Consider the following 144179-nt stretch of genomic DNA (forward strand, 5'->3'; position numbering starts at 1 on the left):
GTTTCTCACCTTCTGACCTCCTCCTCCAGCTCAGGGTTATTGCCAGTGGACAGACTGGTGGGCTGGGCCCACTCTTCAGCTGCCTATCTATCTTTTCTGGGGGTGGGAGCATAGTAGCTGCAGGGGAAGAAACACAGGGTTGCTGAGCCCAACATGGGTGTTGGTTCAAGGGGGAGGGATTGAGCAAGTGTAAGCCTGGTGGGGACCGGTGTGAAGCAGCCATCCTGGAGTCCAGGTGAGGGTAAGGTGAAGGCTTACCAGGAAGAGTAGCCGCAGAGCTGTGTGATACCCACAAAGCCCCCGCTGGAAGAAGCCGGCATTGGGACAATGGGAAGGTTGTGGTGGGACCTCGCAGGGTCCTCCCCCAGACTGGCCGGGCCGAGGTCCACCTCACCCACTGGGACCGGGAATAGGGAGGGCTCCACGTCTAGCCAACAAGCCTGCCCAAACCCCGGCATTCCCACCCACCGTGGAAGGCTGGATACGCACCAGGGAAGAAGGAATATGGAAGACGTTCGAGACACGTTGGATCTACAGAAAAGCGCAGTTTGGTTTAACTGTTTACAGAGGACACGTATATTGATTGTTCCAGGGCTCAGGCTTCTCACCTCTAAAGATTTTGCTTTCTCTATTTATTATTTTTCTAGATCTGGCCAGTGGCTCTGACACCAGACGCCACTGTAGCCAGATCGCCAACAGTGCCTTGGACCACAGACCATCACGGCTGACTCAGCAAGAAGTGCTGGTGCCTTGGAGACAGCTGAGTTGGTCCTTGATGTGCTAAACGTTGACGCCTGTTGTATTTGTTCCTTGGTCGTTCCCAGGTGCCCTTCCTGCCACCTTTGGGTTCATTTCTCCAGCTAATTTTGTGTACAATGTAAAATTCAGTTAATCTGACGCAACCTGTCCCCTTCTCAGCAGCAACATCTGCTCCCCCTCCCCTGTGAGGCGTGTTTAGGGCGGCGGGAGGAGAAAATTCTCCGGGTAGATGGGGAAGGGTCTGGTCCAGGCTCTTCCCCAACCCTATTCCCTTTCCACGCTCTGGGGGAGCCGTGACCATCCCCGCCCCCCACCTCTACCACCTCCACGCCAAGGCTGTTCTCACCAGCTGTTTCAGATGACAAATGAGGCTAATGTACAAAATCTGCAGCGTCATTTTCGCCTGCACCTTTTTTATAAGAATATATTGTAATACTAAAAAATATTAAATCCGTGCCACCCCGACCTAACCTGCCTTGAAATCTTGTGCCTTCTTCCCACGCTGGGACGTGAGGCGCGCTGGGGAGCGGCACAGCCCATGGCGTGTTGGAAGCAGACCCTACCCGCTCGGCGAGCCCCGACTGTGACATCCTCAGGAATTCCGCAGGCCAGTTCATGTCGTACGGTGGCTTGAAATCGGCCAAGGTGGGAGGACTTAGACCATGGAAATTGGCGTTTCTTTCTTTTCCAAGAGCTAGTTGTTAGGCATTTGCCAGCACACCTGGGTGCAGGGCCAGAGGAAAGGCAGGTGGGGGGCCGGGGGAGCGGGCACCTACCCACACCGAGAGAACCCAGCAAGCGCGTCCAGCGTTTGGGGATGTGAAAACCGGGAGCCTCTAATTGCACCCTGTGACCTCTACCCGCTGGCGACGGGATGGGCTTCGGACACCCCTACCTGACAGTGCTACTGGAGATGCTGCATCTCTGGAGCATCTCTCCCCCAGGGAAGGCGGGGTGCACGGAGAACATGCCCCTTTGCTTTGCCAGCGTCTCTCCTGCTCCTCTTTCCCCAGGAGGCGTTGGGTTGAGGGATGGGCCTGCCATCACGGCGGCTCGGTGCCCTCGGCACAGACACAGTCCTCATTCTTGCATCCCCAAAATGGGCATCGTGGCTTTATTTGGTGCACCGTGTGGGTGAAGGCAAGCTCCATCGCTCCTCCTCCCCTGGTGTGTCCCAGGGACGAAGGGGTGCAGGTGGAAAGGCCGTGCACGGGGCAGGTGTGGGAGGTGTGCTTGGCCAGGAGGCCTCAGGGCTGTGGCCCACGAGGCCCCCGCTTGGGAGCCCCTGGTTCCCTCCCGGGGAAGGAAGCAGAAGAGAAAACCCAAGAGAGAAGGGGAGGTTATGGGCTCAACCGTCGGAGAGAGTCCACAAGTCACTCAGTGTGATTTGGGGGTTATCTAGCCTTGCTTGCTGTGGCAAGCCCCCTCCCACGACCTTAGTTAGGGTCCAGGAAGGCTGACGGGCCTGCTGGTTTCCTCTCGGAAGAAAGGAAACCTCGCAGGTCAGTGTAGGTCATCGAGCAGTAGAGGGGTGGGCTGACCTGGGGTTCCTACCGGTTGAAGGTAACTGGTGGCAGGGTGAAAGGAACTTGACATCTTTCCCTTGGCTGAAATCGCATCCCATCTCTTGACCTCGCTGGGCCAGGGGTGAGAGGGGGCGGGAGCTCTACGTCCGATGGAAGTCCCCCCGCTGACCCCCGGTCTTGCTGACAAGCTTGATCTCCACCAACACGATGTCCCTGCTGACAGCCTTGCACATGTCATACAGGGCGAGGGCGGCCACGGCAGCGGAGGTCAGGGCCTCCATCTCCACCCCAGTGGGGCCCCGAGCCCGGCAAGACGCCTGGACCACCACGGCGTGGCGCGTGCTGTCCAGCTCCAGCTGCACCTGGATGTGGCTCAGGGCCACGTGGTGGCACAGGGGGATCAGCTGGCTGGTCAGCTTGGCCGCCTGGACGCCTGCCAGCTGGGCCACCACCAGGGCGTCTCCCTTCTTTAGCTGGTTCTCCTGGACGAGCTTGTAGGCCACAGGCCCCAGAAGGACCACGGCTGAGGCCACGGCCACCCGCTCTGTGTCTGGCTTCCCACCCACGTCTACCATAGCCGCCTGTCCTTCCCTGTCCACGTGGGTCAGTTGGTCTGAGGTGGGCAGAGGTCCTGACGGGGTGGCAGGAGCCCGAGGCTCTGGGCTAAGGCACTTTGGGTTGGCATCTGAGTCGAGGTGGGAACCGTAATGTCTCTGAGGGACACCAGATGCCAGCCACCGCTGGGCGAGGAGAGGGATCTGGGGGAGCCAGCCCCCTTTCCACAAAGTCACCATCTGGCTGGAGAAACTCACTCTGTGTCTCAGACCCTGAACATGGAGGGAGTCCCTGAAGGAGATGCTTGGAATGGCTGGTGGGGAATCTTGGCACATCAAAAGTAACTCTGGAAGGAAAAGGAAAGAGAAGAAAGGCTCAGTCCAAAAGGTAGGTCTTTGGCCACCTCCCTCCCCAAGCCTCTCCCCACCAAACCCCGAGTTCTCCCGTTCACACTGGGGAAAGGGGAATGAGGGGCAAAGAGCACAGCGAGGAGAGAGAGAAAAGCGATGAAACACAGAGAGGGGCCCCCGGAATAAACACGTGCAGCCCTCCTCTCCAGGAGGTACGCAGGGCCAGGGTCCCGCACGCAGGCTCTGCCTGCCCTGCAGTGGGGTCTGTGGGTGCCCCCACCTGGGCTCCCCTCCTCACAACTTTCCTTTTGCCTGAGTTCTCTTAAGAAACACCTAAGGTCTGAAGACTGAAGCCTCGATCAGAAGACTGCTCTGTCCCTTCATTTTCTTAAAACGATAGCGAGGCCTCAGCCTGAATTACCAATTAGTTATCTCATCTTCACATTCTCCGGGAAGGGCTAACAGAAATCATATAGTTTATAGACAACATACTAAGGTTAAATATTTAATCTATTTAAACAACATCTCAAGCAGATCAGAAGCATACACAAAGCAACAGGATGATTTGAATGGTCCCAGGGGCCTCGGGGACCTTGTAGGCTCTTGTTACTCAAAGGGTGGTCCAGGGACTGCCAGCGCCAGCACCATGTGAGGACTGTTAAGAGAGATGCAGCCCGGGCCTCCCGAATCCGAAATAACAAGATCCCTAAGGGATTCACAGGTACGTGAAAGTCTAAGAGGCCCTGTTCTAGGCAACTCTTGGTTTTATAGAGATCAGACCACTTTAGTTACTCTATATCCTTGAGAGTATTATTATTCCTTCTAAAGCAATTAGGCCTCCCAACCTCTAGCTTTCCATCATGCTCTGGCCCCCCTACCTCGTCAGTGTCAGAGGTGCAACTATCAAGGCATCCCCCACTCCTTGCCATCAAGGCGTGTCAGCATGGGTCAAGGCCCAACACAAGAGGATGAGGATGGTGGAGGTGACAGCAGAAGAGAGGTGATACAGTTTTCTTTCCGATGGCATGCTGTGGTGAGCCGCCCTTCCTTCTCTGGGTGGCTGGTGTGGTCCGTGGGCTGTCTCTGGCCCATTCCAGCCCACATGCCTCAGGGCTCACTCTGCTCCAAATGTTGAAGGAAAAGAATCCCTTCCCCTGGTCGTTCTCACTGCTTTCTCTTGCTTAGGGCACAATTCAGGGGCCCAGATCTGGCTGTGGCCAAGGGGGCGAGGCCTCCCCTGCTCGAGCCTGGGCATGCACCAGAGAGATAACAGCATCCCCAAAGCTCCGCATGGACCAGCTAGTTCCCCAGGGTTAGAGACCACATGAGGCTCAATAAGAAGGTGTTTCTGTTTGAAGCCTCCTATGCACATAAGAGGCGCTCTGGGCACGTACGTTCCCGGGAGTTAAGGAATTAGGCAGTTGAGATCCTGGCTGTGTCCTCCCTAGGAAGCTGAGTAGCACCCTTAGCTTGCTGCCTAAGCGCTGCCCACACAGAAGCGTGACGACACGAGGACCAAGGGCCACTAATGGTCCGGACAGGCACATGAATTGACCCACAGGACAGCAGGGAAGGGACGCCTGTGACTGTATCCAAGCTGGGAGATTCTAAAGCCGAGGACAAGATCTCTGTCTTACCCAGAAGCTCCATTTTCAGGGGACAGCTAACATAGCGATCATAAACCTGGAGGACCCCCCCGACCCGACTTCTGGTGAGACAGAACGATGATTTCTGTGGCCTGTACAGTAAGAGGGAGTCAGGGAAGGGAAGAAAAGCCACAGTAAAGGCTTGGAGGGGTAGGAAAAGGTGAAGGATGAGAAACTCAGGATGAAGTGCAGGATCAGGGTGGGGGGCGCCTACGGCAGGGGCCCCACCCCACGGGATCCCCCCCTGACAAGGGTGAGTGGTTACGTACTGATGGGTCACCCACCGATGAGGATCATGGGCCGGTTCTTCATCTGGGAAATACTGAACATGCCTGGGGCGAGGGAAGGATGGGTGGGGGAGAGGAGAGCAGGGAAGCGGGGAGAGAAAGAGGGCGGGGAAAAGAGTTCACTGAAACGAACGATGGACACAGAGGTATGACAGCCCCGTGGACTCGCACTCACCTACCGCAGCCCGACAAAAAACCCCCGCCGTACACTGCAAGGTCGCCCATGATGGAGCCCATGACAGTTTTTGGATGCCAGGACCCTGCCCTCCCTGTCAGGGATGAGAGAGGGGCAATGACACCCCTCTTTCTCCACCACCCAATGAAACAGCCCGAGAGAATGTGGGCCCCCCCCGTCCTGTGCAGGCTCTGCTCTTCCCCTGGGAAGGAGAAGCATCACCGCACCCCAAGTCTAGAGGTCCAGCAGAAGTGACGGAGAGCACGGACCACACTGAGTGCCACTGGCTCACTACAGACCTCCCTCCTGCTGACAATGGCCCACTCACCACGCAGCCTGGCCTCCCCGCCCCCTTACCTGCATGCTGCCGCTTCTTCCTGCCCACGGCAGCCCCAATGATGCACAGCAGCTCCTCCTCAGAGGCCCCCGCCCGCAGGTGATCCCGTAGAGATACCTCTGAGTTTCCAAAGAGGCAGACCTGGAGAGATCACATTGCGGGTGAGGCCAACATGCCCCCCTCATCCTGAGCCTTGGCCCCCATCCTTGGAGCCCCCCTGGGCTGGGCACGAGGGCCTCCCATGGCTGGTCATACTCAAAGCAGGTCTTTCTGCAATGAGGGGCTGAAAGTGCTAGATGGAGGAGTCGGAGGGGCTGGAAGGGCAGGAGGCAAAAGCAGACACCCCAAGGCCTGCATCATCTGACTTCTGGTTACGTTTCCTTCAGCGCGTGGTGCGTACTTGAAAAATACCAAATAACTGCCGAAAGATACAGCACATCAAAATCTAGATCCACACCTTCTCCTGAGACATTCCATGCAAAGGCCTCTTCATTGCATGGGAACGGACCCCAGTCAGTGGGAGCTGAGCCCTGGCAGTCCCCTCCAGACCCAGCATGTACAACCATTTCCCCTCCATCCTCTTCCAGTCCCTTTGCTCCCGGACCCTGCCCGCCTGGCCCTGCTCTGGTTTGTGGTCCCTGACATAGGGCTGATGGCAGCCTGAGGTCATTCAAACTTGACTCAATGCTCCCCTGATTCTGGGAGAGGCTGGGAGCTCTGGGGGGCTCGGGGTGGATGGGGCAGTCCCAGAAGGTGGGACACCTACTTCCTCCCATGAAGCCCCACAAAGCACCTACCAAGTGTCAGCCCTGTGCAGGGAGCTGTGGGCACAGAAGCACGTGTGACAAGCAGACACCATCAGAGAAGATATGAACGAGATCTAAGCGGAAGATACACCCACTTCCCCGTGCTGGTCAGTCCCCCTTCCTCGCTCCCCACCAGCCCCCACTCTCTGCCCTCTTCTGCAACCAGAGCCCCCCTCCTGCTGGCTTCCACCTGGGTTTGGCTGATGGGAGGTCAGAGGGTGAGAGCAGAGAAAGGCCGGGCACTTCTCGGCAGTGGTGCTTCCGTCCACAACCACAGCCCGAGCCAGGCGGCCGCTCCAGCTCTCCTGGGAGCCCAGTGACGCCAACTCCTCCCCTGCCCCTTCCTCCCAGGGGTGGGACAGCAGTTTGCTGCTGCTCATCCAGTGCCCTTACAGGCCCCCTTAACCCTGCGCTATAAACAGCCTCTTCCTCACATTCTCCTTAGAATCCTCCCTCCACTTCCCGCAGCAGGGTGGAGGGGACTGACTGACACAGTTACCACCGACTGTCCACTCAGTCCTGTGCCTCCAGCCCAGAAGACCCCCTCGCTTTATAACAACCTGCCGCACAGTTCCTATCGGGTGTCCAGCCTGACGGTCCAAACCCACCCACCAGCACCCTCGCCCCCGATCCCAAGCAAGTCCCAGAGCTGACCAGACAGCCCGGAGCCTCTCTCTCCACCCACACCTGCAGCTCCAAGTTCTTTCACTCTTCCATCCCACCTTCACCTTAACTCTTACATATCTGGAACATCACAAAGTGGCCATTTAACTGTCTTTCTATTTCCAAATTCAACCTGGGAGTTATTCTTCCTAAAACATGAATCGGGGATCCTGCCTCCCCACCTTGTATAAAAACTCTGCCCAGAGTCCTCCTGTCAACAGGACACACTCTGCACCTTGCATGGGGTCACTCAAGCCCTCCACGAGGTGGCCTCCCCATAGCTGACTTTAATCTGCCCTGGCCAAATCAGGATGAACGCATCCATCCTCCCCCCACCACTACCTCCCCCCCACACCACGCCCAGTCTCCATGGCTCACTGAGGTCCCTGTGCGCTCCCTCCAGGTTCACCACCAGAGGCCTGTCCGGCCCCTCATTTGATGAAGAATCCCGTACTGCCACCCATGAGCTCTTTGTTTGGTCTCACGGGGAGTCTCTGTGGCCTCACAGAAGATGGGCATGTCCGCGCCTCCCTTCCACCCACCGTCCCCGGGCCTGAACGCACAGCATGTGCTGACGAGATATCAGATATGAGTAACCGATGCTGGTTTCAGGAATGAACCCCTGGCCTGGTGGGAGGGGCCAACCAGGGTGGGGGCTGGGGGCAAAGGGCACATCGGTCCCCGCTCAGCCCTCCCACAGCACTGAGTCCTGGAGAGTGGCTCCTGATCAACCAGGGACCCAAGGAAGAAAGGAACCAGGGTGACGGTTCCATGGAAGCCACGAGTTCACCTTGATCTGCCGCTCCCACGATCCTCCCATATCTGACACTATCTCACCATCACCCCGTGTACCCTGCTAGCCTCACCTCCAATCAGGGGGCACGGGTAGGAAGACATACACAGAGCACAGAGGGGACAGGGGTGCCCATGGGGAAGGGGACGCTCACCTTGAGGTTCCCGTCAGCTGTGATTCGTAAGCGGCTGCATGTCCCACAGAAATGCTCAGACATGGACGTGATGAAGCTGACTCGGCCTCGGAAGCCAGGGATTTTAAAGGCCTGTGGGTGAGCAGTGGAGGGGAGGGGATAGGCAGCTGAGTGCCAGCTCTCTCCCCGACATCAGAGCCCTTGCCTCTTGGCCCTCTCCCCAGGAGCCCTGCAGAAAGCAGCCCCCAAGGCCCTCGGACAACAGAAGACTCCAGTATGAAGCCCATGAGCTCTCCACCTGCACCTGGCCTGCCCCAAACAAAGGCTACTAAAGATGCAGGAACCTGAGGGCAGCACAGCCAGGGACAGCCACGTGGAAGAGCCAGACAAGCACCCGCTCCACCACTCAGTCCAGTGCATCCTACAACAAGTTCCTTAACCTCTGCCCCACGTCGGGCCTGCTTCTGCGTCAGTGGAGCAGGGAGGCTGCTATGATGGCCCTGGAACACTTCCTGCTTAAAAGGAACTGTCCTGCACCACTGACTCCACCCCCAAAGCAGCCCCTGCCAGCTCTCCCGTCCTAGGGTGGAAGCACCACCTTTCTCCTGGCCCCATCCCTGACCTCCCGCCAACCTTGGCTGTGCTGGATTCCTCCTCCGGCAGCTTCTCCAGCTCCGGCCACTGCTGCCTGAGGGTGTCCAGCATCTCCTTGTAGCTGACCATCTTCTTGAAGTTCCACTTGTTGCCTGTATTGGGGGTGGGAGCTACTCAGTCACATGATGCGGGGACCCGGGGGCTTCAAGTTCACCCTCCCACAGCCCAGGAACCAGTTCTCCGCCGCCAGGCCAGGAGGGCACAAGGTGCCTGAAATGGGTGGATGGAATCACAGCCACGCCCACTCTGAGAAGCCTCCGACCCCCATCGCAGCCCCGGTGCCTGCCCAGGCCCCTCCCCACCATCCCTGGAGAAATTCCTACACACACAGTGGTATCGGGGCCAGCAGCACCCACAGGGGCAGCCAGACCTTGTCCGCCCTCCTCAGCCTTTCCCAGGGTTCTCGACAGCCCCCCGTCGTGTTCTCAGCAGGGCTCTGGTCCAGCTCTGCCGACAGGCCCGGCCTCCTCTTCCCCCACCCACCCTGCCCTGCGGCACTGACCATCGAAGGGCATGTACTCTATGAAGCGCACGTCCAGGGGAAGGCCCTCGGTCAAGGCCACGAAGTCCAGGAGTTCGTCCTCATTCAGGCCTCGCATCACCACACAGTTCACCTGGTCCAGGGATAAGGGGACCACAAGGGCTATCCCCACTGCGTTCTTTTCCAGGGATGACCCTTGTCGGGGATCTGACACCTGCCTAGGCTCTCCACCCAGGGTCCCGTTCCTTGTGTCCATCCCCCAGTTCTCCATGGGTTGGAAGATTCCATGGGTCGGAAGATTCCATGGGTCAGTGGTTTTCTCCCCTCCCTTGTGGGGAGTGGGGGGCAGGGCTGGATGGAGCGGGCCAGGAAGTGGTGAAGGGTACACCGCAGGTGCACTGGCCAGGGCCGGGGCCTGTCTTGGGGCCAGGAAGTCCTCACCTTCACAGGACTGTAGCCCAGCTCAATGGCCTTGTGGATGCCCTCCATGACCTTGCGGAAGCCTGTGGGGAGGGAGAGGAACAGGGTCCAGGCACTGCCTTCCTCTCCCCCACATCCTCACACCCATAGAAAGCACCAGAGCCACAAGGAACCTCAGAGACCGCCGAGTCTGGGGACCAGAAAGTAAATATTTCAGGCTCTGGAGGCCAAGAGGCAAAATTGAGGATAGTATGTAGATATACATCATAAAGATTTTATTGACTAAATTCAGAATATGGTAATAATTGAGTATAATATTTGTAACACCACTCTGGAATAGAATGAAAGAGTGGAATTCTTTTTGCAGGGATAATACGTTGCTTAATTGGTATTCATGGTTAATGTTCCCTATCATTAAATTCATTGCAAATGTTATCTGCAAAATCCATTCTTGGCTCGAAGGTTGTAAGAAAAACAAACCAGGCAGGGTGCTGGAGTTGGCTGGTGGGCTGTAGTGTGTGGACCCTGATCTAGGTGAACCCCCTCATAGCCCAGATGAGGAAACCGAGGTCCAGAGACAGGCAGGGCTCAGCTGGGGGTCTCGTACAGAAGGCAGGACCCCCAACTCCCTCCCAATGCCTGCTCTTCACCAGTCCGACCGTTCACCCACTCTTCATATTCTCACCGAGCACCTACCAAGCGTAGGTGCTGGGCCAGGGCTGGTGAGCGATTCCCGTGCACGTGGCTCTCTCCTATCTCTGTGGTTAGTGCAGTAAATGTGATCCCAGGCTGGCTTCTCCTCCCCACCGCAGCTCAGTCATGTATCCAAACATGTGAGCGCCTCCGGCATACCGGCCCCTCCCCCACCCCCAGCCAGCCTCCACGGTTTCCTTGCAGCATTTTCAGAGTAAGACGGCAGGAAGAGACAGCAAAGGAAAGACTGTACAGCTTTTATACAAAATGCCGTTAGGATAATCTATAAGTTCTCTCTTCCGTCAAGCCCTCTCCCTCCAAAAGGAGGCAGGGGACACAGGGATATGAATGGGAAGCAGATCTGGCATCAGGATCTACTGTCTCCGATCCTCATTCCAGGAAGGAGTCAAGGAGGCAGGGGGCATGGGGAAGTGGGGCTGGGGGTTCTCTGGGTAAAGCTCACAGTTATACCTTCCACTTTCCCACCTCAGAGCCCCTGCGGTTCTCGACTGACATTCCTCCTAAGAGTAAGCTCCCTTGATCTGACCACCCAGCTCCTGAAGGGCCAGCATGAATGCCTCCTCCTTGAAGCCCTCCCAGTCTCCCCCTGCTGGAGGAGAGAGCCCTAGAGAGAAAGAGTTCTCTCTTCCGCTCTGCAATGCTTGAACTGACAGCACAGGACAAGCAAAGGTGGTTCCGTGGCATCACACCTTTCGGCCCTTCGTAGCCTGTAAGGCAGGACAGTGTCCTGTGCGTCTGTCCCCTCCACAGCACCTGGAGCAGCCTTTAGAGGGCAAAGACACTCCCCCCGCCAGCACTTCCTCAGCACACTGCCAAATATAAACAGGAAGTCACACGCTGGGGGAGGGTGGAAAGAGGAGTGGGGCTGAGAGCTGGAGGCTGTTTCCAGAGAAGCAGAGGGAAAGCTGGGTCTCCCCGGCATCTCTCTGATCCTCCAGAGAGGTCTCAGTAGTGCACCACCCTCCCCAAATCAAAGGGCATCTGAGCCTGTGCAGAACCTGCCATCCCAACCTGGGGCCCACGGATGGTGGGCGCTGGCCTAGTGAGACCCGGGGCTCAGGCCCCTCCGCTCTCCACTGCCACCCTCTCTGATGAAGCCTGGCAGGAGGAGGCTGTGGGTGTGCTTGCTGTAGGGGGTGAAGGAAGAGGCTTACAACAGGATGGGCTCAGGGAGCATCCTTAGGTGCTGGGGGACCCTCAGCTGGCAGGGCTGGCCCTGTCCCTGGAACCCCAGGGCAGCTAGCTGCTTTCACCCCAGGCTGCCCCACATTTCCTCAGAGCTCACTATAGGGTAACCAACTTGTCTCAGTTTGTCAGGGACTGTCTTGGTTTTAAAACGGAATGTCCCGTGTTGTTGAAACCCTCTCAGTCCTGGGCAAACTGGGGACAGGGTAGGGGGAGGCTGGTCACCACAGCTCATTAGCATCCGATCCCAAAATGTCCCCAAGAGTGTGGCTACAGAGACAAGGGACCTTTAGCAAGACTGAGGGATGAGGTGTAAATGCCTAGGCTTAGCTATAGCCCAGACACCAAGAGGGAGACCAGGCCCCCTGCACCGGCCACAGCTCCCCAGCTACGAGGGCCTGGGAGGGTCACCGTCCACCGTGAACCCCATGTGATCACCTTTCCTGCGGACGATGAACTCAAACTTGGCTGGTACCAGCGTGTCCAGGCTGATGTTGATGGTACCGAGGCCAGCTTCCTGAAGCTGCGGCAGCAGCCGGGCTAGGTTGATGCCGTTGGTGGTGATGCCAATGGTCCTCAGCCCTTCCAGCTGGTGGAGCTGTGCTGGAGAGAGAACAGCAAGGGGTATTAGCCTTCTTGCTCTTGGTGAGGCCAGGAGAAGGGCTGGAAGGGGAAACTCTGAGCCAGATAAGATGGATGGAAGAGGGGCTCTCTGTGGACCTCTATTAACCAGGCTTAGCTGAACAAGAAATATAAGAAAAGAAACAACCAAAAGATTAAACACCGAGCGCTCACCTTGCTAGAGTGCAGACGGGATCTGATGGATCAAGGAGACCGGAGCCCAAAGTGCACACTGGAGACGGTTCTATACAAAGTGTGAGGGTAACTAGCTGCACCCAGCTTAGCAGTCACCTAGGCAAGAAGCAGGAGGGGCCCTGGGCCTGTCAAGGAGGTTGCCTGTCTGGGGAGCTATATATGGATGAGTTGGGTACGTTGGTCTCCCTCCCATGCCTGTGAGTAGGAGGAAGGCAGCAGCTTTTACCCCAAGGCTACAGTACTTAAGCGAGCTGAAGCGGGTGGGGGCAGCCCTGAGTAGCTGCAGATACTCAGGAGACGGGATCCCTGGAGTCCAGAAGAACTTCACTTCCCTTCTCCACAAACTCAGGGGCAACCAGCATAAACAGATATAGCACTGACAGCCAGGCCAACAGAAGCCTTGGACACTGAAATGAGTACACAGCTAAGAAGCAGTAAATATGGGCTTCCCTGGTGGTGCAGTGGTTAAGAATCTGCCTGCCAATGCAGGGGACACGGGTTTGAGCCCTGGTCCAGGAAGATCCCACATACTGCGGAGCCACTAAGCCCGTGCGCCACAACTACTGAGCCTGCGCTCCAGAGCCCGTGAGCCACAACTACTGGGCCCTCACGCCACAACTACTGAAGCCCACGCGCCCTAGAGCCTGTGCTCCACAACAACAGAAGCCACTGCAATAGGAAGCCCACGTACCACAACTGGAGAAAGCCCACGTGCAGCAACAAAGACCCAATGCAGCCAAAAATAAAAATATACATTAAAAAAAAGAATCAGCAAACATTTTAAAAGAATGCTGTGATATGGGGAGGGGGAAGGGTAAGCTGGGATGAAGTGAGAGAGTGGCATGGACTTATATATACTACCAACTGTAAAACAGATAGCTAGTGGGAAGCAGCTGCATAGCACAGGGAGATCAGCTCAGTGCTTTGTGACCACCTAGAGGGGTGGGATAGGGAGGGTGGGAGGGAGATGCAAGAGGGAGGAGATTCAGGTTTTTGTGAGATGTTACAGAAAAATCCAAATGAACTTTTTGGCCAACTCAACAGAAGAGTGAAAGAGGAAGAAGAAAGGACAGAGATAACAGAAGATGACTCTTTCAAAAATCAGAGTTAGATAAACATAGATGCAAAAATCCTCAACAAAATACTATTAGGAAATGAAATTCAACAACACATTAAAAGGATCATACACCATGATCAAATGGGATCTATTCCAGGGATGCAAGGATGGCTCAACATCCACAAATCAATCAATGTAATACACCACATTAACAAATTGAAGAATAAAAATCATATGATCATCTCAATAGATCCAGAGAAAGCATTTTATAAAGTTCAACGTCAGTTCATGATTAAAAACTCTCAACAAAGTGGGTATAGAAGGAATGATCCTCAGCATAATAGAGGCCATATATGACAAGCCCACAGCTAACATCTTACACAACAGTGAAAAGCTACATGCTTTTCCTCTAAGATCAGGAACAAGAGAAGGATGGTCACTTGTGTCACTTTTATTCAACATAGTATTGGAAGTCCAAGCCACAGCAAATGGAAAAGAAAAATAAAAGGCATCCAAATCAGAAAGGAGGAGGTAAAACTGTCACTATTTGCAGATGATATTATACACAGAAAACTCCAAAGACTCCACCAAAAAACCATTAGAACTAATCAACAAATTCAGTACAGTTGCAGGATACAAAATTAATATGCAAAAATTCATTGCATTTTCATACACTAATAACAAATTATCAGAAACAGAAATTAAGAAAACTTACAATTGCATCAAAAAGAATAAAATACCTAGCAATCAATTTAACCAAGGAGGTGAAAGACTTGTATACTGAAAACCGTAACACGCTGATGAAAGAAATTGAAGACAACACAAATATTGATAAATGGAAAGATATTCTCTGCTCATGGATTAGAAGAATTGATATTGTTAAAATGTCCCATACTACCCAAAGCAATCTCCAGATTCAATGCAATCCCTATCAAAATTCCAATGGCATTTTTCACAGATATAGAACAAACAATCTTAAAATATGCATGGAACCATAGAAGACTCTCAATAGTCAAAGCAATCTTGAGAAAGGAGAACAAAGCTGGAAGCATCATGCTCGCTGATTTCAAACCATATTACAAAGCTATAGCAATCAAAACAGTATGGTATTAAAAAAAAAAAAAAAAACAACAGTATGGTATTGGCATTAAAAAAAACACATGGATCAATGGAACAGAATAGAGCCCAGAAATAAAGCCATGCACATAGAGTCAATTAATTTACAACAAAGGAGACAAGAATGGAAAGGACAGTCTCTTCACTAAATGGTGCCAGGAAAACTGCATAGCCAAGTACAAATGAATGAAACTGGACCACTATATTATACCATACACAAAAATTAACTCAAAATGGATTAAATATTGATCTGAAACCATAAAACTCCTAAGAGGAAACATGCAGTAAGCCCCTTTGACATTGGTCTTGGTGATGTTTCGGATTGGACACCAAAAGCAAAGGCAACAAAAGCAAAAATAAGTGGGGCTACATCAAACGAAAACGGTCCCACACAGCAAACGAAATGGAAAGTCCACCTACTGAATGGCAGAAGATATTTGCAAATGATACGTCTGATAAAGGGTTGATATCCAAAATATATGAAGAACTCATATAACACTAAAAAAAAAACCTATTAAAAAATGGGCAGAGGATCTGAATAGACATTTTTCCAAAGAAGATACACGGATGGCCAATAGGTATATGAAAAGGTGCTCAACATTACTAATCATCAGGGAAATGCAGATCAAAATCACAATGAGATATCACTTCACATTTGTTAGAATGGCTATGATCAAAAAGACAGGAAAAACCAAGTGCTGGAAAGAATGTGGAGAAAAGGGAACCCCTGTGCACTGCTGGTGGGAATGTAAATTGCTGCAGCCACTATAGAAAAGAGCACAGAAATTCCTTAAAAAATTAAAAACAGAACCATATGATCAGCAATTCCACTTCTGGGTATTTATCCAAAGAGAGTGAAAACATTAACTCAAAAAGATATATGCATCCCTATGTTCACTGTAGCATTATTTATAATAACCAAGATTTGTCCATCAGTGGATGAATGGATAAGGAAAACGTGGTGTGTGTGTGTGTGTGTGTGTGTGTGTGTGTGTGTGTGTGTGTGTGTAATGGAATATCATTCAGTCATAAAAAAGAAGGAAATCTTGCCATTTGTGACAACATGGATAGCCCTTGAGGGCATTATGCTAAATGAAATAAGTCAGACAGAGAAGACAAATACCATATAATCTCACTTATATGTGGAATCTAAATAAAACCAAAAAGAAAAAAAAAACCACACCAAAAAACCAAACCAAACAATAATCATGGATGTGAACAATACTTATGTACAAGGATGTTAATCGGTGAGCAATACATAACAAAGGGATGTAGGAAAACATCCAGATGGCCAGCAACAGAAAACTGGCTAAATCATGCTTTGTCTAAATGATGATGGAGTATTATGCAACTAAAAATGACTCTGTAAAAGAATAAGTTAGGATGTTGGGAAATACACATGTCACATTAAATCCAGAGGGCAGGTTAAAAACACTAGTTGAAAACTAGGTGCAAAGAAAAAAGACAGGAAGGTCGCCAAACCAAAATGTTGACAGTGGTTACAGTTGGGCAGTAGTGATACTATTTTTGCTTATCTGAAATAAACATGTATTACTTTTGTAGTAAGAAAATGAAAGTTTAAAAATAAAAGTTGTTTTAAAAACAAAGAAAAGAACTTTCCTCTGGGACTCTGACAATATGGAAAATTAGTAGTAGTTTTTGGCTCCCTCCACCAAATCAACCCTGAAGAAACACAGAATCCAGGAACTTAAAAAAAAAAAAGACAATCTCGAGAAACTCACAGGAAGATGGACAGTCCTTTTGAGCTGGTATGGGGGAGGGGGTGTGTAGCCTGGGGTTGAAGTAGACTGGCAGAGAATGGAAGCAGTTAAAGGAAAGCAAGGCAGTTCAAGCTCTCTCCTTACCCTCATCCACTGATGCCTCAGAACAATCAATGCTGTCCGCTTCCTGAAGAATTTGGTGGTAAGAGCTCCAGAGAACTAGCTTAGGAGGTCAGCTCAGGGAAGCTGCCAAAGCCCTGCTGGGATTCATCCCTCCACCCTCCCACTCCAAAGCCCCAGGACTGGTGGATTAAAATGGAGAGTAACTGCCTCCTTCCAAATCTGCTTCTCTCCGCGGGTTTGAAGGTGAAGGTCTGTCATATTACATCACTCCAGGAGGTGCCATTCTCATCACATTCTAAGTCAACAGCATCTCCCAGAGTTATGCAAGTACACAACCTGCGCTGTCCTACGTGGCCAGGCTGGTCACTGGTGGGGAGATTACAAACACGAGTGAATAACTGTGATTTTCTGGGATCTTGAGCTCACCGGGTCTATTGAAGACTAAGATCTGGCCTTAAACCTTTTCCCATTAAGCAGTGCCATACAGAATAGCTAATATCCTCAGGGGAACAAACTTACTGCCTAAACTAAGGAGACCCTTGAGAAGTACAACCAGTGCTTCCCCCACCAAAAACAAAACAAAACAAAAAAACCCGAACACCCCCAACCCTCTATATATATCAATAGAAAAGAAATGATCAAACAGACCAAGAATGTAAGATAAACATAAATACAATAAAAGAAATAACAGAAGATATTAACAATATGAAACAAAATCTTTCATTATAAAAGGGAACAAGGGAAAGTAGTAGTTAAAAACAGTATTGTGAAATAAAGAACACAAGAAATAAGTTAAATGGTAATATCAACATAGGAGAAATTGATGAGTTGGGAGGTAAGATTAAAGGGCTCTCCCAGGAAAAAAGAGGACGAGAATAAGATACCAAAATATATTTTAAGAACTGTGGAGGCCCTAAGTAGAAGAAGCAACATCCAGATAATAGAAGTCCCAGAAAAAAATTAAACTGGAGAGAAGGAAGGAATATCTGAAAACATAACAGAGTAATGAAGAAAAGTTTCCCCAAATGTAACGCAAACGTAATAGAATGAAAGGACGATGTCACTGAATGCCAACAGGACAGATGAGGAAAAGCCTATCCTAGACACATTACAGTAAAATTTAAGAAAATCAAATAACAAAGGCAACACTCTAATAACTTCCAGAGAAGAAGTGTGTATTACCAAGAGCAAAACCCAGACTGACATCAGACTTTTCGCAACAGCCAGACTGACTGTAAGGAGACAATGCAGTGACATTCTTAACATAATGAAGGAATGAACCTTGGACATAAGATTTTAAAAGCATTCAAAATATTATAAAACTACTACTTTAAAACATTTTAAAAAACTACCTGGTATGTCAGATTTAATTAGATTCACCATCAAAATGAGAGTCACCATTAGACTCACATCAAAAAACTTTTAGAGGGGGCTTCCCTGGTGGCACAGGGGTTGAGAGTCCGTCTGCCAATGCAGGGGATACGGGTTCGTGCCCCGGTCCGGGAGGATCCCACATGCCGCGGAGCGGCTGGGCCCGTGAGCCATAGACGCTGAGCCTGTGCGTCCGGAGCCTGTTGCTCCGCAACGGGAGAGGCCACAACAGTGAGAGGCCCGTGTACCGCAAAAAAAAAAAAACTTTTAGAGGAAATATTCAAATAAGAAGAGAAACAAATTCAGGAGATGCTGTAAGAATTATGGAAATTATGATCAAATACCTTGGTAAAGTTTGTTGTTATCTTAAAAGGCAGAGCGTGTGCTTACAAGAGATACAGAGGGGCAGACTATTTGTAATGACTTGAAAGAAAAATTATAGAAAATATCAACAATACAGGTGGGGGAGGGTTGAAAAAAATCAAGGGCCTAAGAGTGTGCTAAACTTTTTGCCTTGTGAGGAAGAAAAAAGGGGGAGGATCATTTATTTAAAAGTCAAAAGGAGGAAAAGGAAGCACAAAAAAAAGCATGACAGAAAAAAAGTGTAGAAATGAGTCCGTTTCAACAATTACAACAAAGGCAACTAGAATAAACTTGCCAGTTAAAAGTCAAAGATTGTCAAATTCGATCAAAGTAACAGCTATGTGCTATTATAAGAGACATATCTAAAGTATAAGAATATAGAAAGGTTTAAAATGAATAGATGAAAACATAAAACAGCACACTAAAGCTAAAAGCAAGCTGATATAGCTTTAGTAAAATAAAATACATAGACCTTAAGACTAAAAGTATCATCATGGAGAGAGACCTACTACACAGTGATAAAAAATCCAATTTATAAGATATAACAATTCTAACCACATATGAACCTAATAAAATCACCTCAACTATAGATAAAATAAAAGCAACAGGACCTCTGGGAGAAACTAACAAAACCACCTACTTATTTATTATTGGCAGGCCAAGCAGATAAAAAGCCAGCCAAGATTGACATAACCAAAGGTTTGGGAAATAAAATTAACCAGCTGGATCCAATGAACAAATATAGACTTCTTCATGTAATAATTAAAGGACAAGCTCCTCAAGTATATAAAAAACATTTATAAAAACTGCCAATATACTACGTCATAAAGCAATCCTCAATAAATTTAAAAGGATAAGTTTCATAGAGATAAGATTCTCTGACCACAATATAATTATACTTTAATAAAAATATGAATTAAAATCCTCATATTTTGAAATTAAAAACACTCCTAAATATCTCATAGATCAAAGAAAAAATCAGAATAAAAATTAAGAAATACTTAGAACTACATGTTATGAAAACAATAGGCTACATTAGGACAGAAACAGACATAATGAAATAGAATATGAATACACAATAAGAGGTTCAACAAGTTCAAAAGTTGGTTTGTTTAAGAATAGCACAATGGACAAACCTCTTGCAAGACTTAACAACAAAAAGAGATAAAGACACAAATAAACCACATTAAGAATAAAAAAGACAAAACTGCAAGTAAAACTAAGATAAAAAGATAATAAGAAAATATTACCAACAATTTCATACAACTGACATAATGACAAATTAAAAAGAAAAAAACTATCAAAACTGACTCCAAAAGTAGAGAACTTGAATAATACAGTAACTATTAAAGAAATTGAAGATGCAATTAAAAATCTCCCTACAAGGGCTTCCCTGGTGGCGCAGTGGTTGGGAGTCCGCCTGCCGATGCAGGGGACACGGGTTCGTGCCCCGGTCCGGGAGGATCCCACGTGCCGCGGAGCTGCTGGGCCTGTGAGCCATGGCCGCTGGGCCTGCGCGTCCGGAGTCTGTGCTCCGCATCAGGAGAAGCCACAACAGTGAGAGGCCCATGTACCGCAAAAAAAAAAAAAAAAAAAATCTCCCTACAAATAAAATACCAGGCACAGACAATTTACACGTGAGCTCTACCAAACTTTTAAAGACGTGATTACCACCAATGTGATGGTGTTAGAAGGTGGAGCTTTTAGGAGGTGATTAGATCATAAGGATGGAAGGATTAGTGCTCTTATAAAAAAGATCCTACAGATCTCCCCAGCATCTTCTGCCTTATGAAGATAGAATACAATGAAAAGTCTGTGACCCAGAAGAGAGCCCACACCTGACCATGTTGGCACCCTTATCTTGAATTCCAGCCTCCAGAACTGTGAGAAATCATTTGCTGTTCATAAGCTACCCAATTTGTGGTATTCTGTTTTAGCAGCCTGATACACTACCTAACTCATTCTTTGAAATTTAATACCACAAATCAGTTAAGGCAGGCATGAAAAAGAAAAATCATACACCCAATTCACTCACGGATATAAATGCAAAAACTTACACAAAATATTAACAAACTGAACCTAACAGTAGACAAAAGCATAGCAGACCATGCCTAGGTTGAGCATATTCCAGGTACAATATCAGAAAAGCTATCAATGTCATTCAGAGTAACAGAGTAAAAATGAAAAATCATAGATCATCCTAACACACATTAAGAAAGTGTATAATTAGGGCTTCCCCTGGTGGCGCAGTGGTTGAGAGTTCACCTGCCGATGCAGGGGACACGGGTTCGTGCCCCAGTCTGGGAAGATCCCACATGCCGTGGAGCGGCTGGGCCCGTGAGCCATGGCCGCTGAGCCTGAGTGTCCGGAGCCTGTGCTCCGCAACAGGAGAGGCCACAACAGTGAGAGGCCCGCGTACCGCAAAAAAAAAAAAAAAGAATGTCAACCACGACAATAATAGAAAATATAATTTTAAACATGACACTGTAACTCTCAGGATCCTAGCATAAAGCAGAATTCATCCCAGATGTTTAAAATAAAGAATTTAATGAAAGGACTACTCACAAAGGTGTGGGCAGACTTAATGGTCTCAACAATGAATAGTACAGCACTCAGACTAGAAACACTAGGGATCCATAACCATGCCTAGGGCCAAAAGGACCTGGGGAGGAAATTCAGTTAGGAGTCCAGTTAAGTCACCATGGAAGACTGGCTGCCCTGTAGGAGTTTTAGCTCTGAAGGGAACTTAGCTACAGTCAAAAACCCAGCATAGAAATAGAGCAGGGAGCAGAAAAAAAAAAAAAAAAACAAAACCTAATCTCATTGGCCAAACCCATCAGGAACCCAACAGGCAAGGGACCCTGGGTGATGTAGTCCCTAGGGGCCAACTACCTAGAGCAAAGAACGGGGCAAAGGAGGGAAATGGCTGTGGGAAGGTGAAGATGTGAACAAAAAAGATGTCAATTCCCCCAACTTGATACAATGCAATAAAATCCCAACAGATACACAAACAATGAACAAAGGAAATTACAGAAACTATTCCATTTACAATAGCAACAGAAAGAATAAAATACTTAGGATTTAACTTAACCAAAGAGGTGAAAGCCTTGTACAATGAAAACTACAAAACACTGCTGAAATAAATTTAAAAAGACATAAATAAATGGGAACACATCCCATGTTCATGAATTAAAAGACTTAATATTGTTAAAATATCAATACTACCCAATCTACAGATTCAATGCAGTCCTTAACAAAATCCCAATGATATCTTTTGTATAAATAGAAAAACCCATCCTAAAATTCATATGGAATCTCAAGGGACGCCAAATCATCTTGAAAAAGAACAAAAAACTGGAGGTCTCACATTTCAATTTCAAACCTTCCTACAAAGCTACAGTAATCAGATGTGTGGGATTGGCATAAAGACAGACGTAAAGACCAATGGAATAAAACAGAGCCCAGAAGTAAATCCTCACATATATGGTCAAACGATTTTTGACAAGGGTGCCAAGACCATTCAATGGGGACAGGACATTTCAACAAATGGTGTTGGGAAAACTGGATATTCGCATGCAAAAGAATGCAGTTGGACCTAAATGTAAAACAATAAAACTCTGAGGAGAAATCATAGGAATAAAGCTTCATAACATATCCAAGAAATCACTGCCAAATCCAATGACCCAAAGGCACTGGCAACAAAAGAAAAAACAAACTGGACTTCATGAAAATTTTTTAAAATTGTACATAAAAGACACTATCCACAGAGCAAAAAGGCAACCTACAGAATGGGGGAGATAACTGAAAATCATATACCTGTTAAGGGATTAATATCTAGAATAACAGAGAACTAAAATTCAACAACAGAAACAACCCAATTCAAAAATGGGCAAAGGACTCAAAGAGACATTTTTCCAAAGAAGATATATTAATGGCCAATAAACACATGGCAAGATGCTCAACATCACTAACCACTATGGAAATACAAATCAAAACAATGCAATACTACCTCACACTTACTAGGATGGCTACGATAAAAAAAACAAACCAGAAAACAACAAGTGTTGGTGAGGATGTGGAGAAACTGGAACCCTTCTGCACTGTTGATAAGGATGCAAAATGGTATAGCCACTGTGGAAAACATTATTGAAGTTCCTCAGAAAACCCAGAATTACCACATGATCCAGCAATTCCGTTTCTGCGTATAAACCCAAAAGAATTGAAAGCAGGGTCTCAAAGAAATATCTGTACATCCATGATCATAGCAGCATTATTCACAATAGCTAAAACATGGAAGCAACCCAAGGTGAACAATGAATGAATTACCAAAATGTAGTGTATTCATACAGTGGAATATGATTCAGCCTTTAAAAGAAATTCCTCAATATGCCACAGCATGAATGAACCTCGAGGACATTATGCTAAGTGAAATAAGCCAATCACAAAAAGACAAATACTGCGTGATTCCACTTATACGAGGTTCTTACAGTAGCCAAAATCATAAAGCTAGAAAGTATAATGGTGGTTGCCAGGGGCTGGGGAAGAGGAGAATGGGAGTCATTATTTGACAGAAACAGATTTTCAGATTTACAGGAGACTGGAAATAGATGGCGGTGATGGCTGCATAAATGTGAATGTGAATACTTAATACCAATGAGCTGTACATTTAAATAAGTTGGTAAATTTTATGTTATGTGTATTTTAACACAATAAAAAAAGGAAAAAACATCCCAACAGAATTTTCCAGGGAACTTGGTAGGCAGATTCTAAAATTTCCATGGATGGACAAAGCTTAGAAGAGCTAAAGCACTGCTGAAGAATAAAAAGGACTTGCCTTATCAGATAATGGACTTATTATGAAGCTACGGAGATTAAGACTGTATGATATTGACACAGAGACAGACAAACTGAATAGAACAGAACCCAAAACAGACCAATGCACACATGGTAGATTTATGGAGGAAGTGGGAACTATTTAGTAAAAGGAACTAGAAAAAATGACCATTCACGTGGAAAAAAATGAAACTGGAGTCCCTGAAATTATCCACAGATTAAAGACTTAAAAGCAAAAAGCAAAACTTTAAATATTCTAGTAGAAACATAGGTAGTTGTTCTGACCTTGGGTGAGGTGTTTCATTAATAAGTACAAAAAGCACTAACCATAAAAGACAGAACTGACCAATTCAAGAACTACTATTGTCAAAAGAATTGTTACACAAAGCATGGCTTGCTTTTCAAATTGGAAGAAGACATTTGCAACATACATCAAGAACTTGGAACAAACCAATATGAAAGGATAAATAACCAAATAGAAAACTAGGCACATGATACGATTTGGTATTAAAGAGAAAAATAAATATACATGGCTAATAGGTGACAAGATGACTGACCTCATTCTAAACAAAGAAGCACAAATCAGGACCACAATAAAATAGCATTCTATACCCAGTCCACTGGCAAAAGTCCAGAATGATAATACTGAATGTTGGGGAGGATCCAGGGGATCCTTATGTACTGCTGGGGAGAGTGTAAAGTGGCGCAACCACTGTAAGACAATGCCAAATTGTTTGCCAAGATTAAACATTCACATATTCAGTAACCCAGCGAATTCCACTCTTAGAGAAATTGTATACCAAGACACATGAATGAGAATACAAGTATTTAAAGCAGCACTGTTTATGATATCAATAAACTGGAAACAACCCAAATGTTCACTAACAGGAAGTGTGGTATATTCATTTAATGGAACAGGAGATCGCAGAGAAAATGAACTGCAGCTCTGGATGACGTATGTTAATTTCAGTTGCGTCAAAAGAGTAATTCCTGAAAGACTGCACACAGCACGATTCTTTTAAAGTTCAAAAACACCATCTCAGTTTTAAAAAGCAAGGGAATGATAAACACCACGTTTAGGAGTGTTTCCTTGGGAGGGAGGAAGTACAGGGTAGGAAAGTCCACAGAGGTGGTTAAAGATTCTTGCCAGGGTTCTGATTCTTCCAAAAAAATTGATGAGGTAGTGCGTTTCCTTAGGAATTCATAACATTATTAAAACATGTAAATAAATTTGTATGAATAAAGTAAAAAAGGCCATGCACGGATCAATAATGAGATTATGTCACAAACCCAGGATTATGATTTAATCTAATTCTAGGTAACTAGAGTCCATCAAAAATAAAATGAAACAAAAAACTTCACGCCATTCCAAAAACCTTTAATGGCTGCTCTCCATTGCATTAGGCCTCTTATGGGCTCTAAGCTGTGAGAACTGGATGCTCCATAATTCATTTCTTCAACATAACGGAAGAAAGGAAGGGAGGAAGGAAGGACAAAACAGGGAAAGCCTGCAGGACTGAGTGATTCTCCAACTAAGCTGTCATCTGACAGCGGAAGTCAGCCTTGAAATTAGAATCCAAAATCCTTCCTCTGCAAACACTGCCAACACTATCACAGTATTGATACTTGTATGTTTACAGGCATACCTTGGGGATATTGTGGGTTTGGTTCCAGACCACCGCAATAAAGCACGTATCACAATAAAGCAACTCACATGGATTTTCCTGGTTTCCCAGTGCATGTAAGAGTTATGTCTACACTATCCTTTAGTCTATTAAGTATGCAATAGCAGTAGTCTAAAAAAATGTACATACTTTTATTAAAAAATACTTTATTGCTAAAAATTACTACTATTAAGCCTTCAAGGAGTTGCAGTAGTAACAAAGATAACTGATCACAGATCACCATAACAAAACTAATGAAAGTGTTGGAAATATTGTGAGAATTACCAAACTGTGACACAGAGATACAAAGTGAGCAAATGCTGTTGGAAAAACGCCACCGATAGACTTGCTCGATGCAGGGTTGCCACAAACCTTCAATTTGTAAAAAAAAAAAACACAGTATCTGTGAAGGGCAGTAAAGCAAAGCACCATAAAGTAAGGCGTGCCTATAGTTCCCCTCTTTTAATTTCTTTTGGAAAATCTCAAACCTTCACCATCCAACGTGGCAGCCGCTAACTACACGCGGGCATTTACATCAATGAAAATAAAGTTCCAAATTCAGTTCCTCAGTCACAACGGCCGCTTGTGAAGCCCAAGGCTGGCTACCTTATCAGACAGCACAGATAGAGAACATTTCCATCACCCCAGAAAGTTGTATTGGACGGCACTGCCTTACACCCAAGAAAAGGAGGGAGGAGAGGAACTTGTTCATACACAAGCCGGGATGGAGGAGTGCCGGAGCGTCTTGGGGTTGGTGGAGGGGATCACAGACGGCTGACGGAGAGCTGAGCTGTCTTCTCAGGTGGAGATCGACAACACCAGTCCCGGGGCTGACAGCCTCAGGCAGGGACCCCGAGTGACCAGGACAGCCTGCTGGGTGAAACCGGCAGCCCCTTCACTCTGCACCCCCCGGGGTGGGGTCCCTCGAAACTCTCAGCTGGGAGGGCGGGACAAGCGCTTATGAACATGCCCCTCCGCTTACCCCAGCCCTTTTTCCCTAATAGCCCCACCTGCCCTGCCCTTCGGGGTGATTTTGCTCTGAAGAAGTACCCCTGGGGAGGATCAAAGGAGCTAGGCTAGGAGATGTCAAAGTGTTAGCAAACACAGCAACTGCCATTTGTCTTGGAGCACTGGGGGAGGGCTTGGGGAGGGGTAGAGTTCCCCCCACCCCACCCCTGCCGCATCAGCGCACACCCTTAAAGCAAGAGATAAATCCTCCAAAGTCAGTCACTGCAGCTGGTCCCTGTCCTAACCAGCGTCTATGTGGTGATAAACCCTTGCCAGCCTCACGCTATCAGCCAGGACCAACAACCCAGGGCCATCAGAGCAGGAAAGGCTGGGAGGTGACCAGCGCATAGATTAGGACACTGAGGCCCAGGGTGGGGCAGGAACCTGCACAAGTTCACACGGCCAGGGGGTGGAAGAGCCCAGAGCGGGAACAGGGCTGCCGCCTCTCCTGGCTCCCTGGCCTCCTACTAAGCAAGGTGGTGGCTTCCGTGGAGACTCTGCATCCTCCCATCTGCGCGCAGTCACCCCTCTCTGACCAGCAGTGATCACAGGCTCGCCCACAGGCCCTGGACAGTGGGCAGATGAAGTGCCCTGACCGAGGGGGCTGGGGCCTGGCAGCCAGCCAGGTTTGGCCCTTTCCTGGAACCCAGGCTGCTTTTCAGGCTCTGAGGAGCTGCCTGAACAGGGGGTCAGGCCAACTCCCCTGGGCCAGCACGTGTAGTCTAGGAATGATGGCAGGATTCCAGGTCAAGTGATCGGTGGGGGTGGGAGGGAGCTGGCCACAGGGAAAGAGGGAGGAAAGAGCTTGCAGGGGTCCCTGGGTCCCTCCTCGGGGCTCCCACAGCACCTGGGCTCCTCACCAGATGGCGGCAGGTTCCAGGGGTTGCTTCCGCCAATGGGCTGGGGGTCCCTGAAGGCTGGGCCTGCAGCTCACTCCCCTCTGACGCCAGCACAGTGCCGGGCACGTAAGAAGGCGTTCCAGAGAACGTTTACTGAACCAGCAAGTGAGGCAGAGAGCTGGGGGCTGGGGGATCCCACCCCGAGCAGCTGGAGCCGGGGCCTCAGCAGTCAAGAACATGGAAACTTATTTTCCTCGGATTCCATCTTTTACAATTAAATGCTCATGGTCTCTGCCTGACCTCGGGGCTTAGAACCAGCCTATGGCAAGAGGCTCTGCTGGGCCATACACAGCACTCGCCACTAGCTGGGCATTTCCTTCTCATTTCCTCCCAAGGTCCACCCTATAAGGTAGGTTACCCTGTCTGAAGGCTTAGGACGGACTTTAAAAGTTGCTCAGGGTATACTACTAGGGCTTCCCTGGTGGCGCAGTGGTTGAGAGTCCGCCTGCCGATGCAGGGGACACAGGTTCGTGCCCCGGTCCGGGAAGACCCCACATGCCGCAGAGCGGCTGGGCCCGTGAGCCATGGCCGCTGAACCTGCGCGTCCGGAGCCTGTGCTCCGCAACGGGAGAGGCCACAACAGTGAGAGGCCCGCGTACCGCAAAAAAAAAAAAAGATATACTACCAGTATGAGGCGCAGCTAAGATTCACACGTGGACACGTCATCCTTCAGAGATCGTATTCTGAACCACCTTCACTCATCCAGCAAACACCAGTGAGCCCCAACTGTGTGTAGGTGCTTCCCTAGGTGCTTGAAACACAGCTGTGAACAGAACCTGCCCAGCTCCACGAGAGCTTTCATGCTAGTACATGAGGAGACAGACAAAAACCAACCAAATAACACCACGTGGTAGAGTAGGATCGCCACACTTTTTCTGTTAAAAGGCCGGACAATAAACACTTTTGGCTTTGCTGGCCATATGGTCTTTGTGGCAACTTAGCTCTGCAACAGGGGAGATATGTAAATGAGTGGGTGTGGCTATGTGCCAATAAAACTTTATTAATGGACAGTGAATTTTAAATTTCATACAATTTTCAAGTGCCACAAATGCTATTCTTTTGATTTTCTTTTTCAAGTGCCACAAATGCTATTCTTTTGATTTTCTTTTTCAATCATTTAGAAATATAGAAACTATTCTTAGCTTGCAGGCCGCACACACACAGGTGGTGGCCCGGTTTTGGTCCATGGTCTGTACCCTGCCAACTCCTGGGAGACAGAGCAGCTGGGGTATGTGAGGGGGAATTTAGACAGAGCAGCCAAGGAGGTCTCCCCAAGGAGATGACACGGGAGCAGACCCCTGAATGAGGCAGGCAGGGAGCCCTGTGCTCCTGGCAAAGGGAACAGCATGTGCAAAGGCCCGGCAGCATGAATGCAGGGGAGGATGGAGGCCAAGCGGCAGGAGAGAGGTCTCTGCGGTTGACGGGAACCAGATCACGCGGGCCTCCAAGCCCTGGTGAGGACTTTAGTCTAAATTTGACATCAAACCACTGGGCTCTGGCACTTACCAGCTTTGTGGCCTTGGCCAAGTTACTGAACTTCTTTGTGCCTCAATTCTTTACAAAATGGGAATAGGAATGGTACCTGTCTCAGAAGGTGTAGGACTCTGTGAGCATAATGCCCGAAAGGAGTGTTAGCTTCTGATATTAATACTGGAGCCCAGCTGGAGGAGGCACAAGCTGGGAGAGGTGGTGACGACTTTTGTCAACTCACCCACGATGTCCACCACGTCCGGCCGAATGAGCGGCTCCCCGCCCGTGAGTCGGATCTTGTCTACACCTTCTTTCACAAAGAGGCGGGCCAGGGTTAGGATCTCCTCTGTGGTCAGCAGGTCTGCCTTGGGGGTCAGAGGGACACCCTCCTCGGGCATGCAGTATTGACCTGAGGGGAGGGAGGGGACGTGGAGGAAGGAAGTGACTGCAGCGGTCAGGCTGCGATGTCACCAGTCCCCAACTCCCCCACCAGGCCACAAGTGTCTCCTGAACCCCACCCCAGCCATGAGGAAAGACCCGGCCAAGTGTGAGGTGGCACAAACCCTAGGCCAGATTCTCTTTGGGGCTCACCACTCTCACCTACAAAATTTAACACCCCTTCCCCCACTGGCCTTGCTGTCCCTCAGGGCTTAAAGATGATAAATGAGGCTGACAGCTCAGCCTGGCTGGAGGTAGGGCAGGCCGAGACATGAAAGGCCAGGGCCCTGGGCCCATTCCTTCTGCCATCGTTCATCTCCTTCATTTCATCTGGTTTTGACAAACAGGGACCCTGCTCTATGTGTCCTAAGGTGAAGGAGGCTGGGAGGTGCTCCCTGGCCTGGGCAAAGCTGCTCTCCTCTGTGGCTACACATGTTCTCACACCCAGTTTGGCTCCTACAGGCGATCATCAGTCCCATTGCACAGGTTGGAAAACTGAGGTACCACCTGTTCAGGGCGAGGTAGCAGAAGGGGATAAATGAGGCGAGCCCTGGCCAGTGAGGGGGGCACCACCTCCTACCATCAGTTCCCATGGTACGGGTTTAATCAGTACCAGTGGTCAGGATCCGCTAGGGGGTCATTCAGTCAAATCAGTGAAAGGTCCAGAATTGGTCTTTTAAGATGGAACAGATTAGGTAACAACATCAGAACATCAGTACTGCACGCAATGGGTATTGTTTGGTTAAACATTTACTACACATTTACTGGGCCATGAAGTAAATGTATTTCTTATTGTGAGCTACAGTGAGAGAAAGGAAGGAAGAAGAGAAGGAGGGAGGGAAGGAAGGCAGGACAGATGGACTAACACACTTCGGAAGCCCCTCCAGCGGTGGATCTGGCCCAGAGCACTCCACGTGGGGTTATGAAACAAGGACTCTGTGTACTAGCCTGGCCCCAGACAACTCGTCTCATGGGACTGGGGTTGGGGTGTCTTTATAGCTGGCACTGCTGCCTATCTCACTTGTTTACACCGTCCAGCAGTCCCCATGCCACGTCCTGAACCGTGGGGACCGCAAGGAAACAGCAGGGAGGGGAAAGAGCCCCGAAGAGTGGGAGATCCCAGGCCAACCTCAATCCTAAACCCAACAGCAATTCTGTTCTCCAACCTAATCCCAAGTAGAACCCAGCTTCCAGGATCATAAAACTCACCCTTGACCCCTACCTTGCCCATGAACCCCACCTGGCAAGCAAGGAAGAAGGGCAGGTGGAGTTTTCTAGAAAGAGGAATGGGGAGGATTGAGAAGGATTCCCAGACACGGGGTGATTTAGGGGCTATTGCAGCAGAGGGACAGGAGCCCAGGAGGGCGACTCACATCTGAGGTTGCACTTCTCAGTGAGGGAGACCCGCAGGTAGCTGTGGCGCCGGCCGAAGCTGTCGGTGAGGAAGGCAGAGAAGGGGGCCGCGTGCTCCCTCAGGAACCGCCTCCGTCCGGACGGCACCTGCGACAACAGGGGCTGGGGGAGAGGTGTGAGGAGCGCCCACCTGGGGAGAGCAAGCCCTCTCCCCTCGACCATCCCCTCCCTCCTCTCTGACACCCACGCACACTGCTAGCCTTTCCATCCACATGGGCTCCACAGTCCTGGGGGTCTGGTATTCTCCTCTTATTCACAGGTTGGGAAACAGGCCTGGAGGGAAGGACGTGCCCCTCCAAGGTCCCACACTCAGCCCCAGGGTGGAGGACCCCTGCAGGGGTGCAGCTGCCTACCGGCTGGGCAGCAAGGCACAGGGAAGGGCACTAAGCCCCAGCCGGGCCCCACCTCCTCCCTGCTACCCCTCCCTCAAAGGAAGCCTATCCGAGAACAGCCATCTCTAGCATCTCTTGGATGGGTCACTGGGAAGGCATGTGCCATTTGGCACCTGGCAACCACGCCACCAGACAAGCACGTCCAGAAAGGAGGAGGGAGACAGCAGGTAGCTGAGAGGGAAGGTGGCCTGGGACACGGAAGCCACTTGTCCAACCCAGGCCTCCCATTCCTTACCTTGAGCTTGAAACAAAGTCACTCACTGTGAGGGAAGGGGTGTCACACAAGCTGCCTCCCCCTTGCGGACGGGGGGCTCTCTGGGGCCTCCTCAACACCCAGGAGGACCCAACAGGCCACACCCCCAGGAGCAGCCGGGGGCCACGCCCAGCTGCGGAGGGTAAACCCATGGGGAAGGCTCCCCTCCCACAGAAGGCCTTGGGGGGAAGACAGCACACTAGGGGGACCCACAGAGGGAATGAGGCCACCAGCCTCCAGGAAGGGAGAATGGAGGTGCCAGGATGGCCACCACACTAACCCCGTGCCCAGATTGCTTTAGTCCTTATCCTTCACCCACCCGTGGCCAGAAGAAAGGATTAAGGACCCACTGTTTGGGGTGTAAGGGGAGGGGATGGCCCGAGGCTCCCCGCAAGGCCCAAACTCATCCTGGGGAGAGAAGGGAGGCAGCCAACCTCACCCTTTCCTAAATCTGAACTAGTTTGTTCTCTCTCCCCTCCCCCATCCCCCCATTTAGAACACAGCCCTGGGTCATGACATGCTGATGAGATAACTGCTCCACAGAGGTTAACAGTTTGCAAGGCATCTTAAGGTTTCCAAAGAATGTTCTCTGTTCCATCCCCACACCTAAAGGGATTATTATAACCAACTCTTGAATGGGGTCCAAGAACACCCCTGGCAGACCCAGGATTCAAATCCAGGTCTTCTGATTCCAAGTTCTAGATTCCTTCCCCTAGTTGCATAGGGTGTGTCCAAGAAGGTACACGGGATGGTACATAGGGCGGGCAGAAGTCATTTCTCTAGAATCTTTAGAACAGAGAAATCATGACTGTGGTGGTCATCTGTGAGGTCTATGGGTAAGGCTCTGGACTGGGGACACACTGGGAAAGTTCTCTAACTCCTCCAGGCCTGCTCTCCCAGCTGTTAAATAACACAGTTGTGGGCTAAGGTTGTCTTGCTGTAAAGGAGGGGGCTAGTCAGGACACTGGTAGGGAAACACCCAGGATTCTCATGATCTTGTAACCTAAGAAAGCAGGCCTCCAGCCCGCCTGAGGTCCAGGAAGAAGAAACATTTACTTCAGAGACCTCCTCAGCCCTGGCTACATGTTAGAACCATCTGGGGAGTTGAAGAAAAAAGTTCTACTGGAGACCAGCTGAATTCAATCTCCAGATGCTGTGTTTTTTCACCTCTCCAGGTGATTCTAATGTATAGTCAAGGGCCGCTGACTGACTCAGGAGGTAGAAGGGATACGAGAGGTAGAAGGGGGTGCTTCATGATTTCCCTGGGTCCATAAAACCGACCTCCCTCTGCCCACCCCAAGACCAGTTTCCCACATCCTCTAAGAAACCCTGCTCACAGCCCCGTGACGAGAAAGTAGCCATCATTTCTCTGAACTGCAGTCTGAAATAATAACAGTGTTCCTCCTTCCCTACTCACCCCACTGCCTTTCCACCAGTACCCTTGGGGGTGGGGCAGGGACACTTCAGAATCACGTGTCCCATCCCGGGACTTCCCTGGTGGCGCAGTGGTTAAGAATCACCTGCCAATGCAGGGGTCACGGGTTCGAGCCCTGGTCTGCGAAGATCCCACATGCCGCGGAGCACCTAAGCCCGTGTGCCACAACTACTGAGCCTGCGGTCTAGAGCCGGCAAGCCAAAACTACTGAGCCCACACGCCACAACTACTGAAGCCCATGCGCCTAGAGCCCGTGCTCTGCAACAAGAGAAGCCACGGCAATGAGAAGCCCACGCACTGCAATGAAGAGTAGCCCCAGCTCGCCGCAACTTGAGAAAGCCCACGCACAGCAACGAAGACCCAACGCAGCCAAAAAAATAAATAAATATTTTTTTTTAAAAAAAAGAGGGTTTCCCTGGTGGCACAGTGGTTGAGAGTCCACCTGCTGATGCAGGGGACACGGGTTCGTGCCCCGGTCCGGGAAGATCCCACATGCCGCGGAGCGGCTGGGCCCGTGAGCCGTGGCCGCTGAGCCTGCGCGTCTGGAGCCTGTGCTCCGCAACGGGAGAGGCCACAACAGTGAGAGGCCCACGTACCGCAAAAAAAAAAAAAAAAAAAAAAAGAGTCCCATCCCCATTGGCCACCACAGTCCAGGAGTTCAGACACCTGGGAATCAGCAGCTATTCACAATTCAGTGATCTGTTAGTCCCCCCAGACCTCACCTCCTCACTTGCCAAGATGCCCTCCTCACCCTAATCTTCACATCCTGGGAGAGGTGGCTGGGTGAGGGAGGAGCGAAAATAAAGCCGAGAATAGGGAGCAAGTGAGAGGACCCAGGAGCATGACTCAGCAGAAAGCGGAGAGGGAGCCGAGGAATGGGGCAACCCAGAATGGAATTAGGCCCCCACGGGAGGGGAGGCCAGATTTCACTTTTGAGACCTGGAGTGACCTTATCTAGATTCGTTCAGACTCTGTACAGCCAGTAGCTGACGCAGCCTCCTAAACACACACACCAACACCTGACGCAGCCTCCTAAACACTTCCTCCCCTCCCCCTCCCCCTCGCAAACTCCTCAGTTGGGTATTAACACACCTCATCCCTGCCTCCTCCTCCAACACTGCATGCCCTACTTTCCTTCTTCCATTTTTTTTCTTCCCTTTAAACTCCCTGGAGGAAAAAATATCAGCACCAGTCAAAGGAGCCCAGAATCCTGGGAGAATTACTGGGCAGATGAGACGGCAATGCCTCTCGCCCAGGCGGGGCTAGGACATGTCAGAAGTACATGTCAGAAGTAGAACACCCTTAGGTGCTCGTATTCTCCGGCCCCGGCCTGGACCAGGCTGTTTCCCCTGGGTGGGAAGCCTTCCTGCCTGACTCTGTTTCCCGGTGTCATAGCAGGTGTCGAACCGCTGTGTCAATGAACAGACGGGCAGGTCCCTAACCCAGAGGGAAAGGTGGTGCGTGGAAAACCCAGTTGCAATGGGGTTGCCATGCATTTCTAGGCTGGTCTCTACTGTCAAAATGGTTTAGCCTCCTACAGTGGTTCTCAGCTTTTGTTACTCATTAAAATCACCTGAAGACCTTCTAAGACGTGCTGATGCCAAGGCCCCAGCCCAAAGATTCGGACTCAGCTGCTCTCTGGGATGGGGCCCTAGTGGTTTATCTGAAACATCCCTGTTCAGCTCTGTAGCCCAGGCTGAGAACCACGGGCCCTGCTACACCAGGACCCAGTGCCATTTTAATCCGGGGTGATTGCGGTTCTGAGCATAGGCTTTGGGAGCAGGTAAACTTGAATTAGAAGCCTGGCTCTGTTACCAACTAGCTGTAGAGCTAGTTGCTTACCATTCTCTAAGCCTTAGCTTCCTCATCCATAAACTGTGGAAAATGATCCTACCTACCTCAACCGGAGGAGTTCCTGCCACACGGTAGGTGTTCAGGAAGTGACTGCTCCCATTCTCTTAATCTAACTCCTACTTACAAATAACCGTTCATCATGTATCCATGGAGGGGCACTGTGTGTGTGTGCTGTGACTAGTTTTCCCACTCTTGTCAGCTTCCCTCGTCTTGCAAAGCCCTACTTAATGGCAGAGGGCCCAAGGCTGGGGTTTCAGACCTGCTGTCAGAGCAGGACACGTGGGGTCTGAGCTTCCCGAGAACCACAGATACTAGTGCCACAACCAGGAACTAGGCAGCCTACCACATGCTACTGGTTATATCTTGTCTACCAACCCAGTGCAGACTGGGATGAAGTGGTGGGGAAGAGTGGTAGGAAGGAGTTAGTTAAGGGAGGGACCCTGCCCTCAAAGTGCCTCCTCTAATATTCACTAACCTTGGGCCTTTGATCTGAATGATAAAGGCCGACCCCCAAACAGCTCTGGAGCTTAGACACTAGAAGAGCAGGAGAAAAAGAGCACAGGCCAAACCCAAGTATCACTGGCCCTGATTTACCTGCTCTTTGGAGGATGTATACCCAGCGTGGCTCAAAATTAATCTCTATTGAATGAGGGGACCTGGCAAAGTGCCCAGCCCCAGGCTTTGACCTCCGCTCCCCCTCCAGCCCCACCCTAAGTGTGAGGTCTTCACACCTGTGGCTCCCAGCAAGGATAAGTCACACTTCATTGAAACAAAGCAGGGCAGGTTGGAAGTCCAGGCAGCCCCCTGAAAGGTCTCCTTTCCTTCCACGTGTGACTGCCCCGCCCCGGCCCTCCTCATGTACCAGTCCCTTCCTGCACAGCCCTCTCCCACGTTGTGTTCTCTCCAGCCCCCTGAACAGCTGCGTGCCTTTGCCTGGCACAGAGTCATCCTTTCCCCTGCCCCTGCCCCAAGGAAGCAGGCCCAGGACCTGAGGCCAGCCCCTTGTCGTCCCAACAAAGCCTGCACGGAGCCTGAGAGGGAGAAAGAAGGGCGTAGTGCTTGCAACTGGGGAAAGCCCTCTGTCTTGCTGCCCCAAACAGGCCGGAGGGAGCTGTCTCCCCTACCCGCCTCCCCTTTCCACCTGCAGAAGCTCCTCGATCTGCCCCGGGACCAAGCCCAATGCCCCCATCCACTGTCCTCACAGCCAGCTCCCTCCCCTCACTGCACAACTCTCCCACACCTACACCCCGACACACAGACAACAGCCAGGGGATTTCCCTGTCTCTCCAAGCACTTGCCATCTCAAACCAGACCTCAGGGCCCCGCGTAGGGTACGGGGGAAGGGAGGACAAGGCTTCCAGATGCCCCCACCCCTGCTCCTGCCAACTGGCAAGCTCGGTGGATTGGTTGAACATACCTCTGAGATTCTCCTAAGGACATTCTGTGCCCTCCCCCACTGCGTACAGATGGGCTAGTCCATCCCACTGGTTTTAAAGACAGGAAGAGAGGGGAAGAGACAGGCCCAGGAGCCAGGTCAAACTGGGGGCAAAGCGAGCATGAAAGCTTGGGGCTCCCTGTCCAGTGCTCTGTCACGTGCACCCTCACCAGATCTGTTTCAAACAGGCAAAAAATACCTGCTAACTCTACCGCCTGCAGAGCACCGGCCAAGCACTGTACCGAGAAAGGCAGGGGAGCACCCAGCACCCAAGGAGCAACCTGAGGATAACCCTGGTGGGGCACGTCCAGGGTGGGAGGTCTGTGATCAGATAGTTGACAGAATGACTATCCTGAGTGTCCAGGTGGGAGGGGACTTAGGGGACACAGTATGTGGCAAGGGCGGCAAGCATAATTACAACAAACATGTGCAATCCACGTGCACAGCACGTACATGTGCCAGGTTTTGTAGACACTGTTATTCCCATTTTACAGAGGAGAACACTGAGGCACTGAGAAGACTTGCTCAAGTTCACACACCTAATAAGTGGTAGGGCTGGGATTCAAACCGAGGCATTCTGAGTCCACCTTCTTACCTGCTAACGCTACCTGCCCTCGTGGTGTAAAGGTAAGGGTAAGAGCAGCCTCTCTTCTACTCTCCCCACAGAAAAGAAGCAGGAGCACAAGTGCTAGAGTTTGAGCTCCTTACTTTACAGCTCAGGGACTACAGGGAAGTTAACTTCCATGAGCACCCTCACCTGAAAATACAAACTCTACTCACTTCACATGGTTTATTGTGAGGACTGAAAGAGAGCACGAATGAAGCCACTTAGCACAGGATGAAAGGTACAAAGTAAATGAGGGGCAAGGGGGAGAAGAAACTTCTCTTTTCCTGAATTCTTTAAAGATCTCTCATCTTTGCTTTCCAATTTTTCCCTCCACTAAGTTCAGAGTTCAAGGATACTGACAAACTTCTCCACCTCCCAGAAATGGGATCTGCTTATCTGAGGATCCCGCGGGTGGGGGGGAAGGGGGATCAGATCTGGGGAAAGCAGGTCAGGCTGAGGCCCTCCCCTTGATTGAGCAACAGCAGGTGCATGATCTGATGAATCCCAGAACTTGAAGCCCTGAGCCAGGAGGTGGGAAAAGACTGACCAGATCAGCCTAGAGAAGGCGTCACCAAAAAAGAGATGCTTCTCCCCAAATGATTCCCTGACAACATGGACAAAACAAATTTAAAACTTCTTATGCTGGAAACCCCTCTGAGATGCTGTTAAGGACTGAGGGGGGCTATCCCAACCCTAAAGAGATAGCGGAGTCCCTAACCTGCAAGACCCCTGGTCCTGACTCCATTCTGCTCTAGAAAGAGACTGAACCCTCCTAAGGGAAATGAAGATGAAACAAAAAAAGTCAGTGAAGGACGGGTCACACAACCCTGTGACTACAAAGTGACAATTGACTACTGGCAGCACCAAGGTGACATTTTTAGTCAGTGCCACACTATGAAGTGGGGTGTCACAAAAACACCTTATCACACACAACCTCCACTGGGGGGCAGGGAGGAAAATGTTTAAAGAGGCTGGGTGTGAGGCAGGGCTGAAAGGGGTACTAATAATATCTCATTGGTCCCAGAGTCCTGCCGCCTGCTCCCCCATCTCTAGGAGTCACTCAGACCTGGAAGTGGGTTGCACGGATGGGTGGGCAGGGAGGTTTTTAAGCCAGACCCCAAGGAGCGCCCCACCACGCCACCCCTCGTTGGGATACCGGGTGAGACTGGGCAGTCTATCTAGAAAACATCATTCCACTCTTCTCCCCACACCTAAATAAGCGCTGAGGAGTTCCTCGCAGAGGCAGACACCCCTCCCAGAAGCAGCTACCGCGGACGGGCCGGGGTGCTTCTGGGCATAAGGTGCAGCTGCCAGGCCACCCCCTCCCCAAGAAAGTGTGGATGCGGGAGGCTCACCTCCACGGCAGGTTGGGAGGGCTCCCCGGGGTGTGGCTGCGTCACCAGAGCGCCCGAGCTGCAGCTCCGGACGCTGGACCTCAGGACCCGCCGCAGCATCCGGGACACCGGTGGGGCCGCCATGAAGCCTGTCCGGCAAGGCGAGACTACACTGGGTAGCCGGCTTTGAGAGCACGCTAGCCCGGGACTCGCTGCCCCGGGTCCTCCCGGCAGGGGCGTGGTGGGGGCGGGGCCATACCAGCCAATCGGTGAGGGCACCGTGCCGCGCGGCCTTCTGGGAGTTGTAGTCCACACCCTCTGCTCCTATCCCAGGAGGCTAAGTGTTCTAGGCCTCGCAAAGCACAAGTTCAAACTCACCCAAAGATCTTCAGTCTTTTCCTACAGGCAGCTCTGGACTTTGTGCCAGTCACACCATGACCTAAGTGCTTTAGGGTCAGGTGAATGAACTTTAAGGAGGTACCAAAAAAGTGGGTTATCAAGATAGATTTTTTTTTTTTTTTTTGGTACGCGGGACTCTCACTGTTGTGGCCTCTTCCGCTGCGGAGCACAGGCTCCGGACGCGCAGGCTCAGCGGCCATGGCTCACGGGCCCAGCTGCTCCGCGGCATGTGGGATCTTCCCGGACCGGGGCACGAACCTGTGTCCCCTGCATTGGCAGGCGGACTCTCAACCACTGCGCCACCAGGGAAGCCCAAGATAATATTTTAATGCAATATTTTAAAAAGTCAGGGACTTCCCTGGTGGCGCAGTGGTTACGAATCTGCCCGCCAATGCAGGGCATACGGTTCGAGCCCTGGTCTGGGAAGGTGCCACATGCCGCAGAGCAGCAAAACTACTGAGCCTGCGCTCTAGAGCCCAACTCCTGAGCCACAACTGCTGAGCCCCCATGCCACCGCTACTGAAGCCCGGGCACCTAGAGCCTGTGCTCTGCAGCAAGAGAAGCCACTGCAATGAGAAGCCCGCACACTGCAACGAAGAGCAGGCCCGGCTCACCGCAACTAGAGAAAGCCCCTGTGCAGCAAGGAAGATGCCACACAGCCAAAAAGTAAATAAATAAAAAATTTAACAATTAAGTCAGGATCAATGCAAAACAAACAATCCATAATAAACAAAATATCAATATTTTATATAAAAACAATAACTGATCCTGCATGTTTATGACTTAACGACTTACCTAACTCCTTTCACTGTTGTCTAGGCCCTGATTGTAGGATGGTCAGCTCCCTCCTTCAAGATACACTTCTCCAGGGACTTCCTTGGCAGTCCAGGGGTTAACACTCTGCACTTCCACCGCAGGGGCTGTGGGTTCCATTTCTGGTAGGGGAATGGTTTTTTTTTTTAACCAGAAAAAAAACATGCTTTCTTTTTAACCAAAAAAGTTAAAAAAAAAAAAAAAAGATGCACTTCTCCAACTGTGCCTCTAAAGGAAACTAACAATCTTGGCCTCTCTGTTTAAAAAAGTATGTAGCAAGAAGTCATAAAATGAGTAGATATCATCTTTGGAATGCTTCCTACACACCAAACACCATGCTAATGACATGGAGGAACCTTAAATGTATATCACTTAATACTTATAATAATCCTACAGTTACTAGGATGTCAATTTCGCAACTTAGGAAACAGAAGCTTAGAGAGGTTGGGTAATTTTCCCAAAGTCACCTGGCTGATAGGTGGCAAAACTGGGGTTTAAACCCAGGACAATATGATTCCTAAAGTCAAGATTCAGTATGTATCAGGAAGTGGGAGGGGTGGGGGGTCTCCCTTTTTCTCTCTCGAAAACAAAGAGCTATAGTCTTTAAGGTTTCTCATGGAATGCACACTCAGTAATGAGTCTACGTACTAAGAATCTTATGCTCAAATAGGCCTATCTGTTGTATCCAAAACTATCAAGAACCAAACGCTGAATAGCATCATGGGAAACTCACCTTTAGTCTGATGCTAAAATCCTAGCTTTTCTGAAAGTCTCATTGCATTTGTACAAGTCAGTTGTAGTCAGTTATCTTTTCCTTTCCACTAGTCTATCAGTTCTTCAAGACCAGGATCTACATCCTTATTTCCTAATATACACTTGGCAGTTAGTATCTTTCAGTCAAAGTTCAGACAATACATGCAGGGGGTGAGAGTGTGTCTGAGTACATTTGAGACACTAGGACAGGCCTCACAGAAGTCTATTTGCAAAGGGCCCGAGGACCATGGAGGACTGTTCAAGCTCTGTCCGTGGCTAAGCTGGATGCCTGTCTTCCCTCCCCCACCCCCCATCCAAAAGGATCCAGGACAAAACTTGGAAACAACCAAGATGTCCTTCAGTAGGTAAATGGGTTAATAAACTGTGGTACATCTAGACGATGCAATATTATTTCAGTGCTAAAAAGAAATGAGACATCAAGCCATGAAGAGACATGGGGGAACCTTAAATGCATATCACTAAGTGAAAGACGCCAATCTGAAAAGGCTCCCTACCGTATGATTCCAATTACATGACATTCTGGAAAAGGCAACACCATGGAGACAGGAAAAAAATCAGTGGTTGCCAGGGCTTAGTGGGAAGGGATGAATAGGTGGAGCACAGAGGACTTTTAGGACAGTGACGCTACTCTTTGTAATATCACAGTGATTGTACAGATCATTATTCATTTGTCCAAACACACAGAAGGTACAACACCAAGAATGGACCCAATTGTAAACTATGAACTTTGGGTAGTTGTGTTGTGTCAATGTAGGTTCATCAGTTGTAACAAATGTACCACCCTGGTGCGGGATGTTGATAGCCAAGAAGGCTGTACGTGTGTGGAGGCAGGGAGTATGTGGGGAATCTCTGTAGCTTTTTCTTAATTTTTCTGGAACCTAGAACTTCTTATAAAGCCTTTATTTAGAACAGTCCAGGATTGGTTTTCTGGGCATACGCCCGTCACTGCCTCTCTCTCATAATAGAAGCCTCAAGTATCCAGCCCTCTGTACTCATTCAGACCCCTTCTCATTCCATCGGTAGCTGTGGACTCTCCTTGCAAGTTTAGGCATTTTAATTAAGTAATGAAATTTTTAAAAGTTTTAGAAAATATTGTTTCAACAATTCCTATAATTTCTCCTCTTTTGGACCTTGTTCACGATGTTCTCCATTTGCCTCTCCAGACCCACTCCCTGACCCTCCCCACCCTCCTCTGGGGACTAGGACATTGACGTCTACCAACTGCCTGGATGGCATCATCCAGGCACCCTTGTCTCTGGTTTCCAGATGGATCTGGCTAGTAGGAGGCACAGGCAGGAGATTAGGGAGCAGAAAGAGAAGTCAGAGTATTTATTTCTCCTGCCTGATTTGCTGTTGTTTGGCACTGACTATGCCTTTCTACAACTATACCTGGCATTGCATGGCCCTTCTACCATGAGTCCAGCTCTCATCAGGTCCAACAACACCATTTCTAGCCATTACCCTTCAGGCTGGGTGGGGTTGGCTTTCCTCTGTTGATGGTCACAGATGCCTCAACATCGGTGCGCACTCTTTTAACTCTGCCCACACCTCAAAAAATGGTCCTTTCAAAAACCCCACCTAAGTGTGCTGTTTCTTGCTGGTTCCATGACTGACAAAGGATTCAAGGACTTCTCCCTCCCGTAGTACCCTAGATTCACCCTTGTGGACAGTGGTAATTACAACAGAGTAACGCCACTGCGCCACCAGGGAAGTCCCTGTGCCTCACCTTATATTTAATAATCCAGCAAAATCCTATTTAATTGGCTTTTCACAGCCACCATCCTGTGCAGTAGATAAGACAGGCCCGTTTACTTGTGAAAACCCAAGAAGTTATTTGCCCAAGGTTAGGCAGTGATCTTGCCAGTGAGGATAGGGAGCCAGACCTTCCTGCTCCAAGTCAGGCCTCTTCCCAGTCTAGCACGTGTCTTACTCACAGACGCTTGCCCCTCCTTGACTGCTCTAGCAAGGCAACGTGTCACATGCAGTGTTCTCAGCCCAGCCAATTTTGGCTGTGTCCCAAACGAGCAGGAAACAGCTTCTGAGGTGTTTCTAGAAATATCAGCCTTTGATACTCTCTGTGTCATTTCTCCACCCCGGTAATTACCCCAACTTAATTTAATAAGCAGCAATCATATAATCCAGACGGTGGGACTTGATTTTGCTTGCAGAAGAAGCAGGTTTGAGTAAGTGGATCTGATTATCTTCGGGGAATTAGAGGCTGTTTTCTAATTCAGAGGAGGAACAAAGAGGGAGTTGCTTTCTTTTAAATACATGGACCTTAACATAGTGAACTCCAACTCTGCAGATGTGCATAGAATAAAGTCACGTGTAATATCATCCCTTGCCTCCTAGGCTGGTGGGAGGGAAATCAGTCAGAGGGGTAGATGTCCAGACCTCTCTTTCATCCTGCCCTCTCCTCCCCTGCCAGTGTTTTCCATGGATAGAAACCAAAGAGAAGCCCGAGGGCAAGGGAGTCCATGGAATCAACCACTTACAGCAGAGAACAGGGCAAAAAGAGGTGGAAAATGATCCCAGGTAAGGGTGGAGCAAATGGAGAACAAACAACCCAGAATTCTACTAATACAGATATCAAAGGGCATTCCTTTCCTGTAATGGGGCCAGGCAATATCTTTAAAGAAATAGTAACTCACAGGAGGAATTCATACTTATTAATTATCCATTGCTGTGTAACAAGCTACCCTAAGTGGACTGGCTTGAAACAAACATTTTCTCACACAGTTTCTGAGGCTCAGGACTCCGGTAGTGGCCAGCAGTGTGGTTCTGGCTTCGGTATCCCATGAGATTGCAGCCAAGATACCCACAAGAGCTGCAGTCAAGCTTCAACTGGGGGTGGAGGGTCCGAGTCCAAGACGGCTCACTCACGTGGCTGTTGGCTGGAGGCCTCAGTTCCTCACTGGCTGTTAGCAGGAGGTTTCTGTTCCTGGTCTTGTGGGCCTCTTCAAAGAGCTACTCACAACATGGTAGCTGGATTCTCCCAGAGTGAGAGATTCAAGAGAGAACAAGGGGGAAGCCACTTGCCTTTCACAAACTGCCCCCAAAAGCCTATTACCATCACACTTGCCACATTCCATTTGCTAGTGTTCCTAAATTCGGCCCACGTTGAAGGGGAGGGGAACTAGGTTCCACCTTTTGAAGTGAGGAATATTCAAGAATTTATGGACTGCTTTTGAACCACCATACACTCAGAAGGAGATTCGGAGGAGAAAGAGTTCAGAGTGATCTCAAGTAGTGATGAAGAGCCATATTTACCTATATGCCTTCTGCAATATAAGCCCTCTGAGGGTTGGTGCCAAATCTAAGTCATCTGTAATCACAGCACCTAGCACAGTGTGTAATGTACAATAACCTCCCAATAAATGTGCATTAAATAATACACTCTATATCTTTGACTTGCCTTTCCAGCACGGTGTCTATGTCAGTCAGATTGGGCTAGATCGTGCTGTTGTCACAAACAACGCCAACATTACAATGGCTGAAAACCACAAATGTTTCTCATGTGTGTTACATGTCCAGCAAGGGTTAGCTTGGAATTGTTTCCCATCAGTGTTGTCCTCACTCTGAGTCCCAAGGTAATGGGGCAGCTAATATCCACAGAGAACGTTAGCTCATTGCAGCTCTATTTACAATAGCCAGGACATGGAAGCAACCTAAGTGTCCGTCAGCAGATGAATGGATAAAGAATATTACTCAGCCATAAAAAAGAAATGAAACTGAATTATTTGTAGTGAGGTGGATGGACCTAGAGACTGTCATACAGAGTGAAGTAAGTCAGAAAGAGAGAAACAAATACCGTATGCTGACACATATATATGGAATCCAAAAAAAAAAAAAGGTTCTGAAGAACGTAGGGGCAGGACAGGAATAAAGACGCAGACGTAGAGAATGGATTTGAGGACATGGCGAGGGGGAAGGGTAAGCTGGGACGAAGTGAGAGAGTGGCATGGACTTATATACACTACCAAACGTAAAATAGCTAGCTAGTGGGAAGCAACCTCATAACACAGGGAGATCAGCTCGGTGCTTTGTGTCCATCTAGAGGGGTGGGATAGGGAGGGTGGGAGGCAGATGCAAGAGGGAGGAGATATGGGGATATATGTATACGTATACCTGATTCACTGTGTCATACAGCAGAGACTAACACACCATTGTAAAGCAATTATACTCCAATAAAGACGTTACAAATAAATAAATAAACAAATAAATAATAAAGAGGGAAGGAGTGTGCAAAAGAGCAAACCGGTGCTTAGAGCTTCTTCCTGAAACGCCACACATCACTCTGCTCAAGCAAGTCACGTGGCCACATTTAATTTCAAAGGGAAGAGAAGCTTAGCCCTCTGGCGGAGGGGGGAAGCAGATATTGGTGAACAATAAAAATCTTACCAAAGGAACAAACTTCTCCTTGTGCTTTAATGTGTCATGCAGGCTCTTCTAGTCCCCTGGACAACCCTCCCCTCTATTCATCCCTGTGGGTTGCACTGCATACTGAAACCAGCCACGGCGGTTTTGCGTCCACACATGTCCCCATAGTCCCAGTGCCATGAAGTGCTGACTCCAGCATTCAGTCATCTGTCATTAGCAAAATTAGGAGGAAGAGAGTTTGTAATAAGTCTTTAATTCAGCGGTTCTCAAAGTGTGGGTTTCCGAGGTCAACTGTTTTCTTACTAATACTAAGATATATAATACTTAGATACTCCCTGCCTGTTCTACTCTCATGCTCCTATAACTGTACAGAGGAATTTTACACAGGCTAGCCAATTGTGATTTCAAAACGGATTGAATGCAAAAGCAGGTATGAGAATCCAGCTGCCTTCTGTGAAGCTTGACATCAAAGATATTTGCAAAAATACAACACAATGCCACCTTTCTCCCTAATTTTTGGAAAATATAATTTTTTTATTTAAAGTATTTATAATAGGTATTGACTTTGTTAAATTTTTTTGGCGGTACACGGGCCTCTCACCGTTGTGGCCTCTCCCATTGCAGAGCACAGGCTCCGGATGCACGGGCTCAGCGGCCATGGCTCACGGGCCCAGCCGCTCCGCGGCATGTAGGATCCTCCCGGACCGGGGCACGAACCCGTGTCTCCTGCATCGGCAGGCGGACTCCCATCCACTGCGCCACCAGGGAAGCCCGACTTTGTTAATTTTAAATCAGTTAAATATTTTTAAATTTCTCAGTCTTTATTTCTAATATGATAAATATAAATTTAAAAAATTGACATAGTAAATATATATTAAATAGACATAACACACATAAGCAAAAATTCTATGGGGTCTTTGGTACTTTTAAAGAGTAGAAAGGGTTCTTGAAAAAAAGTTTGGGAACCGCTGCCTTAACATAGACCCCCCTCATCTTTTACAGACACAGAGCCATCCTAGTAGTGCTTTATAATTGCTCTCTGATCACATTATCTTCCCTAAACCATAAAAAACAAACAGAAAACATAATCTCATGCCAATTCCCTTATTTCCCCGGGCTCCTGGTGGGCTACCTGTTTTGCGAAGGGGTTGGTGGAGGGATGATCGTTTCAGGGGGTTCCTCCCTAGCAGACCAAGTTCAATGCAGGAGCCCCACACTGGGAACCAAACCCACACTTCAGGTGTAACCTCTGCGATTCAGTCATTTTCTATTCGTTTGGTTCAGGTTCCTCATCAGTTAGAAATCATAAACAGGTCTTCAGTTTTATTGGGATTGAATCTTATAATGCATAAGCAAGTGTTCTATTGTTTTTATGATATTGTTTGGGAGCAAGGAGTGCCTTACTAGGTCACCAAACCCATCCTTGCCCCACATGAAAGAGTTTAGAGAGATAGATTGCATTGGGTTCATTAAGCCTCCAGGGGAGTTTTTTATTAGAATTAGGTAACCCCCATGAGGAATCTGTGGGTCCATTATAAACCATGAATACCTCAAAGCAAATTAGCTTAGCTGCTTTCCAAGAATAGGTCTCTGAGAGCAATAATGGGAAATGAGGTAGGTACAATAATGAGTTGGGAAGATTGAGAAGGGATTGCCAAAAAGGAAGGGTCCCAACAGCACCCCGACTACCAGGGAGCCCTGGGACCTTCGGCATGTGGGAGAAGAGGAGGGCATGGGAGGGCATCGAGAACCACCTTCTGAGACCTTCCCAGACCTTTTGTAGACTGGCTCTTCATCACTACTTGAGATCACTCTGAACTCTTTCTCCTCCGAATCTCCTTCTGAGTGTATGGTGGTTCAAAAGCAGTCCATAAATTCTTGAATATTCCTCACTTCAAAAGGTGGAACCTAGTTCCCCTCCCCTTCAACGTGGGCCGAATTTAGGAACACTAGCAAATGGAATGTGGCAAGTGTGATGGTAATAGGCTTTTGGGGGCAGTTTGTGAAAGGCAAGTGGCTTCCCCCTTGTTCTCTCTTGAATCTCTCACTCTGGGAGAATCCAGCTACCATGTTGTGAGTAGCTCTTTGAAGAGGCCCACAAGACCAGGAACAGAAACCTCCTGCTAACAGCCAGTGAGGAACTGAGGCCTCCAGCCAACAGCCACGTGAGTGAGCCGTCTTGGACTCGGACCCTCCACCCCCAGTTGAAGCTTGACTGCAGCTCTTGTGGGTATCTTGGCTGCAATCTCATGGGATACTGAAGCCAGAACCACACTGCTGGCCACTACCGGAGTCCTGAGCCTCAGAAACTGTGTGAGAAAATGTTTGTTTCAAGCCAGTCCACTTAGGGTAGCTTGTTACACAGCAATGGATAATTAATAAGTATGAATTCCTCCTGTGAGTTACTATTTCTTTAAAGATATTGCCTGGCCCCATTATAGGAAAGGAATGCCCTTTGATATCTGTATTAGTAGAATTCTGGGTTGTTTGTTCTCCATTTGCTCCACCCTTACCTGGGATCATTTTGCACCTCTTTTTGCCCTGTTCTCTGCTGTAAGTGGTTGATTCCATGGACTCCCTTGCCCTCGGGCTTCTCTTTGGTTTCTATCCATGGAAAACACTGGCAGGGGAGGAGAGGGCAGGATGAAAGAGAGGTCTGGACATCTACCCCTCTGACTGATTTCCCTCCCACCAGCCTAGGAGGCAAGGGATGATATTACACGTGACTTTATTCTATGCACATCTGCAGAGTTGGAGTTCACTATGTTAAGGTCCATGTATTTAAAAGAAAGCAACTCCCTCTTTGTTCCTCCTTTGAATTAGAAAACAGCCTCTAATTCCCCGAAGATAATCAGATCCACTTACTCAAACCTGCTTCTTCTGCAAGCAAAATCAAGTCCCACCATCTGGATTATATGATTGCTGCTTATTAAATTAAGCTGGGGTAATTACCGGGGTGGAGAAATGACACAAAGAGTATCAAAGGCTGATATTTCTAGAAACACCTCAGAAGCTGTTTCCTGCTCATACAGCCAAAATTGGCTGGGCTGAGAACACTGCATGTGACATGTTACCTTGCTAGAGCAGTCAAGGAGGGGCAAGCGTCTGTGAGTAAGACACGTGCTAGACTGGGAAGAGGCCTGGCTTGGAGCAGGAAGGTCTGGCTCCCTATCCTCACTGGCAAGTTCACTGCCTAACCTTGGGCAAATAACTTCTTGGGTTTTCACAAGTAAACGGGCCTGTCTTATCTACTGCACAGGATGGTGGCTGTGAAAAGCCAATTAAATAGGATTTTGCTGGATTATTAAATATAAGGTGAGGCACAGGGACTTCCCTGGAGGTTAAGAATCCACCTGCCAATGCAGGGGACACAGGTTCGAGCCCTGGTCCGGGAGATCCCACATGCCACAGAGCAATTATGCCCCTGCACCACAACTATTGAGACTGCACTCTAGAGACCAAGAGCCGCAACTACTGAAGCCCGTGCTCCGTAGAACCCGTTCTCTGCAACAAGAGAAGCCACCACAGTTCGAAGCCCACACATGGCAATGAAGAGCAGCCCCTGCTCGCCACATCTAGAGAAAGCCCACGCACAGCAACAAAGACCCAACGCAGCCATAAACAAACAAACAAATAAATATATTTTTAAAAACTGTTAGAAAAAAAAGATGAGGCACAAAAAGGTTAAGCAACTAGTCCAAGAACACATGGACAGTAAGTGGTAAAGCTGGGATTTGAACCCAGAAGTCTGGCTCTAGAATCTGTGCTCTCAAGCACTATGCCCTGTTGGTGGCCTTGACCCTGACCACACCCCTCAGATAGTCCCTTCAGTTAATTCCCTGAGTAACTCTTTAGAGCTCTCACCTCTTTCCTGCTGCAATTCTGTACTATAGTCTATTGTCTTTCACAGTCTTACAAAAGACTCAGAAGGGACTGGGACATACTTAAAAAACTAATTTTGAGTTAAAAGAACTTTATATTTTATATCAAAACCAGATTCTAGGTAAAGAAAGTCTGTTAATTATAAACGAAAAAAAATTCCATTCCCTAGCTCTTTTCTAAAGAATGTTATGAAGCTAACATGAATAACACAAGTCCAAAATCTCTTATCTGAAGGCCTTGGGGCCAGATAGATTTTGGAATTTAAAATGTTTTGGAGTTTTGAAAAGTCTTATTTAATATATTATACACACTGTATGTGTATGCAAAAGTGTTTGAATTACATAACACAGGGTTTAGGAAAGCTTTCAGGAATCAAACAAATTTTCTACAAGAAAACAGACATTCTCACTAAGCGGGATAGATAATGGTTATAAGTAGTTCATGTCAGTAGGTCACATTTTGTTGACAAATGAAGGATGGAAAAACTTTATTTTTCAGAAGTAGTTTGGTTTTTGGAATTAGAGATAAAGGCTTGCGTACATGAGGTAATACAGAATCGGGCCAAGGGTAGTAAACCTAATAAACTGTCATCAGAGAGAGGAGTACACACTTTCCCCTTCTAGTTCTAGTTACTGCCTCAGGGAGGAGGATGGAGATTCCAGCTCTGTTGCCTCCCCAGGTCAAGATGAAAGAGATTTTTTTTTTCCCCTGGAGATTTGGTGCACTGGGGCTGTTCTTATGCTAGGAAACACTGACCCTAAGAAAGAAATCAGAGTTTTTGCTTTTGGGGGTGGGGATAGCTTCTGTTTGCACCTCCAGACCCCCTTCTCCATCTTTTCCACCTTGCTCCGGGCCTCAGAAGGCTGACCTGTAGAGGTGACCTGTGCCCTCTGGTTTCTGACTGGGTTTGTCCAGCGGGGAGTCCTGGAAGGAGATCAGAGCAAGGGAAGGACAGTGGCCGGGCGCTAGTCCCTCAGCTCCTGAGTGACTGCCCTGGGATGGCCGTGTCCTTCAATTGCAGTCACAGCCTCTGTCAAGGTGTCCTCCCCATGTGGCTCTCTCCTTCCTGGGGTCGGTTATCCGTTCCCCTCTCCTTGTTCCTTCAGGCCTAGGAGTGGTTACCACTCTTCAAACACACACACACACACACACACACACACACACACACACACACACACACACACAGAGTCACCAGTTCCAGGATACTGCACTTTCCCTTGGGGCTTCCCTACACCTTTATGTTTATGATTTCCCTTTACCATTTCTCAGCATTCGAAACTCCATGAATATGCATGCTTCTTCCCTGTGTGCTGTTACCCATGGGTCCATTTATTGAGACACAAGAAAGGCCCCCAGAAATGTGTGAGAGGCCGGGTGATCAGGCAAAGATATCAAGGGCGTGGTCATCCAGAGCAGACCCAAGATGGCAGGCATCCCATCAGTCAGTTCACTCCCTATGGCCTCTGCAAGAATCATTTTTCCTAAGAGATGACTCCTTGGTCATCTGGCTTTTCGTTCTTTGGCTGTCTTTCCCTCCCCCAGAGTGACTATATTCAGAAGGCATGGATGTGCCCTCAGAGCTCTGCCTCTACAGTACACTAGAAGGGAGACCTAACTCTGGGCAACTGGAGACTGTTCACGGGACTCACACCTCTACCAGCTTCCGGCACTGCCAGCCTCTTCCAGCCCTCCCTGTTCTACTCTCTCCCCAATCACACCTTGCTTTTCGTCTACCCTTGACCTTTGGGGAAAGGGATAAGCATAGAGAGAGAAAGAGGAGTAGCTGACACCTGCTGGTTCATCTGACTTCCATGCTTGCTTCAAGGCTGCACTGCCACAGTCCCGCAACCAGCCATTTCTTGGTTCATTGCTCAACTTTAGGACAAATTTTTTCCCAGCTCCGAGCACATGGTGCAATGCAGGCAACAAAAGAAAGGTCAAGTCACCGGGTTCTCTATTTTAACACAGAGTAGATAGAACTCAGTCATAGGGAGGAAAAATGCAGGAAGATGTCCTAACAAGCATGGAGGTGACCGTGTCCCTCCTTGTGCTTCTGCAGCAGAGGGTCAAAGGGCAAAGCGTTGCCATAGCATCTGTACCTCTCCCTCATCCTGCCCCCATTCAAAGAAGAGGACGTGAGGCTGAGAAAAGCTTTTATCTGTCAATACATCCCAGACCAGACATCTCCCACCTCTGCAAGGACTAATCTCCTGCTGGCACACTGCATTTCTCCTCTTCTTGATTATGCTAAAATCTCCATCTCATGCCTGCCTTTAATTATACTTCGAAAGGCCCACTTCTGTTGACTTAGCCATATGACTTGGTGAAGCGGTCATGGGTGGGTTGGTGTGGCAGACACCAGGCTGGTACCCTAGCCCGCGCTCCCTGGGCCCTCCAGTGTACACAGTAGCTGTGGTTTTCATCTGCAGCATGGCAGTTCTTCCCACCTGGAGCCTGAGGGTTTTCTCAGATGCCAGAAGAGCTTATTGGCAAGGGTGAGGGGGTGAGCGTTGGTGAGGGGATGCCTCGGAGGTACCCCTCACCCTAGCGGGGCATGGGAGGCAGTAGATCCATGACCAGGGGAACCATCCTGAGGCCTGGTTCACACAGGTCCCCAGGGGGCCCCAGAAGGCCTGCACCCTGGCTGTGCATGGCTGTGTTGCCCACTAGTGCCCCCTGTCCTGTCTTTTCTCCCATCCCTGCCTCCCTTACCTAACTACTTCGCTGTGCTTCCTGGGTTCACCTCCCAAACAGACTACCTGTACCCAAGTACCTGTCCAGAGTCTGTTTTCAGCGAAATCTAAACTAAGACAGTTGGAAAGGAAAAAAAAAAAAACAAAACAAGTCATTTACAGTTGCTCTCTGCTCCTCTCACTTCTCGTTCACTCCTCCACCCCACGGAGGGCTGGCTCTGTCCCTGACACTTTGAAACTCCAGATCTTGCCAAATCCAGTGGTTCTGTACTATCACACTGGACCTCTTGGTAGCAGTTAACTGACCATTTCCTCCTTGCAGAATGCTCCTCTCCCGGTTTCTGGGACAGCATTCTCTCTTACTTTCCTCTTACCACTGAGCTTTCTGTCACGGTCTCAGAGATGCCCTTTTTTTCCCACTTCCCACTTAAGCATCCACATTCCTCAAAGCCCCTCCTTAACCCTCCTCTATTCTCACTCCTCACACTCACTGGGGGCCACCAACTTCACTGGCTTCCATTCCAACAAATGCAAGCGAGGCCCCCATCCATGCATCCCACCCAGGCCTCTGTGTTGAGCCCCATCCTAGGCAAACCTCCCCCTTGGTTAGAACCTCTTCTATGTTCCATGGATCCTCAGATAGGCAGGCTTCCAACTGACATCTCTGTGGTGGAACATTTTTCCTCTAAAAATCTGTCAGAGAAGGATAGAAAAAAGGCAGGAATGTGAGGAAGTGCGATTGGACAAGGTTATGATCGCCTCTACCTTGGGAAGCAATCTAAGCAAAATGAGAGGTGAATGGAAAAAAACGAGTGAAAAGAAAGGTGGCAAAGATACAGGAGAAGGTTTCTGAGAAGGCAGAGGGGGAAGACTAGAAGGAAGGAGGAAGCAAGGTTCAGATTCAGAAATACTTGCAGGTACCAGGGAAATACGCTAATGGCATCCTTGCTAGTTGGCCTGTTTCCTCCTTGAACCAGGGGGAAAGGTCACTTGCTGGGGGTGGAGTGAAATGGAGGCTCTGAGAGTGGAGGTAAAATTTTGGAATGGGGCATGAGTTAGGGTGAAACAAGGGAAAGCACAACACAAACTGGCTTCAAGAAAACAAGGAGGAGATTAAGTGACTGATACAACTTGACAGTCTAAAGGCAGACTTGGATGCAGGCATTGTTTGGCCCAGAGGTTGAGGATTCCATCTGACTCCTGCCATTCTCTTATCCCCCCACCCCTCATGTTTTAGCAACTGTAGACACCGTACCCTCACTGTAACACCCAGAGCGAGGTGGTCTCCTCTGGGGCTCCTGCAGAAGACGGGGGAAGCTTATTTCCCAGAAGCCTCTACAATTGTCTCCTGGTGTCTCATTGGCCCAGATTGGGTGGTGGGCTCATCCATGACGAACCGATCACTGTGGCCAGAGAAATGGGAGAGCTGATTGGCTGAAGCCCATCAGGGTCCACCCCTGGAAATACAAATGAAGTCAAATCCACCCAAACAACATGGTTGAGAATGGGGGAGGGGCACTGCCTCAAAGGAAAATTTGGGTGCTTCTGGGAGGAAATGCTTGAGGTGGGGGAGCCGGCGGAACAGTTGCTGGGAAGTCAACCAACAAAGGTCCAACCTAGTTCGTTTCTGAGGAAAATGTGAGAAGCAATTGTTGAAACATTTGTCAAGGTGATAGGGATAGAGTAGGATAATTAAATAGTCAGTTTAGAAATCCCACTAGGGGATTAAGGGTAGAAAGGGAATTTTAAGAGAGTTCTGGAGACTGTTGTAAACTAATGACCACTCAGGAAAAGAACCCAGTAACCTAATCTACACTACCTTGAAGGAAGACCAGGTGCACCCAAGTGCCAGACACACTCAGGCCACAAACCCTGATAGTTAAAACACACGACAGTAGATATGGGGTCTGAGTCTTGTTACATGAAATCAGAGAGCTAACTGTCCTTGAAGAGTAGCATTTCTACATGTAGTCAAGACAGGAATATAGGTGAAAGGGGACATTCTACTGAAACCTGAGATGAACTACCGTATCATAGTATATGTTACCACCCTTTTGCTAATATACATATGATTTAGATAGCACCGTGATGGTCCTGGTTAAACCATATAGGGCCAAGGGAGGAATTAATGATGTAAGCCTTGACATCTGCCCAAGAATGAGGAAGAAGGTGGCCCTCTCCCCCCCAACCCCGCCGCTTTTTCTTTGATTATAAAAGTGTTGCCGCCTTTGTTCTCGGGGCTGCGCTCCCTTGCGTGCCTGCTTGTATCTCTCACAAGCATTCTGTGCTAATAAACTCACTCTGCCTGCTGCTTTGCCTCTTACTGAATTCTTCCTGTGCTGAGACAAAAGAACCTGAGCTTCAGTAAGTCCTGACACCAGGTGAGCTGGAGGGAGACGCCAGAGGGAAGAGATATGGGGACATATGTATATGTATAACTGATTCACTTTGTTATAAAGCAGAAACTAACACACCATTGTAAAGCAATTATACTCCAATAAAGATGTGAAAAAAAAAAAAAAAAAAAGACAGTGGGCTCGAATCTCGTCCTAGTCAGGGATCGTGGGTTCAGGTCTCAATCGGAGCTGCGGGGGCGGGGGCGGGGGGGTGGGTCAAGTCCCAGCCCATAGGTTTACATCCCAATCTGAGTTTTGGCTGGGTTTGAGTTCCACCCGAGACGGGGTGTGGCTTCAAAGGCGTGCTGTGCTCAGGCGGGGTTTTGATGTGTGTGGAGCAGAGAAATCTGTAGTGCCTTCATGCCTCTTGGTTTTATGATTGTCTGTGGCAGCCTGGTGGTAGGAGGGGAGAAAGTGAACAACAGGATTGATCCAAAGTTAGAGGCCTGCCAGGTACCTGTGAGGACAACTGGGCAAGATGTGAGCCGAGGGTACTAGAGGGCTTGAAGTGATGGTGGGGGAAGCAGGGAATTTGGAAAGGAGCTGAGAGATTAAGCTTAAATGGAGCGGTTCAGGGACTGAACTTGCGGGTGAACTCAGAGAAGGTTGGGTTGGGAGGAACAGGAAGTGTCCCCGGGAGACAGCAAGAGAGACGCAGTGAGCTAGAGAGAGAAAGCTAGCGAGAAAGGATGCGGGTGACATACTGGCATTTAAACTTCAGAGGGAGACAGTGATGGGAAGGGGTTTCCCGGGTTCTATTTTCTCAATGATGACATCATGACACACGTATGACAAGTCAGAGTGGGCTCGATAGCAACACAGTAAACATCTAAAAACCCACACCAAAAAAAAAAAAAAACAAACACGAAAACAAAAATCCCACACCAGCCTCAGGAATCTGAGACATATCACCAAGGTTTCATCTGCCTGGGTGTCCTGTCCCCCAAATGTCAGTCCAGCTGGGCTCTTTGGGCAGAAGGGCCACTGGGGGCTACTGGCCATCTACCTGTCTCCAAAACTGTCTATATAACTCTGAGACCACCTCGCAGTTTTCCTTCAGCCACGGGCTCTGGAAGAGTTTGTTTTGTTTTATTTTTAGTTATTTTGCCTTTTTGTTCCAGGATGGTTCAGAGCACCTTGGTTCTTGAGACAGAAAAGAATGGAAAGGAAGGATGCCAGGAATAGAACACACTGTATGTTCTAACGTTTTTATTTTTTAATCAAACACATACTCTGGGTTAAGGAGATGTGCACAGAATTTCGACAGGATGATCAGGCAAAAGGAGACTTAGGTGGGATCTAAAGTTCTAGTTGACTGGCTTGACCACTGATGTGCTCTGTGAATTAAATCCAATTATTTAAATATACAGACCCTCGGTTATTACATATACACAATGAGCTTAATTATGGCTTTATACCAGAGGTCAGCAAACTTTCTCTGAAAAGTTTGTGAGTAAATATTTTAGGTTTGGTGGGTCATACAGTGTCTGTTACACCTACTCTGCTGTCGTAGCAGGAAAGCAGCCGCAGACAATATGTCAACCTGGAACTCTGGCTGTGTCCCAATATGACTTCATGTACAAAAACAGGCAGTCACAGACTAATTGTAAAATGCAAAACTATAAAACTCTTGAAGACAATGTAGGAGAAAACCTAGATAACGCAGGAGGAAACTAGATAGCCTTGGGTATGGCAATGACTTCTTAGATACAACACCAAAGACACGATCCTTGAAAAAAAACAGACTTCATTAAAATTAAAAATTTCTGCCCTGTGAAAAACAATATTAAGAGAATGAGGAGATCAGCCACAGACAGGGAGAAAATATTTGCAAAAGACACATCTGATAAAGGACTGTTATCCCAAATATACAAAGAACTCTTAAAACTCAACAGTAAGAACACACACAACCCAACTTAAAAAATGGGCCAAAGAGCTTAACGGACACCTCATCAAAGAAGATATACAGATGGCAATAAGCATACGAGAAGATGTTCTACATCATATGTCATTGAGGAAATGAAAATTAGAACAAGAATGAGATTTTTCTACACCCCTACTAGAATGGCCAAAGTTCAAAACACTGACAACATCCAATGCTGATGAGGATGTGAAGCAGCAAGAATTCTCATTCATTGACAGCAGGAATGCAAAATGATGCAGCCAGTCTGGAAGGTAGTTTGGTGGTTCCTTACAAAACTAAACACATTCTTATTATACGATCCAGCAATTGTGCTCTTTGGCATTTACCAAAGGAGTCGAAAACTTATGTCCACACAAAAGCCTGCACACAGATGTTTCTAGAAGCTTTACTCAAAATTGTCAAAAACTTGGAAACGACCAAGATGTCCTTCAGTAGGCGAATGAACACATAAACTGTGGTATAGCCATACAATAGAATACTATTCACTGCTAAAAAGAAATGAGGTATCAAGCAATGAAAGATATGAAAGAACCCTAAATACATGTTACAAAGTGAAAGAAATCAATCTGAAAAGGCTACATACTGCATGATTCTAAATATATGACATTCTAGAAAAAGCAAAATCATAGAGACGGTGAAATAAGTCAGCAACTGTCAGAGGTTGGGGAAGGATGAATAGGCAGAGCACAGAACATCTTTAGGGCAGTGAAAAGACTCTGATACCATAATGGTAAGTACATGTCATTCTTCATTTGTCCAAACCCATAGAACGTACAACACCAAGCGTGAACCCTAATGTAAACTATGGACTCTGGGTAACTATGATGGATCGGTGCAGTACTCTGGTGGGAGACGGTGATAATGGGGAGGCTGTGCACGAGTGGGCACAGGTTAGACGTGGGAAATCTCTGTACCTTCACCTGGCTTTTGCTATGAACCTAAAGCTGCTCTAAAAAATTAAAGTCTTAATAAAATAAAACAGGCAGCAGGCAGGATTTGACTCCTTGAAGTATAAAAAGGGGAGTATATGTGAGAGCACATAACCTGTTTCTTGGGTCCCTTTGATCTAGCTTTGGCCACTAATGGGGACTCATCACCTCTGTGGTCTAATCCAACCTCTCTCACCTAGATGTTTCTGGGAGGCCCAGTGGCTGTCTCAAAGATGCTAATAAATACAACAGACTAGTTTTTTCCTGCTCATCTCCCCCGCACACACACACACACACACCTTTACTTTGTTAGTAACTAAGGCCTGCTCTGCCAGGTGAAAGACCCTCAGCCCTTTAGATGCCAAGCCCCTCAACCCCCTGCCCTCACCTGTGCCCAGTACAACCCTGCACTACCAGATGGTAGCATCACATGCTGTCAAAAACTACACAAATTACACTATGTTCATAGCAAGTAGGGTTGAAAGCGTCTCATGTTATTAACATCTAATAGAGGGCTATTAAAAAGAAAACAGGTAGGGCTTCCCTGGTGGCTCAGTGGTTGAGAGTCCGCCTGCCGATGCAGGGGACATGGGTTTGTGCCCCGGTCCGGGAAGATCCCACATGCCGCGGAGCGGCTGGGCCCGTGAGCCATGGCCGCTGAGCCTGCGTGTCCGGAGCCTGTGCTCCGCAATGGGAGAGGCCACAACAGTGAGAGGTCCGTGTATCACAAAATAAAATCTATTTAAAAGAAAACAGGTAAACTGGTGTCCAATTATGCCTGATGTAATGGGGAGAGAGATTTAATATGGGGATGGCATGAGGGTAAGGCTGATGTATTAGAACACCTATTGCTAGCTACTAGAATTAACTTCTATTGTCAAGCCACTAAAAAGTCATTGGTTTATTTTTCATCTACATCACAGTTTGATGCATGCTGGGGCAAACTCCACAAAGTCATTCAAGGACCCAGTCTTCTTACATCATAGGAGGCCACCATCTTTTAGGAATGTCCCTTTCTCTGCATTCAACCAGAGCTAGAAAAAGATGGGAGAAGGAGGGAGTAGAGAATTTTGTAGGGAGATTTTCATGAGTCATACCTAAAGATGGTAACATCACTTCCATTTATGTTTCCTTGGCCAACCAATTCATATGGCCAAACCTAGCTGCAAAGGAGGTTGGGAAATGTAGTCAAACTGTGGATCCAGACAAAGAAGAAACATGTTCGTTGAACATATAGGAAGACTATGACAGGTGGGGATGAACTGAATGACAGACATTACTTGCTACTCAGAATTACTTTCCTGGTTGACAACTGAGTCTGTTCCTGTTGGGACACAATTCTCTATGGGTCTCGCCTTCTGAGCAGAGAAACTGACAGCACCCTGGGCTATCTTTTTTTTTTTTTTTTTTTGCGGTACGCGGGCCTCTCACTGTTGTGGCCTCTCCCGTTGTGGAGCACAGGCTCCGGACATGCAGGCTCAGCGGCCATGGCTCACGGGCCCAGCCACTCCGCGGCATGTGGGATCTTCCCGGACCGGGGCACGAATCCGTGTCCCCTGTACGGGCAGGCGGACTCTCAACCACTGCGCCACCAGGGAAGCCCCTAGGCTATCTTTTCATGGATGTCTGACAGATCCTTGGAAGGTGGAAACAGTGTCTCCCTCCAGAGCAGAGGGCACATTTATTTGATGTCCAGGATTAAAAATATAGTACAACCCTCTGGGGCAAAGGTTAGACACATTTGCTTGCAGCCCCTTGAAGGACTGAGGTTTCCTAAGTTTGGGGGCTTCTCAGGTGTGATGCAAATCTATTACGTGCTCAGCATCCACCTGGGCTCAGCCCTGCATTGCCCCATGGCACTCGGTGGGCAAGGAGAACCAGTGCTAACGTGAAGCTCATGCTGCCTGCTGCGCTATGAGTAATGAAGTCCCTTGTTTCCAGCCAGGCATTCTGTGTCTTCTGGAAGCAGCCCTCACACTGCCAGGCTAAGTTGTCAGGCTTGCAAGTAAGGTTAAATCTCAGACCCTTTGGTTTTTGAGAGTTACCTGATCAGATGCATCGTGGTCAACATCTAGTAGATGCCTCTGGCTCGTTAACCTTCTCTAGACTCATGGGACCCCAAGTAGCAGACCTGATTCACACTTAAGTTGAATACCCTGTGCTCAGCTATATGAAATGACATCAGTGGTAACAGTGAAGCCCCTATAGGCACGTGTAACCTAATATCAGGGTCTCCGCAACGTGGAGCCCCAGGGCACCATTCACATCATAGTCTAGAAATATGCAATGTGGCTGCTCTTAACTATTGCAATACTTCATTGTCTCTAACACCATCTATGGGAAAATACACCATTATTTTAGGTGCCACTGCAGAAAAGAAAAAAAGCTGCCAATTAAACCATAACAAAAATGCTCTCTATTATTTTGATTTTTTACTGTATATTTATTGAAGGATCTGATACTTATTTAGACAGATTTATCATATCTCAACCTTGTGTACACATAGGAAGAAAAATAACTGTTCCTATTCAACATTACTGGAGGGTCTGGCCAGTACAATAAGAAAAGGCAAGGGGCTTCCCTGGTGGCGCAGTGGTTGAGAGTCCGCCTGCCAATGCAGGGGACGCGGGTTCGTGCCCCGGTCCGGGAAGATCCCACATGCCGCGGAGCAGCTAGTCCCGTGAGCCATGGCCGCTGAGCCTGCGCGTCCGGAGCCTGTGCTCCGCAACGAGAGAGGCCACAACAGTGAGAGGCCCGTGTACCGCAAAAAAGAAAGAAAGAAAAGGCATAAAAGTTGGAAAGGAAGAAAAAAACTGTCTCTGTTTGCAGACAACATGATTGTTTATGCAGAAAATCCCAAAGAATCTAAAATAAGTTCCTAGTGTGTTTATCCTGGTTGGAGGATACTAGGTGAATACAGAAAAGTCAATTTTATTTTCTTATACTGCCAATGAACTATTATAAATGAAAAATTAATGCCATTTGCAATAGCACCCAGAAAAGCCCATGAAATACTTAGAGCTAAATCAAATATATGAAAGGTTTATGCTTAAAACTATAAACATTGCTGAGAGAAGTAAAAAACCTAAATAAATGGAAATACTGTGTTCATGGATTGGAAGACTCAATATTGTCAAGATATCAGTTCTCTTCAAACTGATCTATAAGTTTAACACAATCCCCAAATTCCAAAATTCTAGTTTTTTTTTCTTTGTAGAAAAGGAAAAGCTGATTCTAAAATTTACAAGGAAGAGCAAAGGGAAAAGAATAGCCAAAGTAATTTTGAAAAACAAGAATGAGTTCAGAGGACTTACACTATTTTGAGATTTACTGTAAAGCTGAAGCCATCAAGATAGTATGGAATTGGCCAAAGGATAGACAAATAGATCTGTGGAATAGAACAGAAAATAGACTCACTTATATGTTCAATTGATTCTCAATAAAGTTGAAAGGGCATTTAAATGGAGAAAAAGTTTTTCAGCAAACGGTAATGAAACAATTGGAAATTAACCTATACCTTGTACCATATACAAAAGTTAACGTGAAATGGAGTATAGACCTAATTGTAAAAACCTAAAACTCATAAAACTTCTACAGAAAAACAGGAGAAAATCTTTGTTACATCTAGTTTGGCAAAGATTTCTTAGATAGGACGCAAAAAGCCCTGAGTCATAAAAGAAAAAAAAAACTTGATAAATTGGACTTCATGAAAATTACATATTCTGCTCTTGGAAAGACACTGTCAAGAAAATGAAAAACAGGCCACAAACTAAGATAGTACTCACAAAACATCTGATAACGGATACCCAGAATATAAAGAACTCTCATAACTCAGTAAGAATATAACCCAACTAAAAGTGATTTGAACAGACACTTCTTCAAAGGAGATAAACAGATAGCAAATAAGGCCATGAAAAGATGCCCAACATCATTAGGAAAATGTAAGTTAAAACCACAGTGAGATACCACTACAAACTAGGAGAATGACTATACTTTTAAAAAGCTGATCATACCAAGCCCTGGAGAGGTTGCAGAGTAACGAGAACTTTCATTCATTGCTGGTGGGAATGTAAAATGGTGGAGACACTTTGGAAAACCGTTCAGCCCTTTGTTATAAACTTAAACACAGACTCATCACACAACCCAGCAATCCTACTCCTAAGTATTTACCCATGAGTCATAAAACTGTATATCCATACAAAAACCTATACCTAAACATTTATAGCTTTGTTCATAACTGCCAAAAATGAGAAACAGTCCAAATATTCTTCTATCATGAACGGATGAAGCCTGGTATAATCACACAATTGAATACTACTCAACAATAAAAAGAAATGAACTGCTGATAAATGCAAAAACATGATGCTAAGTGAAAGAAGCCAGGCACAAAATACTCCATGACGTTATAGAAAAGAGAAAATGACAGAGATAGAAAACAGTGGTTGCCAAGAGCTGGGAGTGTGGGTTGGGGATTGGATACAAAGGGGCACGAGGAACTGTTAAAAATATTCTATCTCTTGATTTCAGTGGTGGATACATGACATTACACATTTTTATCAATTCATAGAACTGTATACCTAAAAACGGTGCATTTTACGATATGTAAATTATACCTCAATAAATCTGACTTAAATTTTTAAAAATTGGTTAAGGAATCCCTTTTTTTTTTTTTTTTTTTGCGGTACACGGGCCTCTCACTGTTGTGGCCTCTCCCATTGCAGCCGCTCCGCGGCATGTGGGATCTCCACGGACCGGGGCTCCCCTGCATTGGCAGGCGGACTCTCAACCACTGCGCCACCAGAGAAGCCCAGGAATCCCTATATTTTTCCCCATAGAATCCAAGTCCTCTGAATTCTTTTCTTTTTTTTTTTAATAGATCTTGATTGGAGTATAATTGCTTCACAATACTGTGTTAGTTTCTGTTGCACAACAAAGCGAATTATTTTCAATGAGAGCTGATGTCAGAGTTCTTCCATGCTCTATCATTCTCTGGGGAATTAGCAGCTTTGGTAATATTCTTAAGAGGGCTGTACTATTGTCTCTGGGATTTTCTTTCAAGCTGCCGAAGCTCATCTGACGAGCTTTGATGCTGGGTCTTTATTGATCTTACTAACAGTTGTCAAATAGAAGGTTTGCCGACAACAATCAGGGTTCATATTTCCGGTGGCATATTGGTCAATTGCAAATCCTGTACATTTTAGTCAACGACCGTTTCAAGACAATTTGAATGTGGGTTAACATCTAACGTTTGTGCACAGGCAGACAACAACAACTACATTGTGGCTGCCACATGGATAACAGCAACTGCAAGAATGTCAGCTTCAGGGGTATTAAAAGGTGAGAAATGCTCATCTTCAAGTTGATAAGATATTATCACTGGGAGAAGTGGAGAAGCTGGACTCCAAAGGCCCTTTCGAAAATCCTGTCAAAGACAGCGACATGGCAGACTATTTTTAATTAGTCTTAATTCTTTTCAGAGAACTATGTTTTCAATTATTTTAGGTAATGTGTATACACAATACAAAATCCAAACTGTGAAACAGAGAATACAGTGAAAAATAAGTCTCCCTCCAACCCCTGACCCTCAGACACCAAGTTCCCTCCCTGAGAGAGAACCACTGTTGGGGGTCCCCTATGTCTGAACTGCTTGAGAAGGATCACTCTGGCAACAAGGCAGAGACTGAAGAAGCGGGGGGAAAAAAAGGCCATTTGTCAACTAAGAAGAAATGACAAGGGCTTCTCTGGTGGCGCAGTGGTTGAGAGTCCACCTGCCGATGCAGGACACGGGTTCGTGTCCCGGTTCGGGAAGATCCCACATGCCGCGGAGTGGCTGGGCCCGTGAGCCATGGCCGCTGAGCCTGTGCTCCGCAACAGGAGAGGCCACAACAGTGAGAGGCCCACGTACCACAAAAAAACAAAAACAAGAAGAAATGACAAAAGTCTGGTGGGGGGGGTGCAGGAAATGAAGACATAAATTCAGGTAGTGGGGATGTATCATTGAGAATTGCACTTAGTTACAAATACAAGCAATCTGAATAATAGTGACTTAAGACAAAGATTTATATTTTTCTCACATATAAGAAGTCTGGGTGAGCATTTAAGGGCTGATGTAGCTGTTCCGTTATGTCATTAATACTCAAGCCTCTTCTATATTTGTGCTCTACCATCTTTAGAAGGTTGCCTCAAGGTAGCAAAATGGCCAGTGCTGCTCCAGCCATCATATCCATATACCAAAGACAGAAGGAAGGGCAAGAGTGCATGTGCTTGCTCTCTCCTATTTATCCTAATTCAGATCAACTCTCTGCCCTTCTGCTTTTCTATCTGCTCTCTGTTTCAGCAGGCTGGCCTGTGTGGGCTACATCAGTGGCTTTCTTGCCCTTGGCGTTGTGATGGGTTCAGCCAATACAATCCATGGAAGGAGATGAGAATGTGAGCTCAGGATTTCTTTCCCTCTGACTCCCTTTCTACAAAGTCACATCTGGCTGGCTGCCTCTTTTTACCTGAAGGCCACTGTTCTCAAGGCAGTCTGCTCTACCCGACCCTCTCCTCACCAGTGCAGAAATAGAGATAACAGCTTGGCTGACCCTAATTTTGTACTCGTATTCTATCCTTCATGATTTCTATACATAGTGTGCCAGCTGTTCCCTTGCTGGGATTCTGAATGACACAAGTCACAAGCTAGTTGAGTCAGCCTCTTTTAAGAAAATTTCCTAAAAGTTTCACCCAACAATTTTTACTTGTAGTTAGAAGTTAGATGGCCATCCTTACAAAGGGAGGGAGGGATATACAGGTGACTTATTGGTGGTGGTTTTTTCGAGACTGGTCATTTGTAATGAAGAAGGCAAGTTGGATACTGAGTAGGCAGCTAGATGATTCTATCATAGGAGTGACTAGAGGGAAAAATAAAGATGCCCTGTGAGAAACAATATTAATTTGCAATCAACCAGACTGAGAACAGAGGGACAATGCACCAATCATTGAATTTCCAGTAACAGTCACATTTTAAAGGTCACTGTCAAATTCATAGGTGACTGCCCTTGAAAGTCCCAAACTTTGAAAGTCTTTTTCTCCCCCGTCTTAAAGAGCCTCTTGTAGAATCTGATTAAAAATAGACTTTTTTAACTCTGAAAAAGCACACGTAAACCATATGCACAATTGTTTAACAATATTCTTTCTACACAAAGATCCAATGCAATAAAATCTTTTTTTTTTTGAAGCATAGCATGGTTGTTAAGAAGTTGTATCCTGGAGCTAAACTACCTAAGTTTGAAATCTGGTTCCACATGTACCAGTGGTGTGTCCTTGAGCAAGTTACCTAGCCTCTGTGTTTGTTTCCTCATCCATAAAGTGGGTGGGGTGGCCATGAGGATGCATTTGGCAGACCTTCTAGTTCAGGGAGTGTATTGTCTGAGGGCCCCTGCTGCTGCACTTTGGAATCTACTGTGACATTTGTGACAGAGCCACTTCTCCCATGGGCATCTCCCCACCAATGATGTAATATGGCAGGAAGACCAAGGCAGACCCATTTCTGGAAGACACTAGATTCCATCAGCTAACTTTGGCTCGAAGACAACTCCCTCCCTGAGCTCTGATGAACTTCACTAGGACTGCTCTGCAGTCTAAGACACTTCTACCAACCTCCCTTCTCTTTCTCCTTCACTCAATGTTAGACTTGGGCTGTGGTCTAGTGACTCTCTCAGCCATTACCAGCTCCCCTTCATTTCCTTTTTCACAGGCATTTTCCTTTCCTTGGCACGCTTATTCTGATCTTGGCGTCTGCTTCTTGGAGGACCTGGACTAACACAGTGGGGATAATACCAGTTCCTACCTCTCACTGAGTTGTTGAGAGGATAAATGAGTTAATTCATTTACTGTGCTTACAATAGTGCTTGACAGATAGTAATACTTCAATCCATTTCAGTTATTAAAGACAAGACCAGATCTTACATTTCTGGTATTATAGCAGATTAGATAACCCCCAAAACCTTCCATTATTAAATACCATAAAAGTATGATGAAATATAGAAAATAGTCTTCTACCTGCATAGCTGAGTTTATAAAAAATATTAATCCTAGGGGAAAAATGGAGAGAGACCTAAAAAACAGAGCAGTAGTCTTGATTTCACACTGCAGCTGTCCCCAGGGAATTTGATGGAGCCTTTGAACGTAAAGCTGAGAATTGTCAAAGAGCTTTAGAAAAAAGGTGGGGACTAAAAGCCAAACCATCAGCAAAGAGAGATATAAAGGAAGCTTGTCCATCTTCACTTGTATCTGGATAAAGGGAAAAGATCCCTCAAGACTGAAGGCAGAGTTTGGCATTTATACTACTCTTGTGGCTGAGAACTCCCAAGCTGATAATAGCTGTGACAAAGGGAATACAAGTCCTCTCTGGAGGGACAAACCCTCAGCTAAGGATTCTCAGTCTTCTCTTCAATATAGTCCTGCTGAAGATGAACTCACAATCCAAAATTGCAGAACAAACAAGGAAATACTCCACCATGAGTGAGCATTAGCAATATGAGGAGCAGGATTAGGTTTCTAACAACTTAAGATACTTATTTTATAATTTCTGGCTGATATAGCTAATACATTAAAGAACAGAATTTTTAAAAACATAACGACTGTGTCTTTATTCCTATCCCGCCCCTAGGTCCTTCAGAGCCTTTTTTTTTTTTTAGATTCCATATATATGTGTCAGCATACGGTATTTATTTTTCTCTTTCTGACTTACTTCACTCTGTATGACAGTCTCTAGGTCCATCCACCTCACTACAAACAACTCAATTTCATTTCTTTTTATGGCTGAGTAATATTCCATTGTATATATGTGCCACGTCTTCTTTATCCATTCATCTGTCGATGGACACTTAGGTTGCTTCCACGTCCTGGCTGTTGTAAATAGAGCTGTAATGAACATTGTGGAACATGACTCTTTTTGAATTATGGACTTGAGGACATGGGGAGGGGGAAGGGTAAGCTGGGACGAAGTGAGAGAGTGGCATGGACTTATATATACTACCAAAGGTAAAATAGATAGCTAGTGGGAAGCAGCCACATAGCACAGGGAGATCAGCTCAGTGCTTTGTGACCACCTAGAGGGGTGGGATAGGGAGGGTGGGAGGGAGACACAAGAGGGAGGAGATATGGGGATATATGTATATGTATAGCTGATTCACTTTGTTATAAAGCAGAAACTAACACACCATTGTAAAGCAATTATACTCCAATAAAGATGCTTAAAAAATAAAATAAAATAAAAAACATAACGAAAGATTGAGATTCTCAAAAAGAACCAAACACAATTTTAAAGACTGCCTTATCTGAGGTTCTCTAGAAAGCAGAGCCTGAGGCAAGGATTAGGATGCTGATCTTTTATTCAGGAGATGAAGCCTGTTGAGATGAAGGCAAGGAAGAAAAGGGGAAGTAGGGCAAGGAAAGGTGTGAAGCAAGGTGATATGATGCATTACAGTGCCGTCTCTGTTTGATAAGCTATGAAGAGACAGCTAGCCACTCTCTCTTTGCCTAACACCCAGGACTTCTCTGGAAGGTTTTCGAAAAGAAACAGCACTTCTGATTGGAAGGAGAATTTATCTGCCCAGCTCCCTCCTGTTACCCATTTCCTATTGCCCAAATCCACTCCACGGAGAGGTAACCCATAGGTGTTGCACTGTTCATCCTTTGATGTCACTCAGGAAACCAGATCCTCTGTTCAGAAGTAGAGGAGCAACTTGGTGCAGACACCCTGGCATGTGGAAGGTGAAGCAATGCAATCCCAGGCCTCTAGCCAGCCTGGGGAGCTCAGCAGAGTACCTGTACACTGTGTGAGTTACTGGCAGTTGCAAGAACTTTGAGAATAGGGAGGCAGTTTGATTCTGAGAAGGAACAAGGTTAGTTTCTGATGTTAAATTAGATATGCAGTCATTGAAATTGAGAAATACTGTCCAGTGGATAAACAGTATATTGGATCCAGATGAAGACAAAATTGTGGATATAGAGATAAATTAAATTATACCTATGTGCTGTATTCTGGATAAAGAAAAAAAGCAAAAAAAAAAAAAAAAGAGGCATGAAAGAGTAAAAAGTCCAATTTATACCCAATAGGAATTTCTGAAGGTGAGACTAGAGGATAAGAGGTTACACTGATAAAGAGCATGCATCCTTAGATTCAGTTTCTATGTGATATTTTTGATGCCCAAGGGCAGCTTTTGTACACAGAGAGGTTTATTTTCATTTATTTGGGTTTGATTTTTAAAACTTTACTTACTGAAATTATAAATTTAAAAGTCTAGATTTTCTTAAACTCCTAAATTCATCTTATGAATTTTATTACACGATTTTAAATCCAGTAAATTTTATATAAAATAGAAATAATTTTCAGGGAAGCTTTAACATAAATCGGACTGATTACTTAAGGGGATTAGATTTTAATTAATGTTAAGTAAACTTGAATAGGACAGGCTAATTACCTTTACTTCAAATAATATGCATACATTAATGTATGCAATTTTCTTTAAGACGTTGTAATGTCTAAACTCAAGAAACTTATGACCCAATAAGCTAATCCTTCCCACATCATCAAACAACTCTCTAATGCAAGTTCTTTTAACCACTCTACCACTGTTTATAAACTAAATCACTTACACCATTCAACTTCGAATCAAGCATTTAATTTGGAATTGCAGGCCAATCTGTCACACATTCTAATATACCAAATTCAATTATATTTTACAAGTATTTTAAATGCCAAACACAGTGATCATCTTGATTGTAACCCAAAATGATTAATGCCATGGGTTTGACATACTTCATAATTTCATGTTTCTGGGGTTAAGAGACACAACCCAGTGAGGTTTACTGTGACTTTAAATTCCTGAGCCAATAACTCATGATGACAGTATGCCTGTCACCTGAGGCAAGTTGGAGGTACGTATTGAACAGACACATTTGGTACAGGGATGCCAGACCTGCAGCTGCCTATGTCCAGTGTGGTCTTTCCTGCATCACAGATTGACATACTGAGTCCAGTTTTAGAAATCTTGAAATTATAGGAGACCCCAAATCTATACCCTTCAGGTGGGGTTGATACCTCCTGTTCCAACTACACAACCACACAATACTTTTTGTAACCTCTTTCCGTTCTGATGACGAGATGTTATCATCTGAATTCTTCAACCTCCAACCAGATTGCAACTGATTTTGTTCATTCATCTCATTACTGTCTGGCTGAACTCTATTTTCATCTTTTTTTCCCTCTGTCTTTGGACCACAAGGTTTTGGCAGAATCTAGTCAGACTTTCCTTATCTATAGTCTTTGACTGGCTTCATGATCACAGCAATCATGAGTGGCATAAATAAAAACAGATGCACACCAAGACACACTGAAGTGCAGAAGAACAACGAAAACAGAGAGAACATCTTGAAACAACCACGGTTTTTTGTGCCAATAGTGCTCCTGCAAACATGGTGAAAATGCCTTAAACCGGTGGGACTTTCTGTAGGAAGTGTGGCAAGCTCCAACCCCACAAGGTGGCACAGTACAAGAAGGGCAAGGAGTATCCATATGCCCAGGGAAAGTGGCATTATGACAGGAAGCAGAGTGGCTATGGTGGGCAGACTAAGCCAATTTTCTGGGAAAAAGCTAAAAGGACAAAGATTGTCCTGAGGCTGCAGACCAAAGAATTCTGGCTATTAAGAGATGCAAACACTTTGAACTGGGAGGATTTAAGAAGAGAAAGGGCCAAGTAATTCAGTTCTAAGCTTCATCTTTTGGTGTTATGAAGATAATAAAATCTTGAGGTTAAGTTAAAAAAAATAGAAAAATGACATATCACCAAAGTGAAGTGATAAATAGATAGCAGACTTCTAATCAACAGCACTTGAATAATATCTTTGAAGTAAGAGAAACAATGAATCTACAATTTTATACCCAGTCAAGCTATCATTCAGGAATGGGGAAACAAGTCATTTTCAGAAAGGCAAAGACTAGATTCATTAACAAACACTGAAAAAACTGCTGAAATACATAGATCCTTCTGTATGAAAACTCTTGCTATTTGCTATCTGTAACTCAGGAATGAAATAGATGGTGTACTTTTCAGTCTCAGCATTCAAACTCGTTATCCAAATCTAGGGACCAAACAATTCAGATGATGAAAAAATCTTATACTAAAGGAAGAAAGAAATTAATTCACAAAGAAAGAAGTGAGGCTCATGAAGGAATGATGAGCAAGGAAACTGATAAGCATATAGGTAAATTTAAGTGATTAAAATAATAAAATAATAAAAAACAACTATTTTTAGAGGAATACAAAAACTATGTAAATAAAGTATATACTGATGAACGTGTAAAGTAGGATAGGTGATAGGAATGAGCAAGTTCAATGTTTGGCAAAGAGCAGGGGGAGTTTAGGAATGCTGATTGTAGTGGACATTGTTGACACCTGACCCATATTCTCTGTCCACCTAAGTTCACTTATCAATGGGGTAGACAGTGTTAACAGGCTGCCAGGTGTTGCTCAAGCACATGGGTCTCTCTTCTATGTCTGATGTCTTTCTCCTGCAGGTGTAATCTGGAAGTGCAGGGGCATTAACACTTCCAGGGATAAACTTCAACCAATGGGGGAGTCAGTAGATAAATGCCTCTACCTCCTTATCTCCTCGTAGGACGACTCTGAAGCAAGTTCCACTTGGTTGTTCAGAGGATTTGAGCCCCCGTTACCCACAATAACCTGCTCATGAGCATTTCCCAGACCTGCTCTTCTCTCTTCCCTGCCTCACTTCCCCCTTCCGTTGTTTGTGCTTCCTGATGTCACTTCCCAAATGCCTGTACTCAAGGTCTGGTCCTAAGGGCAGCTTTTGGGAGAATCCAACCTGAGACACTGATTAGTTTTAGAATTTAATTCATGTATGCTTGTTACAATTCTAAGCGTAATCACTAGAATGGTGCGGACAGAATGTGTAACTTCCAAACAAATATAGCTGAAAAGGAGAAATTAAAAAAAAAAAAAGGGATAGAGGGGGAGAGAAACTTAAGAGGATAGATGTCATATTTCATAGAATGTAAGATGACACCACTGGTAAAATACTCCTAAATTTTGCATGCTACTAAGGAAGGAAAAAGCTGCTAATGATGACTTCAATTATAGAGGTATTCTAATTTCAAAGATGTTTAAATGTGGGGAAAAATATGTTTCTTACAGTTGATGAAATTTGGCAGTGCAAAGTAAGATTTTAGAAATAAATGTTAATATTCAGTAATCACAATATGAAGGGACTAAAATCATTTAGAAGATCAGATTGCCTAATTAGTTTCTATTTTTAAAAAAGATTAGCTGAAACTGTACATAAAAGACATACTTCAAACATAAAATATAAGGCCACATGTAAAAGAACTGAAAAAGATAACACCAGGCAAATACTGACCAAAGAAAGCTGGTACAGCTAACTCAAAATGAGACAGACTTTATCTCTAGAAATGCTTTTAGCTTTAAGGAGGGTCACTCCATAATGATAAATTTTCAATTCATGAGATATCTTTCTAAATATTATACACCTAAAACATAACCTCAAAATATATAACACAAAAAAATTGAGAGACCAACAAGGAAATATGTCAAATCAATAGAAGGGAATTTTTTACATATATTAGTTCTGATGGAGCAAGCAAATGAAAAAATTAATAAATATTTAGAAGCTATTAATGACGTAACAATTGTGATATAATGAGCATATATTTAACCCTTATACTTCAAATTGAGAAATATAAATTTTACTCAGACATAAATTGAACATTTATGAAAATTAGCTATACATTAGTCCACACGTCAAACCTCTACAAATACTAAAAGAATATCATACAGATTACATTATCTGACTATAGTACAATTAAGCTAGAAAGCAATTACAAAGATCATATGAAAATATATTTGGAAATTTAAAAACCACACTGTTAAGTAGTTTTGGGGCGAAAGACCATATTGCAAGGGACATTTAAAATTATTTCAGCTGAACAATAAGGAAAATCTACATATCAAAACTCATGGGGTATGGCTAAAGCAGTACCTTTAGAGAAATTTACATCCTTATATGCTCAGAGAAGTCTGAACATTTATGAGTTAATCATCCAACTCAAGAAATTAGAAAGAACAGAGTTCAAAGTAATGAGAGGATAATAAAGATAGGATCTGCAATCAATTGTTGTAGATTGGATTATTGGTCTCAGTTCTTCATTCACCTGTAGTAGGATTATACAGCCACACCCTTTACCCCCAATGGGAGGATACTGCAGTTACCAGGCAGAATACGCTTCCTTGACTCATTGAAAAGGGGCCTTATCATCGATTTGCTTTACCTAAAGGAATGTTAGTAAATTTGATTGGAACAGGGGACTTAAATAGCTTTCTGCAATTTAGTTTGATTTCTCACATGCCCGCCATTCCCAATGAGAAGAGCAAGCCTCAGACAGCTGCTGGTCTAAGAAGGATGAGACATGAACATAACCCGCAACTTGGAGTCTAAAGCCTGGATTGCAGCCTAGCCCAGCTGATGTAGCTGACTCACATATCCTTTAGCAAGAAATAAATGCTTGTTATTTAAATGCTGAGTTGTGGTTTGATATGCAGTATTGCAGCCATAGCTAATTCATTCATGAAACAGAAAATATATAGTAGAGCATTGCCAGACATAAAACCCGATCTTCTGAAAAGATATCTATCACAAAACTTTGCCACACATAATGGAAGATTGGGGGCCAGAGGGGTGGGGGGAGGAGTGGGAGGGAGGGAGGGACAGAGAGGAGGAGAAGGAGGGGAGAGAGAGAGAGAAACAAATGACCAAATGATGAATAAAAATGGAGACATAGCTATAAATATATCAGCGAGCTCTAAAATGAAAGAATGCTGTGAATAATTTTATGCCAAAAAGTTTGGAAACAAAGTAGACAATGTCCTGGAGAGACAGTTTATTGAAATCAACTGAAAGAAAAAGTAGAAAATCTGAATAAGTGTATAACTATTTTAAAAATTAACTAGTAATTCAGACTTCTGATGGAGTAGATGATAGAATAAATATACTTTTCCATATCCTATATTCAAAGTACAACTAAGAACCCTGAACATCAAACATAAAACAAACATAAGGGGCTTCCCTGGTGGCACAGTGGTTGAGGGTCCGCCTGCCGATGCAGGGGACAACGGGTTCGTGCCCCGGTCCGGGAAGATCCCACATGCCGTGGAGCGGCTGGGCCCGCGAGCCATGGCCGCTGAGCCTGCGGGTCCGGAGCCTGTGCTCCGCAACGGGAGAGGCTGCAACAGTGAGAGGCCCGCGTACCGCAAAAAACAAACAAACAGACTCTGAAAGGTTGTAAGAAGGCAGATCGGGTAGGGACCACAAAGTAGTGAGTTTCCTGGGTTTTCTTTTTGCCTCATAAATACAAGATTTGAAGCTGAGTATTCCAGACACCAAACTGCTAACAGGTGCAGACAAAAAGAAGTTCCAACAATACCATACTTAGCAATAGTAATCAGACCACTTACCATCTCTTATCTTACTCAGTCTAAAATGTCTGCACTCAGGTTAAGGTTGACTTCAATTTTTTTTCTAAGAATGATAGATGGGTTGAGCTTTGAGTAATTAAAGGTTCTATTTTTACATTTTTTCTTTCTTTTTCTTTTTAATTTGGCCGCACTGTGAGGCATGTCGGATCTTAGTTCCCTGACCTGGGATTGAACTCAGGCCCTGGCAGCGAAAGCGCCAAGTCCTAACCACTAACCGCCAGGGAATTCCCTATACTTTTCCTAAAATAACATATATATATATTTCTTTATTCCTACAAGGCCTTTTATATAGTTAACATCTTAAAATGACAAAAATTAATCCATGTACCTAGTCCAAGTAATGTAGAGTACAGACAGTCTCTGACTTACAATGGTTTGACTTACAATTTACAATTGTGAGAAAGTGATATGCATTCTATAGAAACCAAAGTTTAAATTTTGAATTTTGATCTTTTCTTGGGCTCGACCTACGTGGTATGATACTCTCTCATGAGTCAAGCCGCTCTCTCAAGCCGCTGCTTCCAGTCAGCCAAAACAAACAACCATTGTTTTTCACTTTCAGTACATTATTCAATAAGTTGCATGAGATACTCAACACTTTATTATAAAATAGGCTTTGTGTTAGATGATTTTGCCCAACTGTGGGCTACTGTAAATGTTCTGAGCACATTTAAGGTAAGTTAGGCTAAGCTCTGATGTTCTGTAGGTTAGGTGCATTACATGTGCTTTCAATTTGAGATATTTTCAATTTACAGTGGGCTTATCAGGTCGTAAGCCCATCGTAAGTTGAGGAAGATCTGTAGACAAAACAAATTAGAATCGCCTTCCTCAGCCTTATTTCCCCAGAACCACCACTTAAATTTCTGACTTTACTTCTGGTATTTATCTATATGTCATTAAAAATATATATTTTTTAAAATTTTTGGTTGCGTCGGGTCTCAGTTGCGGCACGTGGGATCTTTCGTTGCAGTGAGTGGGCCTCTCTCTAGTTGTGGCGCACGGGCTCCAGAGCACATGGGCTCTGTAGTTGCAGCACATAGGCTCTCCAGTTGCAGCATGTGGGCTCAGTAGCTGCAGCACTCAGTCTCAGTTGCCCTGCAGCATGTGGGATCTTAGTTCTCTGACCAGGAATCGAACCTGTGTTCCCTGCATCGGAAGGTGGATTCTTAACCACTGGACCACCAAGGAAGTCCCTATATGTCATTTTAAGTAGTAAAATATTCTTGACTGCTCACATTTAGACAGATCTGTGTTATAAAGGTGAGAAAATTGGTGAGCTTATACTTCTTTCCATGTCCCTTCTCACCTTCTCCTGTTTGACTTTATTATCCTTTTCAATTTGTCAAGATTTACATTTTTGTTCTTTTAAAATTACTTGTTTTCTTTCTACAGGTTCTGAAAACTGAAACTAAATCAACTTCTTTATAAAATTATGATTATTTAGCTTTTATTTGTAGCAGAATCCCAAGGAATATGATTGAACCCTTCATAGAAGGAAGTGCAGCACTTAATCGGTGCCCCTTGAAGGGGACGGGACCAGGCACTGATGTTACAGACGCTTTCTTTTCGTAATTATTCAGCTTCCTTTGCTGGTTCTGGGATGTACTCAGCTCCTACCATGTCTCATATTTCACTCCATCTTTTTGGATTCCTTTTCGTAAAGTACAATATATCTTTCATTTTTAACACACAGGGTTAGTGGGTGGCAAACTTTCCGGATCCTTGTACATCACCAGTGGCTGCCATGAGTGCATGCCCCTTGGATCTCTGGCTGCAGAGAGCATAAAGGATCTGTGGTCCTCACTGCTGCCTCCAGAGATCCATCAGGGAGTTCAGGTTGAGGCTTCCCATAGGCTGCCTCCAGCCAATGATGAGTAGGGCAATCCGGGACCCCACTTGGGCTTAAGGACTTCCTGGAAGCCTTTTTTTTTTTTTTTTTTGGCCATGCCATGCGGCTTGCGGGATCTTAGTTCCCTGAGCAGGGATCAAACCCAGGCCCCTGCAGAGGAAGTGCGGAGGAGTCCTAACCACTGGACCACCAGGGAATTCCCCTGGAAGTCTTTTTGAACTCTTCTAAAATTGCACTGCAGTCTAAGACACTCCCACCCACCCTTTCTTCCTTCCCTCTCCCCTCTCCCTGGAGTCGGAGGGTCAGCATTGAGGTCTGAGGGCTCGCCCACCCTCTTGGGCTCCTTTGTCTCTTTAGGTGTTTGCCCTCATACACTTCTTACACACATAATTCTGTCTTGGCATGTTTCTTACAGGACCAGAACTTGCATAACATCTTTATTTCTCCTCACATTTGATTTGTTTTTTGGCACCTAGAATTCTATACCTAGCCATTTTCTGATTTTGGAGGGTATTGCTCCATTGTCCTTTAGTATCCAGAACTGATGAGGTCTTTATTCTTGTTTCTTTGCAAAAAAATATTTTGAAATTTTCTCATTCTTGAGATACAGAAATTTCACTAGTATATACCTAGATGTGTGTATTTTAGACTTTTTTTTCTGCTTAATAATTGATGGGCTCTTTCAATTTAAAGACATATTCTTAGCTGTTACTTTCTTAATAATTTCCTTTCCTCTGGCCCACCCTCATTTTCTCTGTTCCGTTCTTCTGAGACTTCTCTTAGAACTTCTCGGTTTTACACTCCTGAGAACTACATGTTTTGGCAAAAGAGCTGGGTTTTGTTTGTTTTCTGTGGTAGTTGGTTCTGGAATATGAGAAGCCCAGGGCAAGTTGTAGAACCAGAACAGGATTTGCGGGGAGAGAAGCCCTGAGAACCACAGGAAAGCAGATTCCAGGCCAGGTGTGTGTGTGTGGCTTTGGATTCTCACCTGGTATAGTTGTGAGCTTGGAAACACGCCCTTTGTGGTTATGAGAGAATTTGTTTCAGTACAAATTATATTTTCTCTCTCTTTTTAAAAAATTAATTAATTAAATTTATTTTTTGGCTGCGTTGGGTCTTCATTGCTGTGCGCAGGCTTCCTCTAGTTGCAGTGAGCGGGGGCTACTCTTCGTTGCAGTGCGTGGGCTTCTCATTGCAGTGGCTTCTTTTGTTGCAGAACATGGGCTATGGCGCGTGGGCTTCAGCAGCTGTGGCGCACAGGCTCGGTAGTTGTGGCTCACGGGCTCTAGAGCGCAGGCTCAGTAGTTGTGGTGCACGGGCTTAGTTGCTCTGCGGCATGTGGGATCTTCCCGGACCAGGGCTCAAACCCGTGTCCCCTGCATCGACAGGTGGATTCTTAACCACTGCGCCGCCAGGGAAGTCCCTATATTTTCTAAATTTACGGAGAATATATAACTGAGGGATGGGGGAAATTCACTGTATTTGAAAGCCTTCATGTTCCCCTCTTTTCAGGACCCAGTGAGCTTGAGCTCTTTGTGGGAGGGGATGGTCTGGAAAACAAAGGTGATGATGTCTGAGCTGGCATTTGAAGGCTCCATTGTAGAACCCAGGCATAGGGATTAACTTGGCCTGTGGTCAAGAAAGTACATGGTAGTTTTGGAGAGGGTTGTGTTCCCCTACGTAAGTGGGGAATTCATGTACAGCAGGAGACAAGGCTGGGATAGAGAACTGGGGAGTCAGATTGCAGGGGGGCCTTACCCGAATGCCCTGCAATCAATGTGGACTTTCTCCTGAAGGAACCCTCTGAAGGCTTTTGAAAGGGGAAGTGCCATGACTGCTATATTTGGGTTTTATTAAGATGCTGCTGGTGGAAGGTAAATTTAGAGAAGGGAGACAGGAGACTGCCCACATTAGGGCAAACCAGTATTTCTGTTTTCAAGGCTGGGACTGGGCAGCCAGTTGAGGGCAGGGTGAGCAGTTAGTGATCTGTCCAGGATTTTGGTAGCTGGGAGGCTGGGAAACTGAGAATCAAGGAGGCAACGGCAGGAAAGCCCAGAGAAGAAAACTAGGAGAGTACAATTCTGCTCCTCCAACAGAGAGAGAGAAAGAAGAGGCCATTTGTGAGATGTGAAGGCACAGCAGATGGAGAAAGTGGAAGAAATGCTGTAGGACCTGGCCAAGAAAACTACCTGGGAAGGACTAAGAAGAGAACCCACTTGGGGCAGGAAAAGATGAATGTGCGGGAGAAGCAAGTTTCCTAGCTCTGTGGGTTGCAAATGATCTTAGTGGCTGCCAAGCAGGTGTGCAGAAAATCAAAGGTTCCTTTCTGACATCTTCTCCTTTCCTTCCAGGACATTGTGTTCATCTGGTTTTCCTTCTACCCCTCTGGCTACTTGGCCTCAGTCTCTTTATTTGGTTGGGTGGTTCCACTCTTCTAGACCTCTAAATGTCAGGGTATCCCCGAGGCCCAGGCCCTGGACCCCCTCTCTGTTTACTTCCACTCCTTGGATGACCTCCTCCAGCATCTTGGCTTTAAATGTCATTGGTAACCTGAGGACCTCCTATTTATATTATCTATCAAACTGCCTACTTAGTATCTCTACTTGGATATCTAATAGGCAACTCAAACAAGTAAAAGGAACAATTTTTGATTCCCCCTTCATCCTCCACCAACCTACCCCTCCTCTCCCATAATTCCCCATCTCATAAAACAAGAATTCGCTTCATCTTGGAGTCATTCCCGGTCTACCTGGTCATTTTTCCTTCCTGAGTCATATTCAATTCATCAGCAGATGCTGTCAGTTCTACCTATGAATCTCTGCCCTGCCCCTGAGCACATCTTACCACTCCCAATGACGGCCACCTCCTAGAATAAGCCAATACAACACCTCTCCCCAGGATTCCCGCAATAGGAATCTGTTCTCCAGTGATCATGTCACTCTCCTACTCAAATACTCCCTCTGGGGATGGCTTCCCATCACATTTAGAGTAGAAACTCAATATGGCCCCCAAGGCCCCATTTGAGCTGCCCCAGCTTCCATTCCCGACCTCTCTTCCTCTCCATTAGCTCATCCAGCGACCCCCATTTTGCTGTTCCTTAAACATGCCAACCACATTTCTCACCTCAGGGTCTCTTCCTGGAATGTTCTTATCCAAGATATTCTCCTGGCTCACTCTTTTACTTCATTTAGGTCAAAGAGTCTTTCCTTTACCACTCTTTTTTTTGTTTGTTTTTGTTTTTGTTTTGCGGTACGCGGGCCTCTCACTGTTGCGGCCTCTCCCGTTGCGGAGCACAGGCTCCGGACGCGCAGGCTCAGTGGCCATGGCTCACGGGCCCAACCGCTCCGCGGCATGTGGGATCTTCCCTGACCAGAGCACGAACCCGTTGTCCCCTGCATCGGCAGGCGGACCCTCAACCACTGCGCCACCAGGGAAGCCCCCCTTACCACTCTTGTTACCCAGTTTTATTACCTTTTTGTAGTCCTAATCACTATACAACATTATATTACATGTTTACTTTTTACTATATATTTATTCCTTCAATGAAAATTGTCTACCACCACAAGAACATAAGCCCCAGGAGGAAGTTTGCTTCTCACTGATGTAGCCTCAGCACCTAGAAAAGTATCTGGCCCGTGATAAGTATGTAAGGAGTACTTTATCGAATAACAGACGGAAGTATGATTGGGCCCAAACTGGAAACTGGCAGGGTAGAGATCAAGGGTCAGGGGCATTGGGGAGCTGAGGGAGTTGGTGAGAATACAGCTGGCACAGTTGGCCATGGATTCCAAGGCAGATATGAAGGGGAGAGGTCAGGAGCCTGGGTAAACTTGGTGATGGGTGGCGGGGGTGATCGGGCATCAGTAAGTGTGTATAGAGGGAGGAACAGAAGAAAGGAGCTCTAGTCAAAACGCAAACGCTCGAGTCAGATAATCTGGAGAAAAGAAAATGTGAATACATTGAGTAATTATGAATTTTTTCAGAACAGGAGCTACTTTTTTTTTTTTTAACCTCTGTAAAGAGTTTAACACATACCAGACACTCAATCCACTGGCGAGCGAGGAGACCCAATTTCCAGGCTCTGCAGGTGTACATTTTTATTCTGGTTCCTTGTGTTTTCCAAATGCTACAACAACACCACATTCTCATGCCGTGTTCATGTCTTACGGTCAATGATTCCTTCTACTCATTGCCACCTGGGCTCTTCCCTTCTTCTTACAGGAAGCTGGGACAATGCAAATCAGGCCCTCTGAGTTGGAGGTGGAAAAACTTGCCTTTCTGGGCAAGACTACATCTTGCCCAGAAACTGGTGGCAGCATCAAGACTCAGTTAGCTCACTGGCACAGTGAGTGGATTCCACTAGTGTTCCCCAAATTCTCCTCCATTTCTGACACTGGAGGATTTCAGACACATACTAGTTCTAAATGCCTCTGCAAAATTTCTTTTTGAATTTGCCGTTCCCATTTCTACCGTTCCAGGCTACTTCTCCCCTCACTACTGAATAGCTTCCTCCTTCGTTGACCCTACAGTTTTGCAAAATGCATCCAGATTAATTTTCTAGGTACTTCCTCATAACCAGGACGCTCTCTGCTGAGGTATAGGTTTCTTGCACCCAACACAGTCCCTGGCACACAGTAGGCATGCAGTGAGAGCTTGCTGAATGGAACTGAACAGTGGTCAACACAGGGGCAGTGAGCTAAAAGCCAGGCCTTCTGCTCTATGTACCTGACCATTTGCCTCCTCTCAGGCCAGTCCCATTTCTACCTCTGGAAAGCCTTTCAACCTTCCCCTCCCCTTCCGTCCCCTCCCTCCATGTTCCATCCCAAGTGATGGGTGGAGAAAACAGACCCAGCTTCTCAGGAAAGCAGGGTGGAGTCTTGCACCCACAGGAGAGAATAAACATAATCCTTGGGATTTATGCTGACAGCAGCAACCTTGCAAAATGTATTACCAAAAATAAGAGGCAAGGGTGTTTTTTTTGTTTTTGTGTGTGTATCTGTTTCACTACTGGCAGGATTGAACAGACGCTAAGTCAGTCAATTTCAATGACTTCAATTCCACATTACATGAAAGAAGGCAGGGAGTCCTGTTAAGGGACCAAAAAGTGACCCGAAAATGTGGATAGATTTTTTTCCACGGAATTTTGACTATATCCTACTTGTCCTTACTCTTTCTCTCTCCTGCCAGCTCTTCTCTCCCCTCCCCCTCCAACTGGGGTCCAGGCTGAAGTGGATGATGTTCAAGGGATTTCCTGGTTCTAGAAATCCACCAAGAGTGGTGCCAGGAGTCCCAGTTAGTGGATCCTACATCGCCTGCCCTTTTCCCAAGATGAGGAACAGACAAACCACTAAGGCATGGCTCTCCAGTTGCGCTTCTATCCAGCGCATGCTGGCCATGCTCCAGATTTAAGTTTTGGGGAATGCAAGAATCACAGCTTGCTTTGGTGGAACTGTGCCCAAGGCTGCGAATAGAGGCATGGCTATTCTGGTCCCGGGTTGAAAAGAGAAGTAAACAGAAGGTGGGGTATAGAAATAAGCCAGTAGAATTGGAAGTAGGGGTAATTTCCCCCATTAGGAATATTTTGCCAAAATTTGACACCTTATTTTCTGATGTCTTCATAGGACGTGTGTGAGTGCCATTGGTGACAACCACTGATGTGGAGGAGTAATGGGCAGGGGTGTTGTCCTGGTAATAGCAACTCTGGCATAGCCAGTGTCCTTGACATTGGCACCCATAGATCAGACATTATGGGATATCTGGTGATGGTGGCCCTTTCAGCATAGATACCAGGGCCCCTGATATCTCCCATGGGCTTTGGGAGCTTGTCAAGCATGGGGAGGGGGTGATATTCATGAATGAACTGCAAAAGGACACATCAGCCCAGTGAGTTAAGGTAGGGTTTTTTGTTTTGTTTTGTTTTGAAAAGCAAATATGGCAGACATCACTGTTAGCAAGATGCCTGGAGTTGTCAACTGGCATTGACAATTCCCAAAACCATCGAGGAGGAATATGAGGGGGCTGGAGGTCATTCAAACTAGCCAGGGAGGGACCCAGAGAAATGCCATGTTCCGCTAGCATGGCCATCCTATGTCTCTGTTAGTGATGATGACCGTGGAGGCTGGTAGAGGAGGATAGCTTGTGAGCTGTAGAGCCCTATTCCCACGGGAGGAGTTGTGTTCATGTGCACGGAACTGGGAATACTAGGGCAAAAGAGCCTGGATTAAGAAGAGACAACCACTGAGGGACCAGGCAGAGAGGATGGGGTGCCCCTGCCTCCTAGGTAGGTTGATGAGGTACAGAGGCAGCCCGGGGTTGATCCTGCAAGATGATTTCCAAAGATTCCCACTAGATGGCAGTGTCGGTCAGTACATGAGTCTGCAAAGGTTTCCTGGAGAACAGCCTGGGCTCAACGGAAAATGTCATTTCACAGATGAGAAGATGGGGGATGGGGAGGCAGGGTGACTTGGTCCAAGAACACCAATGACTAGCCCTGTCATTGGGCTAGAAGCCCTAGCCCTCAGGCTTCTAGGGACAATGCCATGACCCCAGGTTCTGCTTCCATAACTGTAGAAGTTATTTTTAACATCTAATCTCGCACAACAAGAAGTGCCAATCTGAGCAGATCAATTGCTTTGATTTTCATAGAGAGGTCATGAGTCTTAGAGGGCAGCTACACTGAGGCTCCCAATGGCCTGTGGGATAAAGTTCAAGTCTACAGCCCGGCTTGTAAGATAGTCCCTATGTTGCAGGATTTCCTTCCTCTTAGGACATCTCTAAGTTAAATAGCACCACGCAGAGTTTAAGGAGCTTGGTGTTCGGAAACCTATGCAGTTAACAGTCCCTGAACTGCTTCTTTGGGAGGCATCCCCTGACCCATTTAGGAGATTTCATCACTGCCGACTTTGTGCCATTACTTTATCTACTCTCTGCTGTTAAGGATGTAGGTTGGAGGGGGTACGACGGCCGGGGACGCAGAGGAGGATGTGTGGGCATTTTTTTTCTTATATTTTTAAAATATTTCTTATGTTGGTTTCTTACTTCTAAGTCTGGTGACCTTAGCCTCAGAAATAAGAATAATAACAGTTAACATCTGTGAGCACTTAGTACATACCAGGCATTCTACCGTCGTGTACACTGTCTTATGTAAGTCCCAGAGCACGTAAACAACACGACGACAGAGGCACTTATATTACTCTTTCTTGACGTATGAGAAAGCAGGCTCAGAGCCTGTGATATAAAATCTGAACTTCACAGCATCACAATATCTTAAGGCTGGGTGGTTTCTAGAGCTAACCTAATTCTTTCATCTTCCTCCATCCAGAAACTAAACAGTTGCAGAGATTCAAGGAGATAATTTCACCACCTCCTCTGGCTACTCGCACAAGGCTCTAAGTCTTAATTGCAGGAAACTTTCTTTTTGATGCAGACACAACTATTTTTTAAAATTTCATATTGGGGTATATTTGATTTAAAATGTGTTAGTTTCAGGCGTACAGCAAGGTGATTTAGTTACACATATACATATATCTATTCTTTTTTTTTTCGGTACGTGGGGCTCTCACTGTTGTGGCCTCTCCCGTTGCAGAGCACAGGCTCCGGACACGCAGGCTCAGCGGCCATGGCTCACGGGCCCAGCCGCTCCGCGGCATGTGGGATCCTCCCGGACCGGGGCACAAACCCGTGTCCCCTGCATCGGCAGGCGGACTCTCAACCACTGCGCCACCAGGGAAGCCCCATATATCTATTCTTTTTCAGACTCTTTTCCCATATAGGTTATTACAGAGTACTGAGTAGAGTTCCCTGTGCTATACAGTAGGTCCCTGTTGATTATTTTATATACAGTGGTGTGTATATGTTAATCCCGACCTACTAATTTATCCCTCCCCACCTTTCGCCTTTGGTAACCATGAGTTTGTCTTCTATGTCTGTGAGTCTATTTCTGTTTTGTAAATGGCATTATTTCATTCTTTTATGGCTAAGAAATATTCCATTGTATCTATGTACCACATCTTCTTTATCCATTCCTCTGTCGATGGACATTTAGGTTGCTTCCATGTCTTGGCTATTGTGAAGAGTGCTGCAATAAACATTGGGGCGCGTGTATTTTTTCGAAGTATGGTTTTCTCTGGATATAAGCCCAGGAGTGGGATTGCTAGATCATATGGTAGCTCTATTTTTAGTTTTTTGAGGAGCTTCCATACCGTTCTCCATAGTGGCTGTACCAATTTACTTTCCCACCAACAGCAGACACAACTACTGAAGCATGGAAAATCCCCCCAAAATTAACCTATAACAAGAGACTCCAGATTGGCCCTGAACCACCTTCTTCCCACTTTATACGCTGTAACTGAGAGGCATTGTGCACGTTTTGCATTGCTATGAGTTCTGCAGCTCTAAAGTAACTTACAGTAAGAAGAAGCTTGGAGTAATAGCTTTCCTCATGGGAGGCTCTCTCCTGGCTTTAAGCGATCTCACGAGGCGCTGCTTGTGCCTCAGCGATGGTGTGCTTGCCCAATTCCAGGTATATTTTCTGGGTTTCAGGCCGCATGTCCAGGACTCTAAAAGCTGTGGGTGAATTAAAGCAAACATCACTGTAACACACATTCACTTTCACTTATAAGGAATCCAAGTCTCAAAAGCAGACAATCCCTTAGGAGCACCTCTTTAAAAGAAATCCACAGTCTCAATGGACATTAGCCGTGTGGGCATTTCTAACAATCCCCTACTAGATGAGTAAGGACTCTCCTGGTTGTGACAGAAATCCAAGTAAGTCTACCTTGGACAAAAAGGAAATGTTCTCGCCTTCAGGAAGGGTGCAGGTGCAGCTGGGGAAGACTGGAAGCAGGGATTCCACGATCTTCCTAGAACACTCTCATGGCTCTTCTCTGGTGCTCTAAGTGTCAAATTCATTCTCTCCTATGGAAGACTGACTTTCTCTACTCATCTCTTGCCAACTTCACTACCAGAAAGGAAAAGGCTCTTCTCAACCAAGACTCAGTTAAAACAAGAAGAAGGAATGACACTTGCAGAAGAGGGGCCTGTGATCAAAGCAGGGCCAGTCATCCCTGCTGCCAGGGAACCAGGTGCCCCGAGTGGTCTATCTTGGGTCATGTGCCCTCTCATAAACTATGATTGACAACTTCTGGCTCAAACTGCAGAATTGGAGTAGAGGGGGAGAATTCTTCAAAAGAAAAGTGTTCTTACTAAATGAAAATGGTATTTGGGAGGGAGGAAGGAAGGATGCTGAGCAAGCAATAATGGATCTCTATGTCTCGACTCCCCAGGTACCCAAAGGACACATTCACAAAAAGTAGAAGATTTAAACTCAAGTGCTTCTAGCTAGGTCAAGGACGTGTAACCCTCACAGCCCTGAATTATGCACAAGGCTTGGGTTTGAGGTTTAAGTAGAACTTGCTCCCTACCCCACCAACTCAAAAGTCATAGGTCAGTAATCAACGTGCTTAGGAAAAGAGAGCAGAGCTTCAAACTGCAAGGAGGAAGGAATTTGGCAAAGTTACCCACACACTAAAGATCACAAAGCTTCCAGAAGGGCTCTCTCATTCCAACTGACAGAATCAGTGCACCGAGTCAGGAACCCCCTAGGAAGCCTAGCTCTGCCCCAACTAGTAAATGAGACCCAATCAACATCTCAGCGATCTGGGTAGATAACAAATTCTCCTGGGTGGTGAGTAGCATTAGGAAGGAGTGGATTGATCGGTGGAACTGTTGCCTCGGCATTTACCCACTTTGTGTTCTGTTGGCCCAGTGGGCTCAAGATTACGGTCCTCACTCACATCTACGGTCAACCAGGAATGAGACGACCCCCTTCAGTAGGGGAGACCAGGGGTCAGCAAGGGGAACCTCTGAGGCTACCCCCTGACATTGACCACTAATTTTTATAAACTCCTAGAACCAGAGAAATGGGCAGTTCTGCTGTTGGTTCTAGAAAATTCTCAAATGAACAGAATTAGACATTTAGCCCAAAATCATAAACTTACCAAATGTTGACGCCCTACTGTATTTGCCAACCAAATAATTACTAGCCTTATAGAAAATTCTGGTTCACTAGAGCCGTAAACACCTAAGTAGCACAGAACAACGACTGCAGTATGAAAACTGTCCCAAATTGAAACCATATGAATCTTCACCCTTTATTAAATTCCCTTGGAGACATTTAAGTTCTAGCAATGTATTCTCCCTTGTTTGTATTGCCATGGAGAAAACAGAATCTCTCTTCCCTGGGGGAAATTAAAGTCCCAGAGAAATTAGAGGCCAGCGTCTCATTGTAATTTTCTAATATATCACAATCAGCTAGACACAGCCTCACTGTGTTCATTCTGTTGACTTCCCTGCACACACCTACTCCTCCCACCCCTCACCTTTCTCAGATCCTTTTCTGCCCTTCTCTCTGCCCTGGGAGGCTGGTCCCTGGGAACTGCATCATTGGAGCTCCCTTGCTTGCTGGCTTCTCGTCAGGTTCAGCCAATGAGAGCCATCGATTGGAGACGGGAGGGTGGGAAGAGGGGTCGGAATATTTCTTCCAGCTTCCTCCCTCCTTTGGGACATATTTCTGGCAGTGGCTGTGTACTTGAACGACTACAGATTCCGTCTAGAAACCCCTTCTACCCAGATCTAGCTCTCAGTGGGCTAAGATAACACTTTTCCCTCTCCTTTCTTATTTAAGGGTATTACCAGGTTCCTGCTGTTGCCAGCCTTGGTGACTCAACCACCCTGTTGATTCCCTTAATTCTGTCCATACCTCTGACTGGCCTTTAATTACATCCTCTTCCTTTGACCCACTGGTGTTGCCTCCTGTTTCCGGATGGGACCTTGACTTCACACTTAAATACCCGGCACCAGGCAGTCTGGGTCCTTCTCCAAGAGCAGGATTCCAGGATGTCTTCCACGAAAGTGGATGGAATCATTTCAGCACCTGCGTTGCTGAATTAATTCCAACTTGAAGTCTCATCTGTTCCACTTTTCCAAAGTTCCAAAGGGTCACAGGACATAAGGATGTCATAGCGCCAGTCCTAGACCTATACCGCTTAGTTACAATAGCATTCCCGAAACAAGAGGGATGTTTCCAGAACACAGTGCCTATTACGGCGTCTGGGCCCACGTTGCTGTTGCCAGCTGTCGACACTAACACAGACGAAGTGCCATCTGGGGGAATTAAGGTAGACAAGAAAGCAAAAAGAGAAGAGAAAATCTGAATTTCAGCTTCACTGGATGCCAGAGCATTTGTCAGTAATGCTGTACACCAAACATTCACCCATCTTCCCCATTCCAAGCACAGAAAAGGACTGATTTCCAGGTTCCTTGTGGTTGGGTGGGGTGTCATGACTCGTTCAGCCAATGAATCTTGAGTAGAAACGACTGGAAGTGATGTGTGTCTGTCTGCGGCTGAGCATTTACTATCTGGTGTCAGACTTTCCGGAGAGCTCTTTCCTTCTGCTGTGATGACCCGCCAATTTCAAAATTTGGGATCTTCACCAGCCTGGGTCCCTCAGTGACTACAATGAGAACCCCCAAGTTAATACATTATGAACATGAAGTATGAGAGAAAACTACATCTTTGAGCCACCAAAATGGAGGGACTGTGTGTTACTACAGTACAATCTAGCTTACCTTGATTCAAATTATTTTTTAACATCGTAGAAGTCTAACGAACTCAATGACCTTGACCACTTGCTTCTTTCCAAGCCTTGCAGAAGCCCCACTTGAAGAGCTATAGAACCCGTCATTGCTTACGCTCCAAAAACCAAGTGCAATGCATCATGTCCTCTGTCTCACACTCTGTAATGTCTTTCTTTAGCCTTTGGATCCCCCGGGCCATGGCTGATTTTACTACTCCAAAGGCAGCACCAGAAATCCCTCTTTTCCACCAGTTTCCCTGCAGCATCAGTTCCTCTGGAGAAGCAAAAAATGTCCTGAGTAGCATTTGAGGATGAGTTTCTTGAGATGAGGGAGGAGGAGTTGTGATAGCAGAAGCCATTCTACCCACAAAGATTAAAGAGTTTGCTCTGAATTGCATTTGCTCTGGCCCAGCCGACAGCCCTTCCCTCTCCATGTGGGGTGAGGTTAGCTGCCAGAGACTCATTACACGTGCAGTCACTTCCACAGTTTAATGTCCCAGAGTGAGTCTCCCCTGACCCTAGGAAAGACATTTCTAATGAAGGCCACGACAACACCCAAGCTCATTTAACCTCCTGAACCGGCCATACACCAGAGACCACAACCTTCTAATAATGTAGTGATTGGCTCCCAGGTTCTGTGAATGTACCCACTTGATCTGCCATGATTTTCCAAGTGTTACAAGAAGAGGGGGAGGAGTTTAATAGCACTAGATGGTATTTCCATGGGACTCTAGAATGTCAGTCATTTCTCCAGTTTACAATGTTCCTTAGAGAAGCACAAGGAACAGGAGCTGAACTGAAAGGCAATTATTCCTTGACTACCAGCTAGACTAGGGTCTCCTCCTTCTGACACTTACTCTTTTTTTTAATTTAATTTAATTTATTTATTTTTATACAGCAGGTTCTTATTGATACTTACCCTTTGCAAAAGCTAGGTAGGAGGGCTAAGAAGCATGGTAGACAGCTTCCAGTACGGCCTGCAAAGAGTCCCATCTAGTGCTATCCAGACTCAATCTCCAGCAGTGATCCCCACGCCTAGAAACATCCACACTCTTATGAAGTCTACTCCCACCTTGTATCAGGATTGGTCTGTGTGATTAACGCATGCAGCCGTAGCAATGGCATGACACCTCTAAAGTTAGGTTATAAAAGACATCGAAGCTTTGTTTTGGGTTCTCTCTCCCTTTTAGATCACTTGCTCTGGAAGAAGCCAGTTGCCATGTGTTTTGAACACTGAGGGAGCCCTATGGAGAGTCCCATGTGGTCCTCCTTCCAACAGACTGGGAGGAACCAAGGCCAGCCAATGCCCACGTGAGTGAGCTTGGGAGCAGATCCTCCAGCACCAGATGCCTGGTGCCGCAATCAACAGCTTGACTGTAACCTCCTTAGCTAGAACTACCAAACAAAGCCATTCCTGGCCCTTGAGATTATGTGAGATAATGTTCTTTTAATCTGCTAAATTTTGCAGTATTTATTTTTACGTAACAATAGATAATAAAAGGCCAATGGCTCTCTGAACCATGGGACCTTCCCAAACCTCTGGTGGCCAACAGCGTACCAGAACTCGAAGCAACATTCAGCCTCTTGGTTCTGCCTTCTGGGGTTGAGTGCCATGACTCAACGACCCACCCGTCAACTCTATCCTTTTGGGAGCAGAGGGGTAAGAGAATAGGAAAGGAATGGGTATACAAGTAGACCTGTGATGAAGAAAGGAGACAGTTTGAGATTTATTTCCACTTTTACACATACCTAGACTAATGCTTCTCTTTATTATCTGTGTAATGATCTGTTGTTGGCCGAGCTGGGCCTTTCTCATTGTACAGGCAATGCCTCTACTTCTCTTCCAAGTGGACCTAAGCGCATAGATATACCAGATGAGAGGTTTTGCTTTGGAAATTGGGGGAGCAGTTTTGGTTGGAGAGGAAAGTCTAGCAAGCAAGTGTAAACTAAGGTAGTGAGGGGTCCGAGCTCAGCAGTCACAGTGACAGAGGCTGAACGCGCTCTTCAGGAGAGATTCATACGCAGAGCGAGGCTCTGGGCCCAGGAGAGACACTCTGGATCTGGGCAGGAAGCTTTTCTCCCTCTTTTGCTGCTGTAACCCAGGAACTCAGGCATCTCCAGGTTGGAAAACCCAGTATGCATGCCCTTGGCAGCGGTGGGTCCCTGTGCCTCAGAGACAAGATCAAGTTAGATTAAATCACCAGAAGCAGGGCTGACACCAATCTGGAGTTACAGCCCTCCTTCAAAAATACCTAGAGTAGTTTCTGTTTTCCTAACTGGGCCTTTATTAATACAGGCCCCATCACCCAGGAAATCAGAAGAGGAGGAAGATGGGAGACTAAACATGGGTATTTTTTTTTTTTCCAGACCTATCCTGACACCAACTCAGTGTCTAAAAATTCCATTCTAAAGATAAAAAAATAAAATAAAATAATAAAAATTCCATTCTGACACTAGCAGCTGATGGAAGAGAAGGCAAGGTCAGGATGTGGGGGTTGTCCAGAGCTCCTTCCTTCTCCAGGTGTGCCACCCTGCCAGCACCTCAGCGTGCTCACCAGCTGGGAAGTTCCTTGAACCTCATCATTTAGGGGTTTTTGTGGTTGTTTCATTATGTAGGTAGGATTGATTAAACCGTTGGCCATTGGTGATTGAACTCAATCTATAGCCCTTCTTCCTTCCCTGGAGGTTAAGGGGTGGGGCTGAAACCTTCCACCTTCTCATCATGTGGTTGGTTTGTGTGACAACCAGTCCCCCACCCTGAAGCTATCTAGTGATCTCTCCTCCAACCCATGAGTCATCTTCCTAGCACACAAAAGATAATAAATTCCAGGGGTTTCAGGAGCTCTGTGCCAGGAACCCAGGACAAAAATCAAATATTCTTTATTATACCACAGCAAGAGACTTTAGAATAAAGTGACAAATTTGGGGCAATTTTTGAATCTCCCCAGGAGTACACAGAGGCCGTAGTGCTGGGACTCTGGGCCCCTGCCCCGAGTCTCCAAAATGGACTGCTCCAGGTTGCAGGGGTGTGTCCCACAGGTGAGCTCTGTCATCACTCATCCTATGGGAGCAGTGAAATGGTACATGTTTTCAGAAAGGAGCCACTTCAGGCAGAACTGAACTCTCAGAAATGCCTTGCACTACCTGCTCAGGGATTCCTTCAAGCAATGCCCCAGGTGACAGTTTCCTTTGCACTAGGCCAAACCTAAGGTATGGAAAGAACACAGACTATTACCTTGAATATTTAATATTTTTCCCTGGGAGTCTTGAATCATGAAGAAAAAATGAGAATGTTCAACATACGAAGAAATGATTCTTGGCTCCAGGAAAAATCAGACTAAGCATATTTTGATTTCAGTATTATAAAGGCAATTAAATTACCTTTATAATATAGCAAATATTCCTATAGGAAAGCTATAGTTTTCTTTTTAAAAGGTGGTTTTATTTTTTTCCCCCTTCTTATTAACTTTTAAAAATCTTGAGTTGACAGCTCTGTTACTAATACCAAAACCCACGGATGGTTCCTTGGCACATTTGACCTGATGAAACTGATGGCCTTGGGTTTCCTATGCAGCCATGTTGCACATCTAGGGAACCAAGTTTGTATTGGCTATAGGAGACTAGAGGAAGGAGTTGGTCTCATCCTTCCCTGGGAGTGGGACTGTCTTCATTTAAAGATAAGGTGCGGTGCACTGTGAAGGGAAAGAACTGAAGTTATGTCACTTACTTTAGCAGTTTTCTGCAAAGCAAAATATCCTAGAAGCAAACAAAACGGTTCTTGAAGACTTGCCTTATGCTGTTTCCCTGCATATGGGCTTCTCAAAAAATAAAATGCACCAATAAACGAGTTACTTTTTCATTTCCATATGTGGGGAAATGTACAAAGCTCTGGTATATATATATATATATATATATATACATATACCTACTCACAAGTATTGCAGTTGGTAATGTTTTCATACACTTGCAAATGTTAAAAGTCAAAAGTACTTCAATCTTGTACTCTTTGTAAATATGCAAAGTTTTGTATACAATTCTTTTACTCATTAAAAGCCCGGAGTTTTTTTTTTTTTTTTTTTTTTTTTTTTTGCGGTACGCGGGCCTCTCACTGTTGTGGCCTCTCCCACTGCGGAGCACAGGCTCCAGACGTGCAGGCTCAGCGGCCATGGCTCACGGGCCCAGCCGCTCCGCGGCATGTGGGGATCTTCCCGGACCGGGGCACGAACCCGTGTCCCCTGCATCGGCAGGCGGACTCTCAACCACTGCGCCACCAGGGAAGCCCAGCTTTTATTGTTTTTAAGGAGGCTGGTCAGGACACTGAAATAACAAAATGCTTTTAGAAATTAAAGAAAAAAGAAAGCAAGGTCATAAAAAATTTTTTTAAGTCAGGCAGTGAGATGCCTGGTACATTTAGGTCACACACATCTGATTTCACATCAGACAATGGCTTATTAAACACTGCCTGGGTACAGACACTGAATATTTGAATATTCAAGAATGTTTATTGTATTGAATGAAGAGAAAGAAGGCTAAATTCAACCAGCTGTTTGGCTGCTGAATTTTTACATTTTAGGACTTAGTTTCCTCATCTGTAAATTGAGAGTCTTAGATAAGACTTCCAAGGCCAGTTTTAAAAAATACTTTAAAGACTACAGCTTCCAGCTTCTCAGTCAACTGTTTAATAGCATCATCTCTATTAGCTACAGGTCAGGTTCTCAAACTTGGCCGCACACTGCAATCACCTGGGGAGTTTTAAACCATCCCCAAACCCAGCCACTGCTCTTGGATTGACTAAATTGGTCTTGGGTGTGGCCTGAGCATTGGGAGCATGGGAGGTGGGTGGGGAACAGCGGTCAAGGGGGTTAGATGCTCCCCAGGTGATTCTAATGTGTCGCAAAATTTGAGAACCACAGGTCTAGGTCCTGTATTAGAATCGCCTAGCTTGCTTCTTAAAGGTGCGGGTACCCTGCTCTCAGGCTCGGATTCAGTAGGTAGAGGATGAAGCCTAAAAAGCTACTCTTTAAACAACTTCGTCCCGTGGTTGGTGCAGTGGTTCTCAGAGCCACGACTGAGAGGCACTGCTTTAGATAATAATTCGTGGGTGCTCACTTTTGGTTTAGATAAATGGGACCAGCCTTAAGGAACAGCTCCTCCGAATTGGGTTCTATCTTTGGGAAACTGGGAGAAGAGACTCAGATCTGAACTGTTTAGACAGAGCCACAGGAGACCATACCACAGGCCAGAGTGTCTGGGGCTCAACCAACCTCTTTCTTCTTTATAAAGACCCATCCGTGTCTTCTGAGTCCTTACAACCTTGGACAGAAGCAAAGTGCTCAGTGACATCCTGCAGTAAATGCTATGGCCCGATGTCACAGCCTTTGGGTGGGCCCATCATATCAGGACACCCGGTGGGCAGCATTGACCTGATGGTCTGGTCCCATACAATCACCAGTGCCCTGCTCTGGCATCCAGGATACCCATTTCATCCGGACTCTCTAAATAATGGTGGAGAGGAGCAAAGGCGTCTGGTTGGGTGTAGCAGAAGCTGTTGGGGCCCTGTCCAGACTCTTCCAACCCCCTCTGTTTCAGTGCCTGCTGGTCTGACTTCCATTTCCCAGCACCTGCTTCTCTTCCTGAAGACCTTTTGTTTTATCCTCAAATACAGTAATACACACACGAAGCCCTCAGCTAATGACTGATGGGAGTCGGAGTGAGCTTCCTTGCCTCTTGGGTGGGATAACTCTGAGGTATGTTTCCTGCAGTGGTTCCCAGAATTCCTCAATGGGATTTAACTTCAGAGCCCACAGTGGCAAGTAACACACCCTTTGTTGATACTCCCCTTCCTCTCACTTCCCCACTCCCCAGCCTGACCGATTCCATCCATGGATGAGGTTGGCCAGCCTGTCTTAGGAGGTTTCTGGATGGGAAAAAGAGGGAAGACTCTACTACATAAGAGCATTGAGATAGTGACCCTGCCCCACTAGTGAAGCATGGCCCACGAGCGTCAGATTCTGACCTACTGCACTAGCCATTTCTCTCCCGCAGAGGAGCAAGGGGATGCTAAAAGGTAGTAGACATTCCTCTGTCTTCATGCTCCCTCATGGAAGGGGAAAGGAGGTCCCTTCTTTCAGGGTCCATGTCTGTAGTGCTATTAAGCCCATTCCTCCACTGAGCACAAGTCTACTATGTAGGTCGACCTATTAAATCTCTTTCAAGTCATCTCATTTCTCTTTGTCTCCTGGGTCACGTCCCTATCTCAGGCCACCAAAAAGCTGGGGTCAACACTACAGAGCCTCACGTGCAGACTTTTCTTCATTTGCCCCTCCATGTCCTTCTCTGTGCCCAGGAGGCTGACCCCCACCGACTGCATCACTGAGGTTTCCATGCCATCTGTCTTCTGCTTAGGTTAGGTGGCGTGGTGAAGGCTCTCACTGATGCTAGTCCCCAAGCGCTGCACCATCCCTTCTGAGCTTAATCTGTCCACACCTCTGTAAATGTCCTTCATTATGTTTCTTCAGTAAAACCTTATAAGTGTGTCGTATGTTTCCCGTGGGAAGCCTGATGCACACTCTAAATCAGGGGTCCCCAACCCTGATCAGGGTCTCCTCTGTTAGGAACTGGGCTGCATAGCAGCAGGTGAGAGGCGCGCGGAGTGAGCGGAGCTTCACCTGCCGCTCCCCATCGTTCCCCATCCCTCAAATTACCACCTGAACCATCCCCCCACCCCCCACTGTGGAAAAACTGTCTTCCATGAAACTGGTCCCTGGTGCCAACATGGTTGGGGACCACTGCTCTAAATGACCCCCCTGTAGTATGCCCCTATAATCCATTCTGCACGCAGTGGCACAGAGCCACTTTTCTAAAATGTAGATCTGCTACTGCTCCCCTGATTAGCATGCTCCCGTGTGATTAACTGCCCTCAGGTTAATTTCCAAACTCCTACAAGTTCCCACATGATCTGTTCTCATGTTTCCTCTTGTCACCTTCCCCCTTGTTCTTTTCAGTACAGCCAGACCGGGAGTTTTAGTTGCTCAAAACCTCCTTGTCTTGAATGTTTACAACATACAGCTGTACCCCCCTCATCCACAGTTTTGCTTTCCACAGTTTCAGTTACCCGTGGTCAACTGTGGTCTGAAAACACATGAATGAAGAGTTCCAGGGATAAACAATGCATAAGTTTGGAATTGCAGCCATTCTGAGTCATGTGATGAAACCATGTGCCAGCCTGCTCTGTCCTGACTGGCATGTGAATCATCCCCTTGGCCAGAGTATTCATGCCGTACACATTACCCACCCATTAGTCGCTTAGCAACCATCGGGGTTATGGGAGCGACTGTCACAGTGTCACATTCACATAACTCTTATTACAGTATATTGGTGTCACTATTGTATTATTGTTAATTTCCTACTGTACCTAGTTTATAAATTAAATGAACATATGCACATATGTATAGGAAAAACACAGTGTGTATGGGGTTTGGTACTCTAGTTTTAGGCATCCACTGCCTTGGAATGTATCTCCCGTGGATAAACGGGGACTACTGCATGGCTTTCTGCCTAAAACCTGCCCTCTTCCTCCTTTATCTCCTACCCCTGAGCCCTACAATCTCAATCCTTTATCTGGATAGATTCTACTTGTACGTTAGGTCTTAGTTTCGATGTCACCTCTTCTCCCATCAACAGTCTGGATTAGGGACTTCAGTTTTCGTAGCACCCATTTATTTGCCCACGTGTCCCAGCAAACTATGATGTCCCTGCCTTCCAGAGCTCTCTCATCCTATTTCCAGTCTCAGGAACAATGCCTGGGAAAGGAACAGGATGGTCAACAGCTCAGTAACTATGACATTTGTTCACTGGTTTTGTTTCCTGCAGAAATGACCTCCTTCACTGGTTTTGTTTCCTGCAGAAATTATCTCCTGCTCAGCCTGCAACTGTGGTATACAACTAAGAACCTTATAGCGAAAGGAATGGAATACAGGAACTCTCGGGCCTATTGGGATCCTATAAAAAGAAAACAAAAATAGAATGATTCTCTGGCTTCAGATCACCCCGCTCTCAGGGCTTAATGCTGACGGGTGGTGCACATCCATATTTTAACTCAGCCTCTGGATGTTTGAGAATCCCTCCACATATACAGACCTTTTTTCAAAGATAATTACTATAGGACCAGTCTCATCATCACGTTTTTAAAAAAATCTCACATAGAATTGGATTATGGATTGGCTATAATCTTGTCTTATAAAGCATTCATCATGAACCCATGAACAACTTGACATTTAGCTATTTTTAATAATATTTATATTCTCCACCCCCCTCCCCACCCCAGATTGAGATCTTGACAATCACCTACCTCTAACAATGCAGTTTCATCCATCCCCTGCCCCTGCTTTTCCTGCCTCAGGTAACTACCATCCTGAATCCTGTGTTGATTACTTATCGGCTTTCCTTTTACTATAACTATAGGTATAAAGAGTATTCATTTGCATTTTAGTGTTTTTAATTTTATAAAAAAGGCATCTGGATATCATTATATATACTACACATAAAAATAATCCTTTGGATTTATTTTTTCACTTTATTTACTCGGTTAAAGTTCACATGTATTGTTATATGTCACTGCAGTTATTTTGTCCTTTCTGTTGAATAATCGCTCACAGTAAATACATCATAATTTATTCATTCTCCTTCAGGGGACAGGCATTTGGATGGTTTCCAAGGCCACTGCAAACAATGGTGTTACAAACAGTCTATTACATGTCTCCTGGTGCATATATATTAGTCAGAATAAGCTATTATATGCTACAGTAACAAACAACTTCTAAAATCTAAGCCTTAGAACTACAAAGGTTTATTTCTCACTCATGCTATGTCTCCTCAAAGTCAAGAAGGAAGGCTCTGCTCATTAAAATCACTTAAAGACTTAGGCTGACAAAATAGTCATCACTTCAAATGTTGACAGTAGGTATGCCAGAGGGGGAAAAAGGGAGCCCTGAAGGATCTGACATCAGCATTTCAGTGATCTGGCAGGGAAGTGACACATCCCTTCCACTTAGAATTCACTGGCCAAAACTAGACCTATGGACCCACCCAGTCACAAGGGACCAGGAGGTTCATTTTCACAGAAGAGGGGAGAACCAGATATATTCAGAAAAGTTTGAATATTCAGCTTTAGGAGATAATGCCAAATACTTTACAACCCAGCCATTCCCCTCCTGTGTATATATGCAAAGAATTTTGCACATTGTTATTTATTAATGCTATCTTCCAGAATGATTGTACCAAATTATACTTCCACTTGCATGATAAGAAATCTTGTGGATGCACAGCTTTTCCAACTCTTGGTATTGCTAGATTTCAAGAATTTTCTTTTTTCCAATTGGATGGGTATAAAACGGTATCTCACTGTGATCTTGATTTGTACTCTTTTGATCACTGATGACTGTCTTGCTTTTTATATATGTTTCATCTTCTGTGAAACGCCCACTTATGTCTTTGCCTGTTTGCTATATACTCGTAGGACTTCTTTCTATATTCTGAATACTAGTATTTTATAATTAGTATGTATTACAGAAATCTCTCACTTTGTAACTTGTCTTTTTACTTCCTGGATGAAAAACTCTTAATTTTAACATAATTGGGTTTATCAGTTTTCTGTCATGGTTAATGCTTTTCCTGTCTTAAGAAAAATTTCCAAACTCCAAGTTGCAAAAAATGAAACTTCCAAATTCTCAGTAGGAGATAAGTGAATTCTTTAATTCATATAAAGCTATTGGACGTGTGTGTGTTTGAGGGTTGTATAAGTTCAATTTGATTTTACTCCATATGGTTAAAATTTTTCAGGGATATTTGTTGAAAAATTGTTCCTTTAACTATAACATGACATACTGTCATGATATGTTTCTGGGGCTCCCTATTCTTTTTATCAATTTGTCTATTTTTTTCAGTACCACCCAGTTTAAATTAATGTAGCATCATATTTAGTGATTGTATCTGATACAGAAAGACTCCCTTATACCTCTTTTTCATTTTTTGTAGATTACTCTGGGCCATTTGACATTCCATATAAGGTTTACAATCATCTTATTGAATTCTATAAAACCCAGCATTAAACTTTCAATCAAACATGCTATAATTCTCCATTTGTTTAAACCTTTAAAAATATGTCTGAAGGTTTATTTTCCCTATATAGGTGTTACATATTTTTTGTTGGATTTATTCTTAAATCCTTTATATTCTGATAGTGTTATAAATGATGTCTTCTTCTCTTCAACTACATTTTCCAATTGTTTGCTGCTGCTATCTAGACATACAACCAAATTTGAATATATATACTATTCTTACATCCAGGCTTCTTAATACATGTTGTTTCTGATTAAGTTTAAAAGAATCTATATACAAGTTACCTTCTATAGCCAATGGAAGTTTTATTTCCTCCTTCCCAGTCCTTATGCCTGTATTTTTCTTGTCTTATTACACTGGCTAAGACTGTCAATATAATGTCAATAAATTAGTGAAAATTATTACTTCATTTCTAGTTTTAAAATAAATGCTTTTAATGATTTCCTAGTTTAAATTTTCTGTCATAAATGACTATAGAACATTACATGTCTTATCATGAGCTTTTTAGATAACTGTCATGAACTGTGAAGGGTCTGAGATTTTACCCTCCATGCAAGCTAGTAAATGAGACTACCATAGCTTTATAGACTCTGGCAAAAGATACAAGGCTCTTGAGTAAGAGATAAGGGACTATTACCCATGGTGCAGCAGGAAGCATTATCTTCATGCTCATATCTGATCCCCTTGCCCCTCAAGCCCTATGAGGACAACACAGGGCTGCCAAGGTGGATGCGGCACATGCAGTGGATTTGTGCTATAGCTGAGAAAATCTGAATCTTTTAAAATAGGCTACAAGCAAATATGCCCAACATTCAGCTTGAAGTGAGACATTATCTTTATTATACAAGACAGTAAAAAAAAAAAAAAAAAAACCCTGTCATTTGCTTCAGAAAGACAATATCTTTCAAGGCTATCTTCTAGGCAATGATCTTGAAGAGAGAGTCTGGAATAAAGGACATGGGAGCTTCTGCTCACAAAATGTGCATAAATATAAGATCCATGGAGAACTGTCTCTCAATATTTTCTGTTAACCTGTTGATGTGGCAGGTTATGCTTATGAGTTTTCTAATATTAAGTGAGGGTTTCCTCAGTTTCCTCTTTTGGTGCTTCCTGCTTTAGCCTCTCCAGTATCAGTCTTGGAGGAAGGGGTTAACATTGGCTAGTTCAGCACCTTGGTAGTTCTGGTGGCTTCTCATCCTTCAGTACGGCTGCAAAGGCTCTCTGTACCTACCAAACCTTGTGTGAGGAGGTCAGGTGTTCCCCATCCAACTCCAGATGGGAAATTAAGACTCACAGCATTCAGTGATCAGCCCAAAGGCCAGAATGATCTCCACAGTCAAGCTGTCTCATTCGAGGTGTGGGCCGGTACGTCTGACCTTCCACGTGCATCTCCCTTCTCCTACTTTCCCACTCACCCCCAAGATAAAGAAACACACAGCTTATCAGGGAACAATATTCCCGTCAACCTCCTCTACTGCCAACCCATGGCTGTCAAGATCATGCCTCTTCTTAGGCAGTTTTACTTAAATTTCCCAATCAGGCTAAATGGAATACAGAAGAACCATCATGGGGCTCTGCCCCAAGCAGATTTTCAATGGGGACATGTACTGGGCCCACCTGGATAAGAACGAAACCAAGACATGAATAGGAAAGTAACCATTAGATGAATTCACGCCTATCTATCTCCACTGCATGATCCTTTCTGTCTATCCAGAACCCTCCAGCTGCAAAACCATCCCTAACCAGCATCCCACAGCCAAACCTTTTTCACCTTCTTCTCCCTCCCCCCTTTCAAAGCTTGTCAGTCCCTTGTTCCATCTAAATAATTTAAAGGACCATCTGTACAGTTAGGAATAATAGATGCTGGTAGATTTATGACCTTCCCCTCTAACATAGGCATTTTATCAGAGCTTGTTAAAAATGCTCGTAATTCCTTAAGAGTGGTGAAAATATCTAGAGGTAATTAGGTAAGTATGTACCTGGGAGAAGCATATATTAGGGATTGGTATTTTTTTCTTCCCTAGGATTGATTCCTAGATGCTATAAACTACTGGCATGGGAGATACAGCGTAAGAATGGGGATAAATAGGAAGGGCATTTGGGGGCTTTATCACCCCTGCAGGGACTGGGGATGGGAACTCACGCATCTAAGCACAGGCGAGAACTACGGAAAGGATGCGGTATCCCATCTCTAGCTCACTCTCCTCTTGTACAAACCGTCTGTCTTTTCATACCTGACTATCCTTCTGGCTTGAGAGACCCCAGGAAGGAAGTGGGAGGAGGGCTGGAGAGGTCTAAATGGTAACCTGGAGCTGTTAACTCAGACTTTTTAGGTTTGCCATCAGCTACATGGATGTGCGGCTTCCCAATAGCTTTACCAGTAACTCACCTCACCAAATACCCTGTTTCTCACTGAAGTGGGTAGGGAGGAGGGGAAGATCAGTTTTTGATGTGTACCATTGAATGAGTCATCTTCTGCTTTCCTAAAGCCTTTGTAACCATGTCAGAACTCCAGCCATTCCCAAGATACGCCATGTAGCCAACCACCACTGGGTGTATCCAGACACTTCTCCCTCTCCCTAAATTCCCTTCCCCACCTGATCTAGGTAATGTCTTTCTCCCTGTGAATTCAGTCTAGCTGTCATCTGTGAAGTTACCAGTAAAGTCCTCTCCTTTCTGACCGCCCTCCCAAGAGGGGGATTTGACTCCCCTCCTTGCTATTTACTAGAAACATCTTCGAGGTGTCAGATGCGGAGGGCCATCGTGCTGTACCGCCTTTGGTAACTGCCTCCCTTTCTAAGCAGAGTTTCTTGGAAGCAAGGTACTTAGCACGGTAGGATTCCTTAAACTTGTTCATAGGACATTCCCCCAGGCAGCCGACAGGATATGTCTCTTCTTTTCAGGGTTTCTCGCCTCATTCCATCAGGCTGAGGGCTGGCAACAGCTCCACTGTGACCACCATAGTATCCTTTGTGAGTCCTTTCTACCTCACCCCAGCCTGGTGAAGGGCCCCCTCTCAAATCAGCCTTCTTCCTGACAGGAGTTCTTCTAACGGGAGCCATCTGTTTCTGCTGGAATCTTGACTGATACTTATAACTTTATAAAATATGTTTATAAATACAGTTTATACACTGTCATTATAAATATGGTTCTTAGGTTTTATAGTTTAACATTTGTTACTACACTGACACAGTATTTCTTCTGAAAAGTAACGTATTAGGGGGCCTGCGATCATACATGGCATCTCAGAGAAAGTAGTGAGAGAGGATGAGACGCCGCGTGGCCTTTTAGGGGGATGCTAGCAGGCTGCACAGGCAGCCCTGCTTTGTGGTTGGTGGGCAAGCAGTGTGAGCATCTTGCTCTAGAACCCACTAAGAACAGGGACGAGCTGTGTGCAGTCTGGTTTGACAGAGGAGCTGGGCACCCAGTGCCTGGCCAGCTGAGGGCAGGAAGACCCGCTCAGGCTCTGGGTGGCAAGGTTCCTGAGCGCCAGCCCAGGCCAGGCCAGGCGGTCCCCTGGGGCGTGTGAGGGCGAGGAACAGGCCTGCTCTGTCCCAGTCACAGACTGTGCAGGCTGCAAGCAGTCTCCTTCCCTCTGAGGTCTCGTCTGTGGGGGACCCAGAGCTGCCAGAATGGTGCTGATATCCTTGTTAAATATTTAAATTTCATTTGCCGGAGCAGCAGGTAAGATGCAATTAGATGTTGCAGGAAAAGACGCTTCTGAGAGCTAGCTCGTTCTGTATCTGGGGACCCTGCACTCTCCCTTCCACTTCCTTCCTCGGGGCAGCATCATCAGGGAGCCTTTGATCCCCCTCAGGCTAGGCCGACAGCTTGCCTGGGATGGGAGATTGGCTGCAGGAGATGCTGTACGTCCTGATGGGGCTGGAAAGGGGTTGGAGAAGGGGAGGACCGTGTGTTAGAGAGGATGGGAAGAGAAAGAGTGTTGCAGGTGCAGGCCAAAGGCTGAGATGTGGGAAAATAGGCTCTCGCGTTTGGGATGATCCTATACAATACTAGCTGACATTTACTAGTGTTTTAAAGTTCGCAAAACACTTTCACATTCATTCTTATTGAATTCTCAACAGACCTGTGAGGTCAGATTATCAGTGATAAATCAAATGGGCTTAGAGTTTGGGGAGAATTTCCCCAGAGTTGGCCCTCCAACCCAACTCTGACGACACTTCTCTCCAGGCCGTGATATGGGACCCTGTGCCTCACATCCTCTAGACCCACCTCTTACTCCAGTCACTGCTGTCATGTTCTGCCCAGAAGCTCCTCTCACTCCTGACCCCTGCTGACGCAGCGGGAAGCATGGGCACAGAGCAGCTGATGTCCAAAGGGACAACTGTCGACCAATGGAAGAAGGGAGCCAGTAAATAAGTGCCCCTTGGATGGACATTTCCGGGGGCCCTGATACAGCGCCTAGAGTCTCAGGGAGAGCACACCTTCCTCATCCACGTCTGTGACCGGCTTGATGGATAACACGTGCTTGTTTTGGAATCCCTTCCTTTCCTGTTGCACTCAGAAATCTGTTTCCTCACTTGATTTCTTGGACTCACTTCTCAAACTGAATTGCCTACACATAAGCCCCTCCTTTAGACTTCGATTTGTGTCTTTCAAGCTAAGACCATCATGATTTCTTTTTCCATCAGTGCAGGTTGGAGGGGTGGGAACAGGACCTCTGTATAGATGGTTTGCTAATTACTATCTGTATTAACAAGTTAACTGTTGTAACAAGTTACCAAACTTGGTGGCTTAAAACAAATTTATTCTCATTAGTTCTGGAGGCCAGGAATTCAAAATCAAGGTGCCAGCCAGGCCACACTCCCTCTGAAGCTCTAGGGGAGAGTCTTTTCTTGCTTCTTCCAGCTCCTGGTGACTCCAGGTGTTCCTTGGCTTGTGGCTACATCACTCCAATCTCTGCCTCTGGCTTTACATGACCTTCTGTGTCACAGTTCCCTCTTGTTTCTCTCATAAGGACACCTGTCATTAGAGTTAGGGCCCACCCTAAATCCAGGTTAATCTCATCTAAATATTCTCAATTACATCTGCAAGGATCCTATTTTCAAATAAGGTCACATTCTCAGGTTCTGGGGCTTGGGTCTTTGACATATTTTTGGGGGCGGAGCATTATTCAACCTGTTATACAACCCCTTTGCAGAAAATATGGAGATATACAGGCACCTTGAGCTGCGAATCTCAGGATATGAAAACCTAGCATAGAAGGCAGGCAAAGAGAAGGTGTGAGCCCAGAGAAAGTGCTGGAGGGAGTAGAGCCAGGTGGTGCAGTGTGCAGGTGTGGCCAAGAAGCAAGGCTGAGAAGAAGCCAGATGTAACCAGTGTGTGGGCACCTTGCATGGAATCTGGCCAGGCTCTGCAAGCGGGGGCAGGCCCTAACAAGCTGGACCTTAAAAAAATTTTCAAAGGTGACTAGATCTCATCCAGGTAACTTTGCACCTTCATGGAAGATGGAATGCACAGGTCTGGAGTATAGCAGCAGACTAGATCTGGTAAGAGACTCAAAGTTCATGTCCTAAAGGAAGTACAAAGGCATTCTCTTCTGGACTAAATTGCAGCCCTGTATTGATGAGATGGAAATAACAAGACTCCTGAGTTTGGTCCAGAAAGAAAAGTACAAAGAGAGCCTGGATGTAAGGAAATGAACAACGGGCTCTGAGCATTGGCGGTCTAGGCACTAGACATTGTGGTGGGTGATATCCAAGTCTAATTAAAAATGCACAACAGCTAGGTATCTTTAAAGTAATAAACACTGATTATAGATACATCTGCTATATACTATATAGAACTCGGAAAAGCATAAATGTTGCCTGTAGTAAAACCAACCTGAAAAAGCCACTGTTGTATTTAATGCTTGCAAAAATGAGATTGCACTGTTTTTAATTACATTTTGTATTTTCACGTGTCAAAGTATATCAACATTTTTTCATGGTGGTAGAACATTCTATTGTATAGAGCTACCAGAATATAATCATATTGCCAAGTATTTAAATTGTATTTTTGTATATTTTCTCCTATTATAAGCACTACAATGACTGCTTTTATACACTCGTCTAATGACAAATTCTCAAGAGTAGAATTTGCGAAGTTAAAAGGCTATGTGTATTTTTTTCCTTCAAGCCTAATTTTCTTTTATTGGTCAGATGAGATCTCAAGTGTACAACCCAATGAATTTGACAAAAGGTATCCACCTACTCAAAATATAAATCATTTCCACCACCTAAGAAAGTTCCCTCACATGCCCTTTTAGTAGTCAACCCCATCCCTACTTTTTATAGGCAAACTCTATTCTGATTTCTTTCACATTAGATTAATTCTGCCTGTCCTTGAATCTCATAAATATGGAATCATATGGTTTCTCTCTTGTGTGTCTGGTTTCTTTCCGCGAACCTAGTATTTTTCAGATTCACCCATATTGTCACATGTATCCACAGATCATTCTTGTTTTACTTTTCTATTTTGTGTTTATACATTTTAAGCTTTATTTCATTGTAGGAAAAACGCTATAATTTGGCTTCTGTTGATTTAACATTGTTATTTTTATTGTCCTGTATGAATATACACTACAATATACAGTCCTCCATGTATTAATATGTGGGTTTTGTATCCACAGATTCAACCAACTATGGATTGAAAATATTTGGGGAAAATAATCCCAGAAAGTCCTCAAACGCAAAACTCGCATTTGCTGAGTGCTGGTAACTATTTACGTAGCATTGACACTGCCTTTACAACTATTTATATATATAGCACTTACATTGTGTTACTTACTATAAGTAACCTAGAGATGATTTAAAGTGGAGGATGTGCATAGGTTATATGAAAATACAACGCCATTTTATAGAAGCGACTTGAGCATCCACAGATGCTGGTATCCGTGGGGATCCTGGAATCAATCTCCCCACAGACACCAAGGGATGACTGTATCACCGTCCCATAATCCTGATTTTACAGAGAGGGCACAGAAAAATGGTGCAGTCCTAGAATGTCAGGGTCTAAAAGATTCCCACATCTTTGCCCCCGAAAATGAGTTGGAGATGATCTAATGCAGAACATTCTAGATATAAAGCTTTAATTCATAGAAAAAACTGTAAGGGGATGGGGATTTTCTCGGCACTGTTCTGTAGGGTCTCTGAGAGCCTTTGGAAGCTTTGGGTCAGACATCACTCATTTACAACTTCATTCAGAGAAAGACAGGGAGTGGAAGAGAGATGTGGGAAGATGTAAGGGCTGGGCTTCTGGAGAGCAGAATTTCTCCCTGCCTGGTAATTTAACAACTCCAATACTCCCAGGGGCAGTAACTCTGGAGGAGGTCGGTTAATTACTGCCAGGCCACAGAATAAAATTTCCCCAAGACCTCCCCCCCGCAGCCCCCGTTTTCTGAGCTGCATTTCATACCAATTAAAAGTTTAATCCGGTGGGACTCTTTCCGGGCAAATTAGCATCATGGACTTCGATGAACTGATGCCTTTAATAGTCTATGGTATTTTGGCGGACTTAGTCACAGTTGTAACTCCTTTCCTTAATGAGGTCAGCTAGGCTAGACCCGGACATTCAGGGCATTGGCACCAGGTGGACCAGAGCGGCGAGGGTGGAGGACAGTGAAGTTCAGTTCTACCAGCATTGTGGGGTAGAGGAGGGAATACGGAAGCAAGGGGAACTCTGGTTAAGAGTCATTATCACTTTAGTCTGGAGGATGGTCTTATAAAATCTAGAATATTCGACTGCCTTAATTTCAGATGGAACCCTATCTACAAATTATTTCAGGGCTCCTCTAAGTACAACCAGGTATCAGGAGATTGGGCTGCTAATTAGATTGGAAGTACTCAGGGAATTTCAGTTGTCAGACTTTAAATCATTTTAACAGCGGCCTCTATTTTCTGAACCAAAATCAGACTAGGGTCTGAAGTAATATGGTTCCTGCTGCTACAACTTCAACCCATTCCTTCCTAAGACTGGTACAATAAAATGCAGCCATGGACACTACCTACCTCACTGGCGATAAGGTCATGGTGGAGACCTCTATCTAGCTGTCCCTCGTGGAGGGGGTGTTGAGGGTTCTAAATAAGTCCTTAGAGAGGTCCAGTCAGCTCAGGGATCTACTAAATTATCTAAGAGGACTTTGGAGGAAAATAATGGGAAATTCTCACCCTTACCAACAGAAAAATCAGGGGTTTGAGTGCCTTGAACTTTCTCAAGCTAGGCTCTCCATCTTTTCTGTAGCAGGTGCCAACATGGACACACAGGACAGGCTGGGCCCAAGAAGTGTGAAACAAATGACCATAGTGCCCTTCATCCGCAAACCCTCACCTTGGAAATAAGCTCCATCGTAAGGGAGTTTTGCCTTAAAATATCTTGTACACACTTTCAAACGTATGGTGAATATCCCTACTCTATCCTAGGCTGCTTTCTCCACCCACCCTGAATGTCTCATTTCTTGAATTCATGCAGACCTTTATTATTATTCTTCTTTTTTTAACAGAACATTCCCCCTCTTTCTCCCATCCTTCTTTTCTTCGCTAATTGCTACTCATTCTTTAAGTCTCAAGTCTTTCAGACTTCTGGATAGCCTAATACCTCCCGTAGCAGAGAGTATGTAGCAGACATTACCACTATTCACTGATATCTTTAATGGCACTTTTACTTCCCCACTCCCTTGAAGTGTGCCCACGTGACATGATTCGGCCAATGAAATGTGATGTGTAACTTCTGGGTAGAAGCATTTAAGTACCTATGGCTGACACACCACCTCTCCGGTTCCCCTGAAACCTCAGTAACAGTGGAAGCAAGTGTTGATGTGGCAGTACAATGTCACATGAGAGACAGCTACTCTGGAGGGTCACCCCAGAGTAGATTTTACATGAGTGAAAGATAAACTTTTGTCGTTTAGAGACCCTTTTGGAGATGTTTGTTACTACAGCGTAACGTAGCATATCCTGCCTACTATGCGGTATTAGACTCCAAATATTCTAGTTAGGTATCAATGACTCAATGTCTTACTTCCTGGGGCTGCTCTTGTCTCTACCTTGAGTTGCCCATTCATGTTTTTATTTCCCTTTCTCTGGAAACCTTTTATAAACCTTTCTCTGGACATTTCGGTTTGTTTGGCCTCACTGTGCTTGGGGCACAGGAACTTGGGTTCAACAATACACTCTTAGATTAATGACTCACAGAAGCTTTAAAATTCATTTTTCCAAACTGAGATTAGATAAAATTCTCCAGCAAAGTACCCTCTTCCTAGTTGTTTCTAAATCAAAGGGGATTGATAGAGCATTTGTTCTTCCTTTCTTTAGATCAGGTGTTAATAAACTCTGATCCTCAGTTTGAGCGCAGTCGCTACTGCTACGTGCTTATGTAAAGTTTTATTAGGACATGGCCACAGCCATTCTTTTATGTACTGCTATGGATGCATTTGGGCTACAATGACATGATGACTATTTGTGACAGAGACCAACTGTCTGGCCCTTTAAGAAAAAATTTGTTTACCTCTGGTTTAGAACAAACTCAAGGGAGAGTTTTTCCTTTTTGTATACATTTGACTTTCTCTTGAAACTCTCTAAACCCTCCCCTTCACCCCCCCCCCCACCCAGTGTAGCCCCCCCATAGCTCCCTTTTTACTGTCTTTCCCATTATACTGTGACTGCCAGTTCACTTGCTATGAGGGCCTGGAAGATTCCATCTGCTCCATCGGTTCATCTCCCTTCACAGCACTTCGCTCATTAAAGGCGCCCAATACATTTGTTGAATGACTGAGCTCTGACGTCATCTCATCAAGGTACGGCCTGGGAAAGTGGTTGCCTTCGCCCTGTTTTTTTCATGGGAGTGGAGGCATTGTGGGAACCACTGGAGATGAAGACTGGTTAGATAGATGCTTCCAGATGGAGGCCGGGAATGAGTTACAGGGAGCTAAATAGAGCTTGGGACAGCAGCCAGAGGGCCCAGGCCAGTGGTCTTCAGTGACCTCAGTACAATGACCTTTTCTCTGAGCTCTTTGATGCGTAAACGGATGGGAAGCACTGACTTAGAACTGAACACAGGGGCCAGGGACGTGCCAGCACCCTGATCTGTCCAACTAGGGGACCCTGACGACCCCAAAGCTACTGTGAGCTGAAAGCTCCTTTCACAGATGAGGCAGCTCTGGATGGATAAGAACCAAAAGAGTTGCACACCTTATGGACGGGAAGGCTGGGAGAGAAAGGAGCACGAACAGGGAGATGAAAGAGACCCATTCCTCTTTGCCATCAAACTGGGTTGCCCACTCCACCTGGCATCTTCCAAGGTAGTTCACTGAGCCGGGCCTTTCCGTGAGCCCTGCCTAATGTTCCAAATATCAGGACTGTAATTACTTCTCTCCTCCATGGACCATGACCTTTACAGAGCCCAGCTTTCTGAGCTCGCCTCTGACAGCCCAGCCAGCCCCCAGGAGCTCCTTTACTTGTCCAAACGTGCATTTTCTGAGCACAGACACGTATCACATTTATCAAAACATCTTGCTTGTCCCCAGGGAATACGGATGAATAAGACAGCCCCGGCTTCCTCGAGGAAGCTTACACTGAATTGCAACTTGGTCCAGCTTCCCGGTGCTTGATGATTTGGTCACCTCTGGATACGCTCCACAGAGCTTTACTAGAGGCCCCCTCAAATGGACCACACGAGGGAATGGATGCTAAAGACTCATCATGTGACCCTGGTCACATATACCTGGTCCACATACCTTTCTGGGAACAAACAGTAAAGTCCCTGTCACTCTGCACAACTTACTCTCAGGTCCTGAGATGTATAAACCCTCAGCAAAGCTGATCTTTCCCCTCCTTCAATCCCCACGACAAGTCTTGCTCTGGAGTTTTTTAAATTGGGGAGGAATTTTAAAAAAACACCCACAAACCAAACAATAGAAGACACAGGAGCCTGGTTATCCAGGTGGGGGAATCAGAGGACTTAAAGAATCTAAACTGATGGAAGCCTGGTACACACTCACCATCCTCTGTGCTCGTCCACTTTGTCCCCTTCCTCTCTGTAATGCCACCCGAAGTGCCACCTATTAGGAGTCCCCTACACGCCAAGCAAGGAAGGTGGAGGGGCACTTCCCAGTACCTGGGAAAGCAGAAAACAAAACCAAGGAACTGATCAATATATCTGGTGCCACCGGATATAAATTGATATACTGGTAGCAAGTTATTTACAAATGATGTTTACCTGTAAGGGACTGGACATCATTTCCAAGGGGACAATTCAGAGTTTCCCGTGAAGATCACTTGCTTCTCCTCTGCTCCTTCTCCCCAGTTCAGCATCACTACGTCACTGAACCCTGCGCCAGTGGTTCCACACAGAGGGACAGAAGCAGCTTGCAAGAAACAGGTCTGTTACACCGTCTAGGAGATCAGCACATTCTCCCCCTCAAAAAAAAAAAAAAAGAAAAGAAAAATTCTAAATGCTCCAGGCGACATGCAGCGTATCCATGGATGGATGTGGGAGAGACAAGAGAAGTAGAGAGAATCCACCGACACTTTGAAATCCCAGCCCGAGTACTGTGAGGCATCCCAGGATCTTCTACCTGCACTCTCACCTCACCCCAACCCAGCAGAAACGGACTTTGCTACAGACTGCGTTTTACTTGTGTTGAATTGGGGCAGCCAACGTGCTTTCTGGGATTCGTACCAAGAGGCTTAATTATTCCCTTTGTCGACAGCAACGACCACGATAAGCAGACTCACTATTAACGTTAGAAGGAAGCAGGCTCAAGAAGTGGACGCCTTACATATGAAAAGGTCAGTAGAAATAAAGTATTTTGATAAGAACTTCCATGTCCTTGTTCCATGCAGCTGCCTCAGTTTCCCTCAACTCTCCCCAATAGTCTGTGACCTTCTTTGGGAGAAACAGTGCATTTAAGGTTAGGCATAACTTTGCCAACCCTTCAATCAACAAGAAAAAGAAATCCCCTCCACCCTCCCAATTTTGTGGGCCTAGGGAGAGGCAGGACTGTCTGGAAACCAGAAGGAAGTTCTCTTGAAGGATGCACTTGCAGACACCCACACAGCAGCTCCCCTCAAATGGACTACACAAGGGAACAGATGCTGAAGACTCACCATAAGAACCTCGAATAATCCTTATACCTTTCTGGCATTGATTAACAGCTATTTTTCAGGGTAAGGGGACAGAGAATTAAGACCTTATCCCCTGCGCCAAGAGGTGAGCTTTCGGGGCTTCCCTGGTGGCGCAGTGGTTGAGAGTCCGCCTGCCGATGCAGGGGACACGGGTTCGTGCCCCGGTCCGGGAAGATCCCACATGCCGCGGAGCGGCTGGGCCCGTGAGCCATGGCCGCTCAGCCTGCGCGTCCGGGGCCTGCACTCCGCAATGGGAGAGGCCACAACAGTGAGAGACCCGCGTACTGCAAAAAAAAAAAAAAAGAGGTGAGCCTTCGGCAAAGAGCCAGAGGGCAGCTCTCTAGACCTTCCAGCCTGATGCAGCTCTCATGCCTCTACCGTGTGTGGTTTGCGGTTGGGCTGTGAGAGAGCCCTGCCGCACTGCTCCTCTTCCTGAACTTTGGAGCTGGAGGAAACGTGTGTGTGCAGGTAGTGCGAACACTTATGCAGACCTGATGTTCAGTAACCCCATATAGGGCTGGTAAGGAATTTACAAAGCTCATGTCTTATATTCCCCCAGAAACTGGCCCTAAGACAAGGAAGGATTCACTGCAAGTTAAGGGGTGCATAGGAACTGGTAAGGGATTGAGGAAGTAACATAGGGAAAGGAAGGAAGCCAATAAAGTCACAGGCGGCAACTAGAACTTAATTCCACCTGGAGACCTTGGGTAATAGCGCTAAACAAATGCCACAGAATTATCCCACTCCAGTGTGTGTGCCTATGTGAGTTGGGGTATTTATACACCTCTCAGGCAATGGCTGAGGGCAGCTCTTAGGGAATGTTAATTGCCTAGTGCTTTGGACCTGATGTCAGTTGCCCTGTAATTTCAGAAAAAGCTATCAGGCACAGAGATGCTGATACTGACAGTTGGAAGTCAAGTCCTGATACTCTAAAGGCAGAAGGCAAGTAGGAGGGTTCCCAGATTCTGCCTCAGCTATAACATATCAAATATGCACAACCAGACGACACCCAAAGGGAGAGCTAATGAAGGCACAGGAAAGACTTTCTAAGTCAACGTCAGGATCTACCTGGCTGGTGTTTGTCCTTTCCTAATAATCCCAGAAATCCCCCCTGCCCACAAGAACACAGCCTCACTTTACTACTAGTAATTGGAAAATGGTTTTCACCAGTCACTTTACATCCAGTATATACAAATCCAGCCATCTTGTTATGAATCCTTTTCCACGAGAACCAACCTCCAATGTGAGTTAAACAGCAAACTCTCTCCTGGTTCACTGAAATGATTAAATTTGCACAGGTCCAAGGACATGTCTAAGGTGGGTATGACTACCCACAGAATCTCAATTTGTAATAAAATGAAATTACATTCCAGCAAATATCTTAGATTTAAAGGAGGTCAGAACATTTCATACCTAGTATCTACCTCACTTTCTCTAATGAAAATCCTTGATCAGGCAAGAGGGCTTAAACAGGAAAGATTTAGAAACAAAATTGTTTTCAGAGCTCTTGGTTAGAGCAGGGTCCCCTCAGTGTCTCTGAAAAATAAGATTAGTGCACATGGCTCAGTTTGAAGCCGCCTCAGAATCTACTTATTTGACCACCACCCATCTAAGATGGTCTCAAAACCCTTTACAGCAATCCAGCCAAGGACGGACCCTGCAGCTGCTCAAACAATGGAGGAGGACCCCCTGACTTCCAGGGGATCCACTCTTTATTCACACAGCCCTGAAAGCCAGGGAATTTCTTCTCAAGCCAAACAAGTCTGCCTCCCTATAATTTCTGCTGTCAGGGCTGCACAGAAAAACCCACCCATCTTCCTCAGGTCAGCCTTCACATGTGGAATGAGAACGGCAGCGACCAGCACTTGTTGACCATTTGCTATGCACCAGGCACCATGCTGGACAGTCTACCCATGTTGGCTGCCGTAATCCTCCTACCACCCTTAGGAGGTAGTTATGGATTCCTCCTTTATACATTAAAAACTGATGACTAGAGTGGAAATCATGAAAATTGCCCAAGCTCTCTCAGCTTGTAAGTGGTTGGGCCAGATTCAAACCCAAGACTGATTTGAAAGCCACGTGACTTCCTTGACCATCCAATCATCTCTTCCAAAGTCTTTCTGAGGTTCTTGAACCCTTCTTCATAAGCCCTTTGGCCATATTCCTATTTCTGCCAGCATGCCTTTCTCTGTTACATCCCTCTCTCTCAGCCTTGACATTTTTCACCTCCAGAAATGCTTCTTGGATTATATACAGAATTCTCATCTGGACTGTTACTCTATCCATCCACCTTTGAAGGTACTATCCTGCCTCCTTAGTTAGCTCTGACATCTCCTACTGTGGAAGGCCATTATCTCCCACCCCCTTTCCCCCGTAGCCCTCACCCTAGCCCCAGGGATGGGATGTTAACCTTAGTGCCAAGACGACCTTATGTGGTTCTACCCAATAGACTTCAAGTCATGGAGCAGTGCCAGATCAGCACCCAGCAGAATAAAATTAGTATAAATTTAGTAATTTATTTAGTATTCAGTAATAATAATAATTTAGTATAAAGTTAGTATAATTTAGTATAAAATTAGTATGTATTGTGGACTAGCTGACACATTGAAATTAATATCCCTACAATTCGATAATTCAGTCTCGGTATATTAGATTCTAGACATACCAGATACCTACCTGTAAGCCAGTGGCACAGGAAGTCTCTCTCTACTGTGTTCTAAAATTCCCTGAGTGTCCTTCCCTGTCCTTTCTACTAAGGAAGAATACCAGGAGATTTGGCATCATCATACATGGAATAGTGGTGGTAGATTTGGCAGGTGGGGTTGCCCCGAGGCTTGGGCACCCAAAGAACCTTTCTCGAGCCTATTGGTATTTGAATCCAAGCGGAGCACCATATGCCTGCTGGTTCCAGCTACCTGACCCAGGAGAAGTAGGAAAGCATAGGGCTTAGGCTCCTCTGGAAGGAGCAGACACTCAGGGGCTATTTTCTCATCATTGTCCTCTCTTGCCAGACCTACTTGGTACCTGCAGGTCAGCACTCTTGACCACAGCACTGAGAGCAGAAGGCAAGGTGGTGGTAGTAGGATTGGGTCCAGAGCAGGGACAAAGGCAAAGGACTCCATGTAAGGGCCCAGGCCTGAGGGATTCATACCAGAAGAACTCTTGGGGAATTCTGACTAGTCGGATTAGTCTGTCCGTTGAGATTTCTGGATGTGGTATTCCTATTTCATAGATGAGAACTGGGCAAACCATTCTACTTTCAAACCAAAGTCACAACAACTAAGTGGCAAAATCGGACATTGGAATCAGCTGTCCGAGCCATGTCTGAGACTTTTGCAGGCCACCTCAAGTTGTGCCCAGCGTCTCAGGTTGGGTTCTGTCAGAAGAAGCCCCAAGATAAAGATGAGAGGAAGTTATTTGGGAGGTGAGCCCAGGAAAACACAGATAAGAGAGGGCAGAAGTGAGACAGAGAAGGGAAGGCGGTCACTGAATCATCACCACTGCGGGGCATTCGGATTGCACGCACACCTCAGGCAGCCGGGGGTGCATACATCACCTCCTATTAGTCACTGGCTGAGGGCTGCTCCCTGTGGTGTTAATTCCCTGCCCCTTCAAGGCTGCCCTTTGCCAGATTTCAACAGCCAGTGGAAGCCCTCAGATGAGGAACTGTAGGCGCAACTGAAGTCGAACTTGAATACGCTGAAGTGGTGAAAGCCAGGGGATGAGGGCAGGGCACCAACACAATCTGACCTAAATGGGTTCTCACACATCATGCCAAGTTCAGTAACGTCTGTTCAAAGGGCACTGTAGCATGTGTTTCAGAACCAGGCTGCAGAGCCTTGAAATCCCGAGCCAGGTGATATCCTGAGACTCAGAGCCTGGCCCTTAGTACCTGTGCGAATGGGCTTAGCTCGGTCCTGAGGGGCACTTGGGGGTGTCGAGTCACCCAGGCACATTGCCTGCTACAAACACGGGGCTTGAACATCGTGTCTCCTCTGGAGTTGATTCTCACCATAGACCTATGTCAAGGGTTGGCAAGTTTTCTGTAAAGCAGTAAACGTTTTAGGATTTGAGGGCCACCTGTTCTGTTTGAACGAGTCGACTCTTCCAGTGTAGAAAGCCATAGCAGTCATAACCAATATATAAAGAGTCCCGGGAACACCAGAATGAGTGGGTCACCCTCACCAGAAAGGTGTGCCGGCCACCCTGGGAGCGGATCCCCCAGCACCAGTCAAGCTTTCAGGTGACCGCAGCCTCCTGAGCTCTCCTGAGCCAGAATTGCCCAGCGTAGCTGCCTCGGATTCCTGATCTGCAGAACCTGGTATAATGTTAAGCTAACTTTTAGGGTGATTTTTTGCACAGCGATACATAACAAATACATGCACATAGTAAAGAACCAGGCTTTCTGCCAATTCTTGGGAGTGAAATTTGATGCGGGCACATACAAAGTGAAGAGAAAATTAGGAGACCTTGGTTCTAGATGTGTTCCTAGAGATACCTTCATTATCCCCTAGCCCGTCTGCCGTGGGAGGCTGAGCTGCATAAACAGGCTTCATCTCTGCTGTCTGGAGGAGTTTAGTCCATAAGGGGTCTGGGCAGAATATCAGAGTAGGGGAGGGAGGTCACTTCTGCCTGGCTGTGCTCTTGACCAAAGGGCACCGTTAAGAAGAGCTGTGACTTTTTCTTGGGACTCATCCTCCCTCCCCCACCCCAACCTCAGGGCCCAAGGGTGCTAACAGCAGTGTGGCTTGTTACTGACCACTCCTGTGGCTCCCCTCCTCCCAACCCCCAGCTCTGAAATGAGCCCTTCTGGAAATAAGTCCTCACTGAAGGATCCAAACTTGAGTGAGACACCTGTTCCCTATTGGGACCCCACTGACAGATCCAGAGGGGTGAGCCACTGCTGGGCTCTGACCTCAGCATCAGTGGCATCACCTGGCAGGCAGCTCCCCTGTGACAGTGCAGGGAGACCTGGGGGTTGATCCAAACTCTGCTGACAGGCGCTTCTGGGAGTGAAAGAGGAACAGCCTTAATATTTGTCTGCAGAATGTCACCACCGCATTCCGATAGGCAATATTTTAAGCCATGCAAGAAGCCCCTGACAGTGGGACATGCCCTGAGAGGTGGTGTATGGCACAGCCAGCAGCATGTCCTGGGAAAGTGGCTCTCGGGGCAAAGCTCAGACAATGTCCAGGCCACAGAGCCTTGGGATCCCCAGCCAAGTAGGATCCTGAGACTCTGGGGAGTCCCCCTGTTGGGGATGCTCTTATCTCAGTCCGGAGGGTCATCTGGGGATTCCTAATCACCCACACACTCCCCTAGTTGCCTTCCTGACTGAGCTAGGCAAAAGAAGCAGGCAGTACGGCCTCACCTGTCCAGTCTTCATCTCAAGGAGACAAGGAATAGGACAGTTTAGTGGCTACAATAGGAGCCAGGTGGGGACTGAAGCAAATGGGCCTGGGGTCTAGTCCTGCCACACAGCCCAGCCTCCAGTCCAGCACCACAGCTGAAGGAAGGCAGGGCATGTCTACAGGAATCCTGACCACGCCTGCTCCTGACCTCAGCTTGGCCATTCCTCGGCCTCTGGGTCAGACAGCAGGGCAAGCGCCTCTGCTCTCGACACTCAGACAAAAGCAGGAATCCACAGGACCTGGGAACCGGTCATAAGCACTCATGGGTGAAGGACAGACAAACTTCTCCGGCTCTTCCAGCTCCAGTTCTAGGTGATCATAAAGGAGAAAAGCAACCATGAGAAGGGAAGCATTCTCCCCTCCGGGAAGCGCTGCAGTTCTGCTAACTCTCAATTAATTACTGGTGTTTATCTAATTGTCTAGTTCCTTAATGCATTTACTGCTCTGTAATCACTAGCTCTCTGTCCAAGGAGGATTCCCAAGGGCCTCTGTCCTGCTGTCTCAGCCTGAGTCTGGCCGTTTCGGGAAGGAGAGAGGAAGAGAAGGCAGCAGAGGAGCCTGTGAGTTTGATTCTGGCCCATCCTCTCAAGGCCAGTGCAAGTAGCACCTTGACTCACACCTATGTCTAGAAGAACTAAAGTGACCCATGACAAAACCCCACTGTCTCTTGTGCAAGCCGCAGGGACCCGCACCTGCACCCTCCCCGGGGATTCAGGGGTTGTCATCCTTGGCTTCCACAGCCTGGAGCCAGAACAGAACTGGCAAAGAGCAGCCTCATGCAGTGGGGAAAGTCTTAGAGGGGGGAAGCTGGGTGGGACATCTCCACATCAAGGAGGGACTTGATGCCATGCCTTTCGGGGGGAGTTCGTGCCCAGTGACAGGGGGTCTGGGTATAAAGGCCTGGTCATTCTGGCCCAAAACTGATGGGCTCCAGTGGCTGCAGGGCTCCCTGCAGGGTTGCTACAGGCTTTGTTAAGTTGGCTTCACAGTTCTTCCTCTGCCCCATCCTGCTGCTGCTTCTTTTTGTAGGTGCAGTTCCCTAACCAGCTTGCACCTCTGACAGAGAAACTTGACATACAGAGGAAAATGTTCATCCTTAAAAAAGCTCTGTGTATGATAGACGGGATCAGAGGAGGGTTTTAAAAGCTATTTAAATGTAAGAAAATATAGGGCTTCCCTGGTGGCGCAGTGGTTGAGAGTCCGCCTGCCGATGCTGGGAACGCGGGTTCGTGCCCCGGTCCGGGAAGATCCCACATGCCGCGGAGCGGCTGGGTCCGTGAGCCGTGGCCGCTGAGCCTGCGCGTCCGGAGCCTGTGCTCCGCAGCGGGAGAGGCCACAACAGTGAGAGGCCCGCGTATCGCAAAAAAAAAAAAAACCAAAAAAAAGTAAGAAAATCTAGATGAAATGCAGAATCGCTCAAACGAGCCATAGGGGGCTTGGAACCAATGGCGGAGCAGCGAAAATTGTGACTCTGCCTTAAGTTTCCTTTAATCTAACAGTTCTCCATCTCTAGCCTGAGGTACACAGGGGATCCCCAGCACCCCTCCGGTCTGAGCGCAGCCTGCCCACTGCCAAGAGTAAGCCAGGTTGCTGTGCTCCCAAGGACAAAGGACATTTGCCGCCTCTGTGGGCCGTCAGCCAGCTCCCTTCACTGGGACCCCATTCCAACTCACTCAGACATGTCCTCAGAAGCCTCCTCGTCTCCCCGGGAGGATGCTGTCACCGAACTGCTTAATCACCTCACCCAGAGCTGCATCGTTTAGCATCACTGTGGAGTTTTCCTTGACAGCACAGAGGGGTTGCACACAAGGCCGACGTGCACGCATGCCCCTGGAGACAGTGTCGACTGCGCACAGACAGATTCTCATGGCACCTGGTGGGGAGCGTATGACAGGCATGAGATGTGTGGGTAAGCCCGCCTTCACATCGCCACACACATCGCCAGGCTGCCTGGGCTCCCTCAGACCAAAGGGCCCCAAGTGCCCTTTAACTCTACACTTTAAGGGGAGGGATAGAGCACTAAGAACACGGGAATGGGAGATAAGTGTTGATTATTGGTCATTTATGGGTTATTCTGTGTTTACCCCTCAGTGCTACTCTGTCTTGCTTTGCATGTAGGTGGCTGGCCTGTGGGGATTGCAGCACCCAACTATCTTGCTGTCTCAGGTCGATTTCTCTAGAAAGAAACATGAAATGGAGTCTGGGATGCAAGGTGTTCACTAGGTATCAACACCTGTGAGAGGGAGGTAAGGAAGCTGGATGAAACAGAGAGAAAGCAAACTGTACTGCAGGCCCAACGAACTTTAGCCAGCCTGGTGGGGACTTCTGAAGTCTACTCAGCTATGTCATCCCCACGTATGACACTGAAAAGGACCTGTACACCTCTACCTTGCTCAGTCATGGGCTAGGAGCTGCTACAGGTCAGACATGACCTTGAATGAATGGCTCTACGCACCTGGGCAGCAAGATGCTCCTTGAAAGGGGGCACATCTGTATCTTCCACACTTTCCTTCAGACTTTTAGTGCATTCAGCCAATGGAAGGCACCTACAGAAGGTCAGAGAGTGGGAGGAAAGAGGTCGCAGTGTTTATTCCCCATGCTTCCTAACAGGCCATCTCTGGCAGCAATCGAGTGCCTCTACCAAAAGCCACAACACTTACTGGGCTACCTCTCTTCCATGGTTACAACTTGGGCTAGGTTCCAGTAAAAACCTCCTCTCCATACCCCTCCAGGTGCTGGCGGTGGTAACCGTTCTCCTGTCTCTACTCCCTGGTGCTTCACTATTCTTTGTTAGTTTCCTTAACCGTACTTCTACCTCTTTAAGAGTCCCCTTAGTAACCACTCTTTAGTTAAATCCATGAAGTATGCCATCTCTTTCCTGCCAGGATCTGATTGGACCAGTAATCCAGGGATTCTTTCCATGCTGTTTCTCTTGTCCCACATTCCTTTTAACATCTAAGATCCTCTTTAAATTAGACAGGCGTTTAGGAGAAACCTGCTTTTTAAGACTATAAGGTGAGGAGTTTAATGTATAGTAGGATACAGTTGGTTTTGAGGTAGGAGATACATGGGCCTCAGGCTGAGCAGCTGCAACCAGACTCCTGCTGACACTTTGAGATAAGATACTAGCAGGAGCATTGGGCCCTGATTGGGTAAAAGACAAAGTGACCACATTTTTCTCATTCTTGTGGTCAGGGGCATTTCCCAGCCTACACATGTGCAGAGAAGGTCCTCAGTCTAGGGAAGGGGTCAAAGGGAGAAAGAGTCACCAGCCAACCTCCCAGAAACGCGCTGGAATCCATCTTGGCTGAGAGATGTGTGTGCCTGTCAGGAAGGACCCTGAGTCAGGCCAAATATGGCCACAAGCAGGAAGATTGGCCAGAGACAACCTGGAAGACTGCCCGCCCCCCCTATATAAGCGATCTAAGCCACCCGCATTGGGCACAACTCACTCCAAGTTTGCCCGTGTGCTCTTCCACGTGTACTTTGCTTCTAGTAAATGCTTTATTTATTTCACAATCTTGGTCCCTTTGCTGAATTCTTTCTTCAAAGAAGACAAGGACAGAGGTCCTCCTTCCAGCTGTCTTGTCCCCCCAAACCAGTTTCTTAATCTTAATAAGCTACAAGCTGCTGTTTGTAGAGTGAGAAATGAAATATACACTTTGGATCTCAGTTATGTTTCCTAGAAACAGACCGTAAAATGAAGATATGTACAAGTGATTCATTAAGGTAGGGTTGCAAGGAACATTAACGGGACTCTGGGAAGCAGGAAAGAGAAGAAATCAAAGCACATGTATGATTCAGGCAAGGTCCCACAAAGGGGAGCAGCAACCCGATCCCATAGGGAACTCCAACAGCTGTGCCTCCCAGTCTGATGGGTGTGGATCACCTTCGCCCCAGGTGTGGACAGTCACTGACTAAGGACTGCCCTAGGGAAACAAACTCCCAGACTGTTCCGGCCCTCTGTCTGCAGATGAGGTAGTTCCAAGCTTGAAGGTAGTCCTCCAAAAAAGAGGAAGTGTAGGTACCACTCTATTGGAGGCAAAAGCTCAAAGCCAGGGAGAGACGAACAGAAACGGTAAAAAGGAGTTGGGGTGACACAAGCAAGATGGCAGAATAGAAAGTACCAGGTTTGCATTCCCTGTGGAAACACTGCACGATACATAGGCTAAAGAAGCTTTGCAAAGACTCTAGAACCAATTTAAACTGGAACAACCAGCCTAACCAAGAAAAAGCTGCACTCGAAAGAGCAGAAAACTATCTGGTATTTCTGTTTGCCATTATTCCACCCCCTTTGGGGTCAGTTGGGAGGAAGCTGCCGATTCCTGGGCCATCCCTCAGGAGGGAAGGAAAAGAATGGAACTTGCTTGCAACGTCCTGGCTTATCTGAGGGCTGCTTGGAGGATTGGCTTCTGTCTCACTCGACTTGGAACACGGATGGAAACAGCAGCATAGTTTGGACGTCACGTTAGAGGCCCCTGAAAGCAGTGGCAGTTACCGCAGTGTGACAGCTGCAGGGTGGCTGCAGACACATGGGCTCCTGGGGGCAAGCGATTATGGGCAAAGGAATACAAGAGAACATTAGGAGTCCCTTTAGGGGGTGAGACTCTCAGGGACATTAAGCCATTTAAAGGCAACTGGGCATACAGAGAATTGGAGTAAGAGCACACAGAGGACCAGGGAAGATGCATCACCAAATTAGGTTTGAGAGAACATTAAGCCTTTATGCTGGGCTGATTTAGCAAAGGTGTTTTCCCTACATGAAATTCTGCAAAGACTGGGAGATGTGCCTGTTTTCAAATGCCCGATTTTCAAGAAGCAATTATAATGCATAGGAAAAACAGGGAAACATGGCCCATTTAAAGGAACACAATCAATCTCTAAAACTTGACCCTAAAGAAATACAGTCCTCTGACTGGAGGAAGACTTCGAAACAACCATCTTAAGTATGCTAAAGAGCTAAGCAACACACAGCTAAACTAAACCATGAAAATGATACGGGAACAAAATTAGAATAGCAACAGAGATAGAAATTATAGAACAACCAGACAAGTTCTGGAGCTGAATTATAATAACTGAGGTGAAAAATTTACTAGAGATTCAACAGCATACTGAACAGGCAGAAGAATCAGTGAACTTGAGTGATCTGAAGTTATTCTTTCTGCTCCTCGGAGTCAATAAAGAAAAGTGAACAGAGCTTGAGGGTCTTATGGAACAATATCAAATGGGCCAATATATACATTACGGAAGTCCCAGGTGAAAAAGAGAAAAGGGTCAGAGAGCTTATGTGTAGTACTAATGGCCTAAAACTTGCCAAATTTGAGGAAAGAAATGGATGTACAAAAACAGGAAGTTCAAACTCCCAGCAGAATAAAGGGACACACGCTGAGATGTTATCAAACTGCCTAAAGACAAAGAATCTTGAAAGCAGCAAGAGAGAAATGACTCATCACATAAAGACAGCCCCTATAAGACTATTAGCAAATTTTTCTGCAGAAACTTTATAGACCAGAAAGCAACAAGATGACATAATCAAAGTGCTGAAAGAAAAAACCGTCAGAGAATACTGTATCTGACAAATCTGTCCTCAACAATGAGGAATAAATACTTTTCAGATAAAGAGCTGAGGGAGTTCATGATCACTAGACTTGCCCTATAGAGAAACAGTAAAAGGAGTCTTTTAGGTTTAAAAGAAAGTATCTAAACAGTAACTCAAAGCCGTAAGAAAATAGAGTCCTCTGATAAAGGTAAATATATGGACAAATATAAAAGCCTGTATTATAAATTTCATAGCTCTTAAGATTTAAAAGAAAAGCATGAGAATGAAATTTATGTTTGGCACACAATATATAATGATGTCATCGTGATATAAGATCAAGTATGGGATACTCATGAACCTATGGTCAATTAATCTATGACAAAGGAGGCAAGAATATACCATGGAGAAAAGACAGTCCCTTCAATAAGTGATGCTGGGAAAACTGGACAGCTACATGTAAAAGAATGATATTAGAACGTTTCCTCACACCTTTAAATCAAAATGGATTAAAGAGCTAAATGTAAGACCTGAAACCATAAAACTAGAACAGAACACAGGACACTCTGACATAAATCACAGCAATATTTTTTTGGATCTGTCTCCTAAGGCAAAAGAATAAAAGCAAAAATAAACAAATGGGACCTAATTAAACTTAAAAGCTTTTGCATAGCAAAGGAAACCATTGACAAAAAGACAACCTACTGTATGGGAGAAAATATTTGCAAATGATGTGAACAAGGGGTTACTATCCAAATATATAAATGGCTCATACAATATCAAAAACTTGATTAATAAATGGGCAGAAGGGCTTCCCCGGTGGCGCAGTGGTTGAGAGTCCGCCTGCCGATGCAGGGGACACGGGTTCGTGCCCTGGTCCGGGAAAATCCCACATGCCGCAGAGTGGCTAGGCCCGTGAGCCATGGCCGCTGAGCCTGCGCGTCCGGAGCCTGTGCTCCGCAATGGGAGAGGCCACAACAGTGAGAAGCCCGCGTACTGCAAAAATAAATGAATAAATAAATAAATAAATAATAAATGGGCAGAAGACCTGAATAGACATTTTTCCAAAGAAAATATACAGACGGCCAACAGGCACATGAAAAAGATGTTCAATATCACTAATCAGAAATGTAGCTCAAAACCATAATGAGATATCACCTCACACCTGTCACAATGGCCATCATCAAAAAGTCTACAAATACCAAATGTTGGTAAGGATGTGGAGGAAAGGGAACCCTAGTGCACTGCTGGTGGGACTGTAAATTGACGTAGTCTCTATGGAAAACAGTATGGCGGTTCCTCAAAGAAAACTAAAAATAGAACCACCATATGATCCAGCAATTCCACTCCTGGGTATATATCCAAAGAAAACTAAAATACTAATTCAAAAAGATACATTCAACTCAATGTTCATAGCAGCATTATTTATAATACCCAAGATATGGAAGCAACCTAAGTGCCCATCAACAGATGAATGAAAACAGAAGATGTGATATATATCTATACCTGGGTAGATATATACACACACATACAATGGAATATCTCAGCCATAATAATGAAATTCTGCCATTTGCAACAATGCAGATGGACCTGGAGTATTATGCTTAGTGAAATAAGTCAGAAAAAGACAAATTCTCTGTATTATCACTTACATGTGGAATCTAAAAAAATAAAACAAATGCATATATATATAATAAAACAGAAATAGATTCAGATATAAAGAACAAACTAGTGGTTACCAGTGAGGAGAGAAAAGGGGGAAGGGACAAGATGGAGTAAGGGATTAGGAGATACAAACAACTACGTAAAAAATAGATCAACAAGGATATATTGTACAGCACGGGGGAATACAGCCATTGTTTTGTAACAATTTTAAAGGGAGTATCATCTATAAAAATACTGAATCACTATGTTGTACACCTGACACTAGTATATTGTATATCAGCTATACTTCAATAAAATATGCAACAAACAACAAAAAAGACCAAGTGTGGGAGGTAAAACTATAAAGGAGTAGTTTATATTTAATTGAAGTTATCAGTTTAAAATAAGTTGTTATAGTTTAGGATATCTGATGTAATTCCCCTAGTAGCCACAAAAAATATTTATAGAATATACATGAAAAGAAATGAGAAGGGAATCAGAACATGTCACTACAGAAGTAAATTCAACTAAACACAAAGGCAGGGAGTAAGAAGAAAATGGAGGACAAAAAGCTATAAGACATACAGGAAACAAAGGAATGTCAAGAGTAAGTCCTTCCCTATCAGTAATTTAAATGTAATGGATTAAACTACTTGATCAAGAGACAGATTGGAAGAATAAAAACATGGGATGCAACTATATGTGGTCTACAAAAGACTCAATTTTACCTTTACTTACTCCTTCTTTGGTGCTCTTCCCTTTCTATGCAGATTGGAATTTCTGACCTATGTTTTTCTTCTCTAGTTACAATTTTATATGTGAGACATACCTTAATAAAGCTGTAAAAACTTAGGAACTCTTATCTTTTTGAAGTTAAGGAGAAAAGTTTTTAATGACGGCCCTGCTTCCAATCTGCCAGAGCTGATTCCTCTCCTACGGAGATCTCTCCTACCGGTCTGTGGAGAGGAGTCAGCCTCCCCGCTCCCTGCCATTTCCACAGCTGAGTGAACTACAGGGAGCAGCTCAGCAACCCTCCTAGCTGGCCTTGCCCAGATCAGCCTCAGAGCTGTGATACAGCCTCTGGCAGAGGTTATGTCACTTGCCATTGGGTGGATGTGGACGCAGTCCTCACCTCTGCCCAGCCAGTACTCATCATCTAGCTGGCCTGGACTCCATTTTTTTTTTTTTTTTTTTTTTGCGGTATGCGGGCCTCTCACCGTTGTGGTCCCTCCCATTGCAGAGCACAGGCTCCGGACGCACAGGCTCAGCGGCCATGGCCCACGGGTCCAGCCGCTCCGCAGCATGGGGAATCTTCCCGGACCGGGGCACGAACCCCTGTCCCCTACATCGGCAGGCGGACTCTCAACCACTGCGCCACCAGGGAAGCCCCTGGACTCCAGTTCTTAAATTTGGTCTCCTAGTCTGTCCCATCCACCTATTTTCAGAATCCATCAATATTACTGAGGGTCATCCAGGGGTATCAGAAGCCTATATATTCCTGGACAAAATTCTGGAATGAAAGAATGTCATGACTGCATCGGCAGGCAGACTCTCAACCACTGCGCCACCAGGGAAGCCCAGGATTTTCTTCTTTATCTTTGATTTTCTGTGGTTTGTAAATACTATGCCTAGGTGTAGGTTTTTAGGGGGAGCATTCATCCTGCTTATTCTGAGCTTCCTGGATCTGTGGTTTGGTGTCTGACATTAACTTGGGGGATGTTCTCAGTCACTACTGCTTCAAATATTTCATCTCTTCCTTTTTCTTCTAATATTCTCATTATACATACAAATAGTTTTTGTATTTGTCTGCTTTTACTTTTTTGGCTTGAGAATTCTACTGAGATATTCTCTAGTTCAGAGATTCTTTCCTTTGCCATGTCTATCTAGTCTATTAAACCCAAAGACATTCTTCATTTCTATTAGTGTTTTGATTTTTATGTATAGCATTTTTGTTTTCTTAGGATTTCTATCTCTAACTACATTGCCATTTGTTCTTACATGCTGTCTACTTTACCCTAATGGAACACTTAACTTATTAATCATAGTTGTCTTAAATTTCCAGTCTGATATTTCCAACATCACTGCCATGTCTGGTTCTAATACTTTGTCTCTTCAAATTATGTTCTTTTGCCTTTGGTATGCCTTTTTTTGAGTTATAATTGACATAACATTGTTAGTTTCACATGTACAAAGTAATGGTTCAATATTTATATGTATTGTGAAATCACTGTTTTCTCGATAACCAGATATGATAGTGTACTAGGTAAAAGGCACTGCTGTACATAGGTCTTTAGTAATGTGTTGGTGAGATATGGGGGCAGAGAGTGGTGACATTCTGTAATCCTATGATCAGGTCTCCATCTTTTAGCAAACCTCTTGACTGAATTTCCCAAATGTTTCAGAGTTTTTTTCCACCTGGAGGTGGACAAGGTTGGCTAGAGTGGGCTGGAGTTGGGTATTTCCCTTCCTCAGGTCAGTTAGGCTCTGATAATACACCAGCAGCCTGGGTTCTAGTTAACTAGTCTCCTATCATCAAAATGTCTACAAACAGTAAATGCTGGAGAGGATGTGGAGAAAAGAGGACCCTCTAGCACTGTTGGCGGGAATGTAAACTGGTACAACCGCTATGGAAAACAGTATAGAGGTTCCTTAAAAAACTAAAAATAGAACTACCATATGAACCAGCAGTCGCACTCCTGGGCATGTATCCAGAGAAAACCAGTCCGAAAGAATATATGAACCCCAGTGTTCACTGCAGCACTATTTACAATAACAAAACATGGAAGCAACCTAAATGTCCATTGACAGAGGAATGGATAAAGAAGATGTGGTTCATATAGACAATGGAATACGACTCAGCCATAAAAAAGAATGAAATAATGCCATTTGCAGCAACATGGATGGGCCTAGAGATGATCATACTAAGTGAAGTAAGACAGAGAAAGAGAAATATAATATCACTCATATGTAGAATCTAATTAAAAAAAAAACAAATGGACTTCCTTACAAAACAGAAACAGACTTACAGATATTGAAAACAAACTTATGGTTACCAAAGGAGAAAGGCGGTGGGTGGGGGAGGGATAACTCAGAAGCTTGGGATAAGTACACACTCACTACTATATATAAGATAGATAATCAACAAGGACCTACTGTATAGCACAGGGAACTCTACTCAATATTCTGTGATAACCTATGAGAAAATAATTTAAAAAAGAATGAACATATGTATATGTGTAACTGAATCACTTTGCTGTACACCTGAAACTAACAACATTGTAGACCAACTACAACAAAAACTTTAAAAAAACAACAACAAAAACACTAGCTTTCCCTGCCAGCAGGCCTTGTTAAGAATAGAGGGATCTGGTATATTTCAAAATGATGGTTCTCCCCCTTCCCTCTGTGAGAATTCAATATTTACTGTGGAACCTGGTTGAACACCTAGAGGTAAATCTCAATACTGTGTACTCTGAAGTTTTTAATGGAGTTATCCACATTAAGCCTCTAGCAATTTGTCAATCATAGTTCAGGGCTTTCCTACCCAGCGCTGGTTTCCCACAGTTTCTGCTTCAGAGTCTTGGCCCTGGTAAATCATGACTACCTGTTTTCTCCTTTCTGTCTCTCCAGTCTTGGGGGTAGCAGTGTGCCCTGTGTCTTACCCTCTCTTATGGATTCTAGAAGGACTGCTGATTCTTCATTCTGCTCAGTTTTTCACTTGTTAAGACAGAGTGGTAACTTCCAAGCTCCTGATATATGGAACCTCAGGCTCACTTTAGATCTAAGGACACATGTAATGTAAAAATTAACAAACAAAAAACTCAATTAAAATAGAGTTTTGAGGCCAAAAGGGGGAATCTTGTGCTCTATGACAACTGAACCTGACAGGAAAACGAAAGACTTCTTGCCTGGCAAGATCTCAGCCAATGAGAGACCATCACAATTTCATCAATGAAAAGCCACTCTACTTTAAACTCTCAATTCCTCCAATGGACTCTGTTTACTATAGCCCTTCTAAACTTCCTTTTCCCCCTCTATAAAAGCGTCGTCTCCTTGTGCTGGACTTGCACATAGCATGCCATGGTCACAGATCCCAAACTGCAATTCTTTGCTGATCCCAAGTAAACCCATTTTTTTGCTGGAGAAATAACTTGCAGACTATTTAAGGTGAGTGGGTTCAAAGTGAAAGGATGAAAAAAGATATTCCATGCACATAGGAACAAAAGAGCAGAGACGGCTATAGCAATATTAGACAAAAGAAACTAAGTGAAAGCCTGTTACAAGAAACAAAGGACATATTATATAATGATAAAAGGTCAATTCACTAAAAATTATAAATATATGCATCAAACATCAGCTCTTAAATGTGAAGTAAATGTTGACAGAACTGAAGGGAGAAATACAGCTCTAAAATAAGACTGCAGTATCTCACTTTCAGTACTATGGAAAGACAACCAATAAGGAAATAGAACTTGAACAGTATAGCCCAATTGTTCCTAACAGACATATGTACAAAACGCTCCACCCAACAAAAGAACACACATTTTTCTCAAGTTCACATGAAACATCCATGTTAGACTGTAAGACCACAAAACAGTGATTAATAAAAAGGGTTGAAATCAAAGTATCTTTTCTTATCCAATGGAATGAAACTAGAAAACAGCAAAAGGAAAACTTGAAAATCTACAGATACGTGGAAATTAGACAACATGATCTTAATGGATCAAAGAAGAAATCACAAGGGAAGTTAGAAAATATCTTGAGGCAAATGAAAATACAAAATTCCAAAACTTATGAGGTGCAGTGAAAGGAATATTATGAGGATAATTTATAGCTATTAACACTTAAAAGATTTTAAAACAACCTAACTTTTTCACCTTAAGAAACTATAAAAAGTAGTAGAAACTAAACACAAAGTTAGCACAAGGAAGGAAATATTAGAGATAAATGAAATAGAACAAGCAAAACTAAGAGTTGGTTCTTTAAAACAATCAAGATCAACGAACGTTTAACTAGATTGACTAAGCAAAGGAGAAAACTTAAAATCATAAATGAAAGAGGAAACATTCTAATTTTTATTCTGTAAAATTAGTTGTAAGATTATGAACAATTAGGTTATTCCATTTTTGATACCTAAATGAAACAGATAAATTCCTGGAAATAACCACCAAAACCAAATCATGAATGGAAAATCTGAACAGACCTACAACTTGTAAGCAGATTGAGTCAGTAATCAAAAAGCTCCCAAAGCAAAGCCCAGGATCAGATAGCTTCACTTGTGAGTTCTAATGGACACTTAAAGTATTAACAGCAATACTTCTCAAACTCTCCCAAAAACTGAAGAGGAGGAAATATGTTCAAACTCATTCTATGAGACCAGCGTTACCCTGACACCAAAAACATATAAAGACACTACAAGAAAACAAAACTACAGACCAATATTAATGACAAATGTTGATATAAAAATCCTTAACAAAATACTAGCAAACAATTCAACAGCACATTAAAGGATTACACACCATGACCAAGTGGAATTTATTCATGGAGTTCAAAGTTGGTTCAGTATATGAAAATATGGTACATTAACAGAATGAAAAGGGGCATGGGAAATCACATGAACTTTTCAATTGATGCAGAACTTGACAAAATTCAATACCCTTTCATGAATAAAACACTAAGAAATCAGAAATAAAAGGAAACTTAAAATAATAAAGGTCATATATGAAAGTTTACAACTAGCATCATAATTGTGACAGACTAAATGCCTTTCCTTTAAGATCAGGACTACCACAAGGATGCTTTCTTTTGCCACTTCCATTTAACAGTGTGCTGGAAATCCTAGAGCAATTAGGGAAGAAAAATAAATAAAAGGTATCCAGATTGGAAGTAGTAAATTTATACTAGCAAACATTATCTTATATGTAGAAAACCCTAAAGATTCCACACAAACATATTAGAAGAAATGAGTTTAGTAAAGTTTCAGGATACAAACCCCCCAAATCAGTTGTATTTCTCTACACTAAACAATGATCTGAAAAAGGAAGTTAATTCCATTTACAATAGCATCAAAAATAAAATATATAGGAATAAATCAATATACTGAGAAGATGCTGCTAAAAGATATTAAGGACACCAATATGCAGAAAGACATCCCATGTTCATGGATTGGACTTTAATACTGTAATATTAATATTACCCAAATTAATGTACAGATTTCATGTAATCCCTATCAAAATTTCAATGCTATTTTTTGTAGAGGTAGAAAAAAATCCATCATAAAATTCATATGGAATCTTGAGGGACCCCAAACAGCCAAAACAATCTTGAAAAACAAAGTTGGAGGTCTCACGTTTCCTGATTTCAAAGCTTATTACAAAGCCACAGTAATCAAAACAGTGAGATACTGGCATAAAGACAGACGACTTATAGACCAAGGAAATAGAGAGCCCAGAAATAAACCTTCACATATATGGTCAAGTAATTTTTTTTTTTTTTTTTTTGCGGTATGCGGGCCTCTCACTGTTGTAGCCTCTCCCATTGCGGAGCACAGGCTCTGGACGCACAGGCTAAGCGGCCATGGCTCATGGGCCTAGCCGCTCCACAACATGTGGGATCTTCCCAGACCAGGGTACGAACCCGTGTCCCCTGCATTGTCAGGCGGACTCTCAACCACTGCGCCGCCAGGGAAGCCCGTCAAGTAATTTTTGATAAGGGTGTCAGAACCATTTAATGGAGAAAGAACAGTCTCAACACATGGTGATGGGAAAACTGGATATGCACGTGCAAATGAATGAAGTTAGAAACTTACCTTACACTACACCATAAACAAGTAACTCAAAATGGATCAAAGATCTAAACATCCTAAGAGCTTAAACTGCAAAACTCTCAGAAGAAAACGTAAGGGAAAAATTTTGTAACGTGGGATTTATTAATGATTTCTTGGCTATAATGAAAGCAAAAATGAATTAAATCAAAATTTAGAATTCAAAGGACACAATAAAGAGTGAAGAGGTGACCCATGGGCTGAGAGAAAATATTTGCAGATCATTTCTGATACTTTAATATCCGGAAAAAATGAAGAACTCCAACCTCCCCAAACAGATAATCCAATTAAGAAGTAGGCGGGCTTCCCTGGTGGCGCAGTGGTTGAGAGTCCACCTGCCAATGCAGGGGACACGGGTTCCCTGCTGGGAACGCGGGTTCGTGCCCCGGTCCGGGAAGATCCCACGTGCTGCGGAGCGGCTAGGCCCGTGAGCCATGGCCACTGAGCCTTTGCGTCCAGAGCCTGTGCTCCGCAACGGAAGAGGCCACATCGGTGAGAGGTCCACGTACCGCAAAAAAAAAAAAAAAAAAAAAAAGAAGTGGGCAAAGGACTTGAAAAGATATTTCCCCAAAGATATACAAATGGCTAACAAGCCCATAAAAGGCTTAACATCATTCATCATTAGGGACATGCAAATTAAAGCTATAATGAATACAATCTCATTAAGATGGCTACTATTAAAAAAAACCCAAAAAAACAAAAAAGACAAGTGAAGGTAAGGATGTGGAGAAATTTGAGAGTTTGTGCATGGCTGGGGGGGATGCAAATGGTGTAGTCACTACCACAGTGTGGTAGTTCCTTAAAAAACTAAGGATAGAACTACCATGTGATTCACCAATTGACTTTTCAGCATATACCCAAAAAAGTTGAAAGCAGGATCTTGAAAAGATTTGCATACCCATATTCATAGCAGCATTATTCACAATAGCCAAAAGGTACAAGCAACCCAAGTGTCCATCAACAGATGAATGGATAACCAAAATGTGGTATGTGTATGCAATGGAATATTGTTCAGCCTTGAAGGAAATCTGACACGTGGCAAATTCACAAGCTTCAACATGGTTGAACCTTGAGGACATTTATATTGAATGCGATAAGCCAGCCACGAAAGGATAAATACTGTGATTCTACTTAAGAGGTACCTAGAATAGTCCAATTCAGAGACAGAAAGAATGATGGTTGCCAGGGAGAAGGGGAGAAAGGGAACGGAGAGTTGTTGTTTAATGGGTATTCCAGTTTCAGTTTTCCAAAATGAAAAGAATTCTGGAGATTGGTTGCACAGCGATGTGAATATACAGTTGACCCTTGAACAACATGAGGATTAGAGGTGCCAACCCTTTCAACTTAGAGTTGCCTCTCTGTATCCCTGGTTCCACAACTGTGCATTCAACCAACCTTGGATTGTGGAGTACTCACTATTGAGAAAAATGCATGTATAAGTGGACCCGCACACTGTGCTATTCAAGGGTCAACTCTACTTGATATTGAAGTGAACACTTCAAAATGGTTAAGATGATAAGGTTTATGTTATGTATATTTGTCACAACTAACAAAAGGAATCTGAGTCCTGATGGGGCACTGAGTGTCCACTATACTTAAGAATTTTTTCCTGTGAAAGACATTTTGTAATTATGAACTTAGGCTCTTCAACTGTTGCCCTGGGATACATTTGTAACACGACCTTTTGCAATATGACTTAAAGGGCCACTACCTCTTACCTCGGTGTGCAGAGCTGAGAGATAAGGGTGAGGAGATGTCTTTGGAAGTCCCTGGGCTCCTCACTGTATGTCACTACTGATGCTCCCCTAGATTAAAAGGAGGGTCTGCTGAACCTCAGAATTCTCATCTGAAAACCTGCCTCAGAGTTGTAGAGGACTGAAGGAACCCAGGTCAAGCACACAGCAATCTCAGGTGATTACAGCACAGCCCCAAAGACAACCCAGGTCCTGGAGGAGCCTGGGGTCTCTTCAAAGGAACAGAGTCTAAACAGTCATGAGACGTACTTTGCTCTCTTAGAACTGAGTAAAATCTCAGTAAACTGAAGTCTTTTGTGCAGTGAGACAACTTAAACCTTCTCCGCTGTGATGCCCTTCACCAACCCCACAGGAAACAGCTCCTCCCTAAACTCTGTTTAGCCTCCAAACAGACTCACTCCCACTGATCCCAGTATTCTTTTTCCTTTTAAACTTCTGCAATAATTTCTCTTCTGGCAGTAAAGTCATTATTATAAACACAACTTCCCTGATTCTCATGTTTTCCTGATTACTTGGATCTGAACGAGGACGAGGAGCTTGAGGGATGGTAGAGATAAGGGAGGAAGAGGAGGCGGCATAGAACACTCTACATTAATCACTTGACCATATCACATTAATGACTATTTGCTAGAAGTTAGCCATGTGTCCTGTGATATGCTGACAGGACTGTGGGTTAGGGAGAATGTATGCCTGGTTATCAGAATTCTCCCTTAAACTCATTCCTCAGGAAAGATGGAGTCCAATTATGAGACTCTAAGAGGACGGAGCTTTATGTCCAATTATGAGGCTCTAAAAGGACAGAGCTTTATGTCCAATTATGAGACTCTAAAAGGACGGAGCTTTATAATGACTGAGTTTACAGTAACTCACATTTTGGCTCAGTCTTAGTTGTTTATATTTTAAATACAAAGCGCCATGTGAGGAAGACACATGAACCAGAAAAGACCCCAATTCATGCTGGTTCAGGACTGCTAGAGGTCACCTGACAGAATTGGCAAAGGCAGTGAAGCACTGTGTACGCACAAACACACACGGGCACACACAGTAACGCCGGATCATTAATTACCCCTTGGGGTATGTCCTGTGTCCTCAACCAAATTTTAGGTGTCACTCCGAAGCCTTTGAGGGATCACTTTAAAAAGCAGAGTAGGTTACACCATAGGAAACAAATATATGATCATAGAAAGAATAAGGGGAAAGACTGGTGTTACATTATGTGAATGGGTCCCCACGGCTTGGGATCAAGTTTCTTGCAGTTGTGTCTGATTTAAATATTGCCTGTTACATGACTGAGCACATGAGCTCTGGAAAACTTGGATGACTCGGTGTGTCACTAGTGCCGACACAAATGTTCAAGCTACATATGAAGAGTGAATTGTTATGTGACTAGAAAAAGCAGTATTTCAAGAATGTCTGATGATTTTAAATGTATATCTAACCCAACTGGTAGACATTTGACAGTTTTCAGCACTAAGAGTGTATATTCAAGTGTCCAGAAAACATTTACATCTTCTCATTGGAAGGTGGAAGTGCCTTGTATTTGTTATCCTGTATTTGGGCATTTAGGGCACTCGTAGCTGTATGAAGCCCAGAGCCTTACTCTGCAAGGTCTTTTGGTTACAGGATCCCTGGGCTACTCCAACTGCAGCTCTCTCATAAACCAGTTAGTTCTTTGAGGAAGGAGAAGAACTATCCTGTAACTAAGAAACTGACTTGTACCCTTCATTAGCTCTCCTTATATATGGTAGCTGTTGCAACTTGGTTTCTTCCACAAACATTTTATTGCCCCTTTCTCTCAGCACAAGTCCTCACCCCCAGCTCCTTCAGCTCCCTACCCTCATCACAAACGAATGTTACTTAGGGTCTTCCACCACCACCCTCAACTTATCAGGAAGTGGCTTCTTCTGAGGTCGGTTAATCCTTCCATGTTTCCTAAATCCCAGGTTTTCCCTTTCTCTGATATACTCTATCGATTATCCATCCATCCTCCTGCACCTTCAACTTCTCTTCCAGAGGTTCCTTCCCCATAGCTTAATACTCCTGTCTCCCTCATCTAGTTTAAAAATCTCCCAGTGTTTTCTAATTATTACTGATTTCCTCACAGATCAGGTCCTTGAAGTGCTTATTCATTATATCAGCAGATCCCAAATTGAGGTGGATGTACCCTCAATCTACCCCAATAAAATCTCTTGGGGTGTAGAGACTCACATTAATGTTGGTGAATGCTGGTAAGGACACTGGACACACAAGTTGACCCCCGTTCATTTGTGCATTGGATGGTCGGGGGCACCTGGGACACAAGAGACATGAGCAAAGAGTGAGCTCTCCAGCTTGGAGGTGCTGACGGGGCTCCCTCAGGCATGGCTCTGCCTTCTCTCCACAATGTGTCGCCCTAAGTGGATTGGGGGATATTATTTTAACTAAACTAATCCTCAACACAGGTGGTGTATGATTTAGACTGCTACAGTGAAACTACAGATTGAAGAAACTAATGCAAACCTCTGAGAATAAGAGAAGCTGATCATTTCTACTCCTAGTGTGTTTCTTCAATAGCCACGTTAAGAGAGATAATAGTTCAATCAATCTACCAAAAGATTTAATTGAAAATTAAGACAGTTAGGGTAGTGTTTGTCATGAGTAGAAAAATCCCTTTTCTTAAATGTATATAGTGACTCGACAGGTTAAATTTATACTAAGTATTCAGAATATAGAGAAACGCAACTGTCAGCGCTCTGTAAAGTTATGCAATTATTCCAATACTCCACAAGATTTCACTAAATTTAGCCATAAATGTTTAGAAGTGAAAGATAAAAAAAAATCCATGTACCATTGGAGAAAACGTTTGGCTCTTTCTACCATGATGGAAATTGCTAGAACACACTGGAAATAAAACCAAATATATTCCTTTATCACCAAATACTATTGGCAGAGGCATGGAAAATACATCTTTTTTTATTTTAAATACAAAGTGCCATGTGAGAAAGACACATGAACCAAGATGACTTGAAGAAATAAGTTTAGAACAAATTATATAGTGTGGAAGGTTGCTATACAGTTGGATGAAAGTACAAATGTTTTGAACATGTCTTAGATTATGGTATCTGTCGGATTCTATTTCAAAAATGACATACACCTAAAATTACTTTCGTGAGCCACCTTCAACATGAAATGACCCCTTCATGGAAAATATAAGTGTAACCACAGTTGATATCAGTAGGTTTATGGATATCACACCACACGTGCAATTCATCCATCACATCATTCACAAACAGGGAGTTACCAGGAGGAAGTTGAAAATAGTGTATATAGTATTAAGTTGTCATTGATGGAACTAATTTCATGAAAGCAAGACTCTTAAACCATAGCCGACTCTTTGATACTTTGCAATAAGAACCAAATATCCATGGTATGAAAAATTCATCATTCCCTATTACAAAAAGAGAAAATATTTAAAGATGAGTTATGCGTTTGTCTTTCCAAAATTTCAAATGTTCCACATTTGCTGACTTTGATAGTAGGATACTCTCTTGGAGAGGTACAAGTGAACTTGTAGCAATGATAGGACAAACTGCTTTTGAAGAAATTCATGCTATGAGAACAGAGTATTGTAAAAGCACATTTTGACATGATTCCAACGTTGAGATTTTTGTTCTGAAAAAAATGTCTAAAATCTCTTGTGTCTGCATACTAAAATCTGGAAGAGTTTTAAAACAGATTAGAAGATTCTGTTTTCAAACAATTTCATCAGGTTTGGGCTAACTGGTTAAAGATGTAGAAATACTACACCTTCCAATTAGTTGCAACAATTGATTGACAGAAGATGTGAGTTTTCCAGAAGAATCTCAAAAACAGAGTTTTGTGTAACTGGTAGATGGAACTAAACAGTAGGTTTCACAATTTAATAAGCGCCAACAGTGTAGTTCATTTGGAGCTACCCATCTTTGTATAAGATATTTCTCGGCTATGACAACCCTTAAAACCAAGGATCAAAACAAACTAAACTTAGATCTTCAAAATACTGTATCAGAGTGTTAAAAACAAACTTTAGAAAATAGAGCACTTTTATTCACATCATTGACAAATTAATGTTTTCATTTTTAGTGAAGAAAGGTTTTGTATTAAAGAAGGTATTTTATGATATTTGAGAATAAATATATACATACTCCATTAATACAGCAGTGTATACATATGACATAAGTGTACAGACATCCTAATGTCACTTGTCTACCCAGATCACAATCCATTTACTGGTTAGTATGTTATGGCCTTGATTTATTTATTTTTTCATTCTGGGAACTAGACTTTAACTAATGACTTCTCAATTTTATCGACTGAATTTACTATTTGATTTGATACAATTTTTCTAATTCCTCCTCCTGAAAACTCCTCTCTCTTGGGTTTTGTGGCAACTCTTCTTCTCTCTTTTACTATTACTTCTTGAAGTTTTCCTCCAGGCACCTCGCTCCACCTGTCCCTTAAAAGTTGGTGTTCACCAGCTGCTCAGCTGTATGTATTTCTATATACTCCCCTGGAGTGGATGGGAGATGTTTCTGCACCACTTCAACCTCTTTGATCTCATCTTTAAGCCATTGCTGCAGGGACCAGTCCCACCTAAGATCAGCCCAACATCATCTCACCCACCTGGTACCCTGTCCTAGAGCTTCTGACACTGCCACATAGATGCCTGTGGGAATCTGCTCAGTGCTGATACATGTGACCCAGAAAACCGTGGAGTTACACTCGGCAAAACTTGATCAAAAGGGGCAATGAAGCCTCTTGAATATATGACTCCCTGTTTCTTCTGAGACCTTTCCTGAAGTTCCCATGGGATGGAGCAGTCAATCACCTGAAGTGGTGACCAACTCAATAAACCCTTGTATTGTCTCATTTGCCTACTATTGAAACAGCATGTAAAACACTGACCAGTTTAAACTAGTTTTGCTTCCTTAAGCAGATTGTTGATTAATCAAACCTTGAGCTATTTTACAAGAACAGCACTGTGCTTGTACAAGATGGGAATCCATGTCCCCAGGATGACCCTGGAGCCAAGAATCTTAAGTCTACAGAACCCAAGTAATAGCGATGTTGCCACCAGAGCCCTTTACAAAGCAAGACCTTCTTCAATAAGAAAAATTCAGCTTCGAGCAGCTCAAGTGGCTTTGTTACCATAAAAGGATTGATTTGAGACTAGCCTATAAGCCAAGTTTGAAATTCCCCTAACCCCTTAAATTTTGCCCCCAACCCTGGATTGGGGAGACAGGTTTGAGCCCTGCCTCTTGTCTCTTGCCAGTGACCTTGCGGTAAAGCTTTCTTTTCTCAGAAGCTGGTACCACAGTATTGCTCTCTATGTGCATTGGGCAGTGAGCCTTTGCTCGATATCACTACCTCTCACTCATGCTATGTCCCCAATAAACTACCAGCGCTTCAGTCTCCACTTGAGTCCTCTCAAAACAGAATCTGAAACAAAGACGTGGGTCAATCACCAACCACATGTACTTCTGCATCTGCAGGTCTCCTGGGCTTCCATCCAGCCTCTAATTGCCAATGTCTGTTTCCCCCTGAATGACCTGTAGGAATCTCAAGGCCCAAGAGAATAGAACTTATTTCCTATGTTGCCCCTTATTTAGTAAGGGGTGCAACCATTTGAACTGATCACTTCTGAGGACCTTGGAGTCATTCTTGAGATCTCCGTTTTCTCGCACCTTCAACAGCTCACAATTCTGAATGCTGTACCTCTTTCCAATTCTATATATTCCCCCAACCACTGAAGCCTTAGTTAGGATCCTTCTCCTGATTAAAAACCCAATTGCTGTCCCATCCAATTTTGTTCACCCCCATTTTTGACCTGCTCTAATCATTTCTTGTTCTATGAATATTTATGACATAAAGACTAATTAAGTAAACATCTATGTGTATAAACCATTCACCAAGAAATGGAGTTTTGCCCATACCTTTGAAGCCTCTATTTTCAATTAGGATCCAAATTCAAGCCCATCCAAGTTTCTTTTAACTAATAGTTCCTTGAAATTGGAACCACTTACAGGGCAGATGATATAGAATCTAGATTTGCAGATTTTATTCCCATGGTGTCATCTGTCGTGTTCTTCTGTCCCTATCTTCTATAAATTGAAAGTTAGATCTAGACATTTTTTGGATTCAAGCCTGCATTATTTGGGCAAGAACAGTTAATAGGGGAGGGTTTTAGGCCAGGTGTTCTGGGGCATAGCAAATATTTTTGCCACAGGTTCTGACACTTTATTGTAATAAAGTAAAATACCAAGAAAAATGGGAAAAGTGAAGGAGGGAGGGCAACCATGACAAGAGTACTTTCGAGTTGGCCATAGTTCTCTGACAAACTGATTTCTCAGTCTGCCTGGAAGTCTTTAGAGAGGGCAAGGAAGTTATTTCCCCCCAAATCCCTCCAACTGAGAAGGAATAGTTTCTCCGTCAGTTCCTTTCTCCCACTGCCAGAGCTGTCCCAGGGACTGTAGACTCCCAAACACATCTGATGTGCATTCAGAGGGTCTCCAACGGTCTCATGTTTTCAGAGGGAGGGGCCATTAGGCAAGGCTCTGAGCACCTGAAGCCCCACAATGCAGCCCTCACAGATCCCTTGCTCTGCAGCAGTAGGGGAGGCAGCAGCAACTTTCCTCTCAAGCATACAGAAAAAGTACTAACCAGTATTTGAGGCACTGGAACCAAACTCAGGCCAGGTGAGTGAGTCCAGAATGGTGCACATCTGCATCTAGAACTGCTGTGCGGTAAACTTTGATCAGAAGGCACATAACGTCTCATCTCATTTTGACAAGAGAATACACTGATGGCTTTCTAGAATCACCATTTTCTGTGATACAAGATTCAGGTAAATCCTTCATTGTAAGTCTTATCCATGCTGTTGACTATGCTTGTGATTCATTTTCAGTGCTTATTTCAGCCTCCCCAGACATCAGGGTGCCTGAGTTGATAGCTGCTCAAATTGGATCTGCTTTTCTGAATCCCACCATCTCCAGGGACGCCAGGGAGTCCAGCTCTATACATCTACTGCTGTCTACCTTGGCTTACAGAGGACCTCCCCCACACATTTCTCAGAGGCTGGTGTCCTCACTGGTGCTCTCCTTTGCGTCTGGAGAAAAAGGCAATCTCTGGGGCATCCTGGGGCACAGACAGCACAAGACTTCTCTGGCCCAATATTCAAACCATCCAGACCACCTACTTAACATGCTTTTCAACTTAGTCCCCGGAATAGGAAAAAATATGAGGGCTGTTCGAAGCATATCTTTATATTTAGGGATCAAGGGCTAGGGAAATAACTGCAGAGCAGTGCCAGAGGCTCGTTGGACTAGTTGACTGAGGACTTTGTTAACTGGCTTCATACAACCTTAGTCCAGTTGGAAACTCATAAGCATTTTTCCATCCTTCATATTAACATGTCTAACCCTTTATCCAACAAATCCTGAAATATAGTTACTTAAGTAAGTGACCATAGGTTCCTTTTGGGATGAACCTTGGGGAATCACTACCGTGTGTAGTTGCTATAGTATTACATAGCAACATAGTTTTCTTCAAGGGGAGTTAACTAGCACTGGTTCAGGTGAGAACTGAGTAAGGGATAGTGGCTTCCCATTGGAGCAGCTGGTGTAAGTCTTCTCACCCACTCCTGCTCTTTCGTTAGACAGGTCAATACCTGTGTGGCCACCGATCTTTTGCACCAGACACACATTGTCTAATTGCCTTGCGGATCAGGGCCCTCTGCTTGCTGTTCTGGCTTTATGGCAATGTGGATGTGACCAACTGTTATTGCCTGACCTCTGCTATTTCCAAATCCTACTATCCCTATGGACACCAGTGAGTCCAGTTCAACATAAACCTCTACCCCTCTCAACCCTGGCCGGTAGATGGCAGGCACTCCCGTTTCTCAGTGAGGCTGTTTCCTTCCATCATTAGTACTTGTTTTAGGGAAAGGACAGACCTCAGGAGCATCCTGGGGACCATCCTGGCTTCTCTGGTGATGTATAATAAAGGTTTTTAAAAAGCCCACTCTGAACCCTTTCTTAAGACTTTCCCGAGGTAACTGCTATCTCCTCCTCATTTGCTGCATGTCAGTGGCTCTCAAACTTGGCTGAAGTTAAAATCATCTGGGGAGTTCTAAAAATACTGATGCTTGGGCCTTGTCTCCTGAAATTTGTAGAAGATTATGGGAAGTTTAAGGGTCAGGATTTTAAAAAAAATCTTTACATGATGTGAACGCACAGCCATGTTTAGGACTGATGCTATAGGCCAGCTTTCTATACCTGCTCCCTTGCCCAAAGCTTCTGATAGCTATACCAGAAGCATATTAAGACTGGTTCCATATGTCTTTGCCAGGACATTAGTCCTGTGAGAGCACCCTATAAACTCTCCATCATCCAGCCTAGTGTTCTGTACCCCCTGCTCCAGCACCTTTAAGTCATTCCTAAGTCTTAAGTTCCTACTGACAGAGTCACCAGGTCCTATAGATCCTTTGGCGAATAATCCCTTTTGTCACAAGGACAGACTGCCCCACTGGGGCCATGCTGGACTTGACACCAATAATTGTCCTAGAAGCTGTGAGGGTTACAGGGCATCACTTACAAGGAGCAACCATCAGCTTGTGAGAGATGTGCCTCAGGTGAGGTCTCTGCATTATCCTTAAGCAAAAGGAGGGGCCCAGAGGATTCTGGGAAACTGGGTGGTTCAAGGATCTGAAGTGCATCTGTCCAGATGTCCCTGGACGAGGATCCTAATTTATCAGGGCCCAATGTTAGTGTACGAGGCTTGCCAGGGTGAGAATTAACATCCCTGTAACTCTATTGTCCTGATCATATACTGGGCCTGATTCTCAGCTACACGTGCACTTTGGCACCATTTAGAGAATTCTCATCCTCTACAGCCATAATCGGTATTTAGCTGAACTGAGCTCCCATTTTTCTTCAGTGCTACTCTGGCCAGTAGCCACCAACTTCTCAATCCCCGTGATCACTATTGCCTCCCCGTCTCTCAAATGCTAGAGAAATTGTATGTGCGAGTACATGCCCGCTGACCTCCATCATCCCCATTCACCACAGTAATTATGATGCTATAATACAGAGGTTCCCAAACTCAGCATCAGAATCCCCTGGAATGCTAGTCAAGCACAGAGGCCCAGGCTCATTGAAGCAGCAAAGTGTCTGGATTTTGTATTTTCCCCAAGTTCCCCAGGTGATCCTGACCCTCACCAAAATGTGAGAATCATTGGTACAGCATGCCACGAGTTATCACCACTCCACTGACACCTGCAATACGGTCTCCTTGTCATAAAGCAGATGAGAACGATTTAATTCCAGAATTCTAAATTACCAGTAGAGGTACCCACTCGCTGAAGATAGAATAATCTGGACATTAATAAATATAACCACAATAGGTCGTGACACCTTAACTGTGTAAAGTTGTCTAGGTGGAGAGCTAAAGTACTGATCATTAGCTTTAACTAGTGCATACTGCAACTTTTAACATTACCACTAGTAACACAGAAAGAATATAACCTCATGAACAGAAGGAAATAATGGGACAAAAGTGTAATCAGTTTAAAAGAAAGAGTAGGGGGACTTCCCTGGTGGCACAGTGGTTAAGAATCCGCCTGCCAATGCAGGGGACACGGGTTCGAGCCCTGGTCTGGGAAGATCCCACATGCCGCAGAGCAACTAAGCCCGTGTGCCACAACTACTGAGCCTGCGTTCTAGAGCACGTGAGCCGCAACTACTGAGCCCACGTGCCACAACTGCTGAAGCCCGTGTGACTAGAGCCTGTGCTTCGCAACAAGAGAAGCCACCGCAAAGAGAAGCCCGTGCACCGCGATGAAGAGTAGCCCCCGCTCGCCACAGCTACAGAAAGCCCACGCGCAGCAATGGACACCTAATGCAGCCAAAAATAAAATAAATACATTTATAAAAAAGGAGTAGGAAGAGAAGAATCAGACCGTGTGGAATAAATCTTAAATGCAAATATTAGTAATAACAAAGGGCTAAATGCTTCAGTTCTCAGGCCTCATAGAAAATCTAGCTCTATATACACATAAGAGATCCAAAGCTTAGGGATGCAAGAAAGTTGAAGAGGTAGAAAGATACCAGTTAAACAAAGCCGAAAGCTATATTAACATGTCAGACAAAACATACTGGATACACATAATAACTTGATCTCAAGCTATCATTTTAAAGTGACTCATGGTTTTGGGCCTCAGAATGTGTCAACCAAAATTTGTAGTTCTCTCTAGGTAAAAGACAAATGCATAAACTTCATGGGATATTAATAGAGTTCTCTCAGTTGATTAATGAGGCAAATCAGTAAGGATATGAAAGAGCTGACCACCATGACAAGCTGAAACGCAACACACCGCACGCCTAGTAAATGCAAACACATTTAAGCATGTACAGAGCTTTTGCAAAGAAAAAGCGAATCAAACTTCAAAAGGCAAGTTATACTGAATGAGCACCAATTAAAGGCAAATAGGCCAGAAATCATTCACAAAAGTGACTGATAAAATCATCCTATTATTTGGGAATTAAGAGTCTCACCTGTAGAATAATCCATAGGTCAGAGAAAGACTCACAGGGCAAATTAGAGATTTGGGGATGAGGTACTACTTATTTAGAATGTAGAAATCCTCAAGAGAACGCTCTTCCCTTAAGAGAAAGCCAGGTGATCCACAAAATTTTAACTTTTGATCCCACAGAACTGAGGCTGCAAGGCAATCAAGGAGTTAAATTCCAGCATGCTAATCCCCTCTGAGGCGCAGAGCACAGGAAGATGGGATGGAAGCCCCCGCATAGAGGTGGGTAAGGAAAATCAGGTAGAGCATTAAGGCCGTCTTCAAGGCCAAGCGTGGGCTGAAGTTTGGAATATCTTGAGCTCTGAAACACACAAGAAGTTCACGCTCTCAGGCTCTTGGCCTAGGATCCCTGCCAGCTATTCATGAGAAAGACTGGGACGGAGACCAGAGCCCTGCTTGGTGGGACAGGCTTGCGGGATAGGACTGGCTGATGCTGGAGGCCAGGTACAAACGCCTCTTCACTCCCTGAACCTTCTCTCAGAAGGAACTAAAGCCTTATGCCACCGGGAGAGGGGTGGGAAATGCTCTCCCCTCCCCGAGCCTGGCCAAGACCCAAAACCCATCCACCTTTGTAGGAGGGAAGGTATTCCCTCTCTCCCATTGCCAGGACTACGGGTAAGAGCCACAGCTTCTGGGAGAGGGAAGAGCAGGAAACCCCGGAGCCTGCCCCCGTTCCTACACCAATGGATGTGCGTCGCTGCTGGGGGAGGGGCAGAACGTACTTTCCCGCTAAGACCAGAAGGCATGTGGCTGCCATGAGGATGGGGCAGAGCCGCTCAGAAACCCCCATTCCAGATGTCCAGGAACACAGCCAGACTGGGATGAAGGCTGGACAAGGAGAACAGAGGACTACTCTGTCCTACCCCCGCCCACCCCCCATCCCGAGCCTAGCACTGGCAACAAGCACAGAAGTCTACTGCTGTGGCAGCGCAAGGTCATGGAGAGAGACCCTTTCTGTGGCACGGGAACAGCTGAAAGCCGGGGCTGGGTGGGAACCCTGAGGAAAAGCCTCTGGCACCGTAAACATAAGGCAAAAGCAGGCTCCACTGGAGAAACGGGAAGCGGTGAGAGTTACAACAGTACCAAGAAAACCCCAAACCCACCTCCACATCTGACCAGGTGCACTGCCCCTTCCCTCCACACATACAGCCAACAGCCTAACAGCCCATTTCCAGGTGTAAAATTTACCTGTACTGTTCATAAAAGCGAGCATGCCAACATGTTGAGAATGGAAAGAAGGTAACCCATTGCAGAGGGATGACGTAGTCAACAAAGCCAATTCGGGGATGCCTCAGATGTTAGAGCATCACACAGGGATTTTAACTAGGATTCTATGATAAAAGATTTAGTGGAAAGGGTAGACAACAGGCAAGGGCCAGAATAGGCTCGAGTACCCAGAAGGTTAAAATGACACAGGGGGTGGCTGGAGCAGGAATGAGTGCTTCGATACATGAGTCTAGGACGGAGGTTTTCACATGGGGCAAAAAACTCGAGGATGAACCCGATCACGGGCCAAAAGTCTATCAATTGCAGATACAAAGACCTGTAGATGTAAAAGGCAGCTTATTCTACGTTGTCTTCTAAAGTTATTTTATGACTTGGGGTAAGGTAGAAGGAATCCTCTGGTGTGTAAAAAGCACACAAGAATGTCAAATGATTTACTGTAAAGAATTAAGAGTTAAGGAGGTATCCGAGGGAAAAGACTAAATTGGGAGAAAACATTTGCACCATACAAACTAAAAGAGACTGGTATTTTGATTATATAATGAACTCCCATAAGTCGGTAAGAAAAAGTCCTCAATAGCAAGTTGTGAACAGAGTTCACATAAACAGAAATAACCAGTTAACGTGAAGGTGGCTGGTAACACTAAGAATCACGGAACAGAAGTTAAACAAGATTACAGAAGTACCAGGTGGACAGCCATTATGATAAAGACCACCTGGCTATATACCAGTCGGAGTCCCGACTTGGGAGACAAACGGCTCCCTCAGTTTAGAACATGAGGAGGGTTTGTTTGCAGAGGGATTCCTCACAGGGTTGTTGGCCGTGTGTAGGGGAAGCACAATGGTTAGTGCAGTAACCAAGGGGAGAAGATGTTATTCTCCCCCAGAGGGGTTCAGGGGAGGAGTAGTCACCTTCTTTTAGCTCTCTCACCAGTGCTCCCTACTGGTGAGCCCCAGCCAGAGACCAGAGGGCCTGGGAGATGAAGTCCATTCAGGTCAGCCTCTGGGAACATAAGGGGTGGAGAAAGGAGTTCAGAGGAGCCAATGGAAGATCCTTGAAACTCTACATTGTTAGGGACCCAGAGCCATGACAAATTTCAATGTAACTGGGAATGGGAAACATACAGGAGCTTTAGTGGTTTCCGGTAAAATGTAAGGTCCACACACCCAATGGCTCCTGGATATACACCACCGAGAATCTTAAACCTGTGTACTGGGACACACAGTCAAGACCGCTCATAGCAGCACTGCTTAGACAGCAAAACCCTGGAACGAATCCCAGCGTTTGATGTCTGCTCCCAGTTTCGGTCTTTGCCCTTCTGTTCCACTCAGGGTGCTGCAGGGGGCTGATCCTTGAACTTGCAGGCTGCGTTTCCCAGGGTCCTCATTCAGTGGCTCTTAGCTGCTTTGGGCCAGCGAAAGCCCTGGTGAGGGGTTGAAGGATGGAAGAGTCCAGGGTATTTTCCTTTTCCTCTTTGTCTCAGGCAGCTCCTCCGATTCAGGTAGGCCCACCTTGGTTTCCGCCTCTCCAGCTGCCCCCATCCCAGGCTCCCTAAGGCCGTTTTCCCCTACTCTGTCTCCCCAACCCAGCGGCAGTAGTGCATCCCTGAAGCTGTTCTTAGTTTTCTCACCATCTCATTCCCTGTTTCCCAGCACTTCCATCTTCAGATTAACTCATTACCTGGATTAAATTCCCTCTGTAGTAAATACTTGGAATGCTTTGTTTTCCAGGTTTAGACCCTGATTGATAAGAGTGTGAGGACATGCTGCATTAAGAAAAATGCCAAAGATAAAGATTGCCTAATTCATTGTATGAAGCTAGCATAGTTTTGATACCATAGACAGAATGAGAAGAGCAAGCTATATGTCAACATAATTAACAGATGCAAGGAGTCTAAAAATATTGGAAAATCAAATATAGTAGAGTATTAAAATATATAGGGACCAAGTAGAATTTGTCTCAGAAATGCAAGGATAGGTCAGTATTGGAGGGGATATCAATAACTTCATTAACATGTTAGAGAAAAACCACATTATCTCAAGTCTCAAAAAATCATTTGCAAACTTTATGAATGAGTGAATTTTGTCAAGCTAGGAATAAAAGGAAACATCATAGCTTGATAGAGAATCCTCCAAAGGCTTAGAGCAAACATCACATTTAATGAGCCATTAGAAGCATTCAGTTTATTTAGATGGTATTACTACTCTTGCTATTGATGTTGTACTGGGAAATTAAATACTGCTAGTATTAGGAAGGGAGAAATATTTGTAGCTATGATCATATTTCAAGTTCAAGATGAAAATTCAAGTTCAAACTGAGCACATGCTGAACCTATACTTATTATTCCTCACCTCATATGTCAAGGTTTCAGAAAGTTCAAGAAAGAAAACACAGCCATGCTTAAAATGGGGAGGGAGGTTGAAAGGGGTGCTAGACCCAAGACAGTGCTCCATGCAGGACCCCAGGATGAAAACTCTAGTTGTGATGGGTGACGTGACTTTCTTCTGCTTAAGACAACACTGCCCATGGACACCTACCTCCATCCCCCTGGGGAAGGTACAAAGATAACTTCCTGTGGTTCATGCTCAAAAGTGGGGAGTGGCGGAGGGATTGATACCAACCAAGATAAACCCAGTTACTCAGGCCTCTCGACATCCATGAGCTCAAATACACCAGCTCATTCCCTTCAAAGTCAAAATTACTGATAGTATCTTCTTAAGCTTTATTGTAGTCAAATCTTCCCCTCCCTGTTTCCACTCTCATATTAGCTTAGAGATGGTAAGCTTAAACTGAGGAAACAGTCTGTCAAAAGCTAAGTGACCAGTTAATGGTCAAGTCTCCCTAAGCCCCATCATTTATCATCTAACAGGTCTACTCCATAACCAAAAAGAAAAAAAAAGCTATTCCCTGTCCATCCCAGTACCTAGAAGGGCCAGCTCTTGGATTTATCAGTTCTGTCTTAATACATTAATTTCTGCTTTTGTTACTTTTAGTGATCTCACTTAAACAGAAAACTTGTTTACGGAGTTGGGCTAAAGCTATAGTTACACTTGAACGTTCTGTAATGTCTTTAAAAACGTGTGTTTTTAAAAATTAAGGTTATGAGTTTACCTCTGGGTATTTGATTTGTTCTTTGAACCGGTAGTTACGAAGCAGAGCATTTTGGATTGGAAGAGCGCGGGAATTTTTTCTATTGCATAAATTATATTCCCTTGTGACAATGTAATTTCTGCCTTTTGAAATGTAAGATTCTCTGGCCTAGTATAGAATCTATTTTTATTAGCTTTTCATGGATGCTTAGGAAATTCACACTCTTAACAGGGTACAAAGTTCAATGTCTAATTGCCAGTTTAGCATAGAGCTCCATTTTTGTCTAAGAAAATCAGATAGGAGGTGAAGAAATGCAACCCAACAGTCACATTCTTGGATATATCCCAGAGTATTCTCAGATTCATAAATATTCTAGAATATTCATTTTGGTGTTAAGGAAAGTTGGCAAAGAACCTAGACGTTCACTATAGGAAATGAAAAATAAAATTACAGAAGTTAGAAACCATGAACTCCATGTAGTGTAACAGCCAATTTTGGTGTTAAATGAAAATGAAAGATCTATAGCGCAATACCAGTTATGTAAATGAAAAATACATGCACCATTTTATATAACCCAAGGATAAATGCATATTTTCAGACATTTAACACACTCTAGAGTGATTAGCTATGGGAGAGGTTGAAACTGGAGTGAAAAATCAAGGATAAGGAGAGAAGAGGAAATAAGGGCTCCAATTGTTCTGGTTTAGATCATTTGATATTTGGTACCTAAGACATCAGGCTCACGCAAGTCAGTTGATTTGTACTCAGATCCTTTGCCTCCCTCCCCCTGAAAACTACTATTTGCAGGTTCCCCTGCTGTGATGCGCAGCTTCTAAGACAGCCCTTATGATCCCTGCTTCCTGGAATTCACACCATTCCGAAACAGCCTCCCCTTCCGTGTGGGCAGGACCTGTCACTTGTTTCTAACTAGTAGGACATAGCAAGGGTGATAGCATGTCACTTCCGTGCTTACGTTTTATAAGACAGCATCTGCATAAGATGAAGGTCACAATTTCTTTTGGCTTTAATGAAGCAGCCATCTGTGTTAGGGAAACCCATACGGTAAGGAAATTAGGGAAACCTCTAGAAACTGAGGACTGCTTCTGGCCAGAAGCCAGCCAGAAACTGACTCCCTCAGTCCGAAACAAGGAACTGAATTTTACTGACCATCTGAGTTTGGAAATAGATTCTTCCCCAGTCAGGCCTCTGTATGAGAATGTAGCCCAGCCAACACCTGAACTGCAGCTTTGAGAAACTCTGAAGCAGTCAAACAGGACCAGTTAAACTGTGCCCGACACTTGATCCTTAGGAACTGTGGTAACTGTGTATTGATTTCAGCTGCCAAGTTCAGTCATATTCTTGTGTAGCAATGCGTAAACAAATCTCTCAACTTCTAGCTAGGTTCAGAAAACGGCACACTGACCGACTGTTGGGCAGAGGACACACAAGCTCAAGTATTTACCTTCTGTTTCAGCTTTGAGTATCATCTCAGTGACTCTGTGTTACATGCCCCTGCCAGATAGCCTCACGTGACACC

The 144179-nt window shown here is 45.4% G+C and overlaps 1 protein-coding gene and 1 pseudogene across 1 annotated transcript; one reads left to right on the forward strand and one right to left on the reverse strand.

Moving 5' to 3' along the window:
• Positions 1-2425: 2425 nt before the first annotated feature.
• MOCS1 (molybdenum cofactor synthesis 1) lies at positions 2426-37230 on the reverse strand. The gene is made up of 11 exons (XM_065885359.1): positions 37108-37230; positions 29737-29863; positions 28167-28334; positions 11923-12087; positions 9607-9668; positions 9187-9298; positions 8664-8776; positions 8052-8162; positions 5656-5776; positions 5121-5168; positions 2426-3186 (listed from the first exon to the last, which is right to left on the reverse strand). The coding sequence occupies exons 1-11, from the start codon at positions 37228-37230 to the stop codon at positions 2426-2428; spliced, it is 1911 nt and encodes a 636-aa protein (XP_065741431.1).
• Positions 37231-66736: 29506 nt separating this feature from the next.
• Positions 66737-67032, forward strand: LOC136129823 (large ribosomal subunit protein eL42-like; annotated as a pseudogene).
• Positions 67033-144179: the final 77147 nt, after the last annotated feature.

Source organism: Phocoena phocoena, chromosome 10 (genome assembly GCF_963924675.1).
Source record: "Phocoena phocoena chromosome 10, mPhoPho1.1, whole genome shotgun sequence".
NCBI classification, from domain to species: domain Eukaryota; kingdom Metazoa; phylum Chordata; class Mammalia; order Artiodactyla; family Phocoenidae; genus Phocoena; species Phocoena phocoena.

What these genes read in the sequence shown, in the direction of transcription:
- MOCS1 (XM_065885359.1), bottom strand. Translation starts at nt 37,230, where the DNA reads ATGGCGGCCCCACCGGTGTCCCGGATGCTGCGGCGGGTCCTGAGGTCC. An exon ending in TGAGAAGTGCAACCTCAGAT is followed by an intron (nt 28,335 to 29,736) that starts GTGAGTCGCCCT and finishes CCCTCCCCTCAG; the next exon opens with GTCAATACTGCATGCCCGAG. An exon ending in AGGAATCCAGCACAGCCAAG is followed by an intron (nt 8,163 to 8,663) that starts GTTGGCGGGAGG and finishes GCTCACCCACAG; the next exon opens with GCCTTTAAAATCCCTGGCTT.